At 35.4% G+C, this 144,179-nt stretch overlaps 5 protein-coding genes and 1 non-coding gene across 7 annotated transcripts in view; 4 read left to right on the top strand and 2 right to left on the bottom strand.

The window, feature by feature from the left end:
* The first annotated feature begins 19,200 nt into the window (after positions 1-19,200).
* LOC123542033 (coadhesin-like) lies at positions 19,201-38,400 on the top strand. The gene is made up of 8 exons (XM_053531310.1): positions 19,201-19,297; positions 20,009-20,188; positions 21,156-21,208; positions 21,537-21,618; positions 22,288-22,373; positions 23,645-23,747; positions 34,880-35,050; positions 38,348-38,400. Exons 1-8 carry the CDS (start codon positions 19,201-19,203, stop codon positions 38,398-38,400), a joined length of 825 nt encoding a protein of 274 aa, XP_053387285.1.
* Positions 38,401-53,843: 15,443 nt separating this feature from the next.
* LOC123542032 (neurocan core protein-like) lies at positions 53,844-60,781 on the top strand. The gene is made up of 7 exons (XM_053531699.1): positions 53,844-54,257; positions 54,708-54,818; positions 56,058-56,171; positions 56,550-56,728; positions 57,949-58,106; positions 59,259-59,437; positions 60,295-60,781. Exons 1-7 carry the CDS (start codon positions 53,858-53,860, stop codon positions 60,333-60,335), a joined length of 1,182 nt encoding a protein of 393 aa, XP_053387674.1. The 5' UTR covers positions 53,844-53,857; the 3' UTR covers positions 60,336-60,781.
* Positions 60,782-76,653: 15,872 nt separating this feature from the next.
* On the bottom strand, positions 76,654-76,725 carry Trnag-ucc (transfer RNA glycine (anticodon UCC)). The gene has a single exon. It is a non-coding gene; the product is annotated as a tRNA-Gly (tRNA).
* A 233-nt stretch (positions 76,726-76,958) lies between these two features.
* LOC123542759 (ras-related protein Rab-8A-like) lies at positions 76,959-100,154 on the top strand. 2 transcript variants are annotated; one of them, XM_053532166.1, is made up of 7 exons: positions 76,959-77,161; positions 82,928-82,988; positions 85,395-85,455; positions 86,861-86,938; positions 91,027-91,116; positions 91,713-91,829; positions 92,510-100,154. In XM_053532166.1, the coding sequence occupies exons 1-7, from the start codon at positions 77,038-77,040 to the stop codon at positions 92,603-92,605; spliced, it is 627 nt and encodes a 208-aa protein (XP_053388141.1). In that variant the 5' UTR covers positions 76,959-77,037; the 3' UTR covers positions 92,606-100,154. The 2 variants fall into 2 exon arrangements, with proteins under 2 accessions (XP_053388141.1, XP_053388140.1); XM_053532165.1 differs by lacking the exon at positions 76,959-77,161 and adding an exon at positions 81,792-82,350.
* Positions 100,155-100,529: 375 nt separating this feature from the next.
* Positions 100,530-106,234, bottom strand: LOC123542470 (transmembrane protein 267-like). The gene is made up of 4 exons (XM_053532167.1): positions 106,075-106,234; positions 104,369-104,553; positions 102,174-102,272; positions 100,530-100,987 (listed from the first exon to the last, which is right to left on the bottom strand). Exons 2-4 carry the CDS (start codon positions 104,543-104,545, stop codon positions 100,649-100,651), a joined length of 615 nt encoding a protein of 204 aa, XP_053388142.1. The 5' UTR covers positions 104,546-104,553; positions 106,075-106,234; the 3' UTR covers positions 100,530-100,648.
* A 17,220-nt stretch (positions 106,235-123,454) lies between these two features.
* LOC123542158 (mitochondrial coenzyme A transporter SLC25A42-like) overlaps positions 123,455-144,179 on the top strand; it is a 22,019-nt gene continuing 1,294 nt past the window's right edge. The window contains exons 1-7 of the mRNA XM_053531309.1: positions 123,455-123,604; positions 129,392-129,458; positions 130,118-130,330; positions 135,927-136,035; positions 137,062-137,251; positions 140,923-141,039; positions 144,118-144,179. The exon at positions 144,118-144,179 is cut by the window's right edge and continues 90 nt beyond it. Coding sequence (XP_053387284.1) covers positions 130,145-130,330; positions 135,927-136,035; positions 137,062-137,251; positions 140,923-141,039; positions 144,118-144,179 — 664 coding nt within the window. The 5' untranslated portion in view covers positions 123,455-123,604; positions 129,392-129,458; positions 130,118-130,144. The remainder of the gene's footprint in view (positions 123,605-129,391; positions 129,459-130,117; positions 130,331-135,926; positions 136,036-137,061; positions 137,252-140,922; positions 141,040-144,117) is intronic.

Below are 144,179 nucleotides of genomic sequence, written 5' to 3'. Positions count from 1 at the left end.
TGAAAGTACATTCAACACAAAATATTAAGCTTTTGTATAAGGAAAAAACAGGTTTTTTACAATGACAGTGTTCCAAATAATGTTGAAGGGATGAGATTTTCTTTCTAACACACCAGGTTTGCTTAAACATGTAAAAATTTAACGCCACGTCTGTTCATCTCGGGATGGACGCCATATTTGTCATTGATAAAAAATGTAAACAAAAAAATCAGAGTGGGATTAGCATTGCAAGGGCATAACATGACATTCTACACAATGAATACCTTAGAACAGATATCTAAGATGCTACACAGGTCAGGCGGGTTAAATGCATAATGTCGATCACTTGAAATTCATCTTGAAAAGGTGGTTAATTTTAGTTTGTTTACATGGTTTTTAATTTTCCCACGACTTCTCGGCGATTCACTGCAAATGTATTACTGCGCCGGACGAAAGGTAACTCTAATAAACAACGGGAGACAACTTAGGTGTCAGCACGTGTACGATTTTTAAAAAAACATGTCGATGATTATAATTTCTTATCAAATAATGAATCCTATTCAGATATTCGTCTTTAATATTAGAAAATTATTAATTTCTGTGGACATTTGTCAAATAATATTACTTACAGTGGACTACTTTGCGCATCAAACTGGTTTCCGCTTCAGTTGTGAGGCACTTCCGTTATACTTTTTGACAACAATAACAAAACACAAAATGAATCAATAAAGTCACTTATAAACCGACTGCTACTTAAATCAGTGTAAGTAAAGTTGTTGTTACAACATTATACATGTTCGTTACGTTATGAGATAAAGTTTATCTTGAACTGCATAATCCATTAATTACGTTTAGATGATATTGCATTTACAACTTATTTGACCCGTTTTTTTACGTGAATGACAGCATTCTCGTGCAACTCGTGCAAACAGAATTAAGAAAAGTATGGTGGAGAATTCAAGGACAAATTATAAATGACATTAAAGTGAGGATAACTGTATATTCGTCCAGTTTTGATCATTGACATTCCTGCTGTTTATTAGTAACTTTTGTGAACAAGATTAGAATGTTGCTTTTGCACATATACACATTGATTGGACCTCTCAACCAAATTTCATACCTTATTTTTGGGATTTTTAAGACAATACAATTCAAAAGTTTGTTGAATGTGTTTTGATATTTAAGTGCATTGTAGTTCATGAATACCAAGTTAAAAATTAATAATGGCAACATTTCTAGGCCTTTATTGTAAGCCACTAGACTTCTGTAACGATAAATGTTTAATGTATTAAGGGGAATATACTCTTTTACTTTTGTAATGTGGCATTCCTTGACCACCGTATCTTTTCTTATGCACTACTTTGTAAACAAACTAAATAATGTGTTTTAGCTCACATATGCGAAATGAAAAGCAAGACAGTGAACTTATTTCACATTCTTTCTTTAAATTAGAATCCGTAGGACATTGATAAATGTTTGGACAAAGTGAAGCACTATTATTTTCGCACCAAAAAGTCTTAATTGTTGACTTTGAATGTACACAAGAAGTCTTATGTAATTCAACAATAACTTTCTTGTTTCAGTTTTTCTCATTTTTATTTTAGTGAGCAATCCTTTGTGTACTTATAACAGTTGAAACAGTATTCATTTCATTTACCAAAACCTTGTACTTTTTTGCAGGTAAATTTTATAATACCCCACCCACTTTTTTCTAATTTCAAAGTATGCGTCCCCTTAAAGTTATAATAGTGGCCAGATAAGATTACGTAGCGAAAGTAATAGGAAGGTCATTTTTCTACAGCAACGTATAAAACATCCGTTCACGAAGACATTGGCTGGATAAATTTACTTGTAAATTGATAGATTCCACCGATGGAGACGGATATAAAAAAATGTTACTTTCGGTTTCAGTGACACAACCGCCATCATTCGGATACGTCCGTGACTACGCTAAAGGAAGTGGCTAATCGTACGGTCCCGTATGAATAGTGAAATAAACCGCAGGTGGCTATTCGTACGGCAGTTTTGTATTACATTGTACTGAAGTCATTCAACTGATATGTTTTCAACCGATTTCTTTACTTTTCTTTAATTTTCAGCCGCACATAAACAGGAAATGATTTCGAATATAGAAAAAGGCTAATTTATGTCTGCGTGCAATATTGTTGTCATAGTATGACACATATGCAATAAGTGTGAATAATAAAAAAGTCATCTATATAAGTTCAAATCATCGTTTGAATATCATGTAATATGCTTACGTTTTCTTTCATATTTCAGTTGATAAGACTGGAACTAAATATTGACAATAATAAGTCTTCTCTCTCTCTCTCTCTCTCTCCCTCTCTCTCTCCCCCACTGAAAACTAGAGACGCTGCTAAATGTCTGAGCGTCACACTAAGTAAATACATGATCTCAATTGGTCAGAATATGTTGATAAGATCACATCAAAAGCAAACAATTCACTTAGATTCATCAGAAGGGAAAAAAACTAAAAACAAAACAAACCCCACAAAAAAAAAAAAAAACAACAGGAAAGTAAAAGAAACAGCTTACAACACAATGTCCGCCCACAGCTTACACACTGCTCCTCTATAAAAATGAGACTAAAATTTACATGTCTTCACTTGGTACCGGCAGTGTTCCACAAGATCGGAGGACGGCTATCGTTGTCCCTGTATACATAAAGGGCCCACGAAGCAAAGCCAGCAATCACTAACCTATTCTTTTACTTGCAACTGCTTCCAACTGATGGGGCATGTTTTAGTATCAAATATTATGAATCATCTAGATAATAAAATTTGCTTAATTCGTTCCAACATGGCTTCCACTCAAAGCACATTTGTGCATCACAATTATTAAATTTTAGTCAAGAATTTTTGATTACATTGAAACTAGTAAATAGAAAGACCTAATAGTAATGGACTTTATCAAATCGTTTGACAAAGTCGAACACAATCGTCTGGTCTACAAGCTATTTCAATCAGGTATATGTAGAAAAACATCCATGTGGATTAAATATTTCCTTTAAATACGAACACAAAAGGTCTATTATCTTATCTGGGGACCAAACGCCGCTCTTCATGGAATTACACGCCTCAGCACGTGTATCATTGAAGGTTCGATGTTCATCGCCATTTGAATACATCTGCGGATGTCTCTAAATTGCTTTTTGTACTTTTAGCATGTGTAAATGTTGAGTTCTGCTCAACCCGGGGCTAGAGGGCGTGGACGGTAGCATGCATTTCCACTACCGTCCATGAAGAGGCTCAATCAAACCGAGCCTGCCAAATTTTCGTTTTTGTCGTGTTGAGCGACCTGTGAAGTTTCCACTTTTCTCTATTTCAATCAGATATACCACATTTGGTATCAGGTTTACCACAAGGGTATGTCCTTAGGTCTGGCATTTTCTTAACATATCAGTCACCTGCCAGGCTCCCCTAAAAGCACCATAAGTCTCATTGTTGATGATACAGTAGTTTATCTCACTATAAATATCATGCATGAGTGTGAGACTCTCTACCAGTACCTCTATAAATTAGAGCTTTGAAAAAAGACCCATTCAAAGGAGTTGAATTCCGATAACGCGAAGTGATTAGGGTGTATAAAAAGAAATAAAAATCTTCGCTATAAGCTACATATCCATGAATTTAAAATTATAAAATTGCTGAATATTTAGGCGAACCAGTAGTGTTAGATCACAAAAAAAGACAAACAAGACCCTAAAATACATGAAAAGAAATGATCAAACAAATAATGAATGTACAAATTTAAGAAACTCCGTATAAAACATGTTCAACCATAATTGGAATATTGCTCAACTGTTTGGCATTCAACAATCTCTAACATATGGAATTGAAAGAGTACGAAAGGCTGCCGCCAGATATGTTCAAATCAACTATGTCTGTAGATGAAGCTTCACAGAAATGTTAACTGTACTGGAACACTTTAGAAACAAGGAGAAATTTCACATCCCTACATTCCTGATTCTTTTGTATAAAATCTGTCATTCCATTGTGTATTTTTTGTAGATCACCAGTACCGGCTGGACTCTCACGACCTTCACTTTTATATTCCCTCCTCTCGCACCCATTATCATAAGAACTCAATTTTTCCCCAAGAACCATTAGACTCTGAAACAACTTACCACATCATGTTAAATCTAGTGCTACTCTTAATGAGTTCAGGAGAGGCCTAGATTACTGATGTTCAAACCTGAAATATATGTTTTATCATCTTTTAACCTGTAACTTGTAATATAATAGTGCTGATTTTAATAATGTTCACTAATTTGTGTTTTCAATAAAGGCTTAATCATCAAAGTGTCGACCAGACAGTCGCCTCCCAGTCACAGTCAGTCTTTGACAATGGGGACTATCTAGTTTTGGCTAACATAACTTAACTGACACAGTTTTTATATTCTGATTGTCGCATTCAATACGTTATGGCGAAACCCCATTTGTTCAACTAACCAGTATCAAACTGCAACATCTCACACAGTCTCTCGTGATAAATTCATGGTGTCATGCAACAGTTCAGAGCACGTGGTTATTCTTGAAAATCAGTATCAAAATTTTACCTATTTATGGATTTAATTTAATCACATAAAATCTATAAAACAACATACAATTTCTCAGAAAATGTCAATAAATAACGATTCTCTACCGCCTATTGGTTTTTCAAAATGAAGAGTACCCTGATCGGGTGACAACTGCAATGACGGACAAAATATTGCAGACAGGGGTACCTATTTGAAACTTGTGTTCAAATTATGTTGCATGGATTATTCCAGATCAAAAGGAAAATTGATTAGAAATATTGTATAGTAAAAGGTGAGTCCATTGCATTTGATAAAATTATAGCGTGACACACTTCTGGAACGATTCCTGGTTAGTACGGGATTCATTTTAGCTCAGAGATCCGTAACAGCATATTATATAAACATCTCTGAGCTGAACTTTTAGCTAGGGACTACTGTGTAGATGTATACAAATTGACTGTGAAACGTACGGGACCGTAAAACGAGCCACGCTAAATGATTGTTCGTACGGGACCGTACGCTAATCTATTTTAAGAAACAAAACAACAACATGTCTAGCACATTCGTATCGCATTTTCTGGTAAACTGCGTTTCCTTTTATTTAACAACAGGCTTAAGTTTATAACATTAACGTATTGTTTGTAGAAATGGCATCGAAAAGCAAAATATTTGTAAATTTCTGCATTTATCCGCCGTCTTTACACAAAATCATATCACGGCCGATCAGCCATTGTTGTTTCCGACGTATTTAAATTTTTGTCACGTGACACTGTCTTCGTTGGTTTACGGAATTCAGCGAAGCCTGGCGAGTGAATTAGTGAAAAGCTGGTCATTAAATATTTCATGGTTTTATATTCATTCGTATCTCAAACAATATTTGGCCATCCAAGTCTAACTAACGGGCGAATTTGTTCATTAGACTGTTTTCTACAAATCTACGAAGTTATTTGCTTTATTTTAACGGTGATTTTTAACAGGATTAAAACTTTAAGTGGAAAATTAAAGGTTTGAGACACAATATCATGCCACTTTGTACAAAAAAAATAGGATTTTCAGTAAAAGTTTAACGGCACCTCCAACATTTTTGGTTTAAACGTATTTTTGTTTGTAATGTCTCACAACAATTAACAATTCAGATTTTTACATTATAAAATCAAATGAATAAAATTCTTCTGTGATCTAGATATGTCCAAAAATACCCATTTTCTCAAAACTCTTTGAATTCTGCAATATCTATTGTCATGTTTCGAACGAAATATTAAATATGTTTCACAAAAGCTAATTTCAGTGAAGAAGATAAGCATTCTAGTAGCAAAAATTGTATATTTTATTTTCAATTTTCATCAAGTTTGAAATATATCCCAGTTATGTAAACCATGTTTGAATTTTGTGAACACTGTCCTTTACAAATATATTGCTATACACTTACAAAAATGAGATTATTCACATAGTGAGCTTACAAACTAAAGACATAATTTACTTATATAACGGTTTGGATCCCTAACTTGGAAAGTTGGAACCTGATGCAAAGGTTTTTGCAACAGGTTTTAAGTTTCAAAGTTAATGACAACCAGCATAGTACGTGCCTTTGGTCATATACAAACAAACACCTATTTCAAAGACAGATATTCATAAAAAAATCAATATATTCACGTCATATTATTTTGTTTAAATGACAATATTATGCACATTTCAAGAAACCAAGATATCACATTTGAGCTCTTCATTACATTTCTATGAAACAACAAAATTAAATTATAGAACACGTGCTATATAATTTGCATATACCATGCGGTTAGCATGCTACACGTGCTTTACGCTTAATCAACACAGAAAAAATAATACAATGTCAAAGTCAAGCAAATTCAAGTCAAAATATTTGAGGCAGTGAATAGTATCAGGGCTTGGATGAAATTTAGTCGTTGTAACTTGTCATAATAGTTGTGGTACGAAAACGCAAATGGACTTAGTTACTGAAAAAATGATCTGCAATGTTAAAATTTAATATTAAAAGCACCCATTACAAGTATCAAGAACGTGACTCTATTACTATTAGGCGTAACCACAGTTACAGGCAACAGTAGCTATTAAAATCGACTTAATCGACATTAGCCTCAGAAATAAGAGGCTAAGATACTAATGTCAAATAAGAAATTCATTTATGAATACAAGAATTTTCGAGTTTGAAATACGGAATCATGTAGTCAGTTGACGTATGGAAAGTACAATTTCAGTCGAATGTAACTCATGTGCAAATAGTAAAAGTGAATAAAAAGCAATGGACTTAGTTTACTGAAATAAATGATCTAGAATGTTAACAAATTTAATATTTTAAAGCACCCTTACAAGTATCGGCAAACAGACAGTATGATAGGGTTTCATTAATATTAGAAAAAAGGGGCGTGAAACTCACAGTTTGAAAAGGAAGAAACTAAGTAGCTATTTAGATTACCATTTGGCATAACTTAACACTGAACTATAATGCCATACAAAAGTAAGGTTAAGAACGTAAGAACGTATTTGGTAAAATTAAGAAAGCTTTATGAAAATACTAAGAATACATTTTAACGAAGTTTTATGAAAAATACTTGGAATACATGTCAGGAGTTGACATTCGTATGTGAAAAGTTACAATTTCAGTTTGAAATGCTAAACTACAAAAACATAAAAGAACAAAATAATAAGAAGTGAATATAAAATACACTTGAGATGACGATAAGTAACTTTAAAAAAAAGAACAGTATGTAAATTACTAATGACATGAAAATCTTCTCCATACAACTTCATAAATATATGGATTATTTTTTGTATCATCTAAAAAATGTACACTTTAAACAGAACGGCTCGGACAATTTACACCTTCACTCATGTCTTTTTTTTTTTCAGTTTATCATTAAACAATTTTATTCGAAAGGTCCTCTTATGAAAATTTGTCGGAAGATAAATTCAGTTTATGGAAGCCTTTTGGGACATTTTGTCTTTGTTTATATGCCTTACCTTTTATATATGATGTATCATGTGCTACGTATTTTAATTACCATTTAGATTATGCACGTAGGGTTAACAAAAATGGCGGATGGAACACTCGAAAATTTGAAGAAAAAATACAGATAATGAAATTATTATAATATTTACTTAAACATGTTCATGATGTTAAAAGAAAACGTTCACACGTAATACCTTGAAAGTGTCATACTCTTGTCTTTCCGCTTGAGGGCAGAGGATAATACAAACTATAAAAGACGTGTTCATCTTAATCTTTGTTATAGGATAATAGTGGTCTACTAATATACGTTTCTGTATCAGTATTTTTTCTTAAAAAGAGTGATGACTGACATTCAATTCAATTGTGGACGAACGGACGGCGATAGACAACAGACAATACTAAACGCTACATGAGACAACAGTTACGTCAGTTTGCCAGAAACAGTTGCACAAGCTACACCTACAAGATTGGTATCAATGGAACAATAATTTTATTATGGATGTTGATGAATAAAGTTGAATCTTACGGATTTTGTATTTTTGGTGCTGTGGATGGTTACACGTGGAAACTAATTTGGTTAGAAGTAGCGCAAAGTACTAAAGACCCTTCCCTTGTTATATATTATTTCGTAGCGTTGAAGATGCTTAGTCTTGTCTCTAGAAACATCCGCTCTGACAATTGAACCGAAAATTCAACAACAGCAGTTTCCCAGTCATTCTTCAGACATAATTATACCGATAGTATGTCTGTTCACATAGACAATTTGTTTCTAATCAGAGGCTTGGTATGGGAGTTTAAAACGTCAAGGAGCACAGTTGCGGATTTACATATTTAAAGATCTGAAGGATAGTAACGAATATAATGAACTGAATCATGATGAATATTTTAAGTTTTGTTTCACAGAGCTAGACCGAATAACTGTTAACTGGAATCTACATTGCAGAGGCATACAAAACACTGAAACACCGAATGGAAAGCTGATTTAATATACTTTGTTCCCGAAGTACTTGATAGTCATGATTTTGGCAAGAATATTGTCTAAGAAGATGCCAATATATGATATAAATGTATTGTTCCCGTAGGAGGATATATGGTCGAGACTTTGAATGTCTAGTAACATGTAGAAGACGCTATACATGGAGCTATTATCACTTAAATTAAATGACTTATTAACATAATGAAAGTATCTCTCAACATGTTATTTTCCATTGCATGATAAAGATGACTGTGGCGTACAATTTTCACATTTCGTCACTCTGATATAAGGATGTTGCAAGTGAGCTCTAGGTAGTGTTAAATTATCTAGTCTGCCTGGATGCATGGATGTCTTTTTTTAAATACTGCAAACCTCCGCTTTTAGAATACCTTTTTTTTTCGAAATTCTTAGTTGAAAAAGGGACACTAAACTGCCAAAGTGATATGAATTTATTTTCTGAATGTTTGTGGAAGGTTTGGAGTAACTATAAATACTAGTGCAGTTATAAACAAACTGGAAGAAAACTTAAGTGCTTCCTACTAGTGTCTCATTTATCAGCTCTTGTATATACGTAATTTTGTATTCGGTATTTCATCTTACGACTTACGTACTTTCTAATGTGACTATCGTCTTTTGTAATAAATATAGTGTGTATAAATAAAGTATAAAGTTACAGACTTAAGTCAGTGGAAGAAACACCATCTTTTTTTTTTTTCGTTTTGAGTCTCTATCAATAAATTAAATCTATGCCCTCTTGCATCACTGTTTAATCCATCAATATTCAAACACTTACTTCCATTTAAATTAAGCATATAAAGTATAACGTCATGAAGTTTGATGCTGATGACTCCATTTTGAGATATGCGTGACACATATTCGGACAGACGTAGTGCGGAAACTTCCTTTTCAAGTACATTTTGAAATTCATTCCATGCATTACCATTATTTACATATCGGTAAAGCGCCATGTACCGTATTCTACATAATATTTTTGGCAGGTATCATCATTAAAACTTTTCTTTGAAATTTGATATAAATGAAACACAGATTTTTAAATATTGATAAATAATAAGTTGTTTAGCGTTTTGTTCAACTAGGATTCAAACTAAAACAAGGCCTCAGGAACAGCACAAAGTGAATAAAAAAATGTTTACAAACTTGTCACATTCATTTCACTTCATGTTTTGTAATATTCATTGTGCCTACACAAAAGAAATTTAAAACCTTAAAAGCACGGAAGTACACATCTCTTTGTATATTTGCTGCGTCAGCAGACACGGTGCTTGTTATTGTTTGAAAATTTAACTTAAACAGATACTTGGCAACTTGCATTATCAATTAATCTGATCTTAGATATATATACTTTCCATTTCTAAAAATCTATTTATCTGATCTTAGATACATGTATATGTTTTTAATATTTATGAGAATCAAACAGTCTAGGCTACGCTGTTTGTTTTGTACTAATTTAGGTTTATACAAATTGCATGTGTTCAATTTCTTAGAAGAAAAGATGCATTAAAGTTACACTGAAAAATCCTGTTTTACGTTAGATCATTTTTTACCTTCGCGTAATATATATGAAACGATCTAAAAAAAAATAATGAAGATCACTTGTACACTATGACGTCATATATTACAATATGATGTCAAAATTGTGACTATTGACGTTAGTGTGCGCACAAATAGCGTGTATTTTTGGTTCTTAAATGTGACTTTAATATCAAACATTTAATGCAACTAAAATATCCCAAGTTACCCAAACTGAAGGGGGTAACTTGAGACACTTGGCCAGTTTCCAATTAATTTATAGTGCACTGATTGTAAATGTAAAATTAAAATAAAATTAATGAAATATTCGATTTGAACAATCTTTCAAGTTTTTGTTCAAAATAGATATCACTATTTGTATAATGACTGCTAAGTGTAAAAGTAAACCTCCATAATGGAACATTCTAACACGACCCGATTCATTTTCCCATTAAACAAAGAAGGCAGAAAACAGTGAATTATTATACAACAAATCACTGTTCTGACGTCACAATTATTACGTCATGGCGTCAAACGGCATAGCGGTGCGCTGGAAAAGAAACCGATTGAAAACGGGCATGTATTTAATTAATGTCGTCAAGGATGTACTTAAAAATCCTTGGTAACGTGTTAGAATCGAACTAATATATCTCACCTAGTGATTTGCTCTTGAATAAATCATTGTTTGTCGTTCAGATGCGCCCTCGTGATATAATTCCTTCGCATCTGAACTCCAAACAATGATTTATTCAACGACAAATCACTGGATGAGATATATTATTTCTTAATTTTAACATCTCTATTATGAGATGTTTGTTCAGATCTTTTCCATTATATTTCTGTTACGCTCATCAGTATGTAAGGCGTTAGTAGATATACAAACGTATTATGCTCTCGGTTTCTATTGTATGGAAAACAAATGAATTCTTATTTGCTTTGAAAAACATTTACTTAAATGAGTGATGAGTTTGCATATTTTAAAGTTTATATAAAATTATTATCTTAAGGTAATTCTGTATCGATGCGGATTAAGGGTGTTCAATAAATGATGCAGAGTGTAATTGTAAAGCACACTGTAAAACTCTTTTTATGTCTTTTAGCTGGATAACTCTTTGTAATTAGTTTAAAACATATATTCCACCAATTGTTAAACCTTAATTCAGATTATATTCCTACTCTGGATGGTAATTAACTCAATTAGTGAACACAGACTTCTTACAGGACAGACACATTTTGTAAAATACAGAGTTTCAATGAAACAACTCATGGAGAAGCCATACGTTATTCATATTTAAATTACTATACCCGTCATATTGGTGAGCGGTGAATATACTGTGAATATTAGATTTTGATTTTAAATAGAAGAGGTGGATACATTGTTAACCGTTATCGTTAAAACATTAATCTGACAATTTGTAGACGGATACCGATTTCTCGCAAACGTTTCAAGGAATGGTGAGAAATGACAACATAGCGGCGTTTTGTGTAATTTTTGTCACAGCTTTGCAATATGGTTATGCCAGGATTAAAGCATTTCAGTCAAATGGACGGGTGTCTGGCGTGACATACACAAAGACAGTGCGGTCTTTAATGAAATGTTCCATTTTTTATGAAAACAGTGAGAACAGTTTGTCATTTAACTTTAGACGGGAAACTAAATCATGCGAGCTGAGTATGAACTACCCTGAACATCATACAACAGTTGCTGAAGGATGGCAAGTTTATTCTAAAATTGGTAATATTTTAAATCATGTGTACTCTAAAAATTGAAATATTCTATATCAAATATAATTTATATTTGGTAATATTCTAATACTAGTAAACTCTAAAATTGGTAGGCCCTAATATTTCAAATGTAAAAATTGGCAATAGTTCAAATAATGTGTACTCTAACGTTGGCAATTATAGCACATCTACCGGCGCCGATACGACAGCGTCGCATCACGGTTAGACGTGTGAAAAAGACGGGCAATGTCATTCTTCCACACCAGACGTCTATCACAGCAGTTTATTTGGTCGAAAGTTGATCCCATTCTCTCTTCAAAAACAACGTAATTTGACAAAAATGACATTTTTTTTTAAGAATTACAATAGTCATTGTCTATGATTCCTGGATTACGTAAACTATCATTTGTATAAAATTTGGAATTGGTACATGTACATATTATCTAGATTAAGTCCTCATTTTCAAACATTCACACAAAAAGTGACACAATTCCTAGGCTATTGGTAAAGCAGTTTAAGTATTAATGACTGGTTTCATCTCATAAATTTCCTTGTCTAGTATCAACACGCTTGACTGTCAGTCCAGAGGTCCGGGGTTCGAATCCTGGTCCAAGCACGTGCTTGAAATTTTTGAGATACTCTTGAGTGTCTCCCAGCTAACTTAGATGTCTGTACTGGTTCTTCTCAGGAAAGACGGCTTCGACTGTATCGGCGCTATATACCGGATTTTCAAGGAGCGAGGCTTAGTTAGCCGGACAAGTCTGTATCTAAAAAGGATTTCTCTCTATCTGTTCTGGGAGATTTATCTCACTCTGCCCCTCTGGTCAGATCGTTCTGTGTCTGTATTAGTAGAGGATGGATTTCGAGCCCTGTGTGGCTGCGTTTGCTGTATGTAAAGCACCTTTGAACGTGTTTATTATTAAATGGGCGCTGTATAAATCTGGTATAATGATATAACATACGAAGGACACTTTTATCTTCATCTTGTGCAGAGGTAAATGTATACCGTACTTTCTTTTGTTTAGAACATTTGTCGAATTTTCACATGTCGATATCTAATCTTACTGCATAGCAAACTTATATTTCATTAAGATAAATTATGGATTATCATTAATACAAAAAAAGGTAATGATAGGACACAAACTTCTTAAACGGATCGGTAATTCCAGATATTTGCAGCCATTGCATTAATACCATTTCTTTGATTTTTATGGGGCACTGGTGATTTTTTAAGGGAGCTCTGCCCTTTAGGAAGCACCTAATTTCATTTATTTCTCAATCAAATTTACTCTGAAAAAGGTAACCCTCTAAATCAAGAATATACTAAAATTTGTCATATTTTAAATTAGATTTACTCTAAAACAGATAATACTTGTATTTCAGATCAAGTGTTCTCTAGAATTGGATATTTTTTTAACCAAGTGCACTCTTAATTTGGTAATATTCTACAATAAGTGCACCCTTAAAATTGGTAGTATTTTTAATCAAATATGCTCTAAAATTGGTAACATTTCTATATCAGCTGTACTCATAAATTGGCAATATTCTTACTCAAGTGTACTCTGAAGTTATATTCTAAACCTAGTATACTATATATATTTGGTACTATTCTAAATGAAGTGTAGTCAAGAACTGGTAGAATTCTAAATCAAGTGCACCCTTAAAATTGGTAATATTCTTAATCAAATATTTAGTCCGTCCGCTTAGCTCAATAGGAGCGTTGGTACGATCCCCAGGCGGGCGTATGTTCTCCGTGACGATTTGATAAAAGACATCGTGTATGAAATCATTCGTCCTCCACCTCTGACAATTCATGTGGGGAAGTTGCAATTGGCATATACCTGCGGAGAACAGGTTTGTACAGGTACAGAATCAAGGAACACTGGTTAGGATAACTGCCCGCCGTTACATGACTAAAATACTGTTGAAAACGGCGTTAACCCAAAACAAACAAACAAACAAATAATCAAATGTGTTCTAAAATTGGCTAAAACTAGTAATTTTCTAAATCAACAGTACTCTGAAGTTATCTTCTAAACCAAGTATCCCCTATATAATGGGTACTTTTCTCAATAGTGTGTATTCTAAAATTGGTAATTTTCTAAATCAACTTTCTAATAAAGTCTTCCTTAACATTGATAATACTCTGTATTACATGCATTCTGAAAAAAGGAAATTAAAATATTTTAAATCTATAGCTTTTACGAGATCTACTTTATAAATGAGTAAAAGTGATTTCGCTGCCATATATGTATCTTCAAACAAAACTGTGACCTTTTTGTTGAGAGGCAAGTTGTCGTTAACATGAATTGCAAGTTTTAAAGTCTGATCAGCTGATATTAGTAATAACTCTAATACGACCCGGTTTATATCCCTAAAGAAAATCACACAAAGGAAACAGACGTTTCTACCCTTGAGAACATGTTAGAATTGAAATTAGAAGTCTATCCTTTTAACAGGATGCGCCCTTTTGATATTATTCCTTTGCATCCGAACTTTTAAAAATGATTTCATTCAACGCAAAATAAAAACAATTAGAAGATATCATCTTTGACTGACCTAAGCATTGCCTTACCACATTTCGGCTGTTCACTTGACAAAAGCAATTTTATACCTGTTGCAGATTGGGCACCGGGAGGTAAAATATCCGCATATAATGACGTCATAACTTTACAAAAGACGAACATCAGAAAACATCTCGCTAAATTCTATCTATAAAATAATCAGGTGTATCTCCAATATAAATGTATCAAGAATATGCTGATAATGTAGGCACAGAAAAAAGCAATCAATATAATTGCACCTTTACTAATCCTACGTGTCATGTTTTAAAAACTATTTCTATTGTATCATTTGAGTCAAGCAAAACGGTATTATATTCTCGACTATAAAATATTTAGTGGTATTACATTTTATCATCCGCTTGTTTAAAGTTTATTTTGTACCATAAGTTATCTGACAAAAACATATGAAACAGTTTTCCTTAAATGGTAAATCAAATACATATGAATATATACGAAATAATTTAGTTGTGCAAAAGCTATAATATTGTGTCTGAAAACCGTTTACATTTTCCTCTCAACTGTGTAATTTCAAAGGAAACAAACTTATACATATTTCTGTTGTTAGTACTAGCTTAAACAGGAGTGGTCATTCTTTGCTGATCACAACATCAAAAACTAAAACTCCTTTTATGATATTTATAAACAAAACTATCATAAATTTCACTAATTTCTGTAAAATCATTTTTGGCTGTTTGAAGGACATTAGAAGTTAATTCGACATTATTTAGTGTATTTCTGTCTTTGAAAGTTTTGGACTCTGTATCTAGAGAATATTCCCCTTATTCCTACTTACAGAGGATCTAAACGGTTAATAAGGTAACCAGATTATCGTGAAAATAAAGTGTAATTATTGTTTATTAAAATCGCCCAATGATATATCACTATTCTCTGAAACAGATGTTTAATAACCAAAGCGGTGTTTTGGAAAATGAACCTTTAGAAACAAACATTAAGCGATCGAGCGAAGATTATTAATTTGTTCTGACATGTGTTGACCTTTTATATAAAAACGTCCTGAGGTTGTTATTCGAGTCCTTATTATTTTAATAGCGACCCCAAGTACTGAAAGTCCGCCCGCTTAGCTTAGTAGTGAGAGCGCAGATCAACGGGCCGCGAGGGTCTTGAGTTCGATCATCGGGCGAACGTATGTTCTCCGTGACGATTTTATAAAAGGCATTGTGTCTGAAATCATTCATCCTACACCGGTGAACTTAGCAATTACTTGCGGGGAACAGGTTTGTACTGGTACAGAATCAAGGAACGCTGGTTAGGTTAAGGACACACTAAGGAGAAAAGGGTGACAAGCTTTGGCATGATTTTTCTAAACATTTGATGTATAAACACAATATATATGTAACATGCCAAACTGAAGGCGAAAGATTGAAGTATACCAGGATTTTGGTTTTATAACATTTTATGCGATATGACTCTTTTAAGATAAAAATAAATAAGTTAAAGTAAATATGTATCTTCAAACAGATTCAAATTTCTCATCAGTACCTCATATGAGCAAAACTTTGGGGCAGTATGGGGGCATAAAATACTACAGTATTTCACAAATTTTCTCAAAATTGTGAGTAGAAAGAGTTACAGTCAAATCAATTATTTTGGATATCTGCTTCGTTCCCTAATGAATTAAAGTGATATAATTCAAGAATTGGTAAATTTTTACAAAATAAAAAAAAAACAAACAAGAAACAAACAAAAAACTATAATAAAGTTTTATAGAACACTCTTCAAAGAAACAGACTGCCAAGGTCTATGCACTTCCTTTATCTATTAGGTCCAGAAATACCGTCACAAAAGTTTATAGCCTGGCTTTTGTTTTCAGAAGAGTGTTATTGTAACTACATTTCAAATATTTACTCCTAGTCCTGGAAATTCATTAAATAAATGTTTTGTATTTGAAATATAAATTCATCATTTTTTGCTTCTGTTGGAGGAAACTATGCTAAATTTAAATGAAATGAAATCAAAGAAAAAAAGTATAGTCATGTCTATGGACCTCTTATGAACCTCTTATGTTGTCCTTAAATGTCCGCCGTTACAAAACTGAAATACTGTTGGAAAAAAACCGGTAATACCAAAACAAACAAACAAACAAACAAACCAAGTATTGGAATAATGGGTTACAATTTTCATTCAGTAAATATTTGTTATATTCCAATCTTATTAAATGTTTAAAGTTCTTTCCTTTGTAACCCTGTAAATTACAACTATGTCAAACTACGAAGTAGCGACCATTGATTAAAAATGTCTAATAGTAATCTAGTATTGAGAACACGTCTCATCCCTTGTAATTGTAACTCGTGTGAAAGTACAATTTTCTAATAAACGACAGTCTAATTTTAATTGTTATATTATATCCTAGACACTTACATATTTTAAAACGTGAACACATGAACAAATACTGCACGTAGTTTATGTAAACATAGAATTCAGATGTTAAAGTGGATAATCAGTGCTTTGCGTGAGGTCAAAAATAGTAGACGCAGTTGTGTACTACCACTGAAAATGGTAACAGTTGCTGCATGACTTTTCGCTCCCCTACATGTAAAAACAGAAATATTTTATATTTAAATAATGACATTCTGAAATATCTGAAGCAAAATTGACAACTCTTATATTGGCAGTTTTCATTGATTTTGGGATTTCTCCAATTATAGTCTATATCAACAGTCGCAACAGCTTAATAATATTAATATTGTGTAATGTAAGTTTCCTTTATACTCCTTCAAATTGCCTATACTGATATTTCTTTTGTCGTTTAGTAAACTCAAAATCAAAGAGAAACCAAGAGTCTAGAACTCATGAAAGAAATTCTGATTGAAAGAAAAAACCATGTACATTATCATAGGCTTATCAAAACCATCCAAAAATATATATTGTTTCAATAACAAATAAACACCATAGAGTTTAATAAGGGTAGTGGGTCTTTAAAAGAATACTCAGCGTATTCACCATTTACTTAAGGAATAATTTATAGCAAAAGCGTGCTTTAACACTATTTAATATGCACAATGGACGGTTATACGTCGGGCGTAATAATTTCATGAGGGCGCAGCCCTCGTGAAATTATTTGAACGATGTATCACCACCCGAGTGACAAGATCGTGTTAAAACACGCTTGTGCTATAAATTATTTCGATTCTAATATGCCCTTAATTTAAACAGTAGATAAAATATAGAAGCGCTCTTTCTTAGTCGCAACAAAAACTTTGACGTCACCGCACGATAATGTGACGTCATTCTAGCGTAAGAGTGTTTTAACAGAGGCAAGCATATAAAAAATTATCATTTTCGTTTTTTAAGTAAAGCAATGATCGTATTAGCTATATTTACGTCCAGACAATGTCGAACTGCTTACAAATACATTATTACGTGGAAATTGCAGAGCGTCTTTACCTATCCACCACCTCAAACTGTTGTATTGTATATGTTTCGTTTGATGACAGTGACTTTCAGTGATAAAGTTTTGCAGCTAAGTTCACTTGAACAGACAGAGAAATGCTTAAAAGTGAGTAAAGCATAAGAAACACTTTCAAACTGAAATACAATAGTATACCTATGTTGTTACATATATATGATACCAAATTGAATTTTATGCTTTTGTAATTTCGCATAGTTCGATATACAACTTCAATTTAAATATATCAAATTTTGTTTAACCCAAGTTATCATATTGAGAATAAAACATGACTTTAGCTAAAAAACAAACACTTGAATATCTGAGATAACGTTTCTTAATGACATAAAAAATCTTGAAAGGAATTTACGCGTTATTATTATTATCATTATTATTATTTCTTTTCTTTATTTTTTTTTTTTAGTTTTATGCACTTCTAAACTTCTAGCAGGGCCTCAGCAAAACTTCTAAAATAATTCGCATCAGAAAAGTGTGCATGTTGTATATTAAGTACGAAAGGTTTTGAACAAATGCAGGTCACATTTTGTCTGCCTGATCAGTTGGTTGGAAAATGACCTATTTAGAGTTTCTACCACTTTTAATTATAGCTTCAGTGTATTGGTCAATTAAAAGCTGTTCATATTAGATTTTCCTGGGTAGAAACAAAAGGAATATATCAATATCAAATGAAAGACTTGGAGTGTGCGAGTGTTGTTCGTGTGCACTTTTGGGGCGGCTGCGCTTTTTGGAACGCGGCTTTCCCAGTTGGATATTCTTCTTTGTTGTTGTTGTTTTTTGTTTTTGTTTTTGTTTTTTGTTTTTTGTTTTTGTTTTTTGTTTTGTTTTTTGTCACTCGTTGAAAAAACAAATTAAATCTGAAAGACAATCCTTTGAAAGCATAGAACCTAACAAGGTTAAATACAAATGTGATAGCAGAGTCGGTTTCGTTGAGTATGTTCATTTTTCTTTTTTCTTTAATCTGGCAACATTGTTATTAATGTGTCTAAAAGGATATTCCTTTCTTGTGTAATTCAAATAACATTTCGAGGCATAATATGTTGGGACTAATCAACCAGACTTGAATCATGTAATGATTAGGTTTCTTATATGTTGACCCTTTTATTCTGAGACTGTCTTGAACTAGCTTTTTTAGCAATAATTATATGCTATTTAGCCAGCTGTCGGCAATTGATTTTGCCTTTGCAAACCAAGATCAGCCTGCAGTCTTCACATGGTCTTAGTCAGTAAATTTTCAGCGGACAACCCTTTGAATAAAAAGTGGTTCTGCCGTTATTGAATGATGGACATGTTAAGATTAGATAAATTAGATTTAAATTTAGCAGGGAATGGCCAAATACAATCTTTTTTATCATTTCGTATTTTTTTAAGTTGACGGTGCATGGACTGACTGGATAAACTGGGGCTCGTGTACTGTTACTTGCGGTGGTGGTACGAGGTCTAGAACACGATCGTGTACGAATCCCGCCCCTAGCAATGGAGGAGCGCCTTGTACTGGCCAGTCTACTGAAGATGAATCATGTAATGGTCAAAGTTGTCCAGGTTGGTCCACCTTTTGCATTTTTTTCTGAACGTAAATAATTATTAACAATGATGTTAACCAACGTTTTTATAATGACGAGGAAATACTGTATTATTTGGTTTAACGTCTCACGAAGTTAAAGACATATGTCTACTTAAAGTTTTTCGTGGTGGAAGAAGACCCAAGGTGCCACTCCGGGCATTATTTCATCATATTTCATCATGTCATCAACGGGTGGGTACCAGGATAGAACGAACGACATTCTGTAAGCCAGCTGAATGACTTTCTCGGATGAAGAATTCTGCATCCCAAGCGACCCTCAACGGAGAGGGGTAGATCATTTAAAGTCAGCGACCCTAACAATTCGGCCATGCAGGTCCCTTCCGATGAAATAGATCCAATTCATGTCGTATTAGTTCGATGCCACAGACCGATACCTAAAATGACGGATTAAGGATCTATGAGAGCGTATATATGAAAACCTGTATTTACATGACTTATATGTGATTAATATTTGAATATATGTCTTATGAATAACTTTATACATTTTTACTTGCGTCTCCGTGAAACTTGCACATCGTGAGAAATATGAGCAATACGATAAACATCCGAATGATTTCGGGATTGCCCAGATAATACCTATTTATCAAAAGAAAATACATACAATGCATTAGGTTAGTACCCGTGCATTTTCCTAGTGATCATTTGATACGACATTGTTTGTTAACAGTCTTCACGAGCTTATTGTTCGTATGATTTAAGTAAATGGTGGCTGGACCGACTGGAGTGATTGGGGCATGTGCAGTGCTACATGCGGGAGTGGTACGAGATCGCGAACAAGACTATGTACGAATCCTTCACCTAGCAACGGAGGGGAGTCATGTCCAAATAATCCAAGCGAAACCACAGTATGCAATGTACAAACTTGCATACCAGGTACATGTAAGTATATTTTTTGTATTCAATGATAATTTTTCAAAATAAGACATGAACGCTAGGATTCAGTGTCCTATAAGATAAAATGAAATATTCTGTCTAAATGTGAGAGAACTATTTGGATATTACGGCTTATCGAATACAAATAAGAAGTGAAGAAGACACTACAGATGTTTTTACTATACATGCTATACATATGAATTCTTCATTATCCATCACATAGAACATTGAATGTATATTTTGAATTACCTGTATATTGTTGCAAAATATCACCACGTTTAAGACAAAAGAAATCTGCTTGTATAAATAAAAATTTGCATATTTTGATACGTATTCAATTTACCATTAAAATTAGGCCGGGGCAGCAAAAGGGGCATTGACTGTATATGAGTGGGTACATGTAATCGCTTACTTCAGTTCACTCGCTCAATACTGCTGTTGGTCCGAAACCTCAATTTGTGTGTAGGGTTCTTTCATAAGACGAAGCTGTACAGCTGGCTTACAGTCGGTCCCACCCTCGATTCCACTACTGCTTGAAATAATACGCGAAAAGGCACCCAGAGTCTTCCTTCACTGTGAAAATCGAGAAACTCAGCATATGACCTAATGATTGTTTCGGTGTAAATTTTAATCGAACAAAACCAAACTGAATCAACGATTCGTATTCTATGGTTGTCAATAGCTCTACAAACTGTGTTACATTATTACATGACTATATTCAATTCGCCGTTCAACATTTTTTGTTGTGTGATCGGTCTGTATCAAAAAATAAAAATAAAAATAAGAAAATTAATCTGTGTCGTATAACAAAACACTTACTGAGTAGTTTACGGGTCAATGGTCAAAATTTACGGTCCTATCGAACATTATTTGGGAATAGTTTTGATTATGCCCGACAAGCCTTTCAATAAGTGTATCATATTTATACATCTATATCGTATGTAAGTAGGTAAGGCAAGTTATTATATTCCAGACAATGGTAACTATTTCGTCAGCACCAGTCAAGTGACATGGGACGAAGCTAAGGTACTAGTAGTTAATATAGCGATACTGAAAATTTAGACAATCTGAAGAAATAGGATTTATATCTACCAAACTTTCTGCTGGATCAATCCTGAATATCTGTTTAATCAACTCTGTTGGTTTATCAAATATTGCGTATGAGATGAACAATAACAATGCCTTACAAGATACTGAATGACTTCAAACAAAAAGACCGTCATAATGTATATAGATTTTTATATTCATTTTATTAAAACAAAATCTGAAAATACCACCTTACCACATTGAAAAAAAAATGTATTTTTAAACTATAGTATAGAAAATAAAATAAATGGTATTCGCTTCTTTACAGGTAGCATGCGAGGGGATGTCGCGACAACTGGTGATAATCGACAATCAAGCGGAACAAGACTTCCTTGAAAGTGTTATAACAAGTACGGTGATTTTTTTTTTCGCTAAACGTGGCAATGATTGATCTGTCTGTTAGCGAAAACTGTTAAATAATTTTACCTTTAAGTTGAAGCAACTGATTTAGGAAGTTACATTGGTGTTTAGCATTCCATAGCCTTTGAATGCAAAGACAAGAATATGTCGGCTACAGTTTAGCTTGTATAGTTTCTATACTGACATAGAAAATTCGTAAAGATTGGATTAGTTCCACCTGTATGTGCTGGAACTGACTTATAATTGCTTTGAACCATTCATTTTTTGTATTCCATTTCTTGTTCCTCGATTTGCTGTGTTTTGATTTTTATCGTCACACCGACACAATGATAGGTCATATGGCGACTTTCTAGCTTTTAATGGTGGAGGAAGACCTCATGTACCCTTTCGTGCATTATTTCATCACGGACAGGTATCTGGATAGAACCACCGCTCTTTCGTAAGCAGGCTGGATGGCTACCTCACATGACGAATACAACGCTCTTGCTCGAGCCCACATTGATGATGGACAATTGACTGAAGTTAGTGACCTAAAGCATTTGTCCACGTAGGTCGATCCTCGTTTTGTTTCCATGTAACACTTTTTGCCTTAATGTATGTTAAGTTACTGTCATATTATTATTAGATATCAAACATTAACTGTTCTATGTTGTACTAAGGTTTCCACCACTGGATTGGTATGAGATGTCAAAATGGTATGAACTGTGCATGGGTTGATGGTAGAAATATGGAAAGCGGATTTATTGTTAGTATCTTATTAAGACATGTGACTATGTATAATGTATTATTAATAAACTATTCATGAATTGATGTGAAATATATAGAATATATATATACGCCTTTAATTTAGACACATAAAAATATACAGCGTTATATACAGTGATATGGACTGCATATGGGTTGATGTTAGATATATAGAGTGGGGTAATTGCAAGTATTTTACTTTGGTTTAGGGTAATTTAAAGCATATTTAGTTAGACACATGACTAAGTACAGTGAATCATAAAGTTTTAATTTCGTAGGCAGAACGTTTGTGGTTAAGTGACAAAAAAAAACTTTCTGAAATCCATGTACAGTGAGTAGTACCATGTACAATAGTAGTACATAAACTGATGGTAGAGTTTAAATGACTGAGTTATTAAATGACGTACATGGCTACGTACGCCTATTAGTTAACAGTTTGAAAAAAATGGCATTGTCATTAGGTGGAAATTGTACATTATATTCTGTAGATACTCATATTACTGTGAATTCGTTGATTTTCATGGATTTCTTAGTTGTTTCAATCCGTGAAATTTAATTCCAGTAAAGCAGTAAAATTCATTCATTTTATGTTCAAGGGTATACAAACACTACAAACAAACACCCCGAGAGGTTTCTTTTCCTGAAACCACGAAAATTCGGCCCTAGAAATAAGATGATTTCACAGTACTTCTGAAATTTCTAAATAAATTTCTAAATTTTCTGATACAGAAGGTGATAAATGATGTCCATTTAATTCATATATATGTACAAATTCAAGTTCATTAAGCTAATACTTGGGAACGTGGGAGTGTTGCACATTATGATCTGTCATTAAAAGTCTTGATCAAAGCCGACTCTGCTGTCTTTTAACTTAACTGTTTTCTGTACTTGGGACAGATTTTCTTAGATTTTATTTCCAAGGTGGAAAAGAATGGAACATTTTGTTGAGATGGATAATTAATATCAAACTGCGTGTTTATGATTTAAAAGTATAATATTGGCCTATTTAGAAATACAGATCCAATCATTTGTAAATTCTCTTCGTACGTGTATATGTGTATATTTTCTCCAGTTTTCAAAGCAAAATTTAACAAAATTTATTTTCCCGTTTTACTTTTTTCCCACGTAATTATTACATTGCTTCTATATTCAAAATGCATTTATTATGATAAATGTAGGACTTTTAAAAAGTCTAAACATAAAGCATGTTGTCATGTCTTAAGAAAAAAATGAAATTAAATTAGTTCGGTTTTCCTGTATCTGTTCTTTCAGAATTGGGCCCCTGAGGAGCCGAAAGACAGGGACTGTGTTTGGATTGGTTGGTATGTAAACAAATGGGATGACGACTTCTGTGATGTCCTTCATGAATTTGTTTGTGAATTGTGATCCCGCTCCTTTGCATAATCAGGATTTGTGCATGTTTCTGTGATTGTCATGTTTACAGGATAATTGTGATAAATATTACATTATTAAACAAGATACAAATGAGCCGCACCATGAGAAAACCAACATGGTGCGTTTGCGACCAGCATGGATTCAGATCAGCCTGTGCATCCTCGCAGTCTGCTAAGGATCCATGCTGTTCGCTTTCAAGGCCTATTGCAATAATAGAAACCGTTAGCGAACAGGATGGATCCTGACCAGACTGTGCGGATGCGCAGGTTGGTCTGGATCCATGCTGGTCGCAAACGCACTATGTTGGTTTTCTCATGGTACGGCTCAAATGTCATTTCAACTTGAAATAGAAATTAAACGAAATACTTTAATGTCCGTGCTTGTGAGTACATTCTTTATTTAGTGATGCAACCTAGTCATCTTACGCCGTTGGTTGTGACGTATATAAAATAGAAAATAAGCAAATATTTGACCAGAAATTAAAATGTTTTAAATCCATTATTCTCTCTCTCTCTCTCTCTCTCTCTCTCTCTCTCTCTCTATATATATATATATATATATATATATATATATATATATATATATATATATATATATGAAACAAATGCAAGAAAGTTCAACCGATGGTACAAATTGACTTTAGTTGTGTTTTTTTTTTCTTAAGTTAATAAAATTTGGCAAATATTTACCTGTCAAAACTGAATTAAATTCTGTATTTGCCCACTGTAAAAAGTTTCATATGGTAAAGAGCATTTCCATTCCTTTTTTATACTTTTGTTTAATTGTACTATACAATAAATGTGCATGCACTGATATATATTTGTAGAATGTTTTCACCCAATTTGTCAATTCAAATTTCATTTCAAAGTTCAAACGTATTTTTGTTTGTAATGTCTCACAACAATTAACAATTCAGATTTTTGAGTCGGCTAAACGCTGAAAGCGTTTTGACGAGTCCTTGCTGTTCAGCGATTCTCTAAATGGACCGAATAACACGTGAAGGGATGTAGTTCCATTAGATTTCTCAAAATTCAAACAGTTCACTGCATGAATGAAGTTAAGTTGTGTCATTTCCCTTTGCTATGACCAATATACGATGTAATCTGTCATATTTATGACTTGTAATTGTGCAATACTCGAATGTAACTCATTAAGCATAAATGTGCATTTTAAGAATTGCGCAGGCTTACAAAGCTTGGGTAACATCCAGCGAAAGACAAAAAATAGTTCCACAGGGCTCCAGATAAGATGCGTATTAGCGTAAATTACGTATAGAAATAATGCAAATACGCATGTCTAACAATTTCTAAGCGTATAAAAACGTATATAAAATTACAGAAACGCACACAATGCTTTTTTAAAAACAAAATCTGAATCGTCTGGATGCGTTAGGTAACATAGCCGATCAGCCTTAATTCTCCCACATTGAACGTATACACGCATCGTATGATTTCTATAAACTTTGCGTGGGTTGAATTTTGCAGTCAGTAAACGGATAAATTATCGGAAGAAGAAGCTCTTACTGGTTTGTTTAGTTACTACTGATATTAAAAATGATTTTAATTCTTATTTTTCGAGAAATAAACAAATCGGCGAAACATTAAATTGTATTTTCTTGTAGTTTTTGAAATCGAAAGTAGATCGTCTATGTTTGGCTGCTTTCACGAAACGAAACAACTTTTTTATGAAAAGATTTAAATAAGAGGTAATTTAACCGTAAACTTCAATGTCAGATACTGCCAATTGCTGCTAAATGTCTTCGTATCATCACAATTTGTAAAATATATTGTTGAAACTGGAGAAAAGTGTAATCGTATCCGGATATAATATTTTGGGTAAATATCGAGCTGTGTTAGGAAATTTTAAGAAAAAAACTAAAAACAAACTGAAACTGGTAAACTATACTGTCAGTACATCAATCATTAGCCGACTCAGGCCCTTCAGGCCTTTGATTACATTATAAAATCAAATGAATCAAATTCTTCTGTGATCTAAATATGTAAAAACCCTGTGAATTCTGCATTATTTATTGTCATGTTTCGAACGAAATATTAAATCTGTTTAACGAAAAGAACATCAGTGTAGAAGATAAGCATTTTGGTAGCAAAAATTGTATTTCTCTTGGTAATCATCAAGTTTGAAATATATCCCAGTTATGTAAACCATGTTTGAATTTTGTGAACACTGTCCTTTACAAATAAATTGCTATACACTTACAAAAATGAGATTATTCACATAGTGAGCTTGCAAACTATAGACATAACTTATATAACGGTTTGGATCTCAAGCTTTGAAACTTGGAACCGGATGCAAAGTTTTTTGGAACAGATTTCAAGTTTCAAAGTTAATGACAACTAGCATAGTACGCGCCTTTGGTCATACACAAACAAACACTTATTGCAAAGACAGACATTCATAAAAAAATCATTCTAACATGGCTCGAATTGATTTCAAGTTAAACAAAGAAGAAAATCAAGCTCTGTATATTCTGCGATAAACAACGGTTGACGCGCGAGAGCATTATGACGTCAATTATGACGTCAAATTGCCGCATGACGTCCGACACATTACTCCTCGCGTAAATGAAGCCCAGCATAATATTTATTAAAATATATCAATGAGCCTGTCAGAATGAAAACAATCAAGGCCTTCTTGTGATTTATCGTCTAATTTACCACGGTTCATCGTTCAGATGCTTCAGTATTTAACCACTCGGGCTAACGCCCTCGTGGTTCAATTCCTACGCATCTGAACTCTGAACCGTGGTAAATCAGACGATAAACCACTCGAAGGCCTTGATTATCTGTTAAATATATTCACGTCAAATTATGTTGTTTAAATGACAATATTACGCACATTCAAGAAACCAAGATATCACATTTGAGGTCTTCATTACATTTCTATGCAACAACAAAATTGAATTATAGAACACGTACTGTATAATTTGCATATACCATGCGGTTAGCATGCTACGCGTGCTTTACGCTTAATCAACACAGAAAAAAATAATACAATGTCGAAGTCAAACAAATTACAAGTCAAATTATTTGAGGTAGCAGTTGATATTATCATGGCTTGGATGAAATTTTGTCGTGATCAAAGTCTTAAAATTGTCGCACGAATTCAGTTTTGAACAGAAACTGCAAATCTTAATCACATTTTACATTTATGTGCTCACACAAAATGTACATATGTTTTGTTAAAATGCAAAAAAAATAAAATAATAATAAACAGTAAAATGAAAGTCCATAAACTGCCTGGTTGCGTTCTATTCCAAAGGATCTACTTATAGATGTTCGCTCTCACAACAGCAGTCTAGACCTTGGCAGTGGGCCAATGGATTTCTGTCTTCATTATCATAGTTGGGGTCTAATGACTTTCGCAGTAAGGGCCCAATAAGCAGGAATCATTGTTTCTACCTTACAACTGTACCAGTAAGTGAGAAGAGGAAACAGTGTATTTTATTATCAAAGTTTTATTTGATAATTATGTGATAACTTTAAAAATCATTTCTATTTTAAAAAATGTTCGTTGTTCAAAACATAACAATAAGACAAGTTAAAGCATAGCAAAAGTTCCTTCTAGGGCACATCTATATAAATATATAATGATCATCTTGTAAAATTATGGTTGCAATGTCTGTTTTAAATATTAGTCATCAGCGTGTGGAACCCCAGGAAAAGACCATACTACATTCTTGACATATATTCGTTTTTTTTCTGTTTAACATCCTAATGTAGTGATTTGATGCGCTAACACAATATACGTCCTCGCACACAACAAACTTAGTGATCATTGATCATGCAATTCATGGCTATAATTTAGATGTATATGTCCTAAATCTCGTGAGTGTGACATCAGGGTTCGATGCGCGAATTTGTTGCGCACTATAAGAGGGTCGCGGTGGGGTTTGTTTTCACATATTGACTATGCATTTGAAGGTAACGACGTATGTTAACCTTTGTGACAAATAAGATATTTGGCATGTTTCAACAACGCCACTTTTCCATCCTCGGGTTTAGTAATATGTATTCCGCAGAGCGCGTTCAGCCAGACAGTCGCCTCAATAAGTAAAGAATAATTTCAACATCAGAGGTTATTTCTAAGGTCACGGAGTTTGATTGGCCCGCTTGTAATGACAACAGTTTACGAGGTCAGTTGCTCAGTCAAGTATGACTTACCAATTCTAAGTGTTCCTTCTCAAGAGAAGGAACAATAAGTACCCACTTTACTTGGACCCAGTGTATTTGCTATATTTTGTGGTTCTTTGCGTTCATGCAGTAATTCAATTTTGTTATAATACAATTCTGCAAAGTTGCTGCTAGAGTGTGTTAGGGGGTTTGTACAATTTCATTACTTCTTATGAACAGACTTTTATAAACTGGTATGGGAAGGGGTAATGAAAGTAATGAAATATGCAAAACATCTCCCGCCCCTAGCAACCAAGCAAGATAATAGTAGACTTAGTTTTACCTTTAGATTTTTTTTAGTAATATCATTTTAAACTGATCCTAGATATTCAAATGTATGATGTTTAGTAAGTGATACGCACACTTTGTTGCATTGATGACTTGAAATATACACGCCATACACGATGACGTAATACTGCTTTCATGATGTTCTTAACGCCATGTCTCTAAATGCCTTCGTAGACTTACGTAAAAGATTTAGCTCTTCAAATGGTGAAGATAATTACTTCGAATTTCAGATTTCAAAGTTAAAACAATATTCTTAATGGAGTATTTTGTTATCTCAATTTTGACTTTTTGTTACTAATAAGGTTTTCTCATGGAACGCTCCATATATTTTCTTTACTCTATAGACATTTAAAACTGTACTGTAGACAAAGGCATTGTGTACCTGCTTATACCTCTAGGTTTAAAACATACATCATACGTTCTTGTCCTGTGACAATGTCAGATCTTTGCAGCTTTAGTAGCAAACTTTATCATATATGTCAATAAATAATGCTATTTCTGTGAAAAATATTCTCGGCAATACGTCCTTTACCCAGAGCCATTCAAACTTAAGTCATAAGCAATTGGTCTCTTTAACTCAAAACCAATTATGTTCTACACATTTCTCAACCAGTCAGTGGTAGATTTATTCATACACATCTAAAACACTTCAAATAAGTAATATAAAACAAAAGTAGTAAGTATTCATACTCAAGCGATCTCCTGATCTATATGCAGCACACTTACTAAGTCAACTCTTCAGCATTCAAAGTTAACAAGTTACAAGAAAATAAATCAATCAAACCAGTCAACGAAACGGTGATTATGTAGAGCGGAAAATGCACATGCACACATTAGCGACGCAGACACTAGGAAACAATTTCTATTGGATAGCACATTGAGTCTCGAAATGACTCTCAAACAAAGCAAATGTGTCGTATTTCAAAAGTATAAGATCACGGCATTTATAAAGATCTGGGAAATAATATTTGTCAGTAACTCAATACGTGTCTAACTCTTTCTAACGCCTGAACTCAGCAGATTAAAGTTTAAGATATAAAACGTTGACACAACACGACCAAAATGAAAATGTTGTAGGCTCGGTTTGATTGAGCCTGTTCTTAGACGATTTAAGAAATGCATGCTACCGTCCACGAACAGGCTTGAGCAAAACCCAACATTTGAAACATGTTTCAGTACCAAAATATACAATTTAGAGACATCCACAGATGTGTTCATACAGCGGCAGTCATTCACTACCGTTGGAATAAGGCTTTCATACAATTAGCCTTGTTCCCGGCGTCTACCACCACTATGTCGCAGTTAATTGGCAGGTACTTATTCCAGACTATTATATAATAGCCAAAATAATTCAATGGCGTAATCTTACAATCAAGAAAAAATTAATTGTCTGACTCACCGACCATCACGATTTATTACTAATATGATCCAAAGTGACATCATATTGTCCCTGTTAGGAAAAATAAAACTCTTACATGCGCAATGGAAAAAGGGCGTACAAATATGCACATATTGCATGTAATTAGACTATATATTAAACTGTTCAAGGGGGGCTTCTTGGCCGAGTGGTCAAAATTACTGACTTTGAACCACTTGCTTCTCACCGATGTTTGTTCGAGCCTCGCTCTATCAAGCTGGCTTGCGGAAGGTCGGTGGTTCTACCCAGGTGTCCGCTCTTGATGAAATAATGCAAGGAGGGGCTGTTAGGGTCTTCCTCCTGAATTATAAGCTAGAATGTCGCCATATGACATATAATTATGCCGTTGTGACGTTAACCCAACAAAAAACAAAACAAACTGTTTATTCGTGTAAATGATGATTTCAGTAGAAGGTTTAGATTATAAATTATAATGCCATCTTCAAAACTTCTATATTAAAAGTATTTTAATCTATATAATGTCTAACAAGCTTTCCCCCAATTCTTGATGCTCAGCGCCTGTATGATATCATATAAAGCATTAAACTACCATATATGTATAGTTACGATGACTTATCTGTACTTAGCCAGGACTCTCCTGCTGCTTCAGTAGAGTACCAAACCATGTGCCTCTGTCTCAGCTTTCCGAAGTTCAGCCTGTATGTGGTATCGTTTATATCATTCAATCTAGTTACAATACTGCAACAGTGACTCTTTTATAGTCTCTGAAGATCAAATGTCTTCTTTTAAGTATTTTTTCCGCTCTTATAGTATAGCTGCAAGAGCTTTCTCATTAAGATAAAACGATAAATCATAAGATAAATACTCGATATGTTTACATCAATCGCTGGAAATACAATGAATTCTCTGTCTACGTATTTATACTCTAGCACTCCTGTGCTATCTTCAGAAGTGCGCTGATTGGTGCTATTTATAGAACTTGTTTCTGGTTGGTCAAAATTCGTACACAGTATTTTACAACGAATACTTGCTCTAACAAATAGTTGGCTCCCTTTAACGATTATATATAGCATAATGCGTAATACTAGGATCCAGCTATGACTGTAATTAACTCAAATCAATCATAAAGTACCCAATTATTATTAATTACAGCAATTTAATCATAATAATAGCGATGATAGAATGCTGCAACATACTGTCAAGCACTGTCTGTGCTTATGTATAACGTTAACAATACATCAAAAATACAAAATATTCTGACAGCCTTATTTGCATACGGAGGATATATATGATCGCACGGAAATTGCCGATTGTCGTTACGGAAGCTAAAGATTACTGAAAGTCTCTTCTCTTACGGTACAAGTGGAAAATTGTGTATTTTTGCTTGCAAATCAACAAAAGGTTTTTCACTTCGATTGTGTTTAGGAAAAAAATATCATGAAAATGAATGTCCCTTAAAAGCACGGAAGTTGACATAATAGCCCGCTACTCCTGGCATGTTTACTGCATCAATAAATGCGCTGATTGTATTTTTGCAAAATGCTAAAATATAAGTACTTTATTAATACATCATCAGTTTACGCATATTATTGAATCGTTTAAGTCTTGTTTTATTACAGTTATGTTTAAGTTTTATGTTTGCTTTTTAGATTAATCTTTGAAATGCGGAGTACTTTTATAAAGCTGCATTAACCGTCTTAAGGTGATTGGGCATTTGTTGTGCTGTGAGTTAACCGTTAAATAATAAGATAAAAATAATGTTTTGAAAATATTATATCGATATTATTTTTGTGCTTGCACAGAAACTTTATTACCTGAGTTTAGTTGCCCTTCGCGCGCATGATATACAGTGAATCAATACAGTGAAATTAGAATTTTGACGTGGACTATTTCTTAACAAAAAAAAAAAATGGCCCCAGCGGACTAATTTGCATGTTAACATACTTTCTGTTTAGATTGAAAAATTAAATTACTCAGTCACTGATTCTTTTCATCACGTCTTTTTGTTGCGATATAGTCACACCGACACAAGTAAGGTTATATGCCGACTTTTGCAGCTTTTGATGGTGGAGGAAGACCTCTGGTGCCTCTCCGGTCATTATTTCCGGCATGGATGGCCACCTGGGTAGAACTACCGGCTTTCCGCAAACCAGGAGAATGGCTTCCTCACATGAAGAACGCTACGTCCTAAGCCAGGTTTCGAACCCATATCGGTGAAGGGTAAGCGGTTTAAGTCAACGACTTTAACCTCTCGGTCAAAGAGGCTCCTAAGCGAAAACATAGCTTTCGAACCCACATCGGTACGGTTAGCTGTTGAAGACAAAGGCTATCTCCGTCACATGAGGCTCCTAAGCTAAAACGTTATTAGCATTATTGTATCAATATATATTGTGAACTGGTAAGTAATGTCTTTCCAGAATAACCATGACAACACTGGAATAAAACCATTCCTTTAAATTTAAATGCCTGTGAAGACAATATAACTTTGCCAGACTTAATGAGTTTATATTTTGAAATCATTTTGAATGCGTTCTTTCTTTTGCTTAGAGCACTATAGCGTTAGTCCTTTTGGTTAGAAATTAAAGTCTATTTATTATAGATAGATTCAATTTAATTCGTTTTTATATTCTTGTGTTTTAAATTCATTGCATTTTAAGCATTTACAACTATACGATGAAACAATCTAGTGTGACTTTAAAAACATATACATTTTCTTTTAAATAATTTCAGCCTATGAGAACACCTCATTTGCTCCGAAATAAAAGAAAATGGTTGAAAACAATTTTCCGTAGATCTTAGATTTTTGCGTATGATTTATTTAGTACTGTCAGATCTAGCAGTGTTATTCGCGGTAATCATAACTAGTGAAATATGATAGCTTATGTTTTAACTCGTGTTGCGGATTAATATTGAATACAGATGTTTATTTTGAATAACGAGTGACATTATTCGCAAACGTTTCGAATTAGCAAGTGGTATTATTATTGAATATTTTGAATGTGCGGTTGGCATTATTCGTGAATATTTTGAATAAGCAAGAGGCATTATTGAATTTCTTGAATATTTTGAATTAGCGAATGGCATTATTCGCGAATATTTTGAATAAGCAAGGGGACATTATTCTTGAATATTTTATATCAGAGAGTGGCATTATTCGCGAATATTTTGAATTTGTGTGTGGCATTATTCGCGAATATTTTGAATAAGCAAGGGGGCATAAGTCTTGAATATTTTGTATTAGCGAGTGGCATTATTCGTGAATATTTTGTATTAGCGAGTGGCATTATTCATGAATATATTGAATTTGCGAATGGCATTATTCTTGAATATTTTGAATTTGCGAATGGCATTATTCGTGAATATATTGAATAAGCGAGTGGCATTATTCTTGAAAATTTTGAATTTGTGAGGGGCATTTTTCGCGATTATTTTGAATTGATGAGCGGCATTATCGCGTTTATTTTGAATAAGCGACTGGCATCATTGGTTAATATTTTGAATAAGTTAGTTGTATTATTTTCGCATATTTTGAATAAGCGAGTGGCATTTTTCGGGAATATTTTGCATATATATATATATATGTTTGAAACACAGTCAAACCTGTTTTATACATCGCCTCTAAACAGAAATCATCTGAAGAAAGCTGGTTTTGTTTCCTGTTTGAACCTTTACTATATATTTCAGCCCATGAAATAAAAAATACCTGCCAAAAGACCTTTTTAGGCTCCCACAAAGGTTTTTTTTTACAGACATGTTTGACTGTAATGATGAATAAGATGCCCATCTTCAAACGCTTCTGCATGAAATGTGCAATTGATTTTGTTGAATATAAATTTTTCAAAATAAAGTATTTTTAAAGGAAAGTGTAGGAGGATGAAATGGTTATTTTGCGAATTGTAGATTTTTCTATAAAATATTATTGCATAAATCATAAATTTGGTCATGCATTTAAACTGTATAATCGTCATTACTGAATACTTGTAACCTCGCACTTCATTAAGAAATAATCAAGGACTTTTAGTGGTTTGTCGCCTGACTTATCGTGTTTCAGGGTTCAGATGCGAAGGAGTTTATCCTAGAGGGCGTTTTATCCATTTTGAAGACATCATAATACTGGATGATGATGTGTGACTATCAATACATAGGTGCGTTTTGTTTGATTCTTGTTTTGACATGGCCATGTTGTTGCGCCAAGATGAAGCTGTTTGTGTCAAATGGACGAGTTAGATCCGGTGTGACACACACACAGGCGGTTCGTTCGTTACTGGAATGTTCAATTCTGTACGAAAGGAGCGAAAACAGTGCATCTTTTAATTATAGACGGGACACTAAATCATGTGAGCTGACAAGTAATTACCCTGAGGGTTCTACTGAAGTCGCTGACAGCTGGAAGGTGTACTCCAAGATAGGTAATAGTCCTCAGTTATTCTTTTAAGTGAGTGAGTGAGTGAGTTGGGTTTTACGACGAATCGACACAAAATGGTCATATATCGCGAGAAGAAGTTATATTGAAAACGCCAATTGTAAAACATACCTTAAATCAATTAGGTAAAAATGTAAAGCATATCTAAAATCATTTATGTAAAAATGTAAAGCACATTATCTAAAAATGTAAAGCACATTATCTAAAAATGTAAAGCATATCTAAAATCATTTATGTAAAAATGTAAAGCATATCTAAAATCATTTATTCTTTTAAATGAAATATATTGCGTTCGAATAAAAACAGGGAATAAGGTGCATTTTCTGTTCTATCACATTACATGTTTGACGTCGCGGGAGTGAAATAAAGCCATTACGTAGATATTAAACTATAGTGTAAAAAAGCTTTGATGTCGACGTCGTTTAAAGTATTAGAGACTATGGTCAAATTGACTTGCTTATAATAGTAAAAGAGAATTCGGCAGATAAAGCTATCATGTGATAAACAGAATATTACATTTGCTGCTTTCCACATTGAATTTATTAAACTCGTTGAATAAATTCAATATGAAAAGACACACATGAAATATCCCCTATATACCACATTTACATCAATGTTGGTGACGGCAAGAAAACACGAGACAGCCATGAAATAATCGAGCTCTCAGCAATGGATACGAACAAAGCCGGAATCAGTGTATTGACAATGGGTTATTTTGAATTAGCAAAAAACGTAATGGACATGATTTATTGGGTAAATTTATGTTCTTAATAATCATATTGCATTGTGAATTATGGTTATTGACAATACTATTATCACCTTTATTTCTGAAGTTGATGGCGCCTGGTCTGCCTGGACGGACTGGGGCTCGTGCACTGTTACCTGTGGAGGAGGCACGAGAACAAGAATGAGGACATGCACGAATCCGGCCCCTAGCAATGGTGGAGCAATTTGCCCTGACCAATCAATCGAAAACGAATTATGCAATGGACATGCTTGCCCAGGTTGGTTTACAATTTTCACAATAGTGCCTATGATTTGCAATAACGTTTGTTTCAAGAGTTAATATGAGTAAATTGTCTTTCTTTTTTCTAAGTTATTGGCGACGACTCTACCAGCTGGAGCTTATGCAGCGTCACATGTGGGTCTGGTACGAAGTCAAGGACAAGTTCGTGTGGAATGCTTTGTGTTCTCACCGAAATTACAACGTGTGTAATGCAAACTTGTATACCGGATGGATGTAAATATATTTTCATATCGTTAACGTGGTACTGTCTCTAACTAAACTGTCCACCTTTAACCTTTACCCTGCTTAATTTCTATGATGGACTAATCCATTATTCAGTTCAGGCAATACCACTTTTAATTCGAAGGGGTTTTCACTGTAAAATTTCTGACTGAATAGCGAACATGGCAGACCATGATCAGCCCGCACGGGTGGGCAGGTTGGTCTTTGTCTGCACTGGTCGCAAAGGCAAAATCACATATATCGGCAGCAGGCTAAATGTTAGTTATGCAATAACGTTATCGTTAATTAACCATGTAAGAAAGACGTGCTCAATTAAGTAGAATTCTGCGTAAATAAGAGCCAATTTGTAAATTGTTGTTACTTTGTTACTAGTATGAATGAATATTTTCTATTGTATACTACATTCTGTCAGTGTATTGAACATTGGTCATTGACAACCTCCCCTTAATCCCTTTATGCCCTGTGCTCATGTACAGTTTGGATTTTTTTTTTAAATATTGGTGATAGTTTAAAATTTTACCCTTTCGTTGCTAATAGCACATTTAGCTCACTGAATTCTGCTTTTTGCATAGGCCAGATTATGACAGTTGATTTATTTGCAGTATATTTTCGCTTATAAGACGCATTATTAGTAGTCATATTTCAAGTTCAAAAAGTGAGTCTTATAAGCGTTTACTACAAGGAAAGTAAAAGAAAAAGTAACCACAATTCCAAGTCCGATGTCTTGTAAACGAGTGCGAAAATATAGGTGCCTCCCGGACACTTTACTGCATGTGAACCAAACCTTGATGTTTATTCATAGGCGTAGGAGCAGGGGGGGTGGGGGGGGCCAGCGGGGGCCAGCCCCCCCCCCCCCCCCCCAAAGCTAGGAGAGGGGGGGCCAAACTATAGATTGCCCCCCCCCCCCCAATATTTTGGAAAAGAGATATAACTTGCAGTCTAATATAACATTTACTTAGCATCATATAATTCTTTTCAACCTGATTTCTGATTTGCATTTGGCCTTCCCTTGTATTCTGACTTGTCTCTTTCCGTAGTGTGAGTACTGAAATCTGTACGCGCCACGCCAAGGATTGTTTGTTTACATTTTATAAAATTAATATATCATTGAGCGCAACCACTACAGTTCGGGTTTGAGCGTCTGCAAAATCTATGTAACTATTAAGCCTGTTTACGCAATAATGTAAACGTTATGTATTTTTTTTTTTGTTTTTCATTGTCCATTAAAGGGAAATGATATTTCCTCAACTTTATATCACAATTAGACAAATACAGTGCTAATTGATTGTATGTCCAGGGCTTCAACAGAAGAATGTAAAAAAAAAATAGCACACTTAATTAGAACAATACATAATATGACTGATTAAGACAGTTCAGTGCCTAGTCGTATGTGTATCATCAGAATAACTCAATTGAGGGAGCCTATGACCTATTTGGCCCCTGTACAAGGCTTTGTCATTAATAATGCACCGGCGATACCTTGTCGCACGCCGCCCCCCCCCCCCCCCCCCCCCCCCCCCCCCCCCCAATCGAAAAGGTTTGGCCCCCCCAAAGTTAAACTCGCTCCTACGCCCATGTTATTATATATTATATTTTCTGTATAAAGATTAAAGTTATAATGCCATTGTTTATAACATGGGTCCCACATGTTTTGTTACGAAAACAAGATATGTCTATGTCTTGTAAATCCTATTTTTGATCATTCTTTTCTAGCGGGGAAAATATACAATTGTCCGAGCACGAGCCGGGGATAGATATTCCCTTGTCTAAAATTGCGTACACTAAGGTGACGTCATGTAGTACTGGCACTATCGTGACGTCACAAACTATATAAATAATGTCAGGAAATAGTCTCCAAGATCTCTTTTGAACGATAAATGATCTAACACGTCTTCCTATGTAAGACAGCTGTTTTCCCAACCATCGGGACAGCTTGGATAAAAACCTCAGTTTTCCATTCCACACTGTCCCTCGGGAAGTGAAAACCCCGTCTTGCACAGGCAGGCAAGTAAGATCCTTATATAGTCTGCCTAAGATTTGAATATTGATTAGCATTGTAAAAATATCAAATCCATTGCTGGTTACCTCCCTTCAGGCTTGAATATTGATTAGCATAAGAAAAAATATTGAACCTATAACGGATTACCTCCCTTCATGGCCCGAAGTGTTACAAGTTTGAGTGTATTGAAAGTAGTAAGTTTCTAACCATGTAGTTACACATTGTATCTTTAAGTTGCTCTTTCTGTTTCTAACATGAAATAAAAAGTCTTGTAGAATGTTAATTTTATGTGAAGAGCAATTTTCAAGCCTTTTATAACGCTGAAAGAATTTTTAAAATCGGACCATTGTTGAAAAAGAAAAAGATACGGCGGTTTTAAGAAAATGGCTGTTCAAGGGGCCAGTCATTTTAGTGGGTTTAACATGTTTCATTATAGCTGGAAAAAAGTAGAGAAATTATTTACAGAAATAAGTAAATACAGTTTTAAGAAAAGTAATAAATCCGCCATTTTGTTATTTGTTGCCATGGAAACAAAATGGCCGCCATTTTTCTCATATATCTAAATGCTCTTAACTTCCTCTTTTTTAGGCCGACTTTGAAAATTCTTTCACTTCTTTAAATTATTTAAGATGACCTAACGGTACTTTGTAAATAAAATGCGAAGGAAACAAATAGATAAATAACAACTAAAGAAGTTTCAAAATTATTCTAATATTTCCTCCAAGAAAAATGTTTTACTGTCTCGAAGTCATGCGAGGTAGCGATAAAATTACCGCCCACGAAAACATGTTACTTCCATGAATTAGAGTTGGACTTATGTTACACACTTTGATTTTCAGAAGTGGGCTGCTGGACAACAGTTCGATAGGGAATGTGTTGGGATTTGTCACCATGGTAACAAATCGATCGATGTCCTTTGCACTGTTCTTAGCGAAAATTGTTTCTGAATTTTGATACAACTCCTTAAAATATTATTTAAATGTTTAAATTTCTGACAAAAGACACATTATGGTATGTTTGCTTTTGTAACAGATTTGTTCTATTATGTTCTAGCTATGAATAGACGTGATTTTGGAAAACAAAGCCGGTGCTATAAAATCGTTTGATAAACTTAGACCGGTTGCGTGCAACTTTTGTAAAATTTAAAATTCACTCTCAGTTAAGATACGCCTTCTTTTCTAGTAACGTTGATTCTGTTGTAATGGCATTGGAAAATAAATTACATATTGACTGAAAATACACATGATTTTTTACAGCAAATACAATTCACAAAGTGTTTGTCTTTATTATGCAAAACTAGAAAGTGAAATAAGCAAATATAATGATCAACTTTATACAAACTGAATAATTGTTTTATTTGCTAACTGAAAAACGCGTCCGATAGTGGGAAAACACGAATTGTTTTACATTGCTTAAAAAGAATCGTACAATTGAATGTGTGTGTACCGAATATACCTTTGTAAATCAAACAAATGTTCCTCTAACGGAACATAACGTATGTAGCAATATACACCCCCTATAAGCGACTGTACTCCCCCTCTTTCTGTAGCGACCGATCAAAACAAACAACTGGCAGACCGAAGGTAAGAAATTGTCTTCAAATTAATTATTTTGCTTTACACAGTGTGTTTATTTAAGTTTTACGATAGGTTTAACATAAATATGTGTATGTGGTGATATAACAGATCAGATGAAACAGACAAGTAATGTTTACAAAATGCTGACAAAATGATGACTAATCACAATCATTGCATGGCAATTCACCCGACCAAGTCGCGAAACTGGTGATAACATGTCAAACTGATTCGCAATCCAATGATCCATGTTGTTTTCTGAAATAAGTATGCATACTCCATAAATATATGTAAATAAGATGTTTCATAGCTGTTGCGTTTTTGAAAGAAATTACTTTTTATCTAGACGGTAAAATCACTCACTGTATGCCGACTTGCCAATTTTATATTTGCTCTGAACTCTTATTTGCGACTGACACTGTATTCCATTTTGCGACATAAGTATGCGATTTATATCCTTTAAGGGCGTAAATGAATAAAAAATACATACCGATGTGTCTCTATCTATCAGTCCTCATGTCGTCGCATAATTCTTATAGTGAGCTAAGTGCCATTTTTGAAAATATTAAGATATATATACCGTTGGATTCGTCTCAGAGAGAGCTATCTCCTGATGCCCTTTATTTTAAGATTGGAAGCCCCGGTAAAAAGTTTTTCAGTCACATCTTGCGCTATCTCCACATATCGAAAACATGTTTACCTATTATAGTGAGCTAAGTCACGGAGTTAACGCAGTATAGCAGTAACCCCACGTTTATCCTATCACAGTTAGATTTACAGTCATGTGATAAGATTTTGCTTCATCACATAGTGAGCTAATTCCCTTGCACTTGTAAATTATAGTGAGCTATGTCCAAAACAGCCAATAAAATCACTGTTTATAACAGCATATTTCCACAAAAGTTTTACAAGATGGATACAGATAATGTAAAAACAGTTGTGTTTTTGCAGTATTATAAAGGGAATTGTGAGTATTTGACAATGGCTTGTTCTGCTCCCTATTGTATATATTCTTCCTTACATAAATATTCCAAAAACGTTTGCTAAATGAATTGAAAATTCTGTAAACATTAGGTGAATTAAGAGTGCCTAGATTCGGATATATCAGTTTCGGTTACTGAATTACATCTTACCTAATCATGCCAGTAGAACTATTTCGCTAAGTTCCTAATATTTCATACATCCGTTTGTCCGTCCATGCAAACGCAGTATACCTAAGATGGCAGGAGGTGTGGGCTAATAAAAAGAAATCTTTTGTCTTGTCTCTTTGTCCTAAGTGGTCATTGTTTTGTCTGAGAACAATAGAAATACTGCCAAAGATACCAGACGTTGGGATGTCTGCACTTTATTTAAGGGTCATGTAGTCTTAAATTAGGTCCAAACAGGAATTTTGCACCCCCATCTCCACAACCTTTTAGCACTTTATAAAGAAACTAGTCACTTATTAAAACAATCAATATTGTTCAGGAGAAGTAGTAGAAGTTTTATACAGTGAATATATGGTTTGAAAACAAATCCTTGTTTGGTACTTCAGAAAAAGGAGTGTTCAAGGACAGTAATGCAGAAAATTCAAATTCTACTATTCAAAGTATTTTTTCTCATCAAAACTTATTAGGCCTACTATCGTGTGTGCAATATACCAATCTTGGTACTCCCACTAAACAATGACAATAATACTTAAGAAATAATATATCTCATCCAGTGATTTGTCGTTGAATAAATCATTGTTTGGAGTTCAGATGCGAAGGAAGTATATCACGAGGGCGCAGCCCGAGTGATATAATAATACGCATCTGAACGACAAACAATGATTTATTCAAGAGCAAATCACTAAATGAGATATATTATTTCGATTCTAACATGTTACAAAGGATATTTAAGTACATCCTTGATGACATGCATTAAATATTTGCCCGTTTTCAATCGGTTTCTTTTCCAGCGCGCCGCTATGCCGTTTGACGCCATGACATAATAAATGTGACGTCAGAACAGTGATTTGTTGTATAATAATTCACTGTTTTCTGTCTTCTTTGTTTAATATGAAAATGAATCGGATCGTGTTAGAATAAGTAATAGCCAAATACAAAATGTAAACAAATTCTTTCCTTTTTTGACACTTCTACTTTCAATTTCATTTATGACTATTTTCAGTATCTTGAACCCTTTGATGAAATTTTCATTTTCAACACTGGGAATACCTAGATATGCATACCTCTCACAAGAAAAACAAAAATCTTGAGAAAAAATATTTTGAATAAAGAAGTTTGATCTCTTATACATCTGCAATTGCCCTTTGTTACTCCAAGTATCTGATAAAGGACACAAATGGAATACTCCTGAATGAAATGGTCACTGTAGAAAACTTTTACTGCTTCATATGAACAATTTTGTGCATGTGATCTGTGACTAATTCATTTACAAGTTGCGAAAAAAAGACAAAATTCATGTTAGGGCCATCTCAAAGGATTTTGCTTGAAACTTAACACAAACTTTATGGAATGTTTGTAACTACAAAGAATTGATGCCCATTAAATTTGATTTGATTTTCTTTAGAAAAAAAAGCCTTATGTCTCTTGAAAAAATTTCCTTGCAGTTCTACTGTTTGATGCCATTTCAAGCACATTTATAATGTGGTATTTGTTGGAACATACTTTGTGAAAATCTTTGTTCAGAGCAGTTACAACCAAATCAACGAGACACAGATTTAATTTAGTCTTTTTCGAAACGTTTATACTAGGTATACAGATTTACCATAGTTAATACTGAACGATCGTAGTTTTTAATGCTCTTTGGTATAAAACTTTACGGAAAATGACTAATCTGTGTGGTTGATATGGTAGTAACAGCCTTCAAGCTTCACATAAGGATTGGTATTTTATAGTAGTGCTAAATGAAATCAAGGTATGGGGCTAATATATCTGATTTATGGAAGGTAATAGGTAGGTGTTGGTCAGCTAAACACCACTCCCTATCCTCGTTACTACCAATTTGTAAAAAGAGCTACCGGCGCGATTGGGCGTTTAGACTATGAAGCCGAGATCAATCAACTTCCATTTGTTGAAGAAATGGCGACTCGCGGAGTGCCCAGCCTTTTAGTATTTAAATAATAGATTATGAATATTTTGAAGCAGCATAAAAATCAAAAGTTCTGTGTCATTTAACGACTAAATATCGGTATGGATGTAATGGTGTTTTGCGTTCAGTGTTTTAATAAAGTTGACTTCTAAACCATGCGTGTTTGATTATATATGTTTGAAGTTCATAAAAAAATCTCATGATTGCGGAAATTAAAAACATTCTGCAAGCATAGAATACATCCGAATATCATAGCAGTTTCAGTTAAATTTAAATTCCTCATTGACAGTAATGGAGAGAGCAACACTGACATTGCCCCTAACCTCAGGTTTGCGTGGGACATTGTGTACCATGAAATGGTAATCTGTTTGACTTGGCCAAAACGGTATGTGCTGAACTAATCGCCTTGATATGACTGAAAGCTTGTTAAAACAGGGTGTTAAACTTCAAAACAAACAAATAAACAAAATGTTGGCAGTATGGTCTTCCAGAAGCACAAAGTATATCCGAATATGAACATCTGGAAATACCTAATAGTAGTATAAGCAGTTCTTTAACGTCAGGAGTACGCATGCTCGAGAATGCGGTGGGAATTTTGAATTCTAGTTTTAGAATGACATCACCTTTCTATGTTAAGAATGACCTCAGTCTGCTATTTATATCTCCCAGAAGTATATAGAGCTGACTTATATACCTATCTAGGGCGTGTTCGCGCACATCGAGGGTCAGCCCTACAGGTCAAAATAGCCTAAATAGTTTTCCCTATATATTCTATATAAAACTGACTTTTTTCAAAGAGCTAGCAAACAGAGCTAGACTCATTTCAGAGAACAAATCCTTTCCTCATTTTAAAGAGTTATGATAAAACTGATATAAAATGAAGAGAAAAGTAGGGGTCATGTATCTTCTAAGAGAGATTTCTCTGGTCACATTACTGTAAACTGACATCAAAATCACACTTCTGTGACTCGGAAGTACTAGTCATACTAAAATTGAGTTTGACTTCACCGAATACAACCTGCTCTCCCACGTTTCCTACCAAAATGTCAACAATACATCCACAGTGAAATTTAAACAAAAACTAGCCTCAGTTTAGACCTCTGTTAAGTGAAAAATTAGTATTCAAATACTTGACAGCCATTACGCGACTAGACCAGATGGCTCACACGTTGGTTCCTTTTAGTTTAGTTAGGCCCGGGGATAACACGAAAACAAAGCTATACGCATGCGTTATAAAGAACCTCTATTATAAAAATCATTCGAAAGAAAATGTATAATATAATTACCTACTGCTGACCAGTCATTAAAACTATACGAGAATACCTATTTATAAAATGAACTTAAAAGACAAACTATTACCCACTCAACGGATGTAAACCCGTCGATATCTCACGCTAAAATGAACCAACACTTGTACGCGACTCTTTATCCCTTTAGAATACAGATTAATACATCGTTTCTAAACATAAATAGCCAATCAGAAGGCAGGAAAACGAACCAATGTAACATCTCCAATAAAGTCGTTTTGACCGATGAAAACGTCGAAATTTTAACCGATCAACGCTCAATATTATTAACGAATGACATCGCGAATTCAGAAAGCGAATCGTATATAAGAGAGTGCACAGTCGTCATCCATTGGAATTCATACGGGTGACATGGAAAACTTTACCGTTAACACTTTCACCGGCGCGGACGAATTTTGCGGGGATACAGGATTTCAGTCACGCGTTCTCTTCTGCAAATGACAACGGTAAGTCTGAATACTGATCAGAGAATAAACTATTTTGACAGTCTTAAACCCGTTCTATAACGTACAAATACGATGATTTTACAGCGCCCGATTTATGAGCGCATTAATATAATGATTACAATTTCTTTAATAAACCCGATACGAAATACAATAGAAAAAATTTAACTAAATTATTCATACAACTTACCAGTCCGGAAAAATTCGCCTAATGAATCAATGGTTGAATAGAAATACCGTTTCACTACCAACAGCCGATCGGAATGCATTATTTTGACAAGCGGTAACGTTTTTCCAATACACCTGACAGGTTGAGACACGTATCGCTTTACGTCTACTCCACGCTATAGTGTACATATATATCGATTTTAAATAGCGCCGTTAACGCTTTATACATAATTACAGAAATGATTACAGCAAAATGTCTTTAATAAACCCGATACGAAAAATGAAACAGAAATACCTAATTTAATCGTTCATACAACTTACCTGTCCGGATAAATTCGCCTAATGAATCAATGGTTGAATAGAAATATCGTTTCACTACCAACAGCCAATCGGAATGCAGTATTTTGACAAGCGGTAACGTTTTTCCAATACACCTGACAGGTTAAGACCCGTATCGCTTTGCGTCTACTCCACGCTATAGTGTACATATATATCGATTATAAAGAGCGCCGTTAACGCTTCATTCATAAGTATAGAAATGATTAAAGCAAAATGTCTTTAATAAACCCGATACGAAAATGAAATACAAGCACCTAATTTAATCGTTCATACAGCATAAACCGTGATGTGCGCTTTACCTGAGATCCTTTAACCGAATGATATTTACCTGTAGAACTGGAGTATATAACACTTCGCTACCTACAACCAATCAGGAAGCAGAATTTTGACAAGCGATAGCGCGTAGTTAACATTTGGCCGCATTATTGAGCGCGTTTTATAATTTCAGTGTATAGCTTTATAAATACTAACGGAATTAAAAAGCTAGGTTATTGAGTTTATTTATTTCCTCTAACGGTTTTTAATGTGATAATAGAAAGGAATGTTTACTGTTCTTTAATACATAGATGAAATAACTATTGACACGGCAGTCATTAAGCACGATGGCTGTCTTACCTTACCTATCTGTTAAAAAACGTAAAGTACAACATTTCTCTAATATGCTTGGAACGGCTTTAGCAGTGTTTGGTATCAAAGAAAGGTTTTGACGAGTACTATTGACAAATGATTTGTTTTATACATATCCAAATGGCAGCGAATGAATTTACAGGGCGAAGTATAATAAATAGAGCCAAAGCAACGTTCTGATTAGTTAATATAACTTATAGCATTGCTTTGATTTGCTAGCGATACGGCGCATTTTGATTGGTCGCACAGGGATCACACGCATATAAGTCAAAAGTAAATTTAACCATGACTGAAGGGGTTACGAGTTACTGTATATACCTACACCACCTCCTCTCCCTCCTCCTCCTCCTCCTCCTCCACACCTCCTCTCCTCCTCCTCCTCCTCCACTCCTCCTCCTCCTCCTCCTCCTCCACTCCTCCTCCTTTTCCACTCCTCCTCCTCCTCCACTCCTCCTCCTCCTTCTCTCCTCCTCCTCCTCCTCCACTCCTGCTCCTCCTCCTCCTCCTTTTCCACTCCTCCTCCTCCTACATTCCTCCTCCTCCTTCACTCCTCCTCCTCCTCCTCCTCCTCCTCCTCCTCCTCCTCCTCCTCCTCCACTCCTCTCCTCCACTCCTCCTCCTCCACTTCCTCCTCCTCCTCCACTTCCTCCTCCTCCACTCCTTCTCCTCTTCTTTCTCCTCTGCCCCAAGAAAGCGTAAGAATGGCAAACAGAATAAAGCAGTGTCTTTTTGATAAAAGATACTTACATCGATTTCACAAATGCATCAGTGTCCTGTTTGCCATCAGTCTTTCTCTAGGATCGACAACATGCGGAGACATCAACATTATGTCCACGGAAATGACGAAGCCACTGACAGTTTTTCACCGCCATTACAAGCATGGGACATCTCAAGAGAGATCACGTTTCAACATCCATTTTCTATGGTCGTTTCAGGACCAAGTGGTAGTGGAAAAACTGAATGGACAAGAAAACTTTTTATCATCAAATCTTGTAAGACCTCAGCCTCAGCGTATCATATGGTGTTTTGGACAATGGCAACCATTGTATGATGAACTTCGGCGTGAAATTCCCGGGTCGAATTTGTACACGGTATTCCAGACTACCTAAACGATTCCCAATATATAAATGTTAATCGAAGGAACCTGCTGGTCTTTGACGACTTGATGACTGAAGCTAAATGCGATCAAAGAATTGCTGATCTCTTTACCAAGGGCAGTCACCACAGGAACATATCTGTCGTAGATCTCACCCAAAATTTGTTCCCTCAAGGTAAAGCTTGTAGAGATATCGCTTTGAATACGCAGTATCTGGTGCTATTTAATAATCCTATTGACAGACAACAAGTTGCTACATTGGCCAGAAGAATTTACCCTTCGTCTAGTAACATCTTTATGAAACAGTTTGAACGAGTGACATCAAGACCGCACGGTTATTTGGTAATAGACTTAAAATCGAGCACCCCAGAACAACACCGTTTACGCGAAAACATTTTCGAGGCGATCAATCCAGAAAAAAGAAAACGAACGAATGATGAATATAAACAAGAAGACTATTTCAATGGAGAAGGATACTTATCTGACAAAAATGATGACAAGGATAAAGATGAGGAGGAGGATTATGATGACCATGATGATGATGATGATGATGATGATAGTGATGATGAAACAGAAAATAGAAATAATGTCACAAGCTTTGTAAAGAAACGATCTTTGATCTAGGGACCTCCAGGTAAACGTAGAAAAGTTGAGATTATAGAAGAGCGATCACGCCGTGAGATATGGGATAAGCGTTTTCAGTATCCTCTCAGACAATCTATTAAAGAACAATTCAGCGCTAAAGTTAACAACTATACGGAACAAGGGCTCTCTTTTGAAGACGCGTACCGTCACAACCGCTAATGACGTGCTGCCTGAACTAAGAAAGAGACTGAGACAAAATTATGCCCGATTTCTAATCGACTTTTATGAGCTACAAAACGACCCTACTCAGCAGCAGATTATACAGTCGGCTAAGAAACTTAAAAATCAGCACGGGATGACTGTCAAAGAATCTATTCGGCAAGCCATTGCCCTTAGAAAAGACCTTTTTGTTGAGTTGTGGCCCGATCATAAAACCAAAGGAGACTATTCAATGGAGGATAATAAAGAAAGTGATGACGATCAAGAATCGGATAATGATGAATGAACATTGTAAGAAGGATTGGCGTGCGTTAACTTTCACCGTGTCAAAATGGGTTCCATAGAAGTGTACGATTATAAACAAGAACAATGGGTCCCGGATAAACCGGACCCTGAAAAATGGATACAACATTTCAAGACCTGAGGGACGGATACGTACGGCCTGATCATATGGGCCGTTACTTGTAGGAAGCGGTGCAATATCGAAGAAAAATGGCCGAATTAAAAGAGGAACGAGAAAGGGAAGCAATGAAACAAGAACAAAAAAGGGGGGGATCTCCCCGTAGTAAAACGTGTGACACCCGTAGCCAAGCGGTTGATATTGCTAGGTCGGAAATAAGACAGTCACGAAAGCATAGTGATCTGAAGCGACATAGGTATAAAATGGACACACCTTTGAGTCGTGATTTAGACAGCCCAAGACGTAAGAAATATCGCGAAAGCATGACCCAAGATACTATAGATTGGAACACCTATACATTTTAAAATGAATAACTACGAACTCGAGGAAATGTTAAAAGAGTACCCTGTGACAATATGCGCCGCGGACCAACTTCAAATACGTAGAGGACAATACGTCATTTCGAATACAGACACGAGCCAGGGATCAGGAAAACATTGGCTGGTTTTTTACTTTCCAAAAAGAGGGCCCGACGAATTTTTCGATTCACTAGGTAATAGACCGGAGCACTACAAAGTTCATTTTGAGCAAGCGTTAAAGAAGCGTTATTGGATGAACTTCAGTCAAATACAGGATACGGATTCAAACATATGCGGGCTGTATTGCGTATATTACATTATGAACCGATGTTCCGGACGAAAAATGAAGGACATTTTAAAACCGTTTGATGCGTATCGCAAGAAGTCGAATAAGGAATTTATTGTGTCTTATTTTAGTTGATACATGTAGTCTGTATATGTGTTACAAGCTTTGGCAATAAAAGATTGAAAGTACAATATGTCTTTGTTATTTATAACCTATACATTCGAATTTGATTTAACGGAAAAGATGAAGCGTCGGTAGGTGTGGTGGTGCACACAAATAAAACAACATATTCCTTTATTGTATTTTATTTCTTCAACATCGTTTCACTAATTGATAAAATAACATACCAGTTTCGAACAGCTTTGAACCAAAATATCGCAAAAATGACAAGTTTTAACACGTAAACTAGCCTTCCTTTGAGAATTAAACCAATCAAAATGCGCCGTATCGCTAGCAAATCAAAGCAATGCTATAAGTTATATTAACTAATCAGAACGTTGCTTTGGCTCTATTTATTATACTTCGCCCTGTAAATTCATTCGCTGCCATTTTGGATATGTGATAAAACAAATCATTTTGTCAATAGTACTCGTCAAAACCTTTCATTTGATACCAAACACTGCTAAAGCCGTTCCAAGCATAATAGAGAAATGTTGTACTTTACGTTTTTTAACAGATAGGTAAGGTAAGACAGCCATCGTGCTTAATTGACTGCCGTGTCAATAGTTATTCATCTATGTATTAAAGAACAGTAAACATTCCTTTCTATTATCACATAAAAAACCGATACAGGAAATAAATAAACTCAATAACCTAGCTTTTTAATTCCGTTAGTATTTATAAAGCTATACACTGAAATTATAAAACGCGCTCAATAATGCGGCCAAATGTTAAACTACGCGCTATCGCTTGTCAAAATTCTGCTTCCTGATTGGTTGTAGGTAGCGAAGTGTTATATACTCCAGTTCTACAGGTAAATATCATTCGGTTAAAGGATCTCAGGTAAAGCGCACATCACGGTTTATGCTGTATGAACGATTAAATTAGGTGCTTGTATTTCATTTTCGTATCGGGTTTATTAAAGACATTTTGCTTTAATCATTTCTATACTTATGAATGAAGCGTTAACGGCGCTCTTTAAAATCGATATATATGTACACTATAGCGTGGAGTAGACGCAAAGCGATACGGGTCTTAACCTGTCAGGTGTATTGGAAAAACGTTACCCTTGTCAAAATACTGCATTCCGATTGGCTGTTGGTAGTGAAACGATATTTCTATTCAACCATTGATTCATTAGGCGAATTTATCCGGACAGGTAAGTTGTATGAACGATTAAATTAGGTATTTCTGTTTCATTTTTCGTATCGGGTTTATTAAAGACATTTTGCTGTAATCATTTCTGTAATTATGTATAAAGCGTTAACGGCGCTATTTAAAATCGATATATATGTACACTATAGCGTGGAGTAGACGTAAAGCGATACGTGTCTCAACCTGTCAGGTGTATTGGAAAAACGTTACCGCTTGTCAAAATAATGCATTCCGATCGGCTGTTGGTAGTGAAACGGTATTTCTATTCAACCATTGATTCATTAGGCGAATTTATCCGGACTGGTAAGTTGTATGAATAATTTAGTTAATTATTTCTATTGTATTTCGTATCGGGTTTATTAAAGAAATTGTAATCATTATATTAATGCGCTCATAAATCGGGCGCTGTAAAATCATCGTATTTGTACGTTATAGAACGGGTTTAAGCCTGTCAAAATAGTTTATTCTCTGATCAGTATTCAGACTTACCGTTGTCATTTGCAGAAGAGAACGCGTGACTGAAATCCTGTATCCCCGCAAAATTCGTCCGCGCCGGCGAAAGTGTTAACGGTAAAGTTTTCCATGTCACCCGTATGAATTCCAATGGATGACGACTGTGCACTCTCTTATATACGATTCGCTTTCTGAATTCGCGATGTCATTCGTTAATAATATTGAGCGTTGATCGGTTAAAATTTCGACGTTTTCATCGGTCAAAACGACTTTATTGGAGATGTTACATTGGTTCGTTTTCCTGCCTTCTGATTGGCTATTTTATGTTTAGAAACGATGGTATTAATCTGTATTCTAAAGGGATAAAGAGTCGCGTACAAGTGTTGGTTCATTTTAGCGTGAGATATCGACGGGTTTACATCCGTTGAGTGGGTAATAGTTTGTCTTTTAAGTTCATTTTATAAATAGGTATTCTCGTATAGTTTTAATGACTGGTCAGCAGTAGGTAATTATATTATACATTTTCTTTCGAATGATTTTTATAATAGAGGTTCTTTATAACGCATGCGTATAGCTTTGTTTTCGTGTTATCCCCGGGCCTAACTAAACTAAAAGGAACCAACGTGTGAGCCATCTGGTCTAGTCGCGTAATGGCTGTCAAGTATTTGAATACTAATTTTTCACTTAACAGAGGTCTAAACTGAGGCTAGTTTTTGTTTAAATTTCACTGTGGATGTATTGTTGACATTTTGGTAGGAAACGTGGGAGAGCAGGTTGTATTCGGTGAAGTCAAACTCAATTTTAGTATGACTAGTACTTCCGAGTCACAGAAGTGTGATTTTGATGTCAGTTTACAGTAATGTGACCAGAGAAATCTCTCTTAGAAGATACATGACCCCTACTTTTCTCTTCATTTTATATCAGTTTTATCATAACTCTTTAAAATGAGGAAAGGATTTGTTCTCTGAAATGAGTCTAGCTCTGTTTGCTAGCTCTTTGAAAAAAGTCAGTTTTATATAGAATATATAGGGAAAACTATTTAGGCTATTTTGACCTGTAGGGCTGACCCTCGATGTGCGCGAACACGCCCTAGATAGGTATATAAGTCAGCTCTATATACTTCTGGGAGATATAAATAGCAGAGTGAGGTCGTTCTTAACATAGAAAGGTGATGTCATTCTAAAACTAGAATTCAAAATTCCCGCCGCATTCTCGAGCATGCGTACTCCTGACGTTAAAGAACTGCTTATGCTACTCCTAATTCTGGTAAACGGTTTAGGTCGGTTTAGTCTGCAATGGAATCTTGTGAGGTGGTTAAATTAGGGAAGCGTTGTGGGCCATGGATAGAGCACCGGACTTCGTCTCCAAAGGTTATTGGGTCGAATCCCACCAGAAACAAGTTTCTTCCACGGCCTCTCCAATCCCTAAATAGGCTGGATATTGGAAACCTGAAACCAGGAAGCAGCGTCGGGCGTTATTAATATAAACCTTGTTTCATGATAGATGTAAATAAATTCGAGTAAATTTAAGCTGAAATAGCCGTGCTTAGCTGAAGGATTGCTGCAAATGGCGTTAAAATGAACTCAGCAACAACATTCTTAATCAACATTTGAAATAATTCAGTGCTAAAATCCAAAGTACATTCAAAAGTTTATTATGTAGTAATTATTTACTTTGTAGTATTTAGTAAACATCCACTGGAGATAAATCATTTTTCAAAAACTTGGAAGCAATTGTTTTAACTTCATATTGCGCTATGATCACTTAGCGCACTATAATAGGCAGAATTTTTTTTTATATTTGAGCTATCTCCAAATTAAAAACTCAAATTGCCATTTCATCTTTTGAAATAATGCCATTATATTTAATCTGTCAAGACAGAATGATAAACACCTTCGTGCTGCATTTTTAATTTTTCAAAAGGACCAACTATAACGAAAGAAAGGGATGTTGAAACTTTGAAGCCATTTTTCTCGAAATGGAAAAAAAGGACATAGCTCACTATAAGAATTATGCAACGATGTATATAATGTCATTTAATATCGACCCCTCCTGCAATGCATGTAATAATCGATTGTAGGGAGGGGTCTGTGACTTGCTATCGTACCTATAATTATATACTGTAATTGAATGCTTCAGAATAGTTTACATGCAAGTATTCCGTGTTTGTTTTACAGACATATAGATGTACTCTCATAAAATAATAATTAGTAAACACAAGTATACTCAGCGTCCCTTGTAGGCCCCCCTATGTCTCGCAAGAAGTAACATGTCGATTCCCTATGGAAGTCACGCTGACGACTTCAAAACACTATAATTTACATTTTCACTCTTGATTATGCCACTCGCGAAGATATTGTTTCTGGTGTTCACTCGTCAAGAATATTGAACAATCTGATACTGAAACCAACAAATATCCTCTGTCTATAATGTCTGAGGATCAAAAGTCAAAGAATTGTGAAGTGACTAAGCGATCAGAAGAACATGGACGGAGGGAGAAATGGCCGACAGCGACTTAAGATAAAACATCCCTTTGTTTAAACTGTATTTATTTCCACAAATTGAATATAGATCTACAAACATGAATACTATATTTAAATTAACAAAGTTTAATAAAAAGACATAGATCTACATCAATCAAAATAGTACAAGCAAACAAACAAAGAAATATTTAATCAAATGGACTGGTTTTAAAAAGCTACTTAAAACTTATATGAATTCCGCTCCATAAGAAAAACCGAGGTTAGATGAAGAATAGTAACTAGGCTGTGTAAGTATGTGTATCATGTTGTGTTAATCGGAATATGAACATCCCTTCGGACAGTTCCTCACTGTAACTAGCCTGTTTGTAAAATGTACGGGGAATATCATCAACATTTCAAAAAGGTAACTACGATACAATAATATTATTCTAACACAAGTTAACCCGATTTATGTTCCCATTAATTCTCATCTGACCCTAGCTATTATTATAATAAACAAAGATGAATGTGTGTTGTACGTCACAATTATTACGTCATAGCTTCAAACATCGTAGCGGCGCGTTGGAAAAGAAACCATATAGAATGTTATATTAATAAAAGGAACAGCTATTTCTCATAGGCAAATAGCCTCTATTTGGTGAATATCTTCCAAGATATAAATAGAATCTACTTATCATTGATAACGTGTTAGAATCGCAATAATATCTCTCAAACAGTGGTTTTCTCTTCAGTAAAATCGTTGTTTATCGTTCAGATGTGCTGCATTCTCGTGTTATAGACTAATTCCTTTACATCTGAACTCCAAACAATGATTTTATTCGGTGACAAATCACTGTTTGGGATATATCACTTCGTAAAAAAAAAAAAAGAAAACTAAATGAGAAATAGAATCTAGATCTATAGCTGTTCCTTATAGATCTATATAACACTTGGAAATTAGACATTGATTAGACTCTACAACGGTTTGTGTATGCTCTTACAGACTGTTTCAAATATATACATATTCTAACCTCTCCCTCGAGGCAGGTCCCATACAAATATTGTTAACGCTTGTCCTGCTAAAATTCTAAATGCACTGATCAGTCAATTGGGACAGTGCCACTTATTATTCAAAAGTTACTGACTGAATAGCGAACAGTGCAGACCATGATCAGCCTGCAAGAACGTGCATCTGTGCTGGCCAGTCGCCTTCAGCAGGCTAAAGGTTAAAAATGTTGACGCGACTAAATATTACAAATCACCACATTTTTATAGTTTGATATCAGTGTATATCTGATGTACTTATGCTGGACTACGACCATTAATGTATCTCAATATTTTCCGGTCACTTCACTCGCTAAACCTATCGCATTGACAAATTGCATGTTAGCTACAGGACATTCTATATCGGATGTGAGTATCTGCAGATATATATTTTTCACACATACCTATACCATTTATATTGAAATGACATTACGTATATTCCTACTTTGCGCTTCGATTCTGAAAAAATAATGATTTTATATGATAAAAAAATGTTTTAAGATCAGCATTACAAGGCTCGTAGGGAAACGTTAGCCCAGTGGTCTTCGTGGTGAATATTTGGTCGGTGTTACATGTCATCTGGCAAGTTTTTGAAAAGGTTGTTGATATTAACCATGCATTCTATTTCATAATTCTGGAATTCAGTAAAATCTATTTCGACGAACTTTTAAACACACTATGGCAGGTTTTTGTTTAATACCCAGCTCGTAAAGTTTCTGTTAATAGTCATTTTTTTCCATTAACTTTTAAACTATGTAAAACTGATCAATAACTTTAATAAGAAACGGAAAGCCGCACTACAGTTCAGTTGAATGATGGGAGACAGGATCCTTGACTATCGCTATTATAACACGGATTTTACAAAAAGTAGCGAAGGACAAGATCGAATGTTAGCATTGCAAAGTGACAATATTCTTTTACCGGAAGTGCATCCATTATCAACCGGAAGTGGTAATATGTATGAGGAAACTGGGACGTTGGACGTTGATCATCCATATTCAAGCATATATGAGAGTACTAACGATACAAACGCTAAAGAGGAAAAGAAAACGAAAGTTTTACACATCACAAGATCTAAATTATACATAACTATAGCAATAGTTGTTGTGGTGGTGATTTTACTGGTTGTTGGAAGTGGATTACTCGGTTATTATGGATTTCCACGTGAAACAAAAGAAAATGAACAAGGTCGAGAATCAGTCGTACTAAAAGGTAAATTTAATACTTTATACATCATAGGAATTTGTATAAGTACATATATGTGCATTATTGACGAGTATATAGGTCTAAGCAGATGTGTGGCAAAATGAGATTTACGGCAAAAAGAGATTTCTGCCATTATATAAAAGATGAAAGAAAAAAGATGAACTTGTATCGAAAAGATGATGTGTAATCTAGTAGTTGAGGTGTCTGTCACTTTAACCGTGTCTCACAATTTCAGTTCACTTTGGGGTTTTGACCACATATATTAGTTTGACATAAACGTTTTTTGTCGTAGAGCTGTTATGGCTAGAAAGTGGTTCATTTTACCTTGAAGATTAAATTTGTTCACAATCGAGATAAAATAAATTAATACAAAGTATTTCGTTAAAAAAAGAGCATTACTACGTATAGAACATAATGTATTTAGAAATCATTCGCGACAATTTCTATATATTTCAGGTAATAACGGCTGTGAAGTATTTCTATGCAAAAATGGCAAGTGTTTAGAAGATGACGGTGTGTTAATTTGTTCATGTTTTCCCGGATTTGAAGGCGAGCACTGTGAACAGAGTAAGAGCTGAAGAAGCTATTCTCTCAGCAATAAATATTAATCCTTATACCCTGCTGCATTTCTGTAATGTACTTGTCCATCTTTTAGTTTCGACAGTACCATTAACTGTTAAAAAGGGGGTCCTTACCAAAACGATAGGGACTAGTGGCGAATAGTGCAGATCAAACAATCTACACCTGTCGCAAAGACAGAAACAATCGTGTCCAGCCTGATAAGGGTCAATGTTTTAATCTTTACCTGAACAAAACTTCTGTTTTATCTTGATACTTACGCCTTTTTTTTTAAATTTTAATGCGTTTGTGATATCTTTTACGGGCCGACAAAAAATAATCAAACAGAAATTTAATGCTGTATATAATTTAATGCGTCTTCATGTGCTACCAAGCATCTTCGTATGTCTTTGTTTAAAGATATCCAATGTCATCCTTTCACTAAATATTATCTTATAATGTTTATTCCATTTGAAGGAATTAAATATATAAAATGTTACTAAATATAGATGTAGCTACATTTCAGATTAAATGTCGTGCAGTAACACAGTCTATTGTTAAAATATAATCCAGTTTGTTTTTTCACATTTATACTGTGTTAAATTATGAATATAATAATGAGCCTTGCCATGAGAAAACCAACATAGTGGCTTTACGATCAGCATGGATCCAAACTAGCCTACGCATCCGCGCAGTCTGGTCAGGATCCATGCTGTTCGCTTTCAAAGTCTATTGCAATTAGAGAAACCGTTAGCGACCAGCATGGATCCTGACCAGACTGCGCGGATACGCAGGATGGTCTGGATCCATGATGGTCGCAAACCCGCTATATTGTTTTTCTCATGGTGCGGCTCATTTATATCTGAATGATGATTATCTTAGGCTTAAAAATTGTTTGTTTCCGGTACCCGGACCTACCCTAAATTTTTGGCCAAACCCTAAATGTTTTTTATGGCCTAGGAGAATTTCTTTCAACTTTTCAATAAAAAGTAGATTTAGCAAAACTTCACTTTTTATACTAAAACATGGTCAGTGATGTTAGAAATCAACTTACTGAATGCTCTAAATCAGGGTTTCCACAGAGTCTAAATGCATAACCCCCTTTTGTTACCAAAAAAAAAAAAGCCGAAAAGATCTACTGAAAAAAATAAATTACCGACCTACCTACCCTATTTTTTTAGCATGTTACCGGAGCAAACAAGTTTTTGTAAAGCCTTACCAGATCTACATACAATAAATTTTACTTAGATATTGACGAGTGTACTTCATCGCCTTGTGGAAACCACGGCTCTTGTATTGATGGAAACAACTCATACACATGTGTCTGTGAAGCGAACTACGAGGGACCGAATTGTTTAACAAGTATTAAAATATTATCCATTTAATTATTAATTATACAATTTCTTAAATTAAACTCTTGTTTTTGCGTATGTGCCACTTCCCCAAATTGTGTCAAATCTACATAATTGCGTTTGGCATTTTGTTTTTCAATATACCAACTTTATAGAAGACAAGGTGCATTTGCTATATGCCCCACAAATTAGCAAACTAACATACGTACCAATTAACTTTGATCATTTAGAAATTGAAATTTACAAATAAAGAAAAAGAAATTGGAAATTGGAAATATTTATCCGGAACATGTGATCTTAAAACATTGTAAGTGTAACAAGGTCGCAAAGTTTGTATTTTTGCATGAAAGTATTACTAGTAATTATAACTATTTTATTCTATCTTTAGAATGGACACTAGTTTTTCGTGGTACAGCGGGTGTTGGCAGTGACATATATCGTGTATGGGTAGACGGCGAAGATGTTACTACAAATGACGTCACTTGTATGTCGACTAACGTCACATCCTGCATTAAACATTACCGGAATCCAATTGTTGGCTCATGGAAAGCTTTGAGCATTTCAAAGGTAGTAGATCTATATCAAATAGGTCATTATATCAAATAAATAATAACGAGTAGGCCACTTGTTAGGCATTGAAATGCACACTAGATACAGAAATGAAATTAAAAGCAAGCATTTCAATAGCAAATTTTGTCCAGTTGTTCTTTAGCATATATACGACATGTATACGATCAAATAGCTTAAATAGAATACCATTTCCCTCAAAGAGCTTGATACAAGACTTTCTTAGGTTATGTATTTAAAAAGTAAATTTCACAGGAAATTATAAGCTTTGTATAAAACTACTCAGTGTGAACCGTTATCATTGTTAAAAATGCAAAAGGAGATGTATATTACGTAGGAACATTTGCAGACGTTATTCTATTGGAGCAAAAAAAAAAAAAACAACAACTGTCGTTTGTTTAAGAACTTCAACCAAAAGGCGCTAACAAATATTCAAACAAGTAGATGTAATAAATATATTCATTACTATTCATGCAAATGATACATTGTGCTGTTACATACACATCTTTAATATCCCTGTAGATACAACTTTTTATATTAGCAAATAATCAAGGCCTTCGAGTTGTTTATCGTCTAATTTACCACGGTTCAGAGTTCAGATGCGTAGGAATTGAACCACGAGGGCGTTAGCCCGAGTGGTTAAATACTGAAGCATCTGAACGATGAACCGTGGTAAATTAGACGATAAATAACAAGATGGCCTTGATTATTTTCATTCTGACATGCTCATTGATATATTTTAATAGATACTTATACTGGACTTCGTTTACGCGAGGAGTAATGTATCGAACGTCATGCGGCAATATGACGTCATAATTGACGTCATAATGCTCTCTTACCGGTCCGCGCGTCAACCGTTGTTTATCGCAGAATATATAGAGCTTGATTTTCTTCTTTGTTTAACTGGAAATCAAATCGAGCCATGTTAGAATGTTTAATATATTATGGTGATTAACGTTGTTTATGACGTCATTTTGATAAATGGTGTCTTGTTAAAAAGTTCATTAACGGCAGTGTTTTCAATTTTACTCAAGTTAAAGTATAGCTTTAAATCATTTATAAGTGTGGATGCATATGTGATACAAATAATTTTAGTCTTGTATCAAACTATATGCACTTGTTCTTCCTCGCGGCTTTACTGCGTTCCTCAAGTCGCGCAACATCTTCGCTGCAGAACTCCTTTAAATCTCATAAGTTATAACTATTGTATACACATACAGGTGAAACTTTCCTTTTACAACAACAACACAGAAATGGCGTATATTGTTTTCAACGCTACCGGAAGTGACATCACAACATGGTTTGCTTCTGAACGAATAGAAAAGTCGTCGTGGACAAACATGGCTTCAGAAAAATTTCAATTATTTTCAATCTTTGGGTTAGTTATTCAGTTTATAATATGAAATAAGGCAAAGACTAAAAGCGAGCTCAAAGAAATTGGATTTAGCTAAAAATATTATGCATTATTTATTTGTCACAAAGAAATTATTCACTACTCACAAGAATTCAGGAGAACTTTTTCACTTGAAGAAGTCTACATTTAGTGTCACCATACCTATAACAGTGAATGTCATTCGTTGCAATATTAACGGGAAGCCGGTGTCACGGTGACGTCATTATCGCGTTCCCTTTTCTTTCTGCCTATAATGACATTTTTTCCATTTTCTGGCCGATGCTTGATCTTTTAAATTAAAAAAATATTTTTTTTTCAAACAACTTGAAATCATTTTTTCATTATTGCTGAGTGATGAATATTTTTTAGCAACTGAATGAAGTTCTGTATTCACTCCGGAAAGAAGTACTTCCTGTGAGCACCTATCCGCTAGGGTGCGCTTTTTAAAAACTTCCGACGAAACTTTTCAAATCCATCACCAAGTGTGCAAGTATACTTGCGTTACCGTAAAGCTCGATTCTCGAGCAGGCCCTCTGGACCTGCTCTTCGAGCTCGCTATTAAAAGTAACTTCATGCCATTTAGCAAAGTAAAATATTTCCAGTGTATCTTTTGGTCTGTTGTATCTGCTATTTTACAATATTTGATAGATCTTAATAACTTTCTATGATACAGCACTATGTCCATTATTATTGGAGTCCATGATCTCAACTGAGAAGGAAACATGGAGCTAAAGTGCAATTGTCTTTGAGTCTTCCCCACTAAGTGAAGAGAAGTAATTGGCATATTAAGGTAATGATGTATCTGTAATGACAATCCCCAATTTCCGTACAATTGCGTATTCTGGATTGTTCTTTCAGCAGTCTTCAGACGCAAATATATAGCTCACACGTGCACGAGGAATGGTTTACATAGCATCCAGAGAATGCAGAGACACGTGATAGAACGGAAACTACCAGTTATCATAACGGATCCACTACATAAATGTTGTATAGCCCTATTTGATACCAAATATTGCGTTGAATTTCATATTTTTTTTTTCAGTTCTGTTCATTCGTTCTGCACAGATATGAACCGTAGAACTATGTTTCGTAGTCAATATACCGTATGTAATTCGTGTGATTGAATTTCTTCCACAGGAACGACCCCTGGAGGCGTTTCCTAATCAGCCGCAATCTTGGAAAGTGTTCCGATGATTCTATGTACACCGCAACAATTGTACCTCACCACTATGATTGTAACTACGACCAGCACAATACATATCCTCAGTTTTTATATTCAACATCAAACGGCTATGGATATCCCGAAACAATGAAAGGTTGTAATTGAGTTAATTTACGATAATTGTAACAAATATAAAAAGAGGGAATGCTACGCCTCATTTTAACGTGATTAGGGTCCGACAAGGAAATATTACACATTTTTCTCAAACTTTGCATTATCTTGAGGAGAAATATAATTTAAGCATAAAATACCTCTTAGGAGATATGTGATCTTTCAGATAGTATTCTGATATATATCTGCTTGTTATATAAATGAGCCGCACCATGAGAAAACCAACATAGTGGCTTTGCGACTAGCATGGATCCAGACCAGCCTACGCATCCGCGCAGTCTTATCAGGATCCATGCTGTTCGCTTTCAAAGCCTAATGAAATTAGAGAAACCTTCAGCGAACAGCATGGTCTCCTGATGCGGATGCGCAGGCTGGTCTGGAACCATGCTGGTCGCAAAACCAACTATGTTGGTTTTCTCATGGCGCGGCTCATATCTTCTTTACGTCAGGTGTCTGACCTGCAATGCATCGCTCCATGCTTAGGCGTGAACATGTAAATCAGCTTTAACAATTACCCTGCTAAATTTCTACAATGAACTGGTCCATCTTTCAACTGTTACAAGGGATATTTACCAAAAAGACACAGACTGAATGGCGAACATTGCAGATCTTGATCAGACTGCACGGAAGATCTAAACTGGTAGCAAAGGCAGAATCAGTCGTGTCCAGCATGATAAGGGTTAAGGCTGACGATCACAAAACATGCTTTATTTGGATTTCGGTGCTTAATTAAGTCACAATTTTACTCAAAACATTTCAAAATAGTTACTTTAATATTCTACAAGATACTAATGTATACTAATGTCATACATCAATGATAGAAATTGAATTTATTTTCAGGATTTGCAGCCGCTGACGTAATGGCGATATTCATACATTAATAAGGACTTTTTTTACACCAAACAGAAAGTGTCACATGTGAAGTAGTTCCAAAAAGTTCTAACAATGTTATACTATAGCATAACTGCTTTTGTCGAATGTCAGAAAAAAGATATTTTAACATGACTAGCAAGTACTTGAAGGCTATGATTTGACAAAAAAAAAACATCGGGTTGTCAGAGTTCGGAACATAGGTGTTATAATTCGGAACATAGAATTTATAACTAAATATTTCTAAACAAACTTGTAGGGATTGAAAAAAATGAACTTGAAAATCAAATATGTTTATCTGGAAGTCAGAAACAAGAAAATAAACATGTTCACCGTGTATTCATGAAACAAATGTGTATTCTCAATGTTACTACAGATGTGTGGTGTACTTGATAATATCAGCCTGACAGTCACATCAGTTATTGTAAAATGATTCTTGAACGGTTTTGATATGTAATGCAAGCATGCCAATAAAGAAATGGTATAATATTTCTATGTGATATTATCTCATGCAGAAAAAATAACATTTTGTGTTATTAAATTCAAAAGGAAGCTCCCTTAAGTACAACCACATTTTTGAGTCGGCTAAAGGCTGAAAGCCTTTTGACGAGTCCTTGCTGTTCAGCGATTCTCTAAATGGACCGAATAACACGTGAAGGGATGTAGTTCCATTAGATTTCTCAAACTTCAAACAGTTCACTGCATGAATGAAGTTAAGTTGTGTCAATTCCCTTTGCTATGACCAATATACGATGTAATCTGTCATATTTATGACTTGTAATTGTGCAATACTCGAATGTAACTCATTAAGCATAAATGTGCATTTTAAGAATTGCGCAGGCTTACAAAGCTTGGGTAACATCCAGCGAAAGACAAAAAATAGTTCCACAGGGCTCCAGATAAGATGCGTATTAGCGTAAATTACGTATAGAAATAATGCAAATACGCATGTCTAATAATTTCTAAGCGTATAAAAGCGTATATAAAATTACAGAAACGCACACGATGCTTTTTAAAAACAAAATCTGAATCGTCCGGATGCGTTAGGTAACAAAGCCGATCAGCCTTAATTCTCCCACATTGAACGTAAACACGCATCGTATGATTTCTATAAACTTTGCGTGGGTTGAATTTTGCAGTCAGTAAACGGATAAATTATCGGAAGAAGAAGCTCTTACTGGTTTGTTTAGTTACTACTGATATTAAAAATGATTTTAATTCTTATTTTTCGAGAAATAAACAAATCGGCGAAACATTAAATTGTATTTTCTTGTAGTTTCTGAAATCGAAAGTAGATCGTCTATGTTTAGCTGCTTTCACGAAACGAAACAACTTTTTTATGAAAAGATTTAAATAAGAGGTAATTTAACCGTAAACTTCAATGTCAGATACTGCCAATTGCTGCTAAATGTCTTCGTATCATCACAATTTGTAAAATATATTGTTGAAACTGGAGAAAAGACAAAGTGTAATCGTATCCAGATATAATATTTTGGGTAAATATCGAGCTGTGTTATGAAATTTTTTTTTAGAAAAAAACTAAAAACAAACTGAAACTGGTAGACTATACTGTCAGTGCATCAATCATTAGCCGACTCAGGCCCTTCAGGCCTTTGATTAGAGGTTGGATTGGATTTCTTTCGATAACGTTTTTCGTGTATAGATGGATTTACACATCACAAGATCCTTAGCAACAAAAACAAAATGTTCGCAGATGCGCACACTACTCTAGGTCAAGAGGACGTGGTCACAAGATCTAAACTACGTTAACGCTATATTACATTTAAATCTATTCGCAAGAACTTCGACACACAAACATAAACATATATACAAAAACATCACAAATACAATAAACAGCATTTCCAAAACATGCATTCCACACAAAGATGTCACAATCAGACCCAATGACCCACCCTGGTTTCCTCCAGACTTGAGAAAACCCATCAGAAAAGGCGTAGATACTACAGAACAGCACAACGCACAAACACGGAAAAATGATTGGTTGAAATTCAGAACACTTCGCAATAATATAACAAACATTATCAGACAATTTAAAGAACAACATATATGCACAAACTTGCAACTAATCCTTAAAAGAACACAACACTGTTCAAAATTCTGGTGGACCTGTCTTAAATCGTTCATCAAACCGTCAACTTCTTCTTCTATTTCTCCCCTTCAAGACGGCGATGCCATTGGCTAGGATGAAAACTCGAAAGCAGACATACTCAGTGGCTACTTAAGAGACCAAACCCTTCTTAGGGAGCCGGAGAACTTGGCACCTGCTCTATATGCTGACACGCACACTACTTCCAAAATGCCTCTTTTTGAAATATCTCCTGACGAAGTCATGCTCGTCTTGAAATCACTATCGCTTGGCAAAGCCGATAGTCCTGATTGTATGAACAACAGAATCCTTAAAGAGCTCTGTATTGAACTATCTTCACCTCTTGCAGATCTGTTTAATCAATCGCTAACGTCATCTGAATTTCCCGACTCTTGGAAGGAAGCTTTTGTCACACCAATTTTAAGGCTGGAGATCGATCTTTTCCATGAAACTATTGCCCTATCTCTCTTCTCTCTACGCTTGGAAATGTATTTGAAAGAAATGTTTTCAAACACTCCTTCAATTATCTTACATCTCAAAATCTCCTAACTACTCATCAGGTTTCATCCCAGGGGACTCGACCACAAATAAACTTACTTATCTGTATAACTTCTTCACAGAGGCCATTGATTCTGGCAAGGAAGTGAGAGCAGTCTTTTGTGACATTAGTAAAGCATTTGACTGAGTGTTGCTCAAGGGTCTGCTAATTAAACTTAAATGATTGGGCATAAGTGGTTCGCTACACTCCTAGTTCTCCTCTTATCTCTCTGGTCGAAGACATTCTGTGGTCATACCAGGAGCTCAATCCAAATGGAATATCACAGATGCCAGGTTACTGCACGGATCAATTTTAGGTCCCCTACTGTTCTTGACGTAAATAAATGACATTGTCAACGATATACAGGCCAACATCAATATCTATGCCGACGATACGAGTCTCTTTCTGGTAGTCGAGGATCCTCTCTTCGCTGCACGTACTCTAAACACTGATTTATTAACTATCTCAAATTTGACTAACTCTTGGTTGCTAAAATTTGACCCGAAGAAGACTGAAAAATTGAATTTTACCTGTAAAACTGTTACCGGGGACCACTCAAGCTTACAAATGAGCAACGATATTATCCAGGAGGTCACAAATCACAAGCATCTTGGCGTAGTTCTTTCCGCCGACTTGAAATTGTCACATCGACTACACTGTAAGGAAAGCTTACCAGCGCATAAATATGATGCGAAAACATAAACTTATCCTTGACCGTCATTCCCTCGAAATAATATGTACCTCTTTCATTCACCCAATTCTACAGTATGTTGACGTAGTTTTTGACAGTTGTTCTCTTAATTATGTCTGGTGCCACAAATTTAGTTTTAATTGCAAAACTCATGAGTGAAGTTGGATGGGAAACACTTGAATCTCCGCGCCAAAAACACAAGTTACTCTTGTGTTTCAAACTGACTCAAAACCTTCTTCCTCCACATCTGTCTGATTTGTGTCCTCAACCATTTCAAATCAAACATACAACCTCCGCAACCAAGATGACTTTGGAGTACCAAGAGCTCGAACAACTCTTCACTACAATTCCTTTTTGTCTTCTAAAACAGGAGCTTTCAACGACCTCCATGCTGATGTCCGTAACTCTCCGACTTTCTCTTTTTTTAAAAAGCACCTTTTCCAACCCTCAAATGTCCCCTCGTATTTTTACTATGGTAAACGTAAGACTCAGATAATGCACACCCATCTTCGAACTAACTACAGTTCACTATCAGACGATTTATATATAAAAAAAACCATCATTAATTCACCTCTCTGTGAATGCAGTCCGAGGGAGACTGCTCGTCACTTTTGATCCCCCGCCGATGAAATCGGGAAGTGGGTATTGAAATGGCGTTGTCCGTCCGTCAGTCCGTCCATCCGTCCGAGCCCACATTTGCATACTTAAAGCCCCGATCTCACTGTCACGGTTTGGTCTCCCGGTTTATCCCGGTTCGGTGGTCCGGGATAAACCTTGTTCAACCTTGTTGAACCTTCGTACAAACTTGACGATTCCGTGAACGTCCGGGTAGATCCTTGATAAACCTTGTAGAAACGGCATTTTTAAAATGGGGAACCACCGGGAACGACGGCCAAAACCGGCATATTCCCTGCAACATCGGCGCAATCCACCGTGTGTCTTCCGTGATATTCCGTAGTAATCCGGGGTCACTGGCAATCACTTTATACACGGTAGAGCTGCGGCGAACTCCGGCCCCGGGACGGCATAGCGCAGGCGAAGCACGGTATGGCCCCGTCTTGTACCGGTGGGGGTAGGGAAAGTTACGGTAAGCCCAGGTTTATTCGCCGGTTAACTCCCGGTTATAGCCGGAAAATTCCGGCAAACCACCGGTTGAGTCCGGTAGAATCCCGTTTCACGACGGACTGTCCGGATTTAATCAGGTGTGTGCCGGCTAATTCCGGTCACACGACGGTGACAGAAGGTACGTCGGTAACAGACGGTGAAGTTGCGGTGACATAAGATAAAATGATGGTTTATTTTATGCTAACTGATGAAATACTGTGTTTTATCAGTGAGATATAATCTATATCACTCACTGCATATCACTCACTGTAAATGCCGATCTACTGGTTCATTGTGTATAATTTTAAATTATTTGCTTAAAACAGGATGAAAATTGTAGTCGCACTTTGTTCTTTGTAGTTTATTTCTCGACTCAAATTATTTTATTTTTATTTATGAGAATTTCATAACGTTATGCAGCAAAAAAAAAATGGAACTTTATGTTGTGAGTCTTTCTAACGTCACAACACGTCTGACGTCATGTCTATTTACGCGCGTATGTTTTCTGCGCTGAGATTAAAGAAAAAGAAAATGTGTTTGTTTTTCGTGAATACGGAATATATCTAAGCTCGAAGTGAGAACATTTTCACATTTTCACATTTGAAATTTTCTCACTTCTCAGTGAAATAGGCCTATATTTCATATTCACTCAAAACAAACAAATATCTTCTATAAAGTATATAAAAATCCTATTTGGGGAGGGAGGCTTTTGCCTTCCAGCAGAGTCTTTGTCCGTTTGTCTCTGTGTTTGCCTCTCAGTAGAGTCGTCTTCAACTTAACTTCCCACTGGTGGCAAATTTCTGGCAGGTTTCTTGGTCTTCGGCATTATGTTTGGCTTCAGGTAACTACAAGATAACTTTTGATCGACGTGCGTCCTGTTTTATAAGCTACCGAGAAAGCACCGGTAGGCGCCGGTGTGTCACCGGATCACAGCCGGGCTGTGACGGAATGCTACCTGCGGTCATCGGGGCACTACCGGCTACGACCCGGGTCACTCGGGATTACACCGGGATCAATCGGGTTTACGCTGGACAATCACCGTGGATATCCGGTGTCAGACCGGAACTAAACCGGGATCAAAGTGTAGATTCTGCTTCATTATCGGAGATTTACCGGGACAAGGTCGGGAATATGAGATCCAACTAAATATTTGCAAAAAAATGTCACGGTTCGTCCAGGTATACCGGCTAATGTTTACCGGGAGGAACCGGGGCCGTCACCAGGAATGTGAGATCGGGGCTTAAGTGGCTATAGGAACTGTAATTTTTTTATGTCATTCATTCCGTAAGGCTTTTATGTGGCTATTTTTCTTTTACTTGGCTAAACGAACAATAGAGAGAACAAAAGAGCAGCCACGAGTTATTGCCATTGATTTAATGAAAAATGCCCCAAAATGTCCGTCCACAGCCATTTCTCAGTAACTATCAGGTAGAATATCATAAAATTGAAATAAACATGCACCAACATACTGGAATGATGCCCATTAAGATTTCTTTTTGGATTGGTCAATTTCCCTTGGGGTTATTGCCCTTGATTTAATGAAAAACCCACGTCTGCAGCCATTCCTCAGTAACAAGCTGGTAGAATTTCATGAAACTTGAAATAAATAAATGAACCAACATACTTCGATCATGTCTGTCTTTTTTTTTCAATTGGTAAATTTTCCCTTTAATTGTTTAAAAATCTACAGATTTGTACTTAACAAACCAACCAATTGGTAGAATTTCATAAAACTTCTTTCATGCTTTTCCATGAACATTTATTATAAACATGTGAAGTTTTATACCCACACCTGGTCACCACCTTGCCTTGGTCACACCCCCTCCCCCTTCCCCCAACCCCCTCCCCCCAAAAAGTCATTCCTTTTAAAAAAAATTTCAAACCTTCCATGAAAATTTATTAGCATGCAAAGTTGTACCGTTCTCCCACCTCACTCTCCACTCAATCTTGCCAACCACCCCGATCATGCATCCCCGTCCCCCACACAGGTTTTTTTTGTTTTTTTTTTGTTTTTTTTTTAATTTTTAATTTTCCATCAATATTTATAATCAACACGTGAAATTTTGTACCCTCACCCGGTCCCCCCAGCTGCCCCCCCCCCCCCCCCCCCCCCCCCCCCCCCCCCCCCCCCCCTCCACACACACACACAAAGCATTCATTTTCTGTTAAAATCATTTTGACGAATGAAATTATTTGCTTCTTAGTAACATCCTTAAATTTTTGCCGGATATTTTTTTTTTTTGCCATTCCTCACCCCAAGCTCTTTCGGCGTGGGATACCAATTCATCGAATTTGTTTGTTTTTTTCTCGAGTAATTTTTCGAGTTTTTCTCTTTATCAGAACTTGCCTCCAGATTTGGTAAATGGAATTCGCATTCACTGTCAAGTCTCTTTGAAAACTACCCTCTTTGGTACATAGAACTCTCTGACAAGGCAAATGAACAGATCTTTCTGAGTGTTCACAGATATATTGAAAAATCAAATCCCTTCAACTGATCCTTTAAATGCAAATATGTAAAGACTACCTTCGCGTTACCAAACACTCGGTCGGCCCCCACCCTCTCTTACTTTTTACCAGTCTAACCAACATTTCCTTGTATCTTTCATCTTCCCTTACTAATTTTTGCTATTTGTTCTTTCTGTTTTTTGTTTCTAAATTTTAAATATTTATATTCGTCAGAAATCTTCTATTAACTGAACGTCTCTGATGTTTGTTTCGCGGTGTGACCTTTTTGAGAGGTAACTGAAGTTCTAGTCCTAAATGTAAGACATGACATAACTCATATCACTTTATAAGTTCATTTTTATTGATATTTCACTTTTTTTGGACATGTTATGTCAGGTCATAACGTTGAACTGAAATAACGTATAGCACAAAAATCGCTTCAGATTTGAATTTTGACCTGAAGGTTTTTAACGACTTTCTGGCAAAAATGATTGAAATTTTCAGATTGAGTGTGAAGAATAATCATAAATGTGCTTAATGGCAGCAATTAAAGGATATATTTTACCTTATTTGTTTCTAATTATCCGATTAATTAATCTAGTACCGAGTCTGTTGAAAATTTTGAATAGTGGCATGGAAATAAATGAGGGTATTCGAGATGTGAACATGATTTGCATATCAGAACCAGTTTTTTTTTTTCAACGAAAGTTACCTTTTCTCTACCCAATTCACAGAAACTTTAAATATCAAAAATCGTTCTATTTTCAGAAGAGACATTTAAAATTTGTTGGAATACAAATCGAATTTATGATGAAAATAAATCAAAATTAAAATGAAAATATTTGGCCGGAAATATTTTTTCGTCAACTGCCGCTCAAATTTAATTGGTACTTTCAATTTCGAAAAAGATGGTGGCACGTCAAATATAAACATTCGATGTCAAAAAAAAAATGAAGCGACATTTCGTGGATAGTAATGGATTGGAAATCGTTTTAACCAGAATTGAAGCAAAGGTATTTTAGTTCCATCTAAGTACAAAGTTTACCGACTGTATAACGTTTTAGAAATTGAATTCATGCTATACTTCTTTCATAGTCTTCGTTTAGATGTCGAAAAAATGCTTTGAAAGTAGAAATGTAAAATGTCAGAATTTAAATGTTGAACGGCAAATGACAACTTTTTTTTCACGTCTAATTATTTGGACGAACTGAAGTTCTAGCCTTTTACTTCTATCATGGTTTCCTGGTTGTCTTTTGTTAGACGTTGGTAATCTGTTTCTTCGTTTAGTTTTGAAACAAGAAATATTGACTTTTTTGTTGTCATTTTGAAATCCTAGGGTACAAAAAGAAAAGCATCATGTAAAAGTAAAGATAAGAGAACCCAGTTTAAATAATAAACTGATATAACGCAGCAGCTATCAATCTGACTAAAGCACATGATCTTGTAAACGAAGATCCGAGAATGACCAATTCACATTCGTCTTCTGTAAATTTGGATTTCCAATATTGCTATTTTTATTTTCGCAAATCTATGTTTATTTGAACCAATCAGACGACTTGTTCGGATGTCAAAGAGTAAGAAAGTCAATCTAAGGCTCGAACCCGGGACCTCTCGCTTACAGATCAAGTGGCCTACCTACTGAGTTAACCGGCTATCTGTCATAGTACGACATAAGAATTGTAAATATCAAAAATCACGGCTAAGTATAGAGGACGGATTACACCAAACCGGAAGTGACTACTCAGTGTTACATGTGAAGTAGTCCAAAATGTAGTAGGCTGATCACTACCAAATAGAATGTAAGCCTCCGCAGGTCTATCACAAGTAGTCCAATATAAATAGTACTGATCTTTTTTCCTTTCCTAGTGCATTTTCTCGGCATCAACGTGCTTACTTTTACCCTACCGGGTTTCAGTATGTATCACTTTACATTCTATTGAAATCGGCATGTTCCTATCGCATGCTAGGTAAAAATGGCGGCGTAAGAATTTAATGACCAGTAAAGAGAAATTGAAAGAAGCGAAAAGTAGTAAATTCATAAATGATGTCGCGACAGCTATTTTTAAGAAAATTGGGACCGCTAGCATACCTTACTGAAAAAGCCATAAAACCTTGAAAATTGTTTGTATCAAACTGAAACTGGTATTTTTTCCATGCTTTTATGTAACTGGTACAATTTAAGTGAAAATAACACTTTTTAATAAGGACATTTTTCCTTTATATAATATATATATATAGGACGAATTACACCAAACCGGAAGTGACTACTCAGTGTTACATGTGAAGTAGTCCAAAATATAGTTGCATGCTATGGATGAAATCTGGTATAATGAATGACATGAGGAGGTGACAGTTATATTTTCGGCTTAGTTTAATTGCTTATTGTATTGAGAAAAGATTTAGACCATGTCATTGTAAATTCCTGGAATAAGTGTTATTCTTTGCGAAAAATGTCTACCTACGCGTAATTTCTAAACGGCTGTTTTCATGGGGGCATTTTTAGAAGGTGATGTTTCTCAAAACAGATTATTTTTCTTATATACAACATAACATGTCAATACTTTTCTATTTTTGATAAGAAGACATGTCATACTAAATGACCATATATGGCTTTCATATCATTGAAATGCTCAAAAGTGCTGAAAATGAGGTCTGAATATGTTATTGTTAATATGAAATAAATAAGGAATTGAATTGGTAGAATGTAACCTATAAGTTGAGCAGTGGTAAAAATTGAAACTTGTTTAGATGTGACTGTAAATAGGCTAGTTTGGTCAGATTATGATAGAAAATGACAATTTCAGTGCAATTTAGCAGAGAAAAAGTAGAAAAACTAAAAATATTTCAACTTCACTGTTTTGGGTGTTTTTTTTTCCAAAAATGCATATTTACTGACTAAATATTGCTAAATTTTAGGTGTCAGGGGTGAGTTTGGGTGATGTTTCTCAGAACAGATTATATACAACATAACAGGTCAGTATTTTTCTATTTTTGATAAGAAGACATGTCATACTAAATGACCATATATGGCTTTCATATCATTGAAATGCTCTAAAGTGCTGAAAATGAGGTCTGAATATTTTATTGTTAATATGAAATAAATAAGGAATTGAATTGGTAGAATGTAACCTATAAATTTTCAAAATGTTGTAAGTTAAGCTCTGATTGGCTAGCGAAAGGGTCGTCAGAACGAGGCTATGAATAGCTCGTTCTAGGATCCTAAACTGAAAGACTTGTCTTTCATTCTTATCCTTTCCTGTTTTGTCTTCACTACAGTATGTCATACGTATATAAATATATGTACTTTTTTTTGGGAATAAATATGTTTAAACTAAACTGATTACGGCGTAGCGTAATAGATGTACTTTAGTCAGATTGCAGCAGCTATATACACCATATTGTTATGATAGCCTACGGATAAATGTCTATACGTATCATTTCTTGTAGTGTACATTTGTCATTATGGTAAGCCGTAAGGTATCTATTGTAAAAATCTAATAGGGTCAGACATTAATCAAATATTCAATATAATCCATTGACTTGAGGGGAAAATGAATGTTAAAGAGCTCTTTCGTGCGTTAATATTAAAAACATACAATACGGAGCAAAATTTATATGCAATTATTACGATAAGTACATGCATTTAGTTAGATTAATTAACATAATTATGGTTCAAAAACATATAATTTATTTTCAAAATTTCAACAGTCACACACACACACACAAAAAAAACAAAAAAAACAACAACAAAAAAACAACATTGTTATTAAACATCCATGATCTATTTCTTTCTTGTGTCAAGGTGGTGTAATGGTCGCACCCCAGTCAAAATCTCTAGAAATGAAAGCACGGGTAAGCAAAAAGTCCAGAACGGTCACCAACTGAATCGGACACACTGTAATGCGTTGCATTTGTATCCACCGCCCCTTTTGGTCGATGTTTTCATATATGCCAACGATGACAATTCACTGATTGCAAGAAAATGGTTCTTGTTTGATAGTGTCATACTTGCGCTATTATGCAAACATAATTAGGAGTTGTTTCAACTTGTGCAAAAGTTCTACAACGAAATTATACAATATCAGCAGTTCCTCATCAAACTATACAGAAGTGTTTAAATTAATGGCAAAGAACTAAACTGAACAAGTGGTTGCAACAGAGAGAGAGAGAGAGAGTACATATGTGGGCTCCTGTCTCACAGTTAAACGTGTAAAAAGTAGGTAAAACTCGTTACAAAACTTACCGATTACATTAACCCGGCCATATTTATCCATAGTTCATGTGACGAATCCTCTACCGTCGCAACGTTGGAGCCGCCGTATCTGCGTAAGCTGTGGCCAGTGTGTGGACGCCCATTATAAAAAACTCGAGTGGTGAGGTTTCAATTTTTGTAATCAGTCTGACAAAAAAGCAAAATGCCCTATCACTTGCACTTGTCGATTTTTCTGAGTAATCTGAAGTTACTAAAAATCAAGCGCAGCCATCTACTACAACTCTCAAACTCCAACGCAGTGATCTCAATGAGCGAAGCGGCAAGGGAGATCACTGCGTTGGAGTTTGCTACAACTCTTTGTCAGAGCGCGGAATTTTAAAATCTGGCTTTTCAAGCTAGACAATTAGTTTTTTTGTGATCAATCATCCTAAAATCAGTTACAGTTACATCAGTCTGTTTATAACTTTCAAAGTTGTTGAAACCTAAAATATGCGCATTGGATAAAGGGTTCTTAGCAACTAAGATATCGGCCTGTATTTTCCGAAGTTACCTTGGGCTGAAGATATCATTGAGTGACGATAGCACTTCACCATTTGTGGACAGAAAGAAGAATTGTCTCTTTGCTAGAGTTAAATTTTAGTAATGATATGTCGAGGCGATTTCATAGGGAACATCATTCATGTTTTTTTGGGGTGACAGACCCGGCAAAATAATTTATCAAACTGAATCTCGGGCATTTTGTGTGTTGAGTTTTACACAGCAGTTTTAGGCTGGGTGGTTGATATGTTTATAATTCTTTCTTTGTCAACAGGATCAGTGGAAGTGAGACCCTTGTCTTTCAGATGTGCTACACCTTTGTTTTATGCCTTATCATGCGAAATGTATTAATAAATGTTTTGTTACTGCCTGACCGGGAGCCGCCATAAAAAATAACAGAATCCTGTTATGACCAATAAGCAAGTCTTAATGAATGCTGTACCTAAGAGCATATATGTATAAAACTACTTAAATGTGTATAACCAAGCAGCAGGTCTGGGCTAGTCAGATGAATGTGGAAAGAAACACTCCTTAATTCTAGGGCGGCGGGCATGTTGAACAATTCTCCTCTTTGGCGATCTTATCAGTACATCTACGGCACATACTCTGATAAGCCATCTGACAGTGCAACTGATAAATCCTATAATATTGACTTATATAGGAAAATGATACATTTACCATAGAAAATGTCATAAATTACACATTTCTATTTATTCTATTATACCATCCCTGATATTTCCTTAAAAAACAATTCAATACCGTTACGATGGTATATTTTTCTTCAAAATAAGTCAGTATTTGGTTGCTTCTAAATTCGTTTGAAAAAAGTCTCTCAAATTCAATATACTCCCTATATATATTTGGCAGAATTACACGATAACCCTGTTTTTACTGATTATTTTTTATGGAAATATTAAAGTTAAATTTCCATCCCTGATATATTTGGAAAGTTCCCGCCATGCACATTCTAGACATATATTTTATTATAAAATAAGTTATTTCTTTCTTGCTTCTAAATTAGTTTAAAAACAGAGTTTCAACGCTTTCTGTGTATTGACAAAAACGTGCTAAGTTTTACGATAAGATAGAGCCGTATCGGAATAGTTATTTAACAGTTTAGCATGATTTTTAGGTGCGTTCCGTCTGACAAATGTTCTTTTAAAAGTTTTTTTCTTTTTAAAGTTTTTGTGGCATTTTCCTTTGAAAATACTGAGATATGTTTTTAAAAATTCGAAAATAAAAGTGAAAGCAGCTCTTTAGTTGCATTACTGTAATAACCAAAATAATAATACAATACATCTATTATGACTTATTTTGACAAAATGACTGGGTGTTTCAGTAAATATGCCTTAAATCAGTGTACGCAGAAATTAAATTATGTTAACTATATTCTAAAGGGACACGTATGTTGCCATCCGAATCACGGCATGTATGAATGAAAGGTATAAATAACATCGTGACACGTGCCGATGTATGACATAAGTATTTGAATTTAAATGCGTGATTTATGTCAAAGTAGCGGATTGTATCAGTGAATTAGATATAAAAGAAAATTGACAAGATATTGGCTATGATTTGTAGGGTTTTTTTTATACGCACCTTGTAAAATGTTTCAATAATTAAATGGAATAACCAGTTGTAAAAAAATCTCGCAAAGAAAGAATTGAAATGTTCCTACATTTTTTCGAAACCTAAATGGCTATAATTTTTGACAATGTAGTACTAAACTTAAATGCCTTTCAAAGAATTAATATGAGATTACAAAATTGATAGCAGTTTTCTAGTGCGTGCCGTTTTACGCCAAAAAAGATGTTTATCTCTTAATTAGATGTAATTAACAGTGGACAGATGCACATGTGTTTCATAATGAATGGAGAATCGACAACTAATAATTACCACCTGTGTTCATTTGGGCCAACAGTTTAGGTTTTATTATTTTTTCATGTTTTACCTTTTATTAAAAATAATAAGTAACAAGGAAAGAAAATAATTCTCAAATTAAACTATATAGTATAATTACGTATTGCCCGTAAGTATTGACCTGGCACACATGAATATTCCGTATGTTTTCGTAAATAAATTTTCGGTGTCCGAACCTAAACAACGATTTTACTATTGAAATGCCAATTATATACCATCATGTATCATGTGCAGATATCACTGTGCGGACAAAGCGTTTTGCCACTAACCGCAGGGTTGTGTGTTCGAGTCATCTGTCTGACAATTTTTTTTTTATTTTTTTTTTCTGTAAAAGACGGAAAACGTGTCACATCATGATTTATCAACGAAAAACCCTACTATGGTGACCATTCTTCTATGTACTTAAAACCGTTCTACAAAATGTCGTTTAAAATCTTCAGGACCGGGCAAACATTCATAAAATAACATAACTATAGATACAAATACAAGCACAAGGAATTATATTTTATATTTCATAGTAAAAACATTTAAAACAGCAAATTCTAATGTGTGTCCATAACATAAAGTTTGTCAGTAATTAAGTTTTAAAGCAATTTGAAAAAGAAAATGAAAAACCCGCCAGTGAAATGACCATGGAAGAACTTAAAACAGGACTGAAATCACTAGGAATCACTACAAAAATTACTCCGCAAATCTACTGATGCTTATTGATAAGTGTGTGTTAAGATGATGCAAAGATAAGGACTCTGAAATTAAGGGGAATGGTGTTGGAGATGATAAACAGATGTGCAGATATTGTATATAACGTACCTAATTCAATATTATCAAATTTCATATGTTTTATCATAGCTGCATGCGTACATTTAAAACAGAGTAAGCCATTCATCCATACATTATACACATGTATACTTTGATTTGTTTGAATACCAATACATGATATTATTAAAAGATGTGCAATGAAATTATTGAACAGATTTGGTAAACTTGATAGATTTATCCGCTTGTCATTCAGTCTGAAGAATACATCAATTATTCAAAAAAAAAAAAAAAATCTGATTTCTGATCTGATAATAAATACTATCACAAAACATATCACTATCTTGTATTGAAATGTTTTCCTCTCGTACAGTTTAAATACTTTTGTTGGATTAAAATTTCAGATCAGAAATCTATAAATCTATAAAACGAATAAATTTCTAATGAAACACTTGCATAGATCTAAAAGTATCCATTGTTTCGTGCAAAGCACAGAAAATAAATTGCTAAAATATTTTGTTTAAAGAAAAACATCAGTCACAACATTCACATTCCGAATAAAGAATGCTATTCATAAATATTAATTGAATGTTTATAGACAATCAAGCATGTAAGAGATGATGTCTTGTTACTTGATCACTGTTTGAGATAAGAGTTATCAAAGCGCTAAGGGGAGAAAACGCTAACAGCGAAACTGACTTAATCGTAGTATTTGCACACTTCCTTCCCCTGATAAGTGAGGAAAATTTCTCAGTATGGCGGCCAAGGGCATAGCGCCCTTTACGCACAGTACGTGCATGCGTAAAGTAAAAAATTCCAGGTATATTTGTTCGAAATACTGACCTTTTAAATGTCCGAGGTTCCCTAGAATTATATTCCACAAATGATTCAGAATGCGCAGTTTTTATTTAAGTCTCCAAAATTTCCCGGGGAGCCTTTAAGCTGTTAAAATGTTCGAAATGTTTACCTTTTAAATGTCTGAAGTCCCCATGAATTATATGCAACAAAAGGCGTCAAAATGCACCGTTTTTTATTTAAGTCTCCAAAATTCCCGGGAAGGCCTAACACCTACCAGCGGGATGGGAAACCCCCTTCCCCACCCTTCCCTTCGTGCCTCGTTTCTGATTTGGATAATGTATATTTGATGTATATTGAAATAATTTATCATGTTAAAAAAGTCTTCATGCAGTTTTTTATTTCTTTATTTTCTTTCTTTCTTTCTTTCTTTTTCTTTCTTTCTTTCTTTCTTTCTTTATTTATTATTTTTTTGGAACTCAAATTTGTTCTTCAGGGACTCAGATGCCCGGGAGGTCGAAGTCACCAATTCAACATAAAAAAACAACAACTTTTTTTAGGAGTTTCAGATAAGGGTACAGCAACTCTGAAAGTATGCCTATATTTCAGAAACCATTCTGGAGGACTTTATTCTTTGAGGTGTTGCGAACAGTCTTAGTAAGACAAAGGTAAACTTTATTAGCAAGCCTCGCACTATTCTATTATCCCGAAGTTCTTGATACATAACCTTTAGCCTGCTGGTGGCAAATGCAGACCAAGATCAGCTGATCATGGTCTGCGCTGTTCGCTATTCAGTCAGTAATTTTTCAGTGAACTTCCCTTTGGATAATTAATGGTAGATCTATTGCCCAAATTGAATGATGGGCCTGTCCATTTAGAAAAATTGATCAGGCTAAAGGTTAAAATTATCTCGAAAATCAGATTTAAGCCAACTTTCTGTAAACCATGATATAGGGTTAACCTTTTTATGGAAAATGCTCTTGAAATCAAATTGAGTACAACATTTCAATGTTGTACCCGTTTAAGTCTGCGGATACCAAAAGGATATTAGGTGTATGTCACGGATTTATGTCGTCACGGACATCACGGAATTCAAGATTGCCACGGGTTTTAGGTGATCCCAAAGCAGGTAAAAATGTATAAGAAAAACAATTGACACATCTTCCTTGCTTTTAAATAAAAAAAAATAATGCAAAATATTACCCAAAATAAATAAAAGTATGTGCATCGGCCGGGAATCGAACCCGGATCGACTGCTTGGAAGGCAACCATGCTGACCTTTACACCACCGATGCTTCTTGATTTTTTTTTTAGAAATTAATACATATATGTAATATAAATGCAAGTTTTTTTCTATCAAAATATTATGGTATATTAATTTTTATTAACCAGTCAGTTGATACATATATTATAAGATTTTAGAAACACAGGAAAGAAAATCATTTCTGCTCTCAGACTTTTTCAATAAAGGTTTTCCAATTTACACGCAATTAGTGTAAATCTTATGCTTGATACATTTTACGAGATCACCGCAGGTAGAAACGTAGTGACGTCACTTCCCAAATCGTAAATGAAGGGAGTTTCCTAGTACTGTTTACGTTAAAATTATGGCTAAGACGTACGACTATTTGTTTAAATTACTTTTAATTGGTGACTCTGGAGTCGGGAAAACTTGTGTGCTGTTCCGGTTTTCAGAAGATGCGTTTAATGCTACTTTCATTTCAACTATAGGTGAGGAGAAACCAAAAAAGTTTGACAAACTTTGGTGGGTGGGGAACTACCTGTAAACATACCTTTAGGCTTTACAGTAAAGTTCTTATCAGTCTGCTAGCGAAAATCTGTACAGTTTAATTTGACAGACTTGCTACAAATTGATTTCATTGCTTTACTCAAATACCGGTTAAAAAGGCAAAGCCTCGAAGCAAGCTTGATAAATATCGGATATATTTTAGTGGCTATAGTAATCGGTCAGGTGATCGATCAGTCTGACTAATGTACATCTCCAATTACGCTATGCTTAGGATCTGAAGACATGATAACGATAGCCTCGTTCTGCCCCTGTCTACCCTTCCGCTAGCGAGTCAGAGCCTTGCTTACAACATTTTGAATGTGAAAGTAGAAGTTTAAAAAATCTATATTTACTATATAATTTGGCCTGGGTTTTTCATATTTACAATTCTTATGAAGACCACATCGCAATTACATCCTCGTGTTTTGAGAGAAATCATATGTCACAGTACGGACTTGGTCACATAACTGACATAAGGTGTCAGACAGCCGGTTAGCGCAGTTGGTAGGGCACTCGCCCTTAAGGAAGGTGTCCCGGGTACGAGCCACAGACTGACTGCTCATTTTTTCACCATTTGACATTCGACGCTGTTTTGATGGTTCAGCCAAATGCTTGTTGAAATGAGTTGTCTGATTGGTTTAAATAAAAATAGATTTTGCGAAAATAAAAAAGCAATTTCGGAAATCGAAATATACAGAAAAATGAATGTGAATGGTTCATCCTCAGATCTTCGGTTTGGAGATGATGTACTTTAGTCAGATTGGGTAATCGATATATACTTGCACCGTTATGTACTGTGTTACCAGTGTATATAATAATTGCTGGGGTAAGCGATAAATTTGTTGTCCTAAAGCTGCCTAGGTCCGTTACTATGGCTAAGACGCTTTCCTACAGAGGTGAAGGCTCGGGCCCGATTCCTGGCTACTCCCATTCCAGTGTGTTCTTGGGCAAGCACTTTATCATTATTGCCTCAGTCGACCCAGGTTTAAATGGGTACCCACAGATAGCTGGTCATATATTGGCCGCAGTGTGACTGTGTCACTTGTTAAACGCATCTAAATATATCTTTGTCATCAATGCATTGATATATAATGTTTCATAGCACGATCAAGCTTTTGTGCTGTAACAGTTTTTGCAGTAAAGTAAACAGTAAAGCAAAGTTCTACTTGAAAAAAGCCTTGAAAAAAATGTGCACAGGAATCAAAGAAAATTAATATTCTGTTGAAATAATCTATATTGAAGTCTACCCCTTGAATCTGCAGCATTAAATTTTAACAACAAGATGAAATACAGCCTGAACCATTTACTAGTTGATCTACATCAGAAACTTCTTCTCCATGTCCCAGTACCACTGACATACTAGTGTAGCTGAGTCCTAAGAGACAGTCCTGTCAATCCATGTTAGAAAGTAATTTCTGACAGTTATAAATATTGAAATCCAGTGTGAGACTGATGTTCTTGTCCAAAATGCTAGGAAATTACAGAGATATTGAGTTGTAAGTCTTTGCATTGATTTGGAGTCATTAATCCAGGATATTAAATGGGTGGTGCAGTTACTATTAGAAAATGTATTTTGATTCCTTTTTCTTAGATTTCCCCTTTTTGGCTGTTTATGAGTTCCCATAGAAGTGAAAAAAGCTCTGGATTGCTGGTATTGTCATTCAGGCACATAACATATAAATCAAAATGAGACTTACTTTCAGCGCACAGCTGTGTCATGTGCAGAAATATTCAATATATGGTTGAGTCATTAAACTGATTAAAATGTATGCAGCAGTTTACATAGTATGGGTGTTGATGAACGAGAGCAGATTTTTTAGCAGGCCTGTACCAAAAAGGCAGTAAGTATAGGTGGATGACCCAGGGTCAGCTGTTAAGTAATGCCTTTTCCTTTGAACCTTCCAGTCAGAATTACATCAATATACGTCCCACTTTATCTGTAGCATCCTGGCATTGACCTCTCAGATTTGTACAATTTTTTCCGCACTTAATTACATTTTAGGAAAGAGCTCACCTGTATTATATAATATGACACACTTGCGATTTCTCAATACTCAAGTTTTAAATTCTTATCAAAACATAACATTTATTGCCTTAAGTCCTGTATGCCGCTCCCTGAAACCAGATGTTTCTTGACTACCTAGCGGGGAAAGTACACATTTGTCCGAGCATGTGCCATGAATAGATATTCCAGTATTTCCCTAGGGAAAAACCTTGTCTAAAATGGTGTGCACTTAGGTGATATCACATAGTACTGGCACTTTTATGACTTTATAAGCATACAAATAATGTCAGGAAATACCTAAATTTATTTGTCTTTATGATCTATTTTGAACGTGATAGGCAAGAAAAATGATCTAACATATCTGCCTATGTAAGACAGCAGTTTTCCCAACCCTCAGGACAGCTTGTATAAAAAACCTTTGTTTTTCGTTCCACACTGTCCCTCGGGTAGGAGGGAAAACCTTGTCTTACACAGGCAGGCATGTAAGATCCTTATAATGTCCCCATCGTGCATATTGCAGACCAGATTGCATGAGTTCTGTGAAAATTGGAATATCTTAATAACCTTTTATCAAATGATGTCACTGTTTAGCAGAAGCATTTAATGCCCTCATGCAACAGTTGTGTAACATTCTTTAAATTAGAGGTAAATGCATTAATACAATCGTATTTTTCATTTAAAACCTAGGCCAAGTTCAATATCCAGCCTTGTCACAGTAGTTTTTCCTGAGGGTTTGTCCATGCATACTGTAAAATCATTTAATTTCATGGGCATGAAATTTCGTGGGTTTGGTCAAAACGGCAATTTCGTGGGGAACTGAATTCGTGGATTTGAAGTTTATAGAACATAAAATGAATGGGAATTTTACATATTCGTTGGCATTAAATTTCCTGGATTGACTCAACTACGAAATCCACGAAAATTAGTCCCCCACGAATATTAATGATTTCACAGTACGTAAAAATTTAGAAGCACAGTTACTAGAGTATTTTTTTTTTAAATCTCAGTCATGCATTATGTAGAATATATTTCTATTAAAACCCAGTCCAGACTATAACCAGTTTTGATAAACTTGTATCTTTATAGTTATGGCCCTTGAATAACCTGCTCAGACAAAGGAACTTTGCTGTGATGGGCATGTATTATAACAGTTTGGTACTCTTGTTTAATCTTAAGTATTTTACTTTAAATTTGTAACTGAGAAAATGATTTAAAATGTTATCAGTAATAAAGCACTGACCTTCAAAGAGGTATGATTCATAGACTGCTGACTTTGAAGTTTATTTACACAAAGTCATGTGAATGCAACCATTCCAAATTTTTTTTTTTTTTCAATTTATTTTACATGTTTTATATTAGAAAATGTGTAGTAAAATAGACTGTAAATTGTTAATAGATTGTTAGTAGACTGGCCCCCATCCCTATGTTTGTTCTTATTTACATAATTATATCAGTTTTCTTCATTAAGAGGGAAGTAACTCGAGAAGGTTGTTTCTATATTGACATTTTTTATTGCCCCTGGCTCCTAACATGGTTCAGTTGTCAGATAAAATGGTGCTGTCTAATAGAGGTTTAAATTTTCTTATAAATTTTTTCCAGTATTTATATAAAAAATAACCATGCAGCCAGGGAGCCAGGCTAATTTGTTAGTTAAAGATGATCTTCTAAGTTTTGTCTTGAAAAATAGGACTTTAGTCCTTTAGATGTATAATTTCTTTGAAGCCACTGGCTGGTCTTAAGATACACCAAGGCTTTGTTAGAACAAGCTACATTAATGTACAAGTACCCAGTTAAAGCTGACTGTTTAGAAAATGATTTTATGATCACAGTAAGAGTGGCACTCAGCTCAATTGGATCGTGGGGTCGTGAGTTTTAATTCCCGGGTGGGGCATATGTTCTCCGTGTCATTGACGTTTTCGTAAAAGACATTAACTTTTTTGGTGTCAGAAATCATTTGTGCTCCACCTCTGATTCATGTGGAAAAGTTAGCTGTTACTTGTAGAGAACAGGTTTGTACCAATACAGAAACCAGAAACACTGCCTGCTGTTAAATAAGTGAAAAAATGTTGAAAATGGCATTAAACAAATAAACAAATAAACAAACAAATGAATACACTGTTTAATTTTAATATTGAGACTAAATATAAATACAATGTATGTATATTCAATTACAGAAAATAAAAATAGATTACCTTTAAACTCCTGAAATCATATCAGAAAGGGATTTTGATATACAAATGTACCATATTTACCCAGTCCAATAATTATTGTTCAAGAAAACTTTTAAAACACTTATTTTTAATTTTCAATTACATAAGATGAAAAGACACTTCAAACGGTACTCACCCAAATTTCATCTCGGGGTGTTTTGTTTTTGTTGGTTTCTTTTGCAAATCCATTGTCTAAGCTATCTCTCTATGATGACGTCAACAGGTTGAAGAAAAATTTATGGTATCACTGATAACTTATATGATATACAATTGAAATTAAAGTGTAATACAGATTAGACAAAGTTGTGTTCCTTGTAATGATAGGATGTAATATCATAACAGCTCAAATTATAACGTTCAAATTATAACGTTAAATTTAGCTATCATGTTACTTAAAATGGTTTAAATTACATTATAATTCTATAACTGGATTGAGTTCACAAGTGTAGGATATCTGTTTTCATTATGCTTTAAAATTTTGTGAAAATTTGGTGATTTTTAAAAAGGAAAGTTGAATGATACGAGTTATATATAAATAACTACAAAGAAGAAAATCTGTGGTTGCATTTTGTCATAGTTTCATAAATCGAAACTAACAGTTGATTATGCTCCTGGAATGTTGACAGAAAAAAAAATGTCACTTTGGATGCCTTAAAAATCCATTAGATTAATATATTAAAAGATGGACGTTGTTTTCTATAACTTAGTATAAGCTGTTAAGGAATTTTAAATAAATACACTGTAAAAATGGCGTCTGATGATGACATGGATAGCCCCATATACGAGGACTCATCACAACATGAATTAAGGTATCAAATTAAGGTACTTGTCATAGGTGACACGGCCGTCGGCAAAACTTCCCTGATGTTCCAGTTCTGTGATAAGACCTACAGTCCAATATTTATCAGTACTATAGGTAATAACTTATCTAGTAAAATTACCCAAGTTTGTTGATTAAATAACTAAAATACAAAATGTATGTCATAGAAATCTACAAAATTCATTAATTTTAATTAAGGTTTCTATAAAAAATCAGAATATTGGAATTGTAATTCTGTCTCTAAATTTTCAATGAACATCCCTTTGGATATTAGATAGTACTGTCCAAATTGAAAGATGAACAAGTTCATTTTAATGAAGTTTAGCAGGCTAAAGGTTAAGCTAGGGCATTTTTGTTGCCGTATACTCTTTTTCAAGGCATTCCATTACAATTATCATTAAAAAAACATATTGGATTGCGGATGCTACATGTTTAATCCAAAGAGGTACATTACATAAAGGTGTCGGGATGGTCTGGGTGTAGTAATCCCTTATATGGGTATCACAAAGGTGTTGGAGTGGTCTGGGGTACAACAACCCCTTTATATAAAGGGATCATTACTACACCCCAGACCATCTCAACACCATTATGTGATGTACCCCTTTGGTTTAATGTTGATAGTAATATATTTAAATTGCTTTTATTAAAAGAAATTTTTTTTTTCTATTTTCAGGTATAGATTTCAAGATAAGAACAATAGAATTAGACGGAAAGAAAATAAAATTACAGATATGGTAAGGTGGCTTTAACTTGAATAGTATGAAGCTTTGAGACCAGTCTGAAAATTCAGCCTCAGCATTGTTCAATTTCAAGACTGGGCTCAAAATCGACCAATCAGATGCTAGAATTTTTGGACTGGTCTTCAATACAAGTTGTTTTTTTTGATAAATAATAGAGATAAATGAAACCAAACTTCCTGATTGTTTTATCAAGATGACCTGATGAATTTTGGATGACCTTTTACTTTATCACTGATATTGCACATGACACTGGTTTTGGTTATCTTTGTTATCTAAGAAACAATTTCAAAAATATGTTTAATATTTTTAGTCATTTTATTGTGAAAGATGTTTGATACAATTTATGTATTTATTTTGTTGGATTTAACGCCACACTGACACAATTATAGATCAGCTTTGATGGTAGAGGAAGAACCACTGACCCTCCATAAGCCAGCTGGATGGCTTCCTTACATGAAAAATTCAATGCCCCAGGTGAGGCTCAAACCCACAACAGTGAGGGGCAAGTGATTTGAAGTAAACAACCTTAACCACTCGGCCATGGAGGCCCGTTTGACTTCAATACTTATAGTCCTTTCCATCAGTGTAAGTACAATCTTGTGCATAAAAAAATCATTTTATGGATGAAAATATTCATATTGGCACATGTACATAGTTGGAGACAAAATTGCGTATTTGACCTCAGGCAGTGTTGTCATAGCCATTTGACATCAAAACAGTGTGACGTTGTACGTAATTTAAGACCAGAAGTTAGAACACTGTAAAAATGACCAAATGCCATAAATGTTTGTATTTGAATTACTGTTTTCTAAATGAGCATTCCAGTTACTGGATTTAATAATGAAACAATTGTTGCCTTTAAGGTTCGGTCAATTTGAGGATTTACAATCCTAGGAAAAGTGATATATATATATTAAACCCTGGCTACACCCTTGGTTGATACCAAGTTTTCTGGGTTGATACATTTTGTAAATCCTCAAATCGAGGAATCACAGACTTCAAATCAGTTGCCTTTCAAGAATGTGGGTTCAGGCCTCGCTCGGGGCTTTGAATTCTTCATGTGAGGAAGCCATCCGGCTGGCTTATAAATGGAAGGTTGGTTGTTGATGAAATAATGCATGGAGAGCCACCAGAAGTCTTCCTCCACCGTCAAAAGCTGGAATGACCTATAATTGTGTCGATCGGACATTAAAGCCCATCAACAACAACAAAAAAGCATATCTAGGCAGTAGATGTATACTGTGAAAGCAGAAATTTTTGCGAGGGTGTAATTTTTGCTATATTCGCGAGGCTCTGCATCTCACGAAAATTAATCCTCGCATAAATATTCGTCATTAGTATAATGCAAATTCAAGTAGTGAGAATACTATTTTTACGATGTCACAAATATTAAACCTCGCTAACATACTCAAAATCGCTAAACTTTGACCCAGCGAAAATTTTTGCTTTTACAGTACCACTGCATTGCCTCCACCCTCCACTCTAGCTCATTAGCGAGAGCACATATCTACAGATTGCAATGTCTTGTGCTTTGATTCCAAGGTGTAATACTATGTTCTCAGTAACAATTGAGAAAAAAACATAATATGTCTGAAATCATTCTTCCTTCACCGCTGATTCATTTGGACAAGTTGGCAGTTTAGAGAACACTGGGTAATACTGGTACAGAATCCAGGGACAGTGGTTTGGTTTACAGTCTGTCACCTTCCTCGCTTGGCGCTCAGCATTAAGAGGATAGGGCTAGGACTGGTCAGCCCGGTGTCAGTATAATGTGACTGGGTGGGATATCATGTCACGTGTCTACGGCATGGTATTCCAGTGTGGTAGCACTATAAAGTTGGGCATTGTGCTCACTGCTACAAGTAGACACTGCCGTTTATATGACTGAAAAGTTGTTGAAAAAGACGCTAAACCCGAACACACACACACATTTATATTTGTTCTCGTTTCAAAAACCATTTTAGTTTCCTTTTCGGTTGGTCATAACACAGGAAACACTCAAGTTTGAACAGGGAGGAGTTTTCATCTGAAGTAAAGTGTAACTGGTCTTCAGCGCAAAAGTTTGCATTCTATGATGTTAAAAATGGAAGTCAAAGTTCTGATAAAAGGTTCTTTTATTCCAAAGTGGGTAGTGTTTAAAAATCCCCACCTGCAATGGATGAAGCAGCATTTTTCCAGTAGAGCCAGCCATAGCAGGTGTCATATTTACCTATTCAGCCTCCAGTCTAGGCTGGAAACAGTACCAGTTCTTGTAATTAATTACCTAGCTGTGAACACTGGTTGAAATATCAGTCTAAACCCGGTACCAGAAACAGATTGCTAGCAATATATAGTTTTCAGTTGAGTACTGTTTCAGCCCTTGAGGTATAGAGTAATACAATATTTTGTTTGTCTTTACAGGGACACTGCTGGTCAGGAACGCTTCAGAACTATTACTACTGCATACTACAGAGGTGCTATGGTAAGACAGTATAGTATCTTTAATTCTTTGTTTTAAATCAATTATGAGAATACATTTATATTGTGAAATCCTCTAGAGTCTTCCTTTGGGCATTGAATTCTTCATGTGCAGAAGCCAACCAGCCGGCTTACGGAATGATGGTGTTTCTACCAAGTGGTACGCTCATGATTAAATAATGCACGGATGGCCACTGGGGTCTTCCTCCACCAGCAAAGACTAAACAAATACCATGAAATCACTTAATTGCATGGGCATGAAATTTTGATAAGAATTTGTGCATTTTAAGTTCATAATTATACTAAAATGATTGGGAATTATACTTGTGTCTTAGGATATTTTTGTGGATTGGTTTGTTTAAAATGAAACTTGGGAGTCATTTTTGTGGACTAATTTGCTGAAAATGAAACTTGGGAATCATTTTTAGCTCACCAGAGCCAAAGGCTCAGGGGTCACTTGATTTTACATATTTGACATGTAGCATTGCCTAGTGGCATTGCCTAGTGGACCTCTACAAAATTTGTTCAAATTTTGACCCCCCCCACCCCACCCGGGTTACTTGATTGTACATAGGGAAATCTTCATAAATTTGCTAAAAATAAACCAGAAGGCCTAAATCTTAGATATTTGATATGTAACATTGCCTAGTTGACTTCTACAAACTTTGTAAAATTGGCGCCCCAGGGGTTACTTGACTGTACTTCAGAAAATCTTCCAAAAAAATTCTAAAAATCATCAGTTTGATATTTGAAACATGTAGCTCATATTACTCAGGTGAGTGATCCAGGGTCATCATGACCCTCTTGTTGTGGACTGATTTGGTTTAAATGAAACTTGGAATTTAGTTTTGTGGATTTATTTGGTTAAAATGAAACTTGAGATTAATTTTGTGGATTGACGAACTTAAAACTGAAAAAACAGAAAAGAACTGAAAAGCACATTGTTATGTGTTTTAAATGATATGAATAGATGTAGTTTACGTTGGTAATTATCTAGAACTAGTAAGAATTTTGGTTTGTGTTTATATAATGTTTTTGGATTGAAATTTTTTTTATCCAGACATAATATTAAAGAATTTTGGTTGGTGTTTATAATGTTTTCGGGTGGGAGTTTTTATGCCCCCAAAGGGAGGCATATTAGTTTTCAATGTCCATTCGTTCGTTAGTTCGTTCGTCACAACAAACCTTTTGCATGAAGGCACTTCACATGCTGATAGTACTTATTGAGTACACGACCCGTATTGACTTTTGGGTCAAGGTCAAAGGTCAAGGTGCTGTGGGGGCATTTGTCACCATTAGTGACAGCTCTTGTTGTTAAATATAGGGGAAAAACAATTTTTCAAAGAGAAAAAAGGGGGCTAAATTACAGTGCACTGATGTTTACATTGTATCTGTTCTGTCTATTTCAGGGAATTATGTTAGTGTATGATATAACAAATGAAAAGTCATTCGACAATATCAGGAATTGGATTAGAAATATAGAAGAGGTAAGAATTGTTCTGTGGTGGTAGACATATTGATTTACTCCTGTCTATGTGTATGTGTGTGTGTCTGTCACAGATCTTGTCAGCACACTAACTAACATTTCTCATCCAATCTTCACCAAACTTGAACAAAATGTGTTTGCCAGTAAGTCCTAAGCCAAGTTCGATAACTGGCCAGATCGGCCGAGGTACTTCAGTATTTTGACCCGTGAAATCCTGAAAATACTGATGCCAGTGATACAGGTCATGGTGAATGGTTGACTCAGATACAATATGGAGAAGAAATGCCAGTCTAGATTATTAGGCAGTTAAAGAAGCTCTAGTTTCAATAAATATGCACATGTTTAGCAGTGAACATACTTCACAACAGCTGAACAATATCAGGAATTGAAGTAGAAATACAGAGGAAACAAGACTTGTTCTTGAAGGTGATGTAGATTTATTTCAATAAATGTGCATGTGTTCAGCAGTGAATATCACAACAGCTGAACAATACCAGGAATTGGATTAGAAATACAGACTTATTTCCACTGTATTTAAAAAGCAATGTATAAACTATTTTTAGCACATAAATGTATAATTAAGACAAAATTTCATGTGACGAAAAGCACCTTTTTGTTAGGGCCCCTGAAATAGTCAAAAATGCACATTTTCACCTTGTGACGCACCTAGCTCAAAAAGCATTACATATAAATTGATCAACCTTGCATGACTCTTTATCATGATATGAACTTGCACACCTATTTTTCATCTGGGTCCGCTCCTATATCCAGAGATATGGCCCCTGAAAAAGTCAAAAATGCACATTTTCACCTTGTGTTGTGCCTAACTCAAAAAGTATTACATATTAATTGATTAAACCTTGCATGAGTCTTTATTATGATATAAACTTGTGCACAACCTATTTTTTGTCTGCATCTGCCCCTTATGTTCAGAGTTATGGCCCCTGAAATAGTAAAAAATGCACATTTTCACCTAATAATGTACGTAGGTCAAAAAGTATTTGATGTAAATTCATGAAACCTTGCTTGAGTCTTTATCATAATGCAGCCTTGCACATTTGGCATTCTTCTTGAGAATCTTAGCACTTATTACAGAATTATGGCCCTTGAAATAGCCAGAATAGTGGATTTTTTGTTTGTGATGCTCATACCGATTTTTTGTTTGTGATGCTCATACCGATTTTTTGTTTGTGATGCTCATACCTCAAAAAGTATATGGCCGAGAATAATGAATCCTTTTCATAAAATGTTTGTTGAGGCTATACCCTATTAAGACAGCATACATTTGAATTATTTCCCCTTATTTGTGACAAATGTAACAGTGGAGGCACACCCTGTGTTCAACAGACACATTCTAGTTTCAAAGTACATTGTATTTCAGTCAGAAATTTTGAGTATTTTTATGCCCCCGAAGGGAGGCAGATTACAGTAAACCTCGCTTATAAGGAACAGCTAGGGACCTCTAAAAATTGTTCCTTATAACCGAGGTTCCTTATATCCATATAGCGAACTAGTTCCTTGTAACCGAGGTTTGTATAACGAACACAATTTGTATAGTGAACACTATTTGACTGACGTTTCATAAGGGCTATGTGTTCACACTCCGGGCCGACCTTGAATCTTTATGTGAGGAAGTTGCTTTTCTAGTACCGGTCCTATCCTGGAGAGATGGTAAGGTAAACTGCCTGCATGTATATGACTGAAAGAGTGTTGAAACACGGCGTTAAACCTAAACCAAGCCAAAATGTTCGTCGGTAAGAATGACCGTAATTTATGTTTATTTTTTGTCGTCATTTCTATCTTCTTTTTAGAGAGCGCTACATGATGACTATAAGATATATTGCTGTTACTCCCCTTACCTTGCTTGACTGCATGTACAGGCTGTCTAGCGTCCCTAAAATTCCTACTTTTTCCTATTTTTTTTCAATTTGGCTAAAATTCCTATTTTTCTAAAAAAATCAAAGGAAATTCCTAAAAAGGCCCTATTTTTCACAAAGATTCCTAATTTTTTAACTTTTTTGCTTTGATCGAAAAGAGAAAATGTTTTAAATGTTGTTTAAAAGTTCTTCTAATTCAGAAAAAAACAATTTAGCACAGTTCAAAACAGTGGAAAGCTAGGAGACGTCTTTTCTGTAAATAAAGCACTATTTCTGAGTTACTTTTATGTCAATCACGTAAAGGTAAGCACATTACATGGTCTTTAAAGTCCATATTTTGATTTGAAAATTCCTAAATTTAGCCCTAAAATTTCCTTAAAATTGTACCAAATTCCTAATTTTAGCCCTATTTTTTTGTACAAATTGCCCTAAAATTAGCCCTAATTTTTTGTCGGGGTATGCTAGACAGCCTGGTTATATGAAAAGTCATCAATACTAATATAAAATAAATGTTCAATTTGTTTTTTACAAAAATGTTAAATTAGACTACCCATTAAAAATTAAAAGTAGGGCATTTATGACATACAGTGTATTATGACTAAACAATGGCGCCATACATACAGATTAAAGTGTAAATTATACCTATACTTTTGCTATTGTAATTTTTAGCACCTGCTATAATTTTTACAATTGGAAATTTGGTAAACTGGACTGTTTGCCATTGTTAATCACGTGTAATTAGCACATTTATTTAGGATTTTCGTTCACTATTGTTAACATGAAATACCCAATATATGTAGCTGTCGTACATAATCTTGAGTAAATATAGTCTACTATCGTTTAGTATTGGGTAATTTGATGATATTATATATTTTCTTTTTATCGTATCCGTGAATTAACAAAAGAAAGATCATAGAAATGAAATAATTTGTGTTTATTCATGTGCATAAAAGCGATTTCATGAAAGCTCGTGATAGTGCCGACGTTGCTCTGACGTCATCAGCATTTCTCGTGTTTATTTCCGGTTTTCAATAATTTTTATTCTTCATGTCTGTCCGCTATAACCAAGAGGTTTTTCACTGCATTTCGTACTTTGGGCCTGGAAAAAGTGTTCCTTATAACCGAGTGTTCCTTATAACCGAGTTCCCTATAACCGAGGTTTTTTACATTAAATAAAGAAGGAATTAGATCGGGGAATTGAAAACTGTTCCTTATAACCGAGTGTTCCTTATATCCGAGTTCCTTATAAGTGAGGTTTACTGTAGTTTTCAACTGTCCATCCGTTCGTTTGTTAGTTCATCACAACATTAACTTTTTGCACAAAGGCACTTTACTCGCGAACCACTGCACCCAGGACCTTCAAACTTTACATGCTGATAGTACGTACTTATTGAGTACAGGACCTCTACTGACTGGGGTCACCAGGTCAAAGGTCAAGGTCACAGGGGCCAATGTTAACTTTCTGCATGAAGGCACTTTACTCGCAAACCACTGCACCACGGACCTTCAAACTTCACATGCTGATAGTACCTTCAAACTTCACATGCTGATAGTACCTTCAAACTTCACATGCTGATAGTACTTATTGAGTACACGACCCCTACTGACTTTGGGGTCACCAGGTCTTGTGACAGCTCTTGTTTATGATGCATCATCCCTCATGTCCATAAAGAAGGGCTAATATAGCTTGAAACTAGTAAGATTCTATAAACTTATTTGTAGGCATTCCAGTGTTTGGTCATGTGCTCTGCTTTTTCTCCATTTTAAATGAAAGAAAAAGATGTTTCAATAAGAAAATAATAAATTAAATATAAATGATTCAGTCCGACTGCTTAGCACAGTAAGGAGAGCGTTGGTCAACGGATCATGGTGATACCTGTAATAATTCTTATGGGAAAGTTGGCATTTACTTGTGGAGAACAGGTTTATACTGGTACGGAATACAGGATCACTGGTTAGGTTAACTTTCCGCCTGACTGAATTACTGATGTGCAGGCTAATCTTGGTCTGTACTGGTTGCAAAGACGGAATCACTTGCCTCCAGTCCAGCAGGCTTAATGTTAATTATTGAAATTTATATGCTGTATGGTATTTTGTGTTATTAATCGAGGGATCAACGCAAACTAGTCTATGTCTATATAGCAATAGAAGCAGATAGACTAGTTTGGCGTTGAGCCCTCGATTTGTGATCTGTTAATTTGGTACCTTTCAGCATGCATCGAGAGACGTTGAAAAGATGATCCTGGGTAATAAATGTGATATGAACGACAAACGACAAGTCAGTAAAGAGAAGGGAGAACAGGTTCGTAAAATAAAAAAAAAAGATGAGATAGCCATAGTCATAATTATGGCGACATTCACAGCTTTGTTGGTGTAACTAGGCGACTAGTACTTGCAAGTACTGTGGTACTTGAATCTTTGTACCACAATCATTATCTCAGACTGTCATATTGTGGTATACTTATGACATGATACCTGTACTGTGGATGATGTCGTCATGTTTATAGTAATTGTAAAATCCGAAATTCTCTCTAGAATGTTTGCTTTGTTACATTCACTGGGTTTAAATATCACGGTGTAATGAGTTTTCAATGGAAATATCCAAATAAATTTCTTTGTCTGCTGTTTTGATAGGTTTGCATATTTTAAAAAAAGAAAGCTGATTTATTCTTATTATAGGCAAGTAAAAACATACTTCTTGTATTTTCTTTTAAAGAATAGCGGCATTTAAATGTTAGAAATATTAGTACCACATTTCAGTTACCATGGTAATTGAAAGTTTTGAATCACTTGCAGAGGAAGACTTGTTGCTGGTTCGATTTCTCTGTTAGTAAATGGTATGTTTAAGTAATATTACTGCAAACAAATGGAAAACATTGTTGACTTCATTTTTTTCAGCTTGCAATTGAGCATGGAATAAAATTTATGGAAACGAGTGCAAAAGCTAGTATAAATGTTGAAGAGGCCTTTTTCACCTTAGCAAGGGACATCAAGGCAAAAATGGACAGAAAATTGGTAAGAAAATTTATTTTGTAAAGAAACAGTGAACATTGTGTAACATCTTCTGTCAAGATTTTTAAAGACTGACAAGAGATTTAGTGTTTGAAATTTGTCAGTTCATTCATCAACTGATAAACATGAAGACTGTATCAATATCTTGCAGAAAATTGTATTAGTTGTAATACTTTAACAGGGAGTATAGCTTAAGCAGGGTAAAGACAGCATCCCCACCAGGTGCCAAATTGTACCAAATATGGACAAAATTACCCCTTTTTTTTGGAGCCAGCAAAATTTCTTTCTGTCCATCTGTCTGTTGGTCCATCTGACTATGTCATGCATATCTCAGAAAGTATTTGACCAAGAGTCATCAAACCTCACAGGATTGTCATTCAGAATCTGAAGTTGTGCTCCTGATGTGTAATTAGGATTTCACACTGCCAGACTAGAGTTATGGCCCTTGACTTAGTCAAAGATATGCATGAAATGGGCCTAAAAGTTTGTCATTCACACATTTAATATATTAAATAAAGTTGAATACATTTGATGAGAAATAAAGTTGAATACATTTGATGAGACTTTTCTATATTTGTAGCAAATATCAAAAGATGAAATATTTAAGTGGAAATGGACGTTGGATATCTTTAATTTAAATATCGTAGTAGGGTTAAATCTGAAGATTTTTTTCTTTTTTGCAGGATGCATCATCAGCTCCTAAAGGTGGAGGGGGTCAGAAATTGGCGTCCAATCAAAACCAGCCGAAGAAATCATGGTGGAAGTGTGCTATTCTCTGATTGGACAGTTCAAATCTCAGTTGTTTTCTGATTGGACAGATATTTTTTTAAAGATTATTTTTATTGGTCAATTTTGAAATAAGGATGGGTATGTATTCTGATTGGATGAAGCAAGAGTGACCAACTATAGACTTGACAAACAGGGAAAAACTAGTGCTTTGTATGAAAGGGATCTCAAGGTCACTAATGTCCAAATGAAAGACTATTTCTGATTGGCCGATATGTGGTTACTCAAATGCAAAGAGCGTTTTGATTGGCATTTGAAACAACTGCAGCAATATGCTAGTGTATAGTAATGACTTTGTTCATGTATATAGTATAGAACTATTTAATTACATAGTAATTTGTTTTAAATGTTCATTATAATTTTATACTTAACTGAAGTCTGAAGGGTTTTTGCTTGATGTGTAGATGTGATCATAAGGTCAGGAGAAAGTATTTTACACCAGTAAAAATAATAAATGACTATTTGTATGATTTGGTTTCATGCTATTGAGTTCTTATAAAAGTATCCTCTTTTCATCGAAGCTGCATGTATATGCATAATTTTTAAATGAATTAAGACAGGTTGACGTAGGCATGTCCTTTGGTTGCCTGTAAAAGAAAATACCTCTCCCCTGATCTGATAATTTCAGTATACTCCATACATGTACATGCACTCAAGTTTTAGGAATTAACAAATACTTATGATGTTCTTGTATTTTCTACAAGCTTATTGTAATCGGTAAAAAGTGAAGGTCTAAAGCTCCTGGCAGATCATTTGATGTATAAGAGTGAGCCGTATGCACAAAGTTCTTCTCAGATCTTAACTGTGAGATAGGAAGGCAAATGTTGTTAACATGCAGATTGATGCCTTCATCAGGCTTTTCTTTGACCAAATCTTTACATTCTTTTTGATCGGGTTATTATTGCTCCATTTTTATTTCACATTTTGATAGACACAATAAAGCGTGTTCCAATGAATAAAATTTTAATTATAATAATTTTAAGCTGCATAGTTTTTTTTAATATTCTTTTGGAAGTCATGCAGCCATAATCTTCATGAAAGTTTAAAGTTTTGGTGTAGCTCTTTTCGGGAAAATTAACCCCAAAAAGACTAGTGTCGAAAATCAACCAGTCCGCAGCAAGATTGCTTATCTTATTTACTATATGCAGGCACATTTCAGCTGTTCGTATAGCTTATAAGATCAGCTAATTGCTTTCTGCATTTAGTACATGATGTAAAGTTACGTACATAATGTAAAGTTACATACATGATGTAAAGTTACGTACATGATGTAAAGTTGTGTGCATAATGTAAAGGAAATTGCTAATTGTCACTACGGGTCTTCTACCCGTTAATGGAGCTAAGTATTCGGAGATATTGCTTCACCTGCCAAGCACAATATTCACATCTGTCATAATAAAGCGTGTATGTTTCTTTTGTTGTCTCATGTTTTATGTTTAAACTGGTAAACATATTTTATTTATTTGCTGTTCTAAATTAAAAAGATAATTTCATTTTTTTTTTTTTGAAAATGGGAAAGGAATTTGGACTAAAGACTGTTCGAGATATTCTGATGTGTAAACTCTTGTTTTAATACTGTTTAATACCTAATTATGTATGTCGATACTTGTTTTTAATGATTATTTTTAACAAGGTATGGATGTGACATAGATATATATAAAACGCAAAAATACTTTAAATTAGATATACAGGTAGGCCTAAATTCCTTCTACTTTAGACCAAAGCTTTTCTGCACGACTACAAAATAAATGCAGTAGATATTTTACAGACAACATGGATGTTTTTTCATTAAACACTGCATAGAACTTGCTTTATATATTTTTGCAACAGATAACATTTTTTTCCAAAATTTCCCCAAAATATTCATTTCTAGAGGCGTTCATCTTTATTATTCAGTGAAATATATGGTTACATGTTTACTTAATAATTCTATCATTTTTATTATTTTTCATACCTTTCAGTTCATCAGATTCCTATTGTTAGTTGAATACCAGTAATGGAAATTGTTAAAATTTTGAAAATGTGTATTTTTAGTTGATTACAAGTGATTGATTATGTTAAAATTTTGAAATAATCAGTCGATAGTTTTGTTAATCAATGATCATTGCTCGTCATCTGGGTAATGCTCCGCTATTTTTTTCAATTTTGATCTTACTGACCTGTCACAATATCTTTTTAACTTGAGGACAAAAAATATCTTTTATATACAAGTGTTACATTATTCTTTATGTATAGAAATGCATGTGCATTCTTTATTTTCTAAGAAATTGGTTCTTCTACAGAAAAAAAAAAGGTATGAATTTTATCTGTAGAATATAGATTTCCGACTGTAAAATCTACTGTCATTTTAAAGATCTTTTGTTTCAAAATATGCCTTTTATGTAAACTTTCTTTCAATATTTGTTTAAATACCTAACTTAAATTTGCAGTAAATAATAAAAGAAAATCTTTTTAATGCTATTATCATATGGAGGAAATTCGGAAGATCTTTTTGCTCATTTTCGTATTTTTGAAAAGTAACGGAAAATCCTGCGTGTAAAAAAGATAATGGTCATGTTACATGTGGTATGTTTATAGATGTATGGCTGGGCCCAAAAAAATATTGCTACTTTTTATGCTTTTCGTTTGTATAGATATTAAGTAAGTGGTGTTATTTTTATCTCAATAACTAAACATAAATTATGCAATCATTTATTGTTTTATGTTAACATTTCTTTATGAAGTGTGTTATGCCCATTATATGCTGTATTTAGCAAATGAAATAAAAATTAATCCTTATCATGCTGGACACGATTGAATCTGCCATTGCAACCAGTGTAGATCATGATCAGCCTGCACATCCATGCAGTCGGATCATTATCTGCACTGTTCGCCATTCAGTCATTATCTTTTTGGTAAGCACCCCTTTTAACAGTTAATGGTACTGTCCAAATTGAAAGATGGACAAGTTCATTAAAGAAATTGAGTAGGGTAGGGGTTAATATTTGTTTGACATAATTCTTAACAGGATTTTTCACAAGTTGCAATACTTTAGAAATGCTTCTGTCGTGACTTCAATTTTTTTTGTCTCTAAAAGGACACGTTTTTTGAAAAAAGGTAATTGAAATTCTTGTGCATGTATCATTAAATTGACAAGTAAAAGTACCTTCTCTGTGATTAGGGGAATCTAATTCGTAAGAAGATCCATAAGAATTTGGAACACATTTCGAGGTTTGAGCACAATGTTGCCATAACCCCTATTAAATAAAGGAGTTACGGTAGTATTGTGCACAACCCTTGATTTGGAAACATAGAATGCAAGCAAGCAGAGATGGCATAACTTTAGTCCCCTACAGTCGGCTTAAATTCGAACCGCTATATTTTTCTTATTAAAGTAAATTGCAAACTAGATTTTTTTTTTATAATCTGACTTTATATATATGTCTGAATCTCATTGTTAATGAATCCCGCCCACACAGCTAAATAGGGAGAGCGCAGATCTACGGATCGCTGGGTCATGAATTTGATCCCAGGGCGGGCTGTATTGTCTCTGTGACGGTTTGATAAAGTACATTGTGTCAGAAATCATTTGTTCTTCACCTCTGATCACATGTAGTCACCTCAGTGCAAAAAGTGGATAACTCCATTGACTTACTCAATTTTGCACTAAAGTGACGATGTGGAAGTTGGCAGTTACATGCGGAGAACAGGTTTGTTCTGGTACAGAATCAAGTAACACTGGTTAGGTTAACTGCCCACCATTACATAACTGAAATACTGTTGAAAAAAAGCGTAAAACCGAAAACAAAGAAACATTATTTATGTAAAAGCAACCCTTTTAGAATGTTGTACTTCTTTTACTCGAACTTTCTCAAAAGGTACTGTGCGAGAATTTCTGTTACGGAATATGTGAACAGGACAGTAATTAAACCTTTTCCATTTTGTTAGTCAAATTTTTGTTAAACACTGTTTTCATAATGGCTCATTTTTAAAACATTTGTTGTATTAGTTTTTGTTGTTTTCATATACTGTATTATATAGTGGGGTTAAATATGGATTAGAAGGAAGTTAAATTTCTGATCTTTGCAATTAAACGGAGCTTGGGAGAGGCAGAGATTTCCTATACAGAACACTATTCACTTGAGGTTGCAACAAAATTCTTGAGTTATCTAAGTCTTCGAGCGTTTTGAATATGAAAAAAAAACATAAATGGAAAATTGGTGGGGACTACATAAATTGCTTGACTGAGCCCAGGAGCTTGAGTCATTGATACTTAATCAAATTTTAACATACGGCCCGCCTGGGCCCTGCGATCCATAGATGTTTGTACTGGTACAGAGACCAGGAATACTGATTAAGTGAACAAGCTGTTGTTGTTACACAGCTAAAATACAATTGACAAACAGTGTAAAACCCAAAACTAAAATGAGATAGTCATTATTGATCACTTCAGGAAATCGAGGCCTCTCGAATAATGCTGAACAGTATGGGGATATAGTTTTTCCCAGTACTTAATGTTGTAAAATGAATTATTTTATTTCATACAAAATTTCATGTTTTTTTTTTGTTTTGTTTTTGCCAGAACTACTATTTTGTTGGACTTTAGTTTGTGGATTTCATATGTATAGAGTAAAATTACAGAGATATTTTTTCAATGGTTGGGTCATAATTTCTTGGACTGGCATAACCACAAAATCCATAAAAATTATTACCCCACATGATTGAATTATTTCACAGTATACACACGTGTAGATGCTTATTCAAATAATGTAAAATAGTACTGTTTATACGCTTCTTTTTATCTTTTGGGATGGGAGGGAAACCATCAAACCATTAAAGGGAGATGCAAGTCAGCCGTTAGACAAAAAAAAAGAGATTGTTTATGGTGAACTTTGATTTTAAAGTTTGCTCCATTAAGATTAAAATGGGTCAAGGATAGTAAGTGATGGGATAGTATATTCCAGATTTCAAAAATGAACTGTAATTACTAGACATTGAAGCAGCTTTTATGTCAGGTGTATGATGTGTAGAAAAGTTTTCTGTCTGTCACTTTAATTAACCAATTAAACATGAACAGTCCTTTACTGTTACTAAAATCAAGTATTATTCCTGATGGCTTGATTTTTGCTACAAATCATAAAAAATTTCACGGACAAATTCAGAATATTAGAGTATCGATCTTCATAATGCCATAGAATACAAGGGGCCTCCATGGTCCGAGTGGCTAATATTGCTGATGACAAATCACTTGCCCCTCATTGATGTGGGTTGAGCCTACTTGACTCGGGGTATTGAATTCTTCATGTGAGGAAGCCATCCAGCTGACATATGGAAGGTGGTTCTACACAGGTGCCTTCTCGTGATGAGATAATGCACGGAGTGGCACCTGGGGTCTTACTCCACCATCAGAGCTGGAAAGTAGCCATGTGACCTATAATTTTGTTGATGAGACGTTAAACCCAACAAAGAAAGACATAGAATACAAAAATCACATTTGCGAATTCTCAACACAAGGTTGCTTACTGTTAAATTGCTAAACAAAGCCTTTACAAAAATTACTCCCTCAACAGCATGGGTCAGTTCCATTAGTCATCTTTCTATTTATGTTTTATATAATTTATGAATACTTCAAAGTTTCAGTTGCTCATTTTTGTTGATTTTCTCAATGCTACATGACTATCTTTATTTAAAGTTGTTTCACAAATGATAGTGTGTAAAACCACAAGGTTGTTGAAAAGAAAACAATTACTTTTTGTGAAGCGGTCAAAACTCTTAAAACTTATTTTAGAGGACATTTTTTTTTTACGACATAGCATCTTAAAAAATTCTGGGGTGTACTTAAATTTTACTTTTGATTCAAATTATCTTTTTGACTTCCTTAACATGATTGGTATTTCAAAAATTATTATTAGAACCTGCCATTTTATTGGTTACGGGTTTATCCCGCTACCAAAGTTAAGTGTATTTTTGACAATCATTTAGCATCTTTATTTGATTCCAAATCACATCCAAAGGAATTTGTTCATGTGCTACACAAAGTAGTCCCATTCATGAACAATGAGGATGAATTATCAATGATCAAGTAGTTCTTATTCATCCTCTATCCATTCACACTGGCCATTTAGATTATATAGGATCTGTCAATGATTAGGTATTCCAGCCCATGGTTACATCACTGACTTCCAGCTGTTCATGTAAGGTCAGGCAGAGTTTATCTTAGATCGAGGCATATTAGTATTTGTTTCTTATACATGTATACATGTATTTATAGATTGGCATTTAAAATGAAAATAACTCTAGCAAAACCCGCAACCACCAGACATCTCAAGGCTTTGATTTATAAATGGGATTAAGAAAATTACAATGGCAGTGTTTTAATATTGAATGTCTTGTTAATTTAACTTACCATCGTATTTGTTTAAAATATTGTAATTTTTTTGACGAGTCATTTTATTTAATATTTGCAAGACTTTTTTTCATCAAATAAATTACACAGCCATATATGAATGTAATGAGAGCAAGTAAAATCAGGCTTTTTAGCTCAACTTTTCAAAGAAAAAGTAGAGCTATTGTACTCGCCCCAGCGTCAGCGTCGCTATTGGTTAAAGTTTTTGATAAAGTCAAATATCTCTGTTACTATCAAAGCTATTGACTCGAAACTTAAAATACTTATTTACCATCAAAGTCTACACTAGGAGAAACAATGCCCATAACTCTGATTGAATTTTGACAGAATTATGCCCCTTTTTAACTTAGAATTTTTTGTTAAAATTTTTGATAAAGTCAGATATCTCTGTTACTAATAAAGCTTTTGACTTGAAATTCAAAATAGTTATTTACTATCAAAAGTCTACACCAGGAGACACAATTCCCATAACTCTGATTTGAATTTTGACAGAGTTAGGTCCCAATTTTTTTTACTGGCAAAGCTCCAATTCAAGCACTGAGAAAAGTCGAGCACGCTGTCTTACGGACAGCTCTTGTTAAGATTGTCAGCAGCATATAAGATTTATTATAAAAGCAATATATCACAGAATCTAAGATACCTTATGCAGTTGTGTACATTATAGAGTCCTTAACACTATTTTGCAGAATGTAAGGTCCTTGACATTGTTCGACAGAAATTAAAGTCCTTTATGTTATATAATAGCAGAATATAAGGTCGCTCACATTGTTTGCAAGCAATTTATTTGCCATAATTTAGCAAAATGAAAAGTCCTTATCATATTTAGCAGAATGTAAGGTCTTTGACACTATTTTGCATATTTTAAGGTCCTTTACATGTTAAATTAATATCATAGAATGCAGTGTCCTTAACCAAAATTTCGCCGAATGTAAAGTCCTTGACCAATGTTTGCTAATACGTGTTTACATTGGGGACTTTTTTTTTTTTCAATTATTATTTTATAGAAGTAATACGGTACAAGAAAATATACTCTGTTTTATATGACTGTTGTAATATAGTGTAAACATTGACCCTTCTCGCATTTCTGGTATCATGTATCTTTATAACAAGTATCGGCTTTTAATAAGCAAAATCAGTCAATAAAAATAAATAATTTTGCTTGTAGTTATCTTCTATATATTCCCTTCCTTTAGGTCTAACATGCATAGTTAGGTCGGTAAAGTTTTTGGGGAATTTTTTCTTTTTTTATAAAGTTGGACTTTTTGGAAATTATTTTTGTGTAAAAAAAAAATGAATACAAAGAAGGGGGTTATGCCCTTAGAGCATCAGTAAGTTGATTTGTAACATCACTGACCATGTTTAAAGCATAAAAAGTGCAGTTTTGCAACTTTTTGTTGAAAAGTTGAGAAAAAAATTATCCAAGGTCATGAAAACATTTAGGTTAGGTCCAAAAATTTTGGGTAGGTCAATTTTTATTTCATGCCTTACATCATTAACAGTCTACTGGACAGGAAGAAATGAAACAAACATAATTTTCTGCTTTTCCAAAATGTTATATTTGATTTCATCATTTTCTGTTATAAATTAAGATGAAAGACAAATAATTTGTACATTTACATAAAATATTGTTGCTTTGTAAAGTAACAAATTGTCAAACAAGTTGTGCACCACTTAGAATAATCGTTTTATCTTTTAATCTTTGTTTATCAAAAAATAAATGAAGTATCTTCATAAGTAATGGAAAAGCCAAAATAATTCCTAAGTAAAGTGGCTTTGGAATAGCAGCAGTTTCTCCAAATGGATAGAACCACAAGCCACGCCTATGTCCATCTCTTACATGGTGTGAAACCCATGCTGTAGTAAATATCATGGCGCCTAAAATTAGATTCTGGGATTTCAAGATGGCCGCCACTATCACCAAGGTGATGTCTACAAGGATAACAAGTGTAGTTGCATGGAATGGAGGGCGAGCTGGTAAAGAAAGGGCAGCCTGGAAAAAAGAAAAAAAAGAATTCAGATTTAAATATCTTAAGCATCATCAGACAGTCAAAAATTTCATACTCCTCAAACTTTAAGTAAAATTAACATGGGTTAAACTTAAGTAATTGACAAACGGATAAAGACATGATGAAATCAACGAAAAGACGAGATAAAAGAAAAGCAACTCCAGTAGAATTTTAACATTAATTTCGAATACTCAACGCAAGAAGTGAATAACTACATTGACTTATTGAAGGACTTATTCACTTTTGGCGCCAAGGTGACCATTTGCAGTTCGGTAGCGAGAACCACTTCAAGATTAAAACTGAAAATTCTGTGAGATTTAATATTTATCAATGATACTTTATTCTGACTTCCCCAAAATTTGGTGCCTTTAAAAATGAATTTATTTGGCAATAATTAAATTCACACATTCCATGAAAAAAATAAATTTGAATTATCAGTAGTGTGCAGACTATAAACAATAAATGACTTTATAATGTGAAAGCATGTAAGTCAAAACAGTCGATCGTGATCTGTATGCACTTTTGATTGGTTTAAAATGTGCATGTAATGAAAAAAAATATCATGCTCCTATATATTGCTACATATCATATAGTGTTGCCTGAAGACTAGTAGTGTCTGACATGTCAGTAGGTTAGAAATGAAAAAACCAAATGTGCAACTGAAAACAAATCCAAATCTAAATTGGTAGCAATTAAATTTAGTAGCTGACAATCTGGCTGAAATTTATTTTGACGCAACACATCTTGACCGCCAAAAGCGCCAAAATAAAACTAACACCAAAATGTGTTTTAGTATTTTACCATAGCTCCTTCTTCTGTATCTATACAAAGGCCTGCCCGCTTTAAACTCAGTAGGGAGAGCGTTGGTCTACAGAATGCGGGGTCGCAAGTTCGATCCACGGGCGGGGCGTATGTTCCCCGTGAAGATTTGATAAAAGACATCGTGTCTGAAATCATTCGTCCTCCACCTCTGATAATTCATGTGGGGAAGTTGGCAGTTACTTGCGAAGAACAGGTTATTACTGGTATAGAAGCCAGGAACACTGGTTAGGTTAACTGCCCGCCGTTACATGACTGAAATACTGTTAAAAAACAGCGTTAAACCCAAAACAAACAAACAAACAAAATCTATACAAAGGTTTGTTTATTCAAAGCAAGAGCTGTCCTCACCTTTAAACTGAATGATCTTGCTGATAAAAAGTGGTCCGTGTCTACCAGCATTGCCAACACCAAACATAGAATACATTCTAAACACTCTTGTTTCTTAAACTGAAAAATAAAAGTACTGTGAATATAGGGATAACATAATGCTTGTTTGTGTTATAACATCTGCAGAATCTCATGGAATTAGTTGGCGCCCAATACTGTAAAACGAGTAAAAAGCTGAATATTTTGTCAAGGTTGTAAAAAAACTTTAAAATTATGCATTACAGGCCATAGTAATTTCGTTTTTCACCATGGAGTGTACCTAAAAGTGTATATAATAACCACAAATAATCTCCTTGTTAATATATGAGCCATGCCATGAGAAAACCAACATAGTGGTTTAGTGACCAGCATGGATCCAGACCAGCCTGCACATCTGCGCAGTCTGGTCAGGATCCATGCTGTTCGCTAACAATTTCTCTAACTGCAAATAGACAATGAAAGTAAACAGCATGGATCCTGACCAGACTGCGTGGATGCACAGGCTGGTCTGGATCCATGCTAGTCGCAAACCCACTATGTTGGTTTTCTCATTGCGCGGCTCAATTATGTTTACTCTCCTGTTAAAATAGTTGAAAATTACATTATCAGTAGTTTTATACTAGAATAATTAAGCACTGAACAATGGTTAAGACCAGGCAACCATTTAAATGTGATCACGTCAAGATTGTGTCAATATTATTGAAAAATGCACACAATGATCTAACATGGAAGACTCAAAGTGGGATGTTAATATTATGCAACAAAATCACAGTTTGTACATCATGATTGTTACATTTTAGCATCAATATCATAGCTGCGCTAGAAAAGAACACCTCACAAAACAATCAAACATTTAGTGGATTGCATCCAGGATATATGTCTAATTGCAAAAATCAGTTGAACAGCCATTTTTAATGTGGGTATCAACGAGAACCACAGGCACGGGTCCAGTGTATATTTTTTGTTTGATATAAAAAATATGTTTATTTCACACAAATATACTTTATATTATGTTAGTCAAATGAAAAAAAAATCAATGACAAAAAATCCGGTCACAGTATCATACATATGGAAAAGGTGAACTATGCGAGCGTAACGCTATGGGAAGCTACTCGGCAAACTTGTAGAACATTTCAAAATCGGAATTTAAACACTTGCAGCCGCTACCTGCATGACTGCACCTTTGAAACATTTAAAGCCTCCCATAAATACTAAACTGACCCCATAAATTGCTTTGAAATACACAGTACAAGTCCCTAGGAGCGAAATATTTCAAATATCCCCGGCGATTTCAGCTGCCAAACGAAGTGATAAAAACCAGGAACACGTCCGCTATCCGGAATGAAATCACCGGGGATAACTGAAATATTTTTTTGTCATCGATTTTTTTTCATCTGACTAACATATAAAAGGTTAATTGTGTGAAAAAAAGTGATTTTTTTATATTAAACAAAAAAATAAATAAATAAATAAACACTGGACCCGTGCCTGTGATGAGAACGTCTGATCGACACATCTTCATGTGGGTATCACTGAGATAAATTAAATACATCTTAGTTGTCTCCCTTGCACCACTGACCATCCTATGTGAAATGCCAATCCTGGCCGCATGCAGACGTCTATCCCTGCCATACGCCACCTCAGAGCAATTACATTTACAATTACACTGCTGCACAGATCTCGCCCTGCCCCTTCATAACCCTTCTTACCATGTTAGACTCAAACTAACATTATCTCAGACAGTGATTTTCTCCTGAATAAAATCAGTGTCATTCAGATAAATACTATTTCATCACAGACTGCATCCTCGTGATATAATGGACCTTCGCATTTGTATCTCCAATGATTTTATTTAACAACAAAATCAATGTTTGGGATATATTACTTCTTAAGAAGGATATTATTACTAGATGTTATTCTATATCAAACATAACTGAGCTATGCAATGAGAAAACCAACATAATGGCTTTGCGACCAGCATAGATCCAGACCAACCTGCGCATCTGCGCAGTCTGGTCAGGATCCATGCTGTTTGCCAACGGTTTCTCTAATTGCTATGGGCTTTGAAAGCGAACAGCATGGATCTTTACCAGGCTGCGCGGATGTGCAGGCTGGTCTGGATCCATGCTGGTTGCAAAGCTACTATGCGGTTTTCTCATGGTGCGGCACATATTTACCTTGAGATCACAAACTATTGCCCAAGATATTCCACCAACTATGCCATGTGTAAGACTGTCTGTCAGAGCAACAACAAATTGTTGCTTAACAACAGGATGCTGTAGAAGGGTGTCTCCAAGGTAACAGACTATCAGGAGTAATATTTCCAAAAACACTGTGTTGATAAATGGGATCATCTCAGTTCCTATAAATATAAAAGATTAAATGCAGCAGGAAGAATGTAGGCTTTTGAAATTGTTGCACAGTATATTAGTGAAATGACAAGGCTAATAATATAATATTATTAATCAAATGATTTCATATTGGTCTTGTTATTTCTCTGAGGAAGGTTGTATGCTGAATTAAGGCTGAGGGCCAATACAACTGCCAAGGGAAAAACAATAAGGCCAGTACGAAATAATACGGTAACCTGACAGCTTGCAAATCCTCATGGTATTTTCTAGCCATCCAGTAACTGATTTCTTAATGAATAAGTAATGATTTTATATAGTTTTAAATGTCATTTACTAAGATATCAATACTTATCTGATTTTTCAATCGATAATATGAATGTGATTGTGTTTGTATAAAAATCTGTTGATATTCTAGTTTTAGAAATGATAAAACGTTGATCACACAACGTCCATGTTATTTTGTAAAAAGTGGCCTTTATATATTCAAGAAACTTTAATTCTTAAAACCCAAATTCATATATTTTTTGGAAGAATGGAAAGCTTAATAAACAAGCAATTATTTAATTAATTTTGATTATTATTTTGAAGTAAAATGGATTAATTATGAACACTAAACTACTGTTTTTCTAAAAGTTCTGAACATCACACTACTGCTATTGAAATTACATGAAAGACAACTACTTGAATACTAAAATATGATAATTTTAAGTATTTCAAAACTGCTTTAATTTTGAAAATCCACTGAAAAAGTTGTTAAAATTTAAAAATTCTGATCCCATTAAAGTCACCAGATGAACAAATTTTAATGAGTGATGTCATAGCGATCTTGCCAATATTGATTTTGGCAATTATTTAAACTTTCATTATATCGGCTAAATAATGCACTGATTTATTGTAAATCTTTAGCATGGCATGTATTCATACAAAATTTTTAGCAATAATAAAAACAATATCGCAACTCGGGTACAATTAGTTGGACTAGAGGAGTGGAGCTTAAACTCAAGACCTCTGCACGTTTTAGGACAGCATGGTAATTTACTTTTGACAGTCACTAACTTTAGTCAGTCACCGAGTGTTCGTGGCTAGTCCTATAAATAAGACCTGACATAACATATTTTTTTACATTTTGACGTCTACCGGTTATGTCAGTTACAATGAATATTGAAAATAAAATGTAAAATAATAAATGTTGAAGGGAAGGTAAAACATAGTCCTGGCTTCCAAAACTCTAAATGCTGCTTTTTTTATTATTTTTTTTTTTTTTCATAGTTGCTCCCGTCCAAATCCAGTATATAAACCGAGAGCGCTGAAGATCTTAAGCTAGGTAAAACACTGTAAAATGAGCATGTACAGTCTTAGTTTTATATTGTGACGGTCAAACTGTAACTAATCCAACGTATACAGTTTGTTTTATATTGTGACGGTCAAACTGTAACGCAGTGGCTTGTCTAGTACAATGTAGTACAGCTAGTCTATTATTTTGGACTATGTTAGTGGCCTGTTATGTCATGCAAGTCAATTAAATATCTTACTTTTTAGAGTATTCAATACGATGATACGTTACACATTAGTAGTTACACATGTGCCTAGTGGTTGTGGGCAAGTGTCTGTGGATAAAGGTACTTGTTTCAAAATTGTAACACCGCACTAATAATATTGCCAAGCAAATGGCGCGTTCAAATAGAAGGGAGGTAATCGTGTACAGAATCCTCATTTTTCAATATGTCATTTATCATCGTCACAGACACCTCACCTCCCGTTGTTATTTTGTTTCTATCTCAACGACAACGGTCGACTCCTCTAAATATAAACTTCCTCAATTCACATTGAAAAGTAGGAATAGATCTATACTTGAAAAAATCGTGATAACTGAACAAGAAGTTACTAATTATTAAATATATTATATCAGTTTTATTACCGTAGTTAATAAAACGTCAGGCCCGGATGAAATTAGCCATACAATACAATACAATGCAATGCATTACATTACATTACATTACATTACATTACATTACATTACAAATTTTATTTAAAGTCGGTGCATATGTAAACATAAGTCATAAGATGTTAAAGGAATCTAGTATACCATTAAGTGTGTCACAACACGATTGTGAATACCCGAACATATGGAAGTCGGCTACAGTTATGCCGCATTTTTTTTAAAGTAAGTAAAATATTCCTTCCAGTTAAATCTTATAACAATTTGCATTTAAATGATTTATTATAGATCTACTCAAAGCAGTCAGGTTTCAATCTTGAGAGAGGACCATAAGATAATGTCTCATGTCAATGACACAAGGCGGACATTGAGCGGTCACAAAAGCTCACCATGAGCCTTTGGCTCAGGTGAGTTAAAAATTAGGATAGGTTGTTCGGATTTATATATATATATACTTTTTTTCTTTTATCAAGTGAGACTTTTCGGAATAAATACAAATAAGGGGGTTATGCCTTCAGTTGATTTCTAACATCAATGAGCATGTTGAAAGGTTGAAAAAAAATCTCCAAGGTCATCATGGTCATAAAAACATTTAGGACCGGGCCAAAAGTTTAGGGTAAGTCGGGATACCGGAAACAAACCATTTTTACGCCTATGATAATGCAGATGCATGTTACTTTTCCATACATGTAGATTGCTGAGCACTACAGATAAAATGAAACTGAGAAATCTTAGATAAACATGTTTTCCTAACAACGAACTCAGAACATCTTATCATAAACATGTATACATACTAAAATTAAAAAATAAGGATAGATTTCCCAGAAGCACAGAGCACAGCATCACAGCCAAGACAATACAGGGCAAAGTGGGCCTCCCATAGATAGAAACTGTAATCTAAAAACAAGTCTATTTTTATTATATGCAAGATATAAAACTGGAGATGGAGTAGACAAAGTTGTACTTGGTGTCTGGGAGGGAGAAAACGAAACCCAAATGAATACTTGAAACAGGGATTATTAACAGCTTTAGTATGGTCATTTTCCAACTGCCGGTGTAATGAAGTCTTTCGACGCCCATAGAATAATGACCCCCCCCCCCGGTCATTATTCTATAGAAAAAGTGACCCCCCGGTCATAGTATTATGACTTCCGGATCATAGTACTATGACTCCCCCACGTGAATTAAACTGACCCTCACGAAGAATATTGACTCCCATAAAAAAACGACCCCGGTCATTTGGTCAAATTTAGTGATAAGTCATGCATCTAAGGCCTAATTGCTGCATTTTATGCCCCCACTCGGGGGAGAGGGGCATATAGATTTGCCCTTGTCCGTCCGTCCGTCCGTCCTTCCGTTTGATCATTAGCCCCAGATACCATCATTTGACACATAAATCAGAGAATTTCGCAACGGGAAAAGTGATTCTATTTCTATACGCTGTATCTTGGTGTATGCATTTTTTTCAGGAAAATAACAATTCACAATACGTTCACAAAACACACCAGTGTCAATAATCCCTGCAAACTTCGGTATGAAGTTATTCTTCAGAAGAAAACTGCACAAGAAACTGCTAGCATAGAACTTAGTATTTATAGAAGTTGCAATACTTAGCAGTGGCAGTAAAGTACGGTAGCGGCAACAATAGAAAGTAGTAGTAGTAGTAGTAGTAGTAGTAGTAGTAGTGGCAGTGGTAGTGGCAGATGCAGTAGCAGCAGCAGCAGCAGCAGAGGAATAAGTGACAGTAACAACAGCAGCAGGAGAAGAAGAGGTAGATGTACAAGACGTATTAGTGGAAGCAGGTATAGTAGTATTAGTAGTAGCAGTTGTAGTATTAGTAGTAGAAGAAGTAGTAGAAGTAGTAGTAGAAGAAGAAGAAGTACATGTAGTAATAGCAATAGAAGTAGCGGCACCAGTAGTAGTAGTACAATCAAAATGTTAACTATTGGCAATGGAGGGTATTAGAGTTGTAGATCTAGTAAAATTGTCCGTTAGGTTTGGTGGGGATCACTTTTTAATAGATATTATCGTCGAAAGTCTTTTTAGGAGCCGGTATTAGAGTTGTAGATCTAGTAAAATTGTCCGTTAGGTTTGGTGGGGATCACTTTTTAATAGATATTATCGTCGAAAGTCTTTTTAGGAGCCGGTGTTTTACACGGAAAGAGTAACTTTTTTAAATAGAATAATGTCCGGGAATCGATATTGTATGAGAGCTCGAATGTAGTAATTTCGACAGTGAGTATTTTACATGGAAGGAGTCACTTTTTCTATAGAATAATAACCGGGGTCGTTATTCTATGAAATTCGAAGGGAGTCATCTTTGGGGAGTCAGTATTTTACTTGGAGGGGTCGTTATTCTATAGAGTTTTCAAAGGAAGTCAGTTTTTTTTATAAGGGGAGTCAATATTTTACAGGAAAGCAGTCACATTTTCTATAGAATAATGACCGGGGGGTCGTTATTCTATGGGGGTCGAAATACTTCATTACACCGGAGGTGAAATAGGATATAAACAGTTACCAATAATTATGATTACACATGTCACACATTTACGTTTTATTAACACACAAATTGACGAATGCAATATATACAAGGAGTCTTGAAAAAAAAAACTTTAGAGAAATGACAACAATGTTTCAACAGCTAGGTGTCTTTTGAAATGTTATCATTATCTTGGCAACATTAGAAATTGAAATAATTTACAAGTGGCTAAAATAAAATTTATTCGTAACCGCAAAAGCGAACTGAGATATGACAGAGCACTGGTACTGACGTTGCCTTAGAAACACTGAATAATTAAATGATGTTCATGTTCTGAAATTTGTAATAAAAGAATAATAAGTATTATATATAGGTATTAAAAGTAGTCAAAACTTCAAAAAAAAAAAAAAACACTTTTTTAACAAGTCCCTTTATTTTCCACCAACGTTTCGGCTACATTAGCCTTCTTTAGTTTTCCCATTCAATATATTCTATATCTATATCTCGTATTTTCCATTCAGCACAAAAGATAAAAAAATAAAGATGAATTTTTTCCGGATATCCCAAATCCGTGACTCAAGTTACCTACCCGGATTGAAATGAAAAAGAGTTGGGCTAGTTTTCGGGTATTTTAACACTCCTTGTATTTACTGCTTAGAACTATTTCTAAACAGTTTTTTGTACACTGATGCGATAAGAAAATACTCCATATATTTTCAAAACATCAGCATTTATTATATACATCATTAATTTTGGCAGTGGATAAAGAAAAAAACCGGAATCGGTTCCCTAGACAGCGAACTTATTCGTCCGGAACCGGTTCTCTAGCCAAAGTACCGTGCATATGCTAGGGAACCGGACTTTTATTTCTATGCATAAACTGGCGAAATTCCCTTTGTTTCTTTTTGTTAGTATCATGAGCATGTTCTTATCTTAATAAGTTAATTAATTTTACTATTTCAGCAAGCTATGCCCAGTTATTTATTTGTGTTTACTGTGTCTCAAGAAGTGTACTGTCGCATACTGTCCGCCATATTGGAATGATAAAATAAAATAGCACGAATGAATACGAAAGCCAAAATAAACCTGAAATTTAAACTTAAAAGGTGTAAGACAATAAAAGAAACGATTAAAACAAAATAAGTAATTTCTGTTAATTAGTAGTGATTAAATATCTTTGAACGTGATATGCCGAGGTGTTACGAACCAGTATTTGAAGAATCTGTATGATGTTTTAGGGGCAATTAAATTAATTTGTTCATCTATAATCATGTAATGACGCAAATACAAATTAATATTATTTTATATTTAAATAATTTATTTAAATAATTTAAATATAGTAAAAGTTTAAAGCAAAATTTAATAACATTTAAAAACTGCGAAGTACATTTCACGCATTTATTCGTACTAGTTTATATCATTCTAATACGGCAGACACGGTATATATGCGGCGAGTACACTTTTGGAGACAGTAAACGCAGTTAAATGCAAGGGAATAGTAACATTAATTAAGATAATAATATGTTTGACACTTAATTACCAAGAAACAAAGTGGATTTCGGCAGCATTATGCATAGAAATAAAATTCCGGTTCCCTAGCCTATGCACGGTATTTTGCTTAGAGAACCGGTTCCGGACGAATAAGTTCGCAGTCTAGGAAACCGATTCCGGTGCTCTAGCCACTGCCTTAATTTTTTGTCATGAATATAGTTTGTAAAGGTCACGATATCATTACGCGATCTCGTTCTTTGCCATCATGATCTCGCGCTTAGAGTGTCGCTAAATCAAACGTTACATGTCAGAAGCGCAAGTTTTACAATTATGAAGCGCGAAGCGTTAGAGTACGATGGCGAATCGCGAGAGCCCGATGTCGAAACTGCGAGAAGATTACGTGTTTCGCTATCGTGAACTCGCGCATTGCCATCGAGGTCTCGCACTTCGCCGCCGTGATAGAGTGCTCTCCGCACAGCCATTATCTAAAAAGGAGACAATGGTCCTAATGGAACACCGAACATAGCAATTTAAGCGGTTTCTATACGTTTTGACCAGACCAACCCAAGGCCTGAATCTTACAGTGTTTGTTCTCATTTTCAGTATAGGATTGTTTTATACAATTTCGTAGCAAACACACAAACTGTGACGTCATAGATTTCGGGTACTCTTCTGCTTTATATGTCTTCTGTAGCCGAGTAGTGAAGGTCGCTGACTTAGAATCAGTCTCCCCTTACCCCCACATCCCCCCACCCCACAAAACCTCGTATGGGGTGTAGAATTCTTTCATCCAGGTGCCTTACGGATTGTCCGTTGTTCTACTCAATGGTGTCTGAAGTAATCAGATACTAAACTCTGGGATTCGTTTATCCAAACTGTTAAATGGTAGATGAAGCATCGATTCATTCAGGTAACGAAATATCTACTTATGACAAACTTTGTACAAGTTTGTCTAACACAGAGTGCGCTTCTTGTGCACACGGTAGGCTAATCTAAATGATCTGGCGGTGGTGGAGCAGGGACGATTATTCTTGGGTAATCTTCTTCATCTTCTGGCAAATTCGGCTGTTCTAAAGGAGCAGCTCTTTTACGTTCTAGGCGTGATGGCGGTAACAGCGGTGTCAGCGGTGACAGCGGCTTCCTTACAAATATTTCCGAATTTTTATGTATGCTCAAGATCTCAATTGTACCGCGGAAGCATTGAAGCCATTCGTTGATTTTGTGTTTTGAATTACATTTTGAAAAATCATGTGATAAGAATTCTTCTTTTGTTAGAATGTAGCCATAACAACAGCCGTATTTTTCATCCAATAGATGTGCTTTTATATCACAACCATATATTACATGTGACGTTATTTCGATGGGGATGTTTTGTCCATCACGGAATAATTGTGAAAGGTATTCTTCCTGTGGTAGTTTCGTAGCAGTTGGTCTTTCATATGGCTTCCTCTCATGATTCTTTTTAAGTTTTGATCTGTCCATCATGTCTTTGCGCCTGCGTCTTTGCCAATTTAAGTTGGAAATAGTATCTAATTGATAATCGCGTAATGAGAAAAAATCATTACATTGATAAAAGAACAATGGGCGGCCAGAAGCATATTTTTTATATTCCTCATTCGAATACTCTATTTCTCCTTTACGACAGAGTAGTACATTGCTAATCATATGATCACGATCACAACGTGTGAAGTCATGTGTCGGTGGTAATTCGCTTCTTTTGATGACAAACCCATAGGCGCACAAAAACTTCTCGTCTAATGTATGAATATTTAGATCACAACGGCCAGCAACATGGTTCATGATCTCTTCTGTTATATCAGCATCTTCAGTTATTAATTTGATTAGATGCCTGTCGGAATAAGTGGTATATTTGCACATGTCAGATGCAGGAACTTCAGACTTGAGAAAACTCTTCCGTTTCTCTTCCATTATTTCATAGAATTTTTCGACGTTTTTCTTATTCGGGATTTCCTCTGGCTGAAATTCTCCAAAGGGGTTTTCCCAAAGGTCGACAGGAAAATATACGTTTCCATGGTAACACTTCAGATCATTATTAATCATATGATCTTCTGTGCATCGACAATGATCGTGGTGCTCTGTCTTCTTTATGATGTACCCACATGAACAGCCGTATTCTTCATTTAGAATATGAAACCTTTCGTTACAGCCACCGTCAGAAACATGGTCAATAACTGCTGTTGGTAATTCAAGCCCGTCTCTGATTAATTTTATCATGTACTTTTCTTGTGCTGTAGTGAAGGCAATGTTTTCACAAAAATGGTGTGTGTACCGTTTCCTTTTAATTATATTATAAGCAGTTTTAAGCGTTTCATCCATTGTTGTTTTATCTGCTTTTAATTCAACGAAAGAATTCCTAAAATTGTTAGTTACTCTATGATATGAATTATCCGACTTTACTACATTTAAAATGTAACAGCTTTCTTAAAATATAGTTGACATAAACTTCTATTTAGTCTCCACACCTAGAAAATTGTATTTCAATTTGCCCATATAGATTTATATATTTTCAACTGAAAATAGTTTTAAAATTCAGTTTTAAAACATAATACGTAAATATACCCTGTCGACGTTGTTACATGTTTATTGCATATATACTATACTTCCTTGTATATAATAAATACTCGTATAATTGTAAGGAGACTGAGCACGAATAATGAAATGTAAACAAATTGTGGATAAATGGGAAAAAACCTAGACGATGGTGTAAAAAAAAACGAATTGACAAAATATCTTCCGGATCTTTTATCTTGCTAAGTTTCATAAGTAGACTGGTTAAATTATTATTCAATTTGGGTAGAACCGTTTATTATTCGAAGGGGTGTTCAACTTAATAGCGAACAGTGCGTAACAAGATTAGCCTGCACGGACATGTAATGATGAAACGCATTCAAGAGATATTACAAAATGTGCAAATATTCTCAATATTATATAAACCAATCAAACGAAATGATATTAATATTAATGACAGCTGTGTATTGATATCAGTTAGGATATTAAACATTGTACTTAAAGGTTCAACCTGTAATGTCATTTAGAAATAACTGTTTGTTGATTTTGCTTCATTTCATCATTAAAAAATGATGATTTTGCGCTGAAGTTATTTATTTTACTTTTGCTAAAAAAAAAAAGATAAACAATAAAAACACAAGAAAAACAACAACAAATCATATAAATCTCTGGCGTCTTGGTCTAGCATCTACAGTATAAAACTGGTTCTACAGATGTCAGCTTTGAAAAATAAATTTGAGCCGCACAATGAGAAACCCAACATAATGAATTTGCGACCAGCATGGATCCAGATCAGCCTGCACATCCGCGAACTCTGGTCATGGTCCATGCTGTTCGCTAACGGTTTCTCTAATTTCAATAGGCTTTGAAAGCGATAGCATGGATCCTGACCAGATTACATAGATGCGCAGGCTAGCCTGGTCTGGATCCATGCTGGTCGCAAATACACTGTGTTGTTTTTCTCATGGTGCGGCTCAATGATAAACGTTAACTAGCTTAATAAATGGGTTTAACTCTTACTCTGCTAAATCTAAATACAATTATCTGATCTTGTCCATCATCCAATTTGGACAGTACATGGGGTGCTTATCAAAAAGATACTGGCTGAATAGCGAACAGTACAGATCATGATATACACTGGTCGCAAAGGCAGTATTAATTGTTTCCGACATGGCAAGGGTACTGCGAATTTCAAAGAATGTCACATCTGTATGACCCTGCATATGGTATTAAAATGGTCAACTTCTATATGATATATATTAGAAATGAACAAATCCCATAAAATTCCCCGCTTTATAAGTCAGATTAGTCTGATAACTTCGCTTATATTTTCTCACTGCATATCTATTGTTTATTGTTTATTGTTTCTACATTTCCTGTCCTGAAGCATACCCTTACCAAAATGAAAAGTGTACGGCAAATTTGCCGCAAAGTTGCGGTAAATTTGCCGCAAACATTTTAATTCACCAGAACAGAGTAATAAATGTCTGCAGGAGTTTGTGGCGATCTTTCGGCAAACGTTTCAGTAACTTTGCTGCAAACTCACCACCACTCAGCTTTCACAACCTTTAAGATACTTAAAAGAGTTTCAACTCCATGTAAGCATAAAACATATTTACTAAAGACATATTGTTACGCTCCTACCCCTTGGAGTCGCTTTCGGAATTATTCCTGTGTTTATGTGTATATATAGCCTATATGCTATGACAGCGGTCAGTCGCTGCCTAGCAAATATGCTAATAAGTGCTACCTGCCTATAGCTCTTGGGCGTGAACTTGGGTATGGTTCTGGACTACACTGACTTGGGCCGGATTGGACCTCAGGGTTAGGTTTTGAGCATATAAGTATACAACTGGTAGACGTGTGTGTGACTGTTCAACCACTGTGTGCTACTTCCCCTGTAGACCGCAATAGGCTGCTTAACGTGACCGGACTATTTTGACTGCTCGACGTGTCTGTATTTTTATAGGCTGCTAGGTGTGATAGGTCTTCAGTTGACTGCTCAACGTGACTGTACTGCTATAGGCTGCTAGTTATGACAGGACTTCAGCTGACTGCTCAACGTGGTTGTACTTCTGTAGTCTGCTCTACGTGACACGGTCTCAGAAGTCTGCTTGTGTCTGAAGGATCGAGTGGTTCTAACCTTTATGCTCCAAGATAAGATACTCTTGGGAATTTAATTATAAATGTAAAATGAAATGCAAGCCTGTTAAATGTTTGTAAAATTTATTAAACAAAACTAGCATATTCAATGCAGAGTTCATAAAATCTATACTGTATGCATGTAATCACACACAAAACACGGATACGGAGGTAACAGTCGCGAAGCTACCACAAGAATTCCGCGAACTGTCAGTTTCCCAAGATAAACATACAATAAATTAAAATATTGCAAAAACCCATTTTTACACAGTAATAAACTTTAAAATGACTTTCTAAGAAATCTAAAGTAAAAAAATAATGCACACCTTTCTAATTTCGAATCTGGTAAAATATTTTAAAAATTCTGAGAAAATGCCAAAATGCAGTGTGCAGCCGAAATTTTGGTGTTGGAGCTCCAGAATGACGATGAGCAGCCCTTATATACTGTCACCGAACACCCCACAGAAAAAATGGTGAAATGGTGAATTCACTAAAAGAACAGTGAATTCCCTGAAATAACGGTGAATTCACAGCGGTGAATTCACTGAAGAAATGGTGAATTCACCAGGAACGCTCCACAGAAAAACTGTGCCCACAGAAAAATTATGGTGAAGATTAAAAATGGCTCTAGCAGACTGAAAAAATACAAAAATGATCTAAAGTATTTTAGAGACATAGAGAAGGCTACAATATAAACCTCAAACTTACGCTTTCTAACATTAAATTGATGACTCATAATGTAAACAGCTTCTTAGCAACTATCAGCTATCCACCGTGTAAAACAAGATGGCGGATGACCTTGTAATCAATAAAGGAAGTGTCTAGGTGTACGGATCCGTACCTCTAGAATCTGATTCTAGAGGTACGGATCCGTACCTCTAGACAATCCTGTTAGGGGTTTTCTAGGAGTACGGACCTCCTTTTTCTAGAGATTTAGGGTTATATATATCTTAAATTTTGTTGAAAATGAAATAAAAAAATAAGAATTATAACCAGTGTTCACTTAAAACTTGGATCTAAATGGTTTACAGATACCAGCGTTCACCCGATTGTTTACCTTCTATTTCAAAACCAAAATAACCGAGGAACTCCAAATAAATAAAATGTTCCGTGCCGATTAGTTTGTTGTAAAATAAACTGTTGATAACATATAAGTGAGTGCATGTAACCCTTAAATGATTTCTATTTGAAATTCAGCAGAAAAAAATAAATCAAGCATAATAATATGCACCTATTTATTTTGTTATTTAACAAGATATAATGATAATCGGCACGGAACTGATTGTTTAATAATCAATTAACCGACAATAAGTAAAGAAAACTGTTTGTGAAAACGTCCCTTGTATCTCGTAACGGCTACCAAATGTGTGGAAAACATAAATACCCTAAGGGTTAATTATCATTAAAAATAGTTTTTCCCCAACATATTTAACATTATTTTGTTTAATATTTGTATTTTTTTCTGCCAGTTCGAATCCTCATGATTTATTTGGTGTTCCTCGGTTATTTACGTTTCGAAAGAAAATGTAACAAATCGGGTGAACGGTGTTGTCTGTAAACCATTTAGGTTTAAGTTTAAGGTGAATTATGATGAAGTCTTATTTGTTATTTCATTTTCAACAAAATTTGAAATGTAAATGACCCTTAATCTCTAGAAAGTCGGAGGTCCGTACCCCTAGAAAACCCCTTACAGGCTTGTCTAGAGGTACGGATCCGTACCTCTAGAATCAGATTCTAGAGGTACGGATCCGTACCCCTAGACACTTCCATCAATAAATGCTCTAGATTAAAAGTCAAAATTACATTATTATACATCAAGATACATGGATTTACATGGCAGAATTACTTTATGAAGGTTGCTACATCAAATGAAATTGGAATTTAACATCTGGAAATTAAAATGAAGGAATAAGGAATTGTTGACATGAGTCGTGAAAACTGGATACATTTACAAACTTTGAAAAGTTCTGTCATGGAAAACGGCTTCAAAAGTAAAGGATAGATCAAAATGCTGGTACAATACGTAATGTCTGGTTGTTGTCTTGTGAATATAACCTAAGACAACATCCAGCTTCATGCGTTGTCGCCAGTAAAAGCTGCAAAACGAACGTAGACAACCCAAGTGAAAGAATGAAGGATAGATAAAAGGTAAAATTTCTGGAGCATTTCAATATTTTATCATACTGATCTCATACATTTGTAATTCTTTATGTATCATTGTTTAGAAAAAATAGATTATTATCAGCATATGATATTTTTTGCTAATTTAAGAGACAAATATGACTTTTCTTTCTTTTCTTGAAAATACATTGTTAAACCAAGATTCCTTTGTATTTCAAAAACGAAGTGTCTGTTACTTTAGCGCCAGAAGTTTTCAGCAAATTTGCGGCAAACAAATTTGCATATTTTTTGCAGCAAATTTGCCGCAAACTAATTTGCATAAATGGTTTGCCAAAAGCTCGCCAGAACATTGCCAGAAGTTCGCCAGAAAGGTTTTGGCGAATTCGCCGCAAACTTTTACCTTACAGATTAGGTTTGCGGCAAATTTACTGCAAACTAATTTGCATGGTAAAAGTTTGCCAAAAGAAAGTTTGCGGCAAATTCATCAAAACGTTTGCGGCATATTTGCCGCAACGTTCGCCGGAAGCCTGATATTTTGGTAAGGGTAGCTGTGAAACACAACCTATAAGTTACACACAAAAGGTTTTTGACAATCTAGAAAATGGCCAACAAACTGACGTCATCGAAATGTATTTCAGTAAAGCCTTTGACAAGGTTGACCACCACAAACTGATTCATAAGCTCGATACCCTGGGAGTCCATCCATTAGTATGGATCCCAGCAGATCATGTCATTTCTCAAAGACCGATCCCAAAGAGTAGTTGTGGATGGCTTCATCTAGAAGAACTTGCTATTCTGCCCGGGTTTTTTAAAGGATCAGTCATAGGCTCTGCATGTCTCTTCCTAGCCTACGTAAATGAGCTCACAGAGTCCATTAAAAACAAGTCACACCTTTTCCAGATGACACTATAATAATTGTCTATCTAATGGTTAAATCCTCCACTGATTCCCGATCCCTAACAAAATGATCTCCATTCCCTCGAAGCCTGGGAAAAAGTCTGGTCAATGGAATTCGATCCGGATAAGTGTAAGGTACTGAGGATTACTCGAAAGATAAAACATATCATCTTTTATTATACACTCCATAATATAGCACTAAAAATAACAGAGCTGCTAAATACATAGGCGTCAAACTAACTAAAGATCTCAATTGGTCAAAACGTATTGATAACGTCACATCAAAAGCAAACAACATCACTTCGATTCATCAAGAGAAATGTCAAAACAAACAACAGAAAAGTAAAAGAAACCACTTACAACACATGTGTCCACCCACAGCTTGAATACTGATCTTCTATATGGTACCCTTGGCAAAGATCCATCACATACAAAATTGAACGAGTACATCGATCTGCAGCTCGATATAAGTATGTAACAACTATGGCCAAACAAGCAGCGTCACTCAAATGTTTTTAAAGATCTCATCTGGTAATGCTTTGAACAACGCCGTATCACAATACCCACACTGGCCATAGCTTTATCAGATCAAGTGGTTCCAACGTTGTTTGAGCGGTGAATTTTACGCCGATCAGATGGAGAAATATGACCGATACTACAAATTTCCGGTATTGTAAGTATGATTTTAAGGATTTTCTACCTGTTTAATAACTAATCAAATGAAAACGATGAGTGCACCGGGAGCGCAAATGTGTCTATGTTTTAGCACATATGTCCATTTAGCTGAGATGTGTGCCGTTTATTCAAACACTTCTGTACAGTCCGGCGGGGGTAGGAGATTTTTGACAGTTTTTGACAATATCGTATCAAATACAGTGTTAATCGGGAATAAGTAACTGTTAAAACACTTTTTATGTAAAGGGCTATCTCTTTAAACAAAACGTGTGTATTTTCATAGACTTATTCAGCGTTATTTCTGAAAAATCGGCTGAAAACCTAATGCAACGCCGTTTCGAGTGGGTCGCTATGCAACGCAATCAAGTGGATACCGTTCTGTGTCTTACTTGCGAAGTATTATCCGTCTTAAAAACAGTCATTCAAGCCTAACAATGAATAAATTTAGTGAGTTTTATAGCATTTTAATATCCCGCCATTTCTAATATATTGTACATCGAACAATATCGTTAAGTAAATAATAGTAATAGTTCGTAAAAACAAGGACCAGTTCACGGATATCTATATCTTCTCCGCGAATGGTACTGAACAGCATACCAAAATCGGGTTGACTCTTTAAATCAGTATAGTTAAAGTTGGTTACTTTTAAGTCCCTTTAAACCAATACATTGAGATTTCGTTACTAATTTGTTGTGCATTTAAGCTGTCCATTCAAAATAAATAAACTTTGGTCCTTGATATAAATATTGATCAGTTGTTTGTACATATTTCTTTCATATTGCTGTGGTAGCGTTCATTTATTTTCAGAGAAATAAATCACAGAGAACGTTAAAATTGGCCTGGGAAAAGACAAGATTTTATTAATTTTGTCCTCCATAAAACAGAAACGACGTAATAAACATCTATGGTCGCCGTTCAAAAATGAAAATACAAATGAAATACAGACACCAATGAAAGAAAATAAACCGGACCAGCAATACTAATAGAGATGTACCACAGTTGTACCATTTAACTTTCTCTAACCAAAGAAGAAAAGCCAATGGGTACTAATTCGATTTGTTAAGAGTTAGAAATATTGCAAAATAATGTATCTTTTGCTTCAGAAAGTTGTCTCAGGACAGCCTTGTCGCTTGCAATGTCTTAAAAATCTGTCTCTTCCTCTGTTAATTCTTCAAACATTTCATCACATAAAACTCGTTCTTTTAATACCTTATTGTGAACAGGTTTTTTCTTGATATTTTGGAACTTGAAGTTGGAGTTAGCAGTCATTTTGTGTGTGTGTGTGTGTGTGCGTGTGTGTGTGTGTGTGTGTTTTTATTCACTTTGACTGAAGACATGGAGAAAATGCTCTTAATTGTTTGCTTGATGACACGTCTCTATCAGTATTGTTGGTCCGTTTATTATCTTTCATTGGTAGGCCCGGCTGAGGGGTCCGTGCCCCCCTCCCACCCCCCAGTTGGCCGAGAAGTGACTTATACTCATCAACGATGCACCTCAAAATTTAGACCACGAAATGCACCAGAGGCCACCATTTCATACCTGTATTTCAAAATTTTCCAGGGGGAGAACCCCCTGACCCCCCCCCCCCCCCCCACGATCAAGAGGGGAATATTGTCCCCTCCAATATCTCCAAATTCAGACCTAAAATGCACCATAGCCCGCAATTTTATGCCTATATTTAAAAAATTTCCAGGGGAGTTAACCGTACCAGCCCCTGACCCCCTTAACCCCTACCTAACATGGGCAAAGGCGCCCCCTCTAAAACATTGCGCCTCGGCGTTGATGTCTTTGTTCACCCCCGAGTCAAAAATTTCTGGATCCGGCCCTGCATTGGTGTCTGTATTTCATTTGTATTTTCATTTTTGAACGGCGACCATGTAGAGGTTTATTACGTCGTTTCTGTTTTATGGAGGACAAATAAAATATTGTCTTTTCCCTGGCCAGTTTTAACGTTCTCTGTGATTTATCTCTCTGAAAATAAATGAACGCTACACCAACAATATGAATGAAAATATATACAAACAACTGAATAATACTTTTATCATGGATCAACATTTTTTTATTTTGTATGACCGGCTTAAATGCACAGGAAATCAGTAATGAAATCGCAATGTATTGGTTTTAAGGGACTAAAAAGTTACCAACTGTAACTATACTGATTTAAAGAGTCAACCCGCTTTTGGTACGCAGTTCAGTACCATTCGTGGAGGAGAAAAATATCCGTGAAATGGTTCTTGTTTTTACGAACTATTACTATTGTTTACTTAATAATATTGTTCGATGTTCGTCCTTGCATTATGTTTTTGTGTTGATGTGTTTTGACAATGTCCACAAAAATATGTTAAATGTTAAGCTAACATAAAAATGTAAAAGTACAATATATTAGAAATGGCAGGATATTATAATGCTGTGAAACTCACCAAATTTATTCATTGTTAGGCTTGAATGACTATTTTTGAGACGGATAATACTTCGCAAGTAAGACACAGAACGGTATCCACTTGATCCCGTTGCATAGCGACCCACTCGAAACGGCGTTGCATTAGGTTTTCGGCCGATTTTTCAGAAATAACTCTAAATGATTCTATGAAAATACACATACTCTGTTTTAAGAGGTAGCCCTTTACATAAAAAGTGTTTTATCAGTTACTTGTTCCCGATTAACACTATACTTGATGCGATATTGTCAAAAACTGTCAAAAATCTCCTACCCCCGCCGAACTGTACAGAAGTGTTTGAATAAACGGCACATATCTCAGTTAAACGGACACATGTGCTAGAACAAAGACACATTTGCGCTCCAGGTGCACCAATCGTTTTCATTTGATTAGTTATTAAACAGGTAGAAATTCCTTTAAATCACACTTACAATACCGGAAACTTGTAGTATCAGCCATATTTCTCCATCTGATCGACGTAAAATTCACCGCTCAAACAACGTTGGAACCACTTGATCTGATAAAGCTATGGCCAGTGTGATACCATTTCAAATCCTTTTTCCAAGAACAATACGCTCCTGGGGGTGGACTACCATGTACACACAGTCTTGTTTCAGCTTGATTCTATTCAATGCGAGGCTGGCAACTGTAATTTTCTAATCTATATTTATGTTTTGGATCTTCTAAGTAACTGTAGCTCTTTTTTCCTGAGCTTGTTTTTACCAGTCTGTCCCTGACAAGCGCTTCCCAGTTATATAATCAGTATTGATTGTTGGGAAGCACACTGTAGATGTAGATGTAGAATATAGGTTGCTTTTTATTTTCGTAATAGAAGATTTTAAAAGTTCTATGTACTATGACATGACAGATGATGACAACAATAAGGCTAGGAATTATTCGTTATGAACTATACCTTTTCGTCAATCAAGCCTCTCATCGACCTAGATCTCAGTTGCATACCTTCTGCCTTTTTCCATGTATCAAAACAACAACGTTCTGTTTTGTAACTTTCTGTTTATTTTGCATTATTCTAGTTACATTTTAGTGTGAAGGTGACTTTTATCAGAAATTTATTGCATAACTTAAACGCATATTACTGAAAATTTCCTTTGCATAACTGAACACTGTCTAAAACTCACTGACAGCTCTGTCAACGAGGAGTAACTTTTGCACACAGCGTCCATAAATAAAGCCAAGGTCATAAATGAGGTTTAACCTCGTTGTATTTCATACCAGTTTGCAAAATCCACAGCATTTAATATAATAACTGGGAAAAATACTTAATATCTTACAGATAGGATCATACCCATGTTTTATGTTACTGATGAGAAGGAAGATGAAAAATGTTCCAAAATTTTGCATTTCAACATAAAACTTATAGGGTACTGTAAATCAGGAAATTATAGTGATTGTTTTATTTTCATTCTGTTTTCATTTCATGCCTTATGTGAAATAAGGCACTGCCGCAATCACAGGCACGGGTCCAGTGTTTATTTATTTATTTATTTTTTTTTTTTAATATAAAAAATCCTTTTTTTCACACAGTTAACCTTTTATATGTTAGTCAAATGAAAAAAAAATTGATGACAAAAAATCCGGTCACAGTATCATATACATTGAAAAGGTGAACTACGCGAGCGTAACGCTATGGGAAGCTACTCGGCAAACTTGTGGAACATTTCAAAATCGATGTTTATACACTTGCAGCCGCTACCTGCATGATTGCACCTTCGAAACATTTAAAGCCTTCCATAAATACTAAACTGACCCCACAAATTGCTTTGAAAAACACAGTACAAGTCTCTACTTGCGAAATATTTCAGTTATCCCCGGTGATTTCATTCCGGATAGCGGACGTGTTCCTAGTTTTTATCACTTCGTTTGGCAGCTGAAATCGTCGGGGATATTTGAAATATTTCGCTCCTAGGGACTTGTACTGTGTATTTCAAAGCAATTTATGGGATCAGTTTAGTATTTATGGAAGGCTTTAAATGTTTCGAAGGTGCAATCATGCAGGTAGCGGCTGCAAGTGTATAAACTTCGATTTTGAAATGTTCCACAAGTTTGCCGAGTAGCTTCCCATAGCGTTACGCTCGTATAGTTCACCTTTTCCATGTATATGATATTGTGATCGGATTTTTTGTCATCGATTTTTTTTTCATTTGACTAACATATATAAAGTATACTTGTGTGAAAAAAATCATATCAAACAAACAAACAAAAATACACTGGACCCGTGCCTGTGGCCGCAATTAGAAATCGATACAACTTAAACTCATCCCATAACATTTGAAAAGAACTACAGGTCTAATGACGACACGGATTGAAGGCACACAATGTTCAAGCCGATAGTAAATATCTCATTCAGTATATTGCATGTTACCGTAGAGGGATCTGTCCTGATTTTCAGCGCTTCGGGCAGGGTAGATTCCCTATGTGCAAGATGTTGCGCTTCAGACAAGTTATAAATATGGACGCTTATTAGGCACAAGGAAAAAGTGTATTCTTCCAAAAAATCCATAGACGCTCTGTGCACGTGCCAGAAGTACACATTTTTTAAATTTGTAGTATATATCTCATTCGGTATGTTAGCGTAGAAGATCAATTCTCCATTAAATTGAAAAACCCAGTCTCATACAGTAATTTTGATCCTTTCCGCATAAATTGCAGTGTCGGATATTTTTAGTAGACTTGCAGTGGTGACTTTTGAGGTACAATCACTTTAGCGGTCCGCGTAAGTTTACATTGCACGTGCACAGCAAGTTAGGGTGTGGGGGAAAGCGGAGATGTGGTAGTAGCAGCCTCCAAACATATTCATCAAAAAATAAAGTTACCGCTTTTAATTTTTAAGATATTTTTAAACTCTCATTATTGTAAGGACTATTAAAGTGCAAGTTCTCCGTCTTTTACTCTTGTCATAGAGGCAAATCTTTCTAAATACATCAATTAAATGCAGACTGATAATCATTGTGTTTCATGATTGTCCTTGCATGCCCAACATATTGAAGCAAAATGATGCTAAAGATATTTGTGTGCTGAGAGTTTAGAACAAAAGTATCTAAAAGTCAATACCACCATTTGCATATTTCTAGGGTAGGGGACTCCTAATCCCCTTACAGCCATCTGTGAAATTAGAATTTAGAAATGGATGTCATTTAGGCAACCAATTTTATCAAAATCAGGTTGCCCAAAATGGTTGCCGAAATTTTTCACGAAAAGTTCTATATGCAACAACTAGATGGAAGCAATGAAAATTGGCGTCCTTAACATGGATGCACATGCTTAGTAGGCAACAGACGTGTGTACTAGTTACAATTACATACCAGTGCTAGCCCTGGCCATTATAAATTAATAGCCACTTTTTTTTTCAGGGAAAAAATTAATAGGCAAACTTGGCGTGTGTGTTATTCGCGTGCGCTTTCACATTTCAATAAAAAATATAAAACAATTTTATAACTATTTATTCTTTTTGTTGTTCATGGACCACTTAAACACACTTTATTTTTCAATTATCATTATTCATCATCATGGTTATCAAAAGTCATAAAACAGTATGTAGTTATTAAACAAAAAGGAATAATGTTTTTTTTTTTGTTGTTTTTTTTCATTCGAATTCATTGCAAGTTTCTTCTGGTGCAAATCTGAATACATTTTCAGTAAATGTCATTATACATTCATCATATCACTGAACATACCGTTGATACTCGTGTAAAATGCGCAGATTTATGACCTCGGAACCAACCCCATGTCGTGAATGCATAGTATTCACGCGTATAGACGATTTTCCAACTTCAAAATAAGTTCATTTGCGATTTTCACCATTTCGGTAAAGGGAAACTACTCTCAGCGCTTACTGTATACGCTAAAATCTAAGATTGCCATTACATATCGTAAAAGAGCAAGTGTTTTTTATGCCCCCGAAAGGGAGGCATATTAGTTTTCAACTGTCCGTCTGTTAGTTAGTTAGTTAGTTAGTTCGTTCGTTCGTTAGTCACAACGTTAACTTTTTGCATGAAGGCACTTTACTCGCGAACCACTGCATCCAGGACCTTTAAACTTCACATGCTGATAGTACTTATTGAGTACACCACCCCTACTGACTTTGGGGTCACCAGGTCAAAGGTCAAGGTCACAGGGGCCAACGTTAACTTTTTGCATGAAGGCACTTTACACGCGAACCACTGCACCCAGGACCTTCAAACTTCACATGCTGATAGTACTTATTGAGTACACCAGCCCTACTGACTTTTGGTCACCAGGTCAAAGGTCAAGGTCACAGGGGCCAAAGTTAACTTTTTGCATGAAGGCACTTTACTCGCGAAGCACTGCACCCAGGACCTTCAAACTTCACATGCTGATAGTACTTATTGAGTACACCACCCCTACTGACTTTGGGGTCACCAGGTCAAAAGTCAAGGTCACAGGGGCCAAAGTTAACTTTTTGCATGAAAGCACTTTACTTGCGAACCACTGCACCCAGGACCTTCAAACTTCACATGCTGATAGTACTTATTGAGTACACTTCTTCTACTAACTTTGGGGTCACCAGGTCAAAGGTCAAGGTCACAGGGGCCAACGTTAATTTTTTGCATGAAAGCACTTTTCTTGCGAACCACTTCACCCAGGACCTTCAAACTTCACGTGCTGATAGTACTTATTGAGTACACCACCCCTACTGACTTTGGGGTCACCAGGTCAAAAGTCAAGGTCACAGGGGCCAAAGTTAACTTTTTGCATGAAGGCACTTTACATGAAAACCACTTCATTCAGGACCTTCAAACTTCACATTCTGATAGTACTTATTGAGTACACCACCCCTACTGACTTTGGGGTCACCGGGTCAAAGGTCAAGGTACTGCGGGGGCATTTGTCACCATTAGTGACAGCTCTTGTTTTTTCTTAATTTTAATTTCATATAAATTTAATTGCCGATAATAACTGGCCATTTAATAAACATGTCGTGAATGCATAGTATTCACGCGTATAGACGATTTTCCAACTTCAAAATAAGTTCATTTGCGATTTTCACCATTTCGGTAAAGGGAAACTACTCTCAGCGCTTACTGTATACGCTAAAATCTAAGATTGCCATTACATATCGTAAAAGAGCGAGTGTTTTTTATGCCCCCGAAGGGAGGCATATTAGTTTTCAACTGTCCGTCTGTTAGTTAGTTAGTTAGTTCGTTCGTTAGTCACAACGTTAACTTTTTGCATGAAGGCACTTTACTCGCGAACCACTGCATCCAGGACCTTCAAACTTCACATGCTGATAGTACTTATTGAGTACACCACCCCTACTGACTTTGGGGTCACCAGGTCAAAGGTCAAGGTCACAGGGGCCAACGTTAACTTTTTGCATGAAGGCACTTTACTCGCGAACCACTGCACCCAGGACCTTCAAACTTCACATGCTGATAGTACTTATTGAGTACACCAGCCCTACTGACTTTTGGTCACCAGGTCAAAGGTCAAGGTCACAGGGGCCAAAGTTAACTTTTTGCATGAAGGCACTTTACTCGTGAACCACTGCACCCAGGTCCTTCAAACTTCACATGCTGATAGTACTTATTGAGTACACCACCCCTACTGACTTTGGGGTCACCAGGTCAAAAGTCAAGGTCACAGGGGCCAAAGTTAACTTTTTGCATGAAAGCACTTTACTTGCGAACCACTGCACCCAGGACCTTCAAACTTCACATGCTGATAGTACTTATTGAGTACACTTCTTCTACTAACTTTGGGGTCACCAGGTCAAAGGTCAAGGTCACGGGGGCCAACGTTAATTTTTTGCATGAAAGCACTTTTCTTGCGAACCACTTCACCCAGGACCTTCAAACTTCACATGCTGATAGTACTTATTGAGTACACCACCCCCACTGACTTTGGGGTCACCAGGTCAAAGGTCAAGGTCACAGGGGCCAAAGTTTAATTTTTTAGCATGAAGGCACTTTACATGAAAACCACTTCATTCAGGACCTTCAAACTTCACATTCTGATAGTACTTATTGAGTACACCACCCCTACTGACTTTGGGGTCACCAGGTCAAAGGTCAAGGTACTGCGGGGGCATTTGTCACAGCTCTTGTTTTTTCTTAATTTTAATTTCATATAAATTTAATTGCCGATAATAACTGGCGATTTAATAAACAGCAGACTGTGTTCAATTTTCATTAATTAATCGCCATTTTCTATCGCGATTTAATTGACTTTTGAATAAAATAATTGCCATCTGGCGATAATGATTGGCAGCGCGAGCACTGACATACAAGATGGGGTGGGGGGGGGGGGGGGGGGGGGGGGGGCGGTATTGAATTGACACTTGCGGATAAATTGAGATGGTGTGCTGGTGTTTTCTCATACATTACATCAATAATTTTATTCGTACAGTAGATTCGATCTATTAAGAGCACCCAGCGGTCTGACCAAAAGTGGCCTTAATAGTGAATTTGAGATTTTGTGTGTTACTGACCGGTCAACAACCATTGTACTATGAGGTCATAATGATGTTTCTAGATATAACCATGTAGTGGATGTGGAGTTTGATCTTAATCCATGTTTTGAGTCAATTATGGACATGTAGAGGGTCATAATTTTCAATGTCCAATAAAGTCAAGTCTAAAGACCTACCAACCAAATTAATGAACAAAAATCCCCTGCATAATTGACACTTACTGTCGTATCATTCAATACCATTAATTTCTTCTTTGAGATCAAAAAGGTTAAAATGATACATGAGGATAACTGCTGCTAAACAGTTAAATTGAATGCTTTCACAATAAAATTGACAAAATAATTTCAGCATTTCATCATGGATCTGTAAACGCTTGAATTTGCTCTTACATTTGTATAACAAGGGTCCAGGCGATTACGGTTAAGTGTACCTCATTAAAATACACATGTATTGATCGGTGTACCTTGTTGTAAATCGTCCGAGGCAGGGGATCATTAAATTTTACACTCTGTTAAATAAACAAAGGATGTCTGGGTCCATCTTTTTGTCTACCCGTAATTATGGTCAGTTAGCAAATAGTAAATAAGCAATTTGTTCCACAAAAAGTGGCCCCAATGCCGCATTAGCGACGTGCCCGCTGTACTGGTCAATATTTATAATATATAAAGAACACATTTATTTTGTACTTTGAAAAAGTGGCCGCAGTTCCAGTGTGCCAGTTGTTTTGGCGTGACCGTTAGGTGGAAATCTACTGTATTTGTCCAGGATTTTGATGAAATATTTCTGGTGATTTTTCCTTTTCCTTTGGGCAAGCAAACATTCTAAAGTGGTTGTCCCGGGCAATCTGACTAATTTGCAGTCTGTTACAGCAGGGAGATACTTCTTCAACACCTACCCCACTTAATGCTATTCACCTTATCAGTTAAAGCTTTGGCAAATTGCTGTCAACTTGTCATGCTTGTGTTCCCAATAAGAAATTCTGGATCCAGGTCTGCAAAGTGTCATGCCTTTTGAATGATTTTAAGAACACTTTACACATTAAGCATGAGTAATGTCATATGTTATATAATATCATCGCTGCAACATTATGATGTGAAATGTTCGTGCATATTAGTAGTCTTATTCATTTTTCCTTGAAGGGATTTTTAGGGCATTGGCAAAAAATTCTGCTCGATCACTGATTTTACCTCGCTGCTTTAATATAAGGCAAGAATATCGACCAGTATTAATTCAGTGATGCGAATAGCTATGAGTCACAAAGTCTTAAATTTGGTTTCCTTTTGACACACTTTATACAGTGATGCAAAGTACCGTATACAGGGCTTTTCATCCTGATATAACAGAGGCCTATATTTGGCCACTTCCTAGTCCAAAAATATACTATTTTTTTCCCAACTGTGGCAGAGATATTTTCCAAAATGCAAGGTTAGATTTCCTAAAATCATGCCAACAGATGGTTATGATTTTGTTTACAGTTTAGTATTTCGAGAGGAAGCGTGTGTCTGGTATCGATTTTTTGTCGCACTATAGCTACTGTTTACTTCTTGTTGATTATTTTTCCCAAAATGGACAATTATTGCGCATAACCCAAATTGAAAGGCCAAGGCCTCTTCCTAATTTCCTGATGAAAAGCCCTGGACTGTAGATCGATGGTCAGTAGAATTGTGACTAACATTTTTAATTTCAGGAAAAAATGTAAAATAGCAGCCTACAGAAAGACGAAAGGAGAGTAAAAACACAGGACATTTTAAGAGGTAAGAGAAAAATTGTTTCATAGTTTTATAACGGAATTGTTACAAATCAAGTTGTCGGTTTTGAGAAGAAATTGACACTGAGTTGTTTTAGAACAGACGAGTTAGAGCTGAAGTTTTGTCACCAACTCCACATTCTTTTCCTTTTAAATGAAATAGTCATGTCAGACCATTCACCGTTTATTTCTGACATGGGATTGAATCATCACAGTGTCAGAGCTTATACGTAGTGTCATACCTATGCAGTAAAGGTATATAAGTCAAAACTATATTAAAAACACTGGGACAGTGCACAAACTATTCAAGAATATCGCAGTTTAGTCTAAAGTGTCATTTGAGCCATGCCATGGGAAAACCAACATAGTGGGTTTGCGACCAGCAAGGATCCAGACCAGCCTGCGCATCCGCGCAGTCTGGTCAGGATCCATGCTGTTCGCTTTCAAAGCCTATTGCTATTAGAGAAACTGTTAGTGAACAGCATGGATCCTGACCAGACTGCGCGGATGCGCAGGCTGGTCTGGATCTATGCTGGTTGCAAAGCCACTATGTTGGTTTTCTCATGGCACGGCTCATTTGATATCTATAATGTTTTAATTTATTTGAGTAATTTATTTTTTCCCCATAGAAAATGATAAATAACAACTCCTTTCTTCCACAAAAAGTAGCACGGAGCTTGAACCAGGTCTTCAATGGACAGGGGAGAGAATGCAGTGGTACGTAACACAGCTGCACAACTGGGCACCAGACAGAATGAAGATTTCAATGAAGGCAGAGAGGATATTGCGGAAGTCCTAGCAGGTTCTGAAGAACACCATAATCATAACAATCATCATGATGAACATTTCCATCGAGAGGAGCATCATATCAACCAGAAGGTACTTAACCCTGCTAAATTTCTAAAGTGGACTGGTCTTTCGTTCAGTTTGGGTGATACCACTTATTGTTTAAAGGGGTGTTTACTGAAAATTTACAGAGTGCAGGCTGATCTTGGTCTGCATTGTTCGCAAAGGCAGAATCACTTGCTGCCAGCTGGCTAAAGGTTAATGTTTAGTTTCTGTTTTAGCTTGATTGTGATTAAAGCTTAGAGCTTATTTAAATCAATTTTTAGTTCGCTTCCTTGGAAAAAAAGCAGTATGGTGTCATATGAAAAGGCATGGTTGTGACCTGTGTGGAGCTTTAACCCCAACCTCTGGGCTGGGTGGCCGGCCACTTAACTACCTGACCACAGCTCCCCTTGATGTTTCATTTGAAATCATTCTTCACATAGTGCATGGTTGTCTCAGTCAATGAAATTAAATCCAAAAAAACAAGAAGAGTCTTGATAAATAAAAATGGATGGATTCAGATATCACAAGAATTTGTTTCCACGACATTAAGTGATTTTACAGTATATATGAAGAATGGTAGTTTTATACTTCGCCTGTAATATAGTCACCACCTTGTCCATTCATCCTTCTGTCCAATTGTCACATACATGTCTTTTCCAAAGGATAAATAAAACATTATTGGAAGTTACCGAGCTGTAACCTTATACAATGATAGAGCTCAGTGAGAGGCAGTGCAGTGACTAGGAACCATAATCTAGGTGGTCAGATTTCTTAATTATCTCCCCTTGAAAACCTTGTCTGTGGCATAACTTGAATACTCTGTAAGGTATTGACTTGATACTTATTACATACTCGTTTCTATTCCCCGTTAAGTTACACTGGTACCGGAAATGTCAATATTTTTCCATACACTGACGCCTGAATTTCATATCGTGTGGGTGACGTAATTTAATGTGTTGTTGCACTATTTTTTTTCTATTTAGTTCAGTATTGTCAATCTTATTCAGGCTATTGAACTTATATACATGTATGATATTTACATAATATTTATACGTGTAGATGCTTATGTAATAATAAGGTTATTAGTCCCCTACTGGTTGAAAACCAGTTTCGGGGACTATAGGAATGCACTTTTCCGTCATTCCGTTCGTCCATCTGTCCGTCCGTCCGTCCGCAATTTCGTGTCCGGTCCATAACTCTGTCATCCATGAAGGGATTTTAATATTACTTGGCACAAATGTTCCGCATGATGAGACGACGTGTCAAGCGCAAAACCCGGACCCCTTGCTCAAAGGTCAAGGTCACAATTGGAGGTCAAAGGTCAACAGGGCTTTTTTCCTGTCCGGTCCACAACTCTCCCATCCTTGAAGGGATTTTAGTATTACTTGGCACAAATGTTCCCCATGATGAGATGATGTGTCATGCGCAAATCCCGGACCCCTAGCTCAAAGGTCAAGGTCACAATTGGAGGTCAAAGGTCAACAGGGCTTTTTTCCTGTCCGGTCCACAACTCTCCCATCCTTGAAGGGATTTTAGTATTACTTGGCACAAATGTTCCCCATGATGAGATGATGTGTCATGCGCAAATCCCGGACCCCTAGCTCAAAGGTCAAGGTCACAATTGGAGGTCAAAGGTCAACAGGGCTTTTTTCCTGTCCGGTCCATAACTCTCCCATCCATGAAGAGATTTTAATATTACTTGGCACAAATGTTCCCCATGAGGACACGACGTGTCATGCGCAAAACCTGGACCCCTAGCTTAAAGGTCAAGGTCACAATTGGAGGTCAAAGGTCAACAAGGCTTTTTTCCTGTCCGGTCCATAACTCTCCCATCTATGAAGGGATTTTAATATTACTTGGCACAAATGTACCTCATAATAACACGATGTGTCATGCATAACTTTCAGACCCCTAGCTCAAAGGTCAAGGTCACACTTAGCAGTCAAATGTTAACATAGCATGAACAGGGTCTGTTTCATGTCTGGTCCATAACTCTGACATTCATGTAGGGATTTTAATATCACTTAGCACAAGTGTTCCCCATGATGAGACGACGTGTCATACGCAAATCCCGGACTCCTAGCTCAAAGGTCAAGGTCACAATTGGGGGTCAAAGGTCAACAGAGTTTTTTTCCTGTCCCGTCCATAACTCTGCCATCCATGAAGGGATTTTAATATTACTTGGCACAAATGTTCCCCATGATGAGACAACATGTCATGCGCAAAGCCCAGACCCTTAGCTCAAAGGTCAAGGTCACAATTGGAGGTCAAAGGTCAATAAGGTTTTTTCCCTGTCCGATCCAGAACTCTGTCATCCATCAAGGGATTGCAATATTACTTGGCATAAATGTTTCCCATGATGAGACGACGTGTCATGCGCAACACAAAGCAGGATTTAGATATCAGTTGGCACAAATATTCCCCTGGATGAGACAACATGTCATGCGCAAGAACCAGGTCCCTAGGTCTAAGGTCAAGGTCATATTTAGAGGTCAAAGGTCAAATTCAAGAATGACTTTGTACGGAACATTTCTTCTTCATGCATGGAGGGATTTTGATGTAACTTGGACCAAATGTTCACCACCATGAGGCACCCTTATTTTTAGAATTACGTCCCTTTGTTGTTACTATAAATAGATTTTATTGTAACTTTTTTATTACTGGCGGTAGAGAAAAATCGAGACCACTTTTCTGTGGTACAGCATGCATCTTACATCCAATTTTTAGGTGTATTTTGACCTATCTCTACCTGGTAAAGAGTTTCTTGTGGACTTATATTATATAGATGTTTTTTTTTTTGTTTTTTTTTAAAGATTAATTTCCCTTTGTTGTTACTATAAATAACTTACATGATAACATTTTTATAATCAGTCGAAAAAATTCAATATGAAAACAACTGTGGGTTTTTATATATGCACATTTTAATCCAAGTGTGTTGTTATAACATATTGTATATGTAGTACAATATTGTTTATACATCATTGACAGATATCAGTTCATTATGTTGTACTGCAGTAGAGAAAATTAGGTGCCTTCCAGTAGGGGACTTTGTATTGCATGGCAATACTTCATTCACTTGTTATCTTTGCATCGGGAAATATGCACTCATTCTTCAGTGGAAGAATATTGCGCTGCTGAAGTCGCGCAGTATTTCCACTGAAGAACTCGTGCATATAACGTATAAATACTGATAGAGGTCAGGAGAGGAAATGCAGTGAAAAGGACCGATAACTCTAGCTGGTCCCATTTTTTAAGTACCTCCCTTTTTAGCTCACCTGAGCAATGCTCAGGTGAGTTTTTCTGATCACTCGATGTCCGGCGTCTGTCTGTCGTCTGTCATCTGTCAACATTTAGCTTGTGTATGCGATAGAGGCTGTATTTTCCAACTGATCTTCATGAAATTTGGTCAGAATGATAACCTTGATGAAATCTAGGCCGAGTTCGAAAGTGGGTCATCTCGGGTCAAAAACTAGGTCACTAGGTCAAATCATGGAAAAACCTTGTGTATGCGATAGAGGCTGTATTTTTCAATTGAACTTCATGAATATTGGTCAGAATGATTACCTTGATGAAATCTAGGCCGAGTTTGAAAATGGGTCATCTGGGGTGAAAAACTAGGTCACTAGGTCAAATGAAGGAAAAACCTTGCGTATGCATTAGAGGCTGTATTTTTCAACTGATCTTCATGAAATTTTGTCAGAATGATTACCTTGATGAAATCTAGGCCGAGTTCAAAAATGGGTCATCTGGGATCAAAAACTAGGTCACTAGGTCAAATCAAGGAAAAACCTTGTGTATGCGATAGAGGCTGTATTTTTCAAGTGATCTTCATGAATTTTGGTCAGAATGATAACCTTGATGAAATCTAGGCCGAGTTCGAAAATGGGTCATCTGGGGTCAAAAACTAGGTCACTAGGTCAAGTCAAGGAAAAACCTTGTGTATCCAATAGAGGCTGTATTTTTCAATTGATCTTCATGAATTTTGGTCAGAATGATTACCTTGATAAAATCTAGGCCGAGTTCGAAAATGGGTCATCTGGGGTCAAAAAATAGGTCACTAGGTCAAATCAAAGAGAAACCTTGTGTATGCGATAAAGGCTGTGTTTTTCAGTTGATTTTTATGAAATTTGGTCAGGATGTTTGCCTTGATGAAATCTACGTCAAGTTTGAATATGGGTCATCTGGGGTCAAAAACTAGGTCACTAGGTCAAATCAAAGAAAAAATTTGTGTATGTGGTAGAGGCTGTATTTTTCAATTGATCTTCATGAATTTTGGTCGGAATGATTGCCTTTATGAAATCTAGGCCAAGTTCGAAAATGGGTTATCTAGGATCAAAAACTAGGTCACTAGGTCAAACTAAAGAAAAACCTTGTGTATGCGATAGAGACTGTATTTTTCAGTTGATCTTCATTAATTTTGGTCAGAATGATTGCGTTGATAAAATCTAGGTCCAGTTTGAACATGGGTCATCTAGGGTCAAAAACTAGGTCACTAGGTCAAATTAAAGAAAAATCTTGTGTATGCGATAGAGACTATTTTTCAATTGATTTTTATGAAATTTGGTCAGGATGATTGCCTTAATGAAATCTAGGTCGACTTTGAATATGGGTCATCTGGGATCAAAAACTAGGTCACTTGGTCAAATCAAAGAAAAAACTTGTGTATGTGATAGAGGCTGTATTTTTCAATTGATCTTCATGAATTTTGGTCAGAATGATTGCCTTGATAAAATCTAATTTGAACATGGGTCATCTAGGGTCAAAAACTAGGTCACTAGGTCATATCTAAGAAAATGCTTGTTTAATCTCAAGAGACCAATTTTTTGGTCCAATCTTAATGAAAATTGGTCAGAATATTTGTTTCCATGAAATCACTAGGTCAAACGTTTTACACTGTTATGGTGTGTTTCTTAGGTGAGCGACCTAGGGCCATCTTGGCCCTCTTGTTTGAAATACTTCTCTAGTGGCATTACCTTGTAAGATAGTGACATCCTACTTCACATATTGATAAAGGTCAGAAAGACAAGGAAACATAACTCTAGATGGTCACATTTTTTATTATCTCCCTTTTTTGAAAAACCATCTCAGTGGCATAACTGGAATGCTATGTAAGGTATTGACTTGTTTCTTCACATATTCATAGAGATCAGTCAGATAGAGTGTTAAAGAAATGGAAGTCAGTAGTCAGAAGATGACCAATTTTGTTTTGAGGTCATAGCTCCTTGTTTTGGGGTTATAGGTCAAAGGTTCCTCTGACGGGTCATCATGCGAGTGGAGGATAGCAAAATATGTTATATGTGTTTTGTGATCACCCTTCGTCCATCGTCAGTCCGTCTGTTCATCCGTGCGTCAACAATTTCTTGTTTCTACTTGACTATGAATTTCTGTCTTGGAAAATGCGGAAAATTAATGCTTACTGGCATTTTTGTGAATTTCTTAGTTTGAAGAAATATATTCACAAACAGTTTCACATTGTAAAGTCCACTGTTATTGCTGATAATAAAGGTTAAAATACCTGAGTTGAATTACAGAGCTACATAGATTGTTAGTCACAGAAAAACATTAAAGTGGATAATTTGTGCATAAAAATTCCTGTATATTTAGAAAAGTTGTTTAATTACCTGCATTTCTCTTATATTTTCAGGTATCGAATCATAACAAAATTCTCACCTCCTTTATAGCGGGTGGGTTTGCTGGTGCCATAGCAAAAACGACAATAGCGCCCTTGGATAGAACCAAAATCAACTTTCAGAGTAAGAAATCAATGTATTTATATTTCTCATGTACCTTTATGATAATTCCCTTGCCTCTGAACTCCAAACATGATTTTATTGAACGACAAATCACTGTTTTGGAATATATATTGTTTGAATTCTAACACATTATCAAGGTTTATGTAGATAATAAAGATATTCACCAATTCACTGATATAGATGATAGAGTCAACATTGAAGATGCATAAAGGGCAAAAACAAGCATCTGAAATAACAGACTTAGCTAAGCAATTTTCTTTTCATCGTGAAATTGGGGCCTGGATGGTCTATCGTTGGAACATCCGCTTCTAGTGCTGAAGGTCCCGAGTTCACTCCCTGGCCACATCATACCAAAGATGAGAAAAATGGTACTATGGTAGGAGCTTTCTTGCTTGGCACTCAACATTATAAAGATAGTTCTAGGACTGGTCAACCTGAGGTCAGTGCAATGTGCCTCAGAGGGGTATCATATCAAGTATCTACAGCATGATATTCCAGTGTGACAGCACTATGGATTTGGGCCATTATTCATATAAGTGAAAAATTGATGAAAAAGAGGCATAACCCAAACAGACACAACTGCAGCTGAGTGGTTACTGTTGCTGCCCATGAATCATGGCCTTTCACCACTAGCGGGCTCAAAACCTCATGTGGGTGTAGAATTTTTTCATGTACGGTAGCCCTCCAGCTTGTTTGCGGAAGATCTTTAGTTGTACCATTGTGACAGTTTATGGTCTCAATACATGACAATAAGTGTCTGCTAAAATTGTTCAACTGTTTTAATAGAATCACTCTCTACAACTAATTCTATGATTTTAAATGTGTAAGTTTGCTTTCAAAGGTACAATTGAACATGTTAGACTACATTTTGTAAAATTTGTACAGTTATTGATCTATTTATGTATAGGGATTTACTACATTTAAAGGTACATGAACACATATAAAAAATCCCAATGTCTTTATTGTTATGCGTATGTATTCTCCTGGAGACATGTGCCTTTAGTTTAGTGTTCATTTACATTGCAGCCTCCAGTACAATGAGATTTTCATTCAAGAAAGCCATTCAGTTCCTCATCAAGACCTACAAGTCTGAAGGAGTTCTTGCCCTTTGGAGAGGCAACTCTGCCACAATGGTCAGAATAGTCCCATACGCTGCCATTCAATATACCGCTCATGAACAATATAAACTTCTACTGAACAAAGGGAAGAAACGAAAGTAGGTGAAACTTCTGTATTCAGAGTAAGACCAACCTTGAAAATACCTTTGTTTCCCCTCCTGTGGCCCATGCTATTATCACATACAGTATTTTATTTTAAGCCCAGTGAAGTTGGGGTTTTTTTTGTGTGAAGACAAAAAAAGAAGAATTTTTTTCGGCGACGCCGTCTAAATTCGTTTTTGTTACCTATGCCACGTGACTTCAGTTTGCAAATCAAACTGCTTGATAACGCATTATAGATAATATATCAAAATGGATGATTTATGCAACACTCTGCCTGATTGGACGAGAGTGTCAATTTCTTTCACTCTGTTGATTGTGCTACGCTGAGTGAAATGTAGACAAAGCGTTTATCCTAAATGACGCTGTTCACAGTTTTAAAGCTAACTTTGGCTCAGTATATTTAGCAAGAATATTGATATATCTCAAAATGGTAAGTAAGTTTAATGAATATGATAAAAATCTGTTCAAATACCAACATATATCAAATTAAAGAAAGAGCTGAATACGGTCTGCGTATCACATGAATAAGGGTGTGATAAGAGTCTTTTATGTAGAGAAGTGCTTTTTAAAAGATTTTCCTTGTTACAATTGTCGTCTGTATATGAAAAGGTTTCTTGTTTTTGTGACTTATTCAGATTGCATATTAAAATGAGTACTTGTTTGCTTTGATATATTTGTTAGAAATTATTTAACTGATTTATTATATATAAATATTTTTCTTTAGTATGGTATGCAAATATTGAACTCAGTTGAAATCTGTTTCATTATATATATGCTATATAATGACTGAATCTCATTACACTGAAATAAAGGTACGCTGCATACAGTTTATCTATGTGATATGACTATGGTCAAACTTTGATTATGAAACAGAAATATTGAAATAATTACAATTGTATGTTTTGCTTGACCTTCACTTTTTTATAGGTGTGACGTCATTGTCCAAAGATTCATGAATAGCGAATATGCATTTGTTAAAGCGGGATCAGTTGGCCTATTTTAAAAATAAATAAAAATAATAAATAAAAAATCCTTTATTTGATTTTTTCTCATGTATTCTAATCAAACTTGATTTGTAGCATCTTTATTAGGCCCGCAGCCAACTTTGTTCAGCTGGAACATTTGACCCCTTATAGGGGCTGCTAGAGCTAAAACTAGAAATGCCTTTGACTTCATCTCAGTGTTGTAATATTTTCTGGTTCTTCGGGATCATTGATTTCAATTCATTTAGATTTGAAGATTGAATACCGCTTAAGCCGGTGCTAGGGGGCGTGGGCAGTGTTGCATTTTCCATTACTGCTCATGAACAGACTCAATCAAACCGAGTCTGCAATTTTCACTGTTTGCCTTGTTTTCGGTGCTTCCGAGGGATCTACTTTCCAGATTTTATTTATACAGCATCTCATGAACAGCTTGGTGGATCTTTGTCATACTTGGTCTGGAGCATCATTATAAGGTCCTCTTCCAAATTTTTAGCTCACCTGTCACAAAGTGACAAGGTGAGCTTTTGTGATCGTGCGGTGTCCGTCGTCCGTGCGTGCGTGCGTCCGTCCGTAAACTTTTTGCTTGTGACCACTCTAGAGGTCACATTTTTCATGGGATCTTTATGAAAGTTGGTCAGAATGTTCATCTTGATGATATTTAGGTCAAGTTCGAAACTGGGTCACGTGCCATCAAAAACTAGGTCAGTAGGTCAAATAATAGAAAAACCTTGTGACCTCTCTGAAGGCCATATTTTCCATGGGATCTGTATGAAAGTTGGTCTGAATGTTCATCTTGATGATATCTAGGTAAAAATTGAAACTGGGTCACGTATGGTCAAAAACTAGGTCAGTAGGTCTAAAAATAGAAAAACCTTGTGACCTCTCTAGAGGCCATATATTTCATGAGATCTTCATGAAAATTGGTCAGAATGTTCACCTTGATGATATGTAGGTCAAGTTCGAAAGTGGGTCACGTGCCATCAAAAACTAGGTCAGTAGGTCAAATAATAGAAAAACCTTGTGACCTCTCTAGAGGCCATATTTTGCATGGGATCTGTATGAAAGTTGGTCTGAATGTTCATCTTGATGATATCTAGGTCAAGTTTGAAAGTGGGTCATGTGCCTTCAAAAAGTAGGTCAGTAGGTCAAATAATGAAAAAACGTTGTGACCTCTCTAGAGGCCATATTTTTCATGGGATCTGTATGAAAGTTGGTCTGAATGTTTTTCTTGATGATATATAGGTCAAGTTTGAAACTGGGTCACGTGCCTTAAAAAACTAGGTCAGTAGGTCAAATAATAAAAAAACGTTGTGACCTCTCTAGAGGCCATATTTTTCATGGGATCTGTATGAAAGTTGGTCTGAATGTTCATCTTGATGATATCTAGGTCAAGTTTGAAACTGGGTCAACTGCGGTCAAAAACTAGGTCAGTAGGTCTAAAATAATTAAAATCTTTTGACCTCTCTAGAGGCCATATTTTTCAATGGATCTTCATGAAAATTGATCTGAATGTTCACCTTGATGATATCTAGGTCAGTTTCGAAACTGGGTCACGTGCGATCAAAAACTAGGTCAGTAGGTATAAAAATAGAAAAACCTTGTGACCTCTCTAGAGGCCATATTTTTCATGAGATCTTCATGAAAATTAGTGAGAATGTTCACCTTCATGATATCTAGATCAAGTTCAAAACAGGGTCACGTACCTTCGAAAACTAGGTCCATAGGTCAAATAATAGAAAAACCTTGTGACCTCTCTAGAGACCATATTTTTCAATGGATCTTCATGAAAATTGGTCAGAATTTTTATCTTGATAATATCTAGGTCAAGTTCAAAACTGGGTCACATGAGCTGAAAAACTAGGTCACTATGTCAAGTAATAGAAAAAACGACGTCATACTCAAAACTGGGTCATGTGGGAAGAGGTGAACGATTCAGGACCATCATGGTCCTCTTGTTTTATATAGGAACTTGGGTCCTATTAGGGACCACTATAGCTAAAAGTAGATATGCCTTTCTTCGCATTAACCACTAAAATGTAATGGATTTTTATCAAACTCGATGTGTAACAATATCGTAAGGTCTCCTGCTGTTTTCTTACAAATGGGGATAGGGAACAATTTAGCTAAAAATATAAACACGTTTAATGACCTCTTCTCATGAACCGCTTCATGAATCTACTGCTGTAATTATTCGTCTAAGGATAAACGAAACAAAATTGCAACCCTACGAAACCTTTGCGAAAAATTAAAAGAGAACCATTTAAATTTTTAAAATGCGGTGTTTAGTTTTGCGATTTGAAAAATGTTAGATGAAAGATGAATGTTAGATGAAAAATTCATAAATTTCTTTCCTTATTACAATCCGCCGACTATCATTTTTAAAGATATTTCTTGTTACATACTATAGTAATAAATATATTACATAAACAGCTGTTTGAATACTTACGGAAGTGGTATTGTTTCAATGTCTTGCAATGTGTCTTAATTCTTTTGGTATAGAGCCTTTGTCAATATATGTATTTATGCTGTTACTGAATGTAGCATTTGTCATTTGACATTTAAAGCATGTAATTTAGTTTTATATGAACTGTTTTATATGCACATAAAAAATTTGACCATTAAATGAATATTAATGCTCTGTCAGTATTATCTGAGTGTCAAGTAGGGAAATGTTTTTTTTTTAGAAATCTGCCACCAGTTTTAAGGGCAGTAGCTGGTTCCCTAGCAGGAGTAACAGCCACAACTTGCACATATCCTCTAGACTTTGCCAGGGCCAGGATGGCAGTCACTCATAAAGACAGGTATTTCTTCATTTGTCAGTTTATCCATATCCTCTAGACTTCACTAGGGACTGGATGGCAGTCACTCATATAAAGACAGGTATTTCTTCTTTTGTCAGTTTATCCATAATCTCTAGACTTTGCCAGGGCCAGGATGGCAGTCACTCATAAAGACAGGTATTTTTTCATTTGTCAGTTTATCCTTATCCTCTAGAAAGGCCTTGGTAGCCTAATGGTAGAGCGCCTGCTTCGAGTGTGGGAAGTTGTGGGTTTGATCCCAGGCCGAGTAAATACCAAAGACGTGAAAAATGGTACTAGTAGCTTCCTCCCTTGGTGCTCAGCATTTATAGGATAGTGCTAGGACTGGTCATCCGGGTGTCAGGATAAGGATAATGTGACTGGGTGGGGTACATGTATCATGTCACGTGTACTGCGTGATATTCCAGTGAGACAGCACTATATACATATAGGTGGGCATTGTGCTCTCTGCTACAAGTAGACACCGTCGTTTATATGACTGAATTATTGTTATAAAGAAGGTTCAACCCAAACACTAACTAAAAATATCCTCTAGACTTTGACAAGGCCAGGATGTCAGTCAGTTATGAGGCTTGGTATACATACAAGTAAAGGAAAATTATAATAATTTTCAGTAGAAAATTTTTTACTTCTTTCATATTAAATGTCTCCATTATATAACAAGGTTACGTTGTAAGGGTTTGAAATGCTCACACTTCTGCTGTATAAAAATAAGACTAGTAAAAATAATAGTCAACAAAAATTTTAAAAGCTGAGTGCTAGTTGTTATTGTTTCTAGCTCACCTGAGCAATGTTCAGGTGAGTTATTGTGATCGCTCGATGTGCGGCATCTGTCGTCTGTCTGTCGTCCCTCTGTCTGTATGTCTGTCTGTCGTCTGTCAAATTTGTATTTTTCAACTGATCTTCATGAAATTTTGTCAGAATGATAACTTTGATGAAATCTAGGCCAGGTTTGAAAATAGGTCATCTGGGGTCAAAAACTAGGCCACTAGGTCAAATTAAAGAAACACCTTGTGTATGTGGTAGAGGCTGCAGTTTTCAATTGATCTTCATTGTTGGAATATGGGTCAGCTGGGTTTAAAAAGTGGGTCACTAGGTCAAATCAAAGAAAAGCCTTGTGTATGCGATAGAGGCTGTATTTTTCAATTGATCTTCATGAAATTTGGTCAGAATGATTGCCTTGATGAATCTAGGTCAAGTTCGAATATGAGTCATCTGGGAACAAAAACTAGGTCACTAGGTCAAATCAATGAGAAACCTTGTGTAGGAGACAGAAGCTGTATTTTTCAGTTGATCTTGAAATTTGGTAGGCATGATTGCCTTGATAAAATCTAGGTCAAGTTCGAATATGGGCCATCTGGGTTCAAAAACTAGGTCACTAGGTCAAGTCAAAGAAAAACCTTGTGTATGCAATAGAGGCTGTATTTTTCAATTGATGTTTATAAAATTATGTCAGTATGATTGCCTAGATGAAGTCTAGGTCGATATTGAATATGGGTCTTCCAGGATCAAAAACTAGGTCACTAGGTCAAATTAAAGAAAAATCTTGTATGCGATAGAGACTGTATTTTTCAATTGATTTTCATGAAATTTGGTCAGAATGATTGCCTTGATGAAATCTAGGTCGAGTTTTAATATGGGTCCTCTGTGGTCAAAAAGATGGTCACTAGGTCAAATCAAAGAAAAAATTGTGTATGTGATAGAGGCTGTATTTTTCAAATGATCTTCATGAAATTTGGTCAGAATGATTGCCTTGATGAATCTAGATAAAGTTCGAATATGGGTCATCTGGGGACAAAAACTAGGTCACTAGGTCAAATCAAAGAGAAACCTTGTGTAGGAGATAGAAGCTTATTTTAAATTGTTTTTCATAAATTTGTCGGAATTTTTTCCTTGAAAAATCAGGTAAAGGTCAAATAGGGCCTCGGGGAAAAAAACTAGGTCTTATCAAGTCAAAAAAAAACCTTTGCGTATCAAGAGCTGTACTTTTCAATTGACTTCATAAAGTTATGTCAGTAGATTGCCTTGATAAAATCTGGTCCAGTTCGATAGGGCCATTTTGGGTCAAAAACTAGGTCAAATCAAAAAAAGCATTGTTTTTTGAAAATGTATTATTCTTTTGATTTTTCAAAAAATTTTGGGTCAAATTTTGCCTTGAAAAATCTAGTCAATTCGAATAGGGGTCATCTGGGGTTCAAAAAGTGGGTCACTAGTCAAACAAAGAAAAACATTTGTTGCAATAGAGCTTTTTTTTTTAAATTGGTCTTCATGAAATTTGGTCGAATTTTGCCTTGATAAAATCTAGTTCATTTGAAAGGGTTCTTGGACATTGTGGCACTAAGGCACCCCCTGGGGGTTTCTGGAAAACATGTATGAAAAATTTGGGAAACCACAGCCTTACCCCTTGCTGATCGAAAAGGGGCGACTAAAGGGTTTTAAAACATTGGTTTTGCATAACTCTGTGATTCCACAGGGTTGCAAATTTTTATTTCATAAACCCCAAGTTTATTTCGATTAAATGAGATATGGAACCAAAATTTGTAGTCCTGTTTGGTGCCCTATAAAACCCAACTGTTTTGGCGCCGTAAAAAAAACCCAAAAAAACAAAAAAACAGATCAAAGAAAAGCTTTGTGTATTCGATAGAAGCTGTATTTTTCAAACGATCTTCATGAAATTTGGTCAGAATGATTGCCTTGATGAAATCTAGGTCATGTTTGAATATGGGTCATCTAGGGTAAAAAACTAGGTCACTAGGTCATATCAGCGAAAATACTTGTTTAAACTCAAGAGACCTCATTTTTGGTCCAATTCTAATGAAAGATGGCCAGAATATTTATTTCCATGAAATCATTAGGTCAAACATGATTACACTGTTATGGCTTGTTTCTCAGGTGAGAGACCTAGGGCCATCTTGGCCCTCTTGTTTTTACTATTCAGATGATTAGGCAGTTGTATGAGACACGTGCTTTTCTCAAAAGTTGTTGTAGTTCTTGTTTGAAAATGTTTCTAATGCAAACTTAATTAGATTAGGAAAGTTAACTGTTTCTTAATGTTTACAGATATAGAAGTCTGATTGCTTGTTTCCGAAGTGTACTGAAGGAGGAAGGATGGAGGATTGTGA

The sequence above is a fragment of the Mercenaria mercenaria genome, chromosome 19 (genome assembly GCF_021730395.1).
Source record: "Mercenaria mercenaria strain notata chromosome 19, MADL_Memer_1, whole genome shotgun sequence".
Classification (NCBI taxonomy): Eukaryota; Metazoa; Mollusca; class Bivalvia; order Venerida; family Veneridae; genus Mercenaria; species Mercenaria mercenaria.
This window is presented reverse-complemented; position numbering and strand designations above follow the sequence as displayed.

Excerpts from the sequence above, each read along its gene's own strand:
- LOC123542033 (XM_053531310.1), top strand. The coding sequence starts at position 19,201 with ATGGAGGAGCGCCTTGTACTGGCCAGTCTACTGAAGATGAATCATGTA. Across the intron at positions 19,298-20,008 it reads TTTTGCATTTTTTTCTGAAC|TAAATGGTGGCTGGACCGAC; the intron begins GTAAATAATTAT and ends GTATGATTTAAG. Across the intron at positions 21,209-21,536 it reads TGACATGGGACGAAGCTAAG|GTAGCATGCGAGGGGATGTC; the intron begins GTACTAGTAGTT and ends GCTTCTTTACAG.
- LOC123542032 (XM_053531699.1), top strand. The coding sequence starts at position 53,858 with ATGATGGGAGACAGGATCCTTGACTATCGCTATTATAACACGGATTTT. Across the intron at positions 56,729-57,948 it reads AAGCTTTGAGCATTTCAAAG|GTGAAACTTTCCTTTTACAA; the intron begins GTAGTAGATCTA and ends ATACACATACAG. Across the intron at positions 59,438-60,294 it reads ATATCCCGAAACAATGAAAG|GATTTGCAGCCGCTGACGTA; the intron begins GTTGTAATTGAG and ends ATTTATTTTCAG.
- LOC123542759 (XM_053532165.1), top strand. The coding sequence starts at position 82,182 with ATGGCGTCTGATGATGACATGGATAGCCCCATATACGAGGACTCATCA. Across the intron at positions 82,351-82,927 it reads AATATTTATCAGTACTATAG|GTATAGATTTCAAGATAAGA; the intron begins GTAATAACTTAT and ends TTCTATTTTCAG. Across the intron at positions 82,989-85,394 it reads AAAATAAAATTACAGATATG|GGACACTGCTGGTCAGGAAC; the intron begins GTAAGGTGGCTT and ends TTGTCTTTACAG.
- LOC123542470 (XM_053532167.1), bottom strand. The coding sequence starts at position 104,545 with ATGATCCCATTTATCAACACAGTGTTTTTGGAAATATTACTCCTGATA. Across the intron at positions 102,273-104,368 it reads CAATAGTTTGTGATCTCAAG|TTTAAGAAACAAGAGTGTTT; the intron begins GTAAATATGTGC and ends TTTATTTTTCAG. Across the intron at positions 100,988-102,173 it reads CAAGATCATTCAGTTTAAAG|GCTGCCCTTTCTTTACCAGC; the intron begins GTGAGGACAGCT and ends TCTTTTTTCCAG.